The sequence below is a fragment of the Oncorhynchus tshawytscha genome, linkage group LG16, assembly GCF_018296145.1.
Source record: "Oncorhynchus tshawytscha isolate Ot180627B linkage group LG16, Otsh_v2.0, whole genome shotgun sequence".
In the NCBI taxonomy this organism is placed as follows: domain Eukaryota; kingdom Metazoa; phylum Chordata; class Actinopteri; order Salmoniformes; family Salmonidae; genus Oncorhynchus; species Oncorhynchus tshawytscha.
In genome coordinates, this window is record NC_056444.1 from 317,357 (window position 1) to 430,023 (window position 112,667).

Consider the following 112,667-nt stretch of genomic DNA (forward strand, 5'->3'; position numbering starts at 1 on the left):
CAGGTCTTCAGATCTACACATCATCTACCATAGGCTTCCATTTTAACAGGTCTCCAGATCTACACATCATCTACCATAGGCTTCCATTTTAACAGGTCTCCAGATCTACACATCATCTACCATAGGCTTCCATTTTAACAGGTCTTCAGATCTACACATCATCTACCATAGGCTTCCATTTTAACAGGTCTTCAGATCTACACATCATCTACCATAGGCTTCCATTTTAACAGGTCTTCAGATCTACACATCATCTACCATAGGCTTCCATTTTAACAGGTATTCAGATCTACACATCATCTACCATAGGCTTCCATTTTAACAGGTCTTCAGATCTACACATCATCTACCATAGGCTTCCATTTTAACAGGTCTTCAGATCTACACATAATCTACCATAGGCTTCCATTTTAACAGGTCTCCAGATCTACACATCATCTACCATAGGCTTCCATTTTAACAGGTCTCCAGATCTACACATCATCTACCATAGGCTTCCATTTTAACAGATCTTCAGATCTACACATCATCTACCATAGGCTTCCATTTTAACAGGTCTCCAGATTTCATGCATAGAATCAAGAGGTGACTAAGAATTTCCCATTAAAATTAACAATTTCCATAAGAATCATTCATTAAAACATGAATAAATCAAAGGTAACTTCACGTGAATATATTGTATGCAGGGAATTCAAGTGTATATAGCTGTATACAGCATAAAGTAACATAAGACATCCAGAGACATAAATATCAGATCTATCCTGAGGGGGGGGGGCAGATTTACAAAGAAAAGGCTTCAATGGTGATGCACCAGCTTTGAGCCTGAGGGAAATGTGGTCTGACTGTCGACCACTGTACACAATTAGACTGTCAGCCACTGCACTCGCCCTACAGCCAAATCACTTAAAAAATATACACCGTGGACAGTTTATTAGGTACACCCATCAAGTACCAAGTCAGACATGGGGCATGGAAACATTGGTCAATTGGTATCAAGGGACCTAACGTGTGCCAGGAAAACATTCCCCAGACCAGTACAGCACCTCCACCAGCCTGTACCATTGACCCCAGGCAGGATGGGGCCATGCTGCTTCCGCCCCATAGGATTGCTGCTGACTGGATGTTTTTAGTTTGTCGCACCATTCTTGGTAAACACTAGAAACTGTTGTGCGTGAGGAGGCCGTCTGTTTCTGAGATAATGGAACCGGTGCGCCTGGCACCTACGATCATACCACGCTCAACGTCTCTTAGGTCACTCGTTTTGCCCATTCTAACATTGTGTCAGACAGCAACTGGATGCCGTGGACACGTGACTCACTGTCTATAGGAGCAAACCATTTTGGTGACCGGGGTGGTGTACCTAATAAACGGTGTATAGGTTAGTGCATATGCAAGGCGTGTGTAATATGGACGCTATGTGTCATTAATAAGCAGAACTGCAGAGCTTCATGGAACAACATTGTCATTCTATTCAGCCACTAGTTTTCCACACAGAGGAAAACACCTTCTCTGACAATATGGACCTTATTGGGTGACCCGACCGAATACAGGTATAGATCTGTCCTTCTCATTGAAAGCCAGTCTAACAAGCGGTATATCTGTTCTATGTGGTATAGATCTGTCCTTCTCATTGAAAGCCAGTCTAACAAGCGGTATATCTGTTCTATGTGGTATAGATCTGTCCTTCTCATTGAAAGCCAGTCTAACAAGCGATATATCTGTTCTATGTGGTATAGATCTGTCCTTCTCTTTGAAAGCCAGTCTAACAAGCGGTATATCTGTTCTATGTGGTATAGATCTGTCCTTCTCATTGAAAGTCAGTCTAACAAGCGATATATCTGTTCTATGTGGTATAGATCTGTCCTTCTCATTGAAAGCCAGTCTAACAAGCGGTATATCTGTTCTGTGTGAGCTATTTCTATGCTTCCCGTTCTTAAGTTTAGTTATTGCATCTATTAATTTTGGTTTTGTACACCAGCTTCAAACAGCTGATAATATAATATTTTTGGTTAATAAAAATATATTTGAAAGCATTTTAGATGGTACAATGAGATTTTTATTATAAATATGCCTAAATGTATTTTAGACAGTAATTGCTGTTTTTATGGGCTATTGTGTGTAGATTGATGAGGACAAAAAAACAATTTAATCCATTTTAGAATAAGTTCTCAATACTTTCTGAAGGCACTGTAGCTATTACCCCTACACATTGATCTGGTTCTCCCTGTATATATCTATTACCCCTACACATTGATCTGGTTCTCCCTGTATATATCTATTACCCCTACACATTGATCTGGTACTCCCTGTATATATCTATTACCCCTACACATTGATCTGGTACTCCCTTTATATATCTATTACCCCTACACAATGATCTGGTACTCCCTGTATATATCTATTACCCCTATACATTGATCTGGTACTGGTTCTCCCTGTATATATCTATTACCCCTACACATTGATCTGGTACTGGTTCTCCCTGTATATATCTATTACCCCTACACATTGATCTGGTTCCCCATACACATTGATCTGGTTCTCCCTGTATATATCTGTTACCTCTACACATTGATCTGGTTCTCCCTGTATATATATTTATACACTGCATCTACTTCTCTGATACAGCAACGTGCTCTAATGCCTCCTCCTCCTCCGATGCAGCAACGTGCTCTAATGCCTCCTCCTCCTCCTCTGATGCAGCAACGTGCTCTAATGCCTCCTCCTCCTCCTCTGATACAGCAACGTGCTCTAATGCCTCCTCCTCCTCCTCCTCTGATACAGCAACGTGCTCTAATGCCTCCTCCTCTGATACAGCAACGTGCTCTAATGCCTCCTCCTCCTCCTCTGATACAGCAACGTGCTCTAATGCCTCCTCCTCCTCCTCCTCTGATACAGCAACGTGCTCTAATGCCTCCTCCTCCTCCTCCTCTGATACAGCAACGTGCTCTAATGCCTCCTCCTCCTCCTCTGATACAGCAACGTGCTCTAATGCCTCCTCCTCCTCCTCCTCTGATACAGCAACGTGCTCTAATGCCTCCTCCTCTGATACAGCAACGTGCTCTAATGCCTCCTCCTCCTCCTCTGATACAGCAACGTGCTCTAATGCCTCCTCCTCTGATACAGCAACGTGCTCTAATGCCTCCTCCTCCTCCTCCTCCTCCTCCTCTGATACAGCAACGTGCTCTAATGCCTCCTCCTCCTCTGATACAGCAACGTGCTCTAATGCCTCCTCCTCCTCCTCTGATACAGCAACGTGCTCTAATGCCTCCTCCTCCTCCTCTGATACAGCAACGTGCTCTAATGCCTCCTCCTCCTCCTCTGATACAGCAACGTGCTCTAATGCCTCCTCCTCCTCCTCTGATACAGCAACGTGCTCTAATGCCTCCTCCTCTGATACAGCAACGTGCTCTAATGCCTCCTCCTCCTCCTCTGATGCAGCAATGTGCTCTAATGCCTCCTCCTCCTCCTCTGATGCAGCAATGTGCTCTAATGCCTCCTCCTCCTCCTCTGATGCAGCAATGTGCTCTAATGCCTCCTCCTCCTCCTCTGATGCAGCAATGTGCTCTAATGCCTCCTCTCCCCCTCCTCCTCCTCCTCTGCCTTGAGTTGTGGGCTGTGGTTTGCCAGGTGTGAGTGTATTGCCATGTTCAGATCAACCCCCTGGTCCAGTGATGTAGCAGTGTCAGACAGGGCCTCTGAGATCAGGTCCCCTGTGGCGGCTCCACCAGAGGGAGGGGACATCAGGTCTTGGGGGTTGGGGTGGTGTTGACGACAGGAGACATCCCCGTCATTGGCTAGCATGGACACGTCCTTGGTCATGTGACCCACGTCAATGGAGGAGACCATCTCTGATAGGTCAGGTGTCAGAGCCTCAGAGATACTGGAGGAATCTTGACAGTGAAACAGAACAACAGGAAAACATGTTTATCGTCAAATCCAAACTGCCCACTTCGTTTTTAATCCGTGTGAATGCAGCGTCTTTCCTATGATACGACATACAAATTATATTTTCAGCCTCAGTTTTGTTTCTAGTTTGGGTTTTATTTTACCACCCACCAGCATGTTTATTATTCAGAAAGAGCTGCAAAGTTCTCCCTCTTGGTGACTGAGATGTGCCAAACAGCTACTGAGCTGTGGAGCTAATTAAAATAAGGGCTTCAAACTTTAGTTTTTTCACTTCCACTTTTTTATTCCTTCCAGAAATTGGATCATTTGTAAATGTTCACTTATTTTTTAGCTAGTTTGTATGAATATATATATCTGAGCGTTTTAGAAATGGTATAATTACGTGATATGATAGCTTTTTTGCAAACCCGCTCCCCCTGGGCTCCGCCATATTAGCAGTGCTTTCTAACTATTTCTATGGTGGATTTATAATTCCACCTGACTCACAATTTATGGAAGATGACACAACTTTGGAGATAACAATAGATGGAGAAGTCAAAGTTTTCCCTAAATCAATGCTTATGACAAATCCAGCTCCAGAACCAGCCATAGAGCCAGCTGGATAATCTGTTGAATATGGTGTAGTAAAAAAAAACCCATCAACAATTAGATTACATAAACTAGCTAGATAAGGTTATCATAGCAACCAATTCGTGAATATGTATAAGTAGCCTTTGTCATTCTTCTGAGGTGGAACCTAAATGTGTGTTTCATCTCTAGGACAGGAAATTACATCGAAATAGTGGTGGCAACTTCCTCTGGGGGAGTCCTTTAACACAGAGACCCAGAAAACACAACAAATATTGAAGCGTTTTATGGCCGGATTCCCAGACACAGATTAAACCTAGTCCAGGTTAAAACAGAATTTGCAAAGAATTAATATTCTGAATTTAAAAACAGCTTTTTAGTCCAGGACCAGGCTTAATCTGTGTCTGGGAAACTGGCCCTAATGATTCTATTATTTCCTGAGTAGAAGGTTACCTGGGTCCATGATTCTTTGGATGGGAGGAGGTAGATGTAGAGAGGGGACCTGGATGGGCTGCTGCGGACCCAACACTCCTTCACCCGGCTGACCAGATTCAGAGGTTAAGACCAGATTCAGAGGTTAAGAACAGATTCAGAGGTTAAGGCCAGATTCAGAGGTTAAGGCCAGATTCAGAGGTTAAGGCCAGATTCAGAGGTTAAGGCCAGATTCAGAGGTTAAGGCCAGATTCAGAGGTTAAGGCCAGATTCAGAGGTTAAGTAGAGGTTAAGGCCAGCTGGAGAGGTTAAGGCCAGCTGGAGAGGTTAAGGCCAGCTGGAGAGGTTAAGGCCAGATGGAGAGGTTAAGACCAGATGGAGAGGTTAAGGTAGAGGTTAAGACCAGATGGAGAGGTAGAGGTTAAGACCAGATGGAGAGGTTAAGACCAGATGGAGAGGTTAAGGTAGAGGTTAAGACCAGATGGAGAGGTTAAGGCCAGACGGAGAGGTTACGGCCAGACGGAGAGGTTACGGCCAGACGGAGAGGTTACGGCCAAACGGAGAGGTTACGGCCAGACGGAGAGGTTACGGCCAGACGGAGAGGTTACGGCCAGACGGGGAGGTTAAGGCCAGATGGAGAGGTTAAGACCAGATGGAGAGGTTAAGGTAGAGGTTAAGACCAGATGGAGAGGTTAAGGTAGAGGTTAAGGCCAAATGGAGAGGTTAAGGCCAGACGGAGAGGTTACGGCCAGACGGAGAGGTTAAGACCAGACGGAGAGGTTAAGACCAGACGGAGAGGTTAAGACCAGACGGAGAGGTTAAGACCAGACGGAGAGGTTAAGACCAGACGGAGAGGTTAAGACCAGATGGAGGTTAAGACCAGATGGAGAGGTTAAGGTAGAGGTTAAGGCCAAATGGAGAGGTTAAGGCCAGATGGAGAGGTTAAGGCTAGATGGAGAGGTTAAGACCAGATGGAGAGGTTAAGACCAGATGGAGAGATTAAAGGGAACTTGAGATGACAGACAGTGCTACTACTGTATATCCTGGATGTATTTGCTCTCCATCATAAAGGGTCTCTTAGATAAATAAAGTTTAAATAAAACATGTCACTTAGCTACATATCATTCTAAATACACTTGGGATATTCAAAGAAAATGTATCATATTTATCTAAAAGAAATTCTAACCGTTTATCAACCGTCAGTAAAACTGTCTCGTCTGAAAGGGAACGAGAGGTGAGATGTGAAGGTGTTTACCTCAGTGTGGTGACCAGGGGGGATCTCTCGGGTTCTGCTGTTGTCATCAGGTGTAGGTAAAGGAAGGGCCCCATGGCTGTTCAGGTTAACAGGACGGCTTGGGATTCGGTGCAAGTAGCCGTATCCAATACCACAACCTAAACTGAGATAGAATTAAACAATATTCCTGGAGGGGCTATGGTATATTGTGAATATACCTGTTGCTAAGGGGGTATGGTATATTGTGAATATACCCGTTGCTAAGGGGGTATGGTATATTGTGAACATACCCATTGCTAAGGGGGTATGGTATATTGTAAACATACCCGTTGCTAAGGGTATGGTATACTGTGAATATACCCGTTGCTAAGGGGGTATGGTATACTGTGAATATACCCATTGCTAAGGGGGTATGGTATATTGTGAACATACCCGTTGCTAAGGGGGTATGGTATACTGTGAACATACCCGTTGCTAAGGGGGTATGGTATACTGTGAACATACCCGTTGCTAAGGGGTATGGTATACTGTGAACATACCCGTTGCTAAGGGGGTATGGTATACTGTGAACATACCCGTTGCTAAGGGGGTATGGTATACTGTGAACATACCCGTTGCTAAGGGGGTATGGTATACTGTGAACATACCCGTTGCTAAGGGGGTATGGTATATTGTGAACATACCCGTTGCTAAGGGGTATATTGTAACATGGTATATTGTGAACATACCCGTTGCTAAGGGGGTATGGTATATTGTGAACATACCTGTTGCTAAGGGGGTATGGTATATTGTGAACATACCCGTTGCTAAGGGGGTATGGTATATTGTGAACATACCCGTTGCTAAGGGGGTATGGTATATTGTGAACATACCCGTTGCTAAAGGTTGTAGCAGGGTATGAAGCAGTAGCGGGATATAAACAGACTTTCTCCTAAAAGAAGTTGATACAGTCTGTTAGAGTGGAGAGAGGTTTACCTGCCCTCTCCGCCCCAGGCTACATTGGGGGTAACCACCAGCTCTCTACAGAGGTCTGTCCCAGTGTTGTAGACCAGCAGCTTCAGAGGCTTGCCCTCGTTGCTCTCGATCAGGGTGAACAAGTCCTCAGACTGCAGAGTGAAACAACACAATCATAGACACTGCAGTAAGAGAAAAGGGCAATCTGGGAGGAAAAACATGCCAGCTAACAGTGAACAAAAAATATCTTTCAGCAATTTCTAACTTTGAAAAAGTTAAAATATTTGGTGAAATGGATTTCCCATGCAAACAATAGGTTACTGGTCCTAATCGTACATCTTGCAACACCTGGTCCGCTCCAACAATGAAGTCTTGGTGTGCCTGCAAGCCAGCCAACGCTGCTGGGGAATTAGATTCCACATCCTGGAAGAAAAGGAAGAAGTTATCATTTCTGATCTTACAAACTAATTGAAAACCCCAGAGGTATGTGATGTGGTGTCTGCTGTGTATAAAGCCACTAGAGTCCTATACATGAGGCTACATGAGTTCTATGATAACAAAGCAACAACAGAGGCTCTACTGTGACTTGTCCTAACTCACCAGGACGTGCCAGACCTTCTCATGGGCTCCCTGGAAGCTGCAGAAGCGTACAGAAGCCCCCAGGAGCCCCTGGCCCCCCCACATGTTGCTAGGAACCACCTCCAGCTCTCTGACCCTAAGAGCCTTGGTGCTCCACACCTCCAGCCTCACTGCCTTCTCCACGTTGGCCTTCAGAAGGGCCTTCAGCAGGTCATTCTCTCTGTTCTGGAGTGAGGAGAGGGTAAAAACAGCTGTCAGCAAAAATACACAGTACCCACACACCTGTTCATAAAGACACAGTGACAGGTACCCACACACCTGTTCATAAAGAAACAGTGACAGTACCCACACACCTGTTCATAAAGACACAGTGACAGTACCCACACACCTGTTCATAAAGACACAGTGACAGGTACCCACACACCTGTTCATAAAGACACAGTGACAGGTACCCACACACCTGTTCATAAAGACACAGTGACAGGTACCCACACACCTGTTCATAAAAAAACAGTGACAGTACCTGTTCATAAAGACACAGTACCCACACACCTGTTCATAAAGACACAGTGACAGTACCCACACACCTGTTCATAAAGACACAGTGACAGTACCCACACACCTGTTCATAAAGACACAGTGACAGTACCCACACACCTGTTCATAAAGACAGTGACAGTACCCACACACCTGTTCATAAAGACACAGTGACAGTACCCACACCTGTTCATAAAGAAACAGTGATAGTACCCACACACCTGTTCATAAAGACACAGTGACAGTACCCACACACCTGTTCATAAAGACAGTGACAGTACCCACACACCTGTTCATAAAGACACAGTGACAGTACCACACACCTGTTCATAAAGACAGTGACAGTACCCACACACCTGTTCATAAAGACAGTACAGTGACAGTACCCACACACCTGTTCATAAAGACACAGTGACAGTACCCACACACCTGTTCATAAAGACACAGTGACAGTACCCACACACCTGTTCATAAAGACACAGTGACAGTACCCACACACCTGTTCATAAAGACACAGTGACAGTACCCACACACCTGTTCATAAAGACAGTACCCACACACCTGTTCATAAAGACACAGTGACAGTACCCACACACCTGTTCATAAAGACACAGTGACAGTACCCACACACCTGTTCATAAAGACACAGTGACAGTTCACCCACACCCCTGTTCATAAAGACACAGTGACAGTACCCACACACCTGTTCATAAAGACACAGTGACAGTACCCACACACCTGTTCATAAAGACACAGTGACAGTACCCACACACCTGTTCATAAAGACACAGTGACAGTACCCACACACCTGTTCATAAAGACACAGTGACAGTACCCACACACCTGTTCATAAAGACACAGTGACAGTACCCACACACCTGTTCATAAAGACACAGTGACAGTACCCACACACCTGTTCATAAAGACACAGTGACAGTACCCACACAACAGTCTGGTGTTAATGAATCCCTCTGTCCCCATAACTCACCAGTCTGGTGTTAATGAATCCCTCTGTCCCCATAACTCACCAGTCTGGTGTTAATGAATCCCTCTGTCCCCATAACTCACCAGTCTGGTGTTAATGAATCCCTCTGTCCCCATAACTCACCAGTCTGGTGTTAATGAATCCCTCTGTCCCCATAACTCACCAGTCTGGTGTTAATGAATCCCTCTGTCCCCATAACTCACCAGTCTGGTGTTAATGAATCCCTCTGTCCCCATAACTCACCAGTCTGGTGTTAATGAATCCCTCTGTCCCCATAACTCACCAGTCTGGTGTTTCCTATTGATAGGACGAAGTCAAAGAATGGCTCCAAACCAGCATGGTGTGCAGGGGAGTTCTCTTGGATCTGGAAATAGAGTAGCCAAATAAGTTAGATAACGTGTTTACAGCAGGTTTCATCCAGGGGACAACGACTGCCCCCTCTCATTGAAGCCACTGAAGTTCAAGGCAGGCCGTAGTACTGCAGGTATTGTTTTAACTAAATTGGATAGTGAACAGGAAAAATGACCATATCCGTGGTCAATCTTGGTGTAAATAAATACAATCATGGTACCAAGCGATGGTTTCTAACACACCTTGGTTTCTAACATGTCCTTGAACCGATTATTTACAAAAACAAAATCGCACACAGAAGAAGTAATAAGGATAATTTATTTGTTAATGGCAGCCTGCAGTACCCCGGATGACCTTCAACTTGAGTTAATCATTGAGAGGGGGCAGCACTGAGCTAGCCTGCAACGTCACTTCCAGTAGCTCAAACTGCACATATGTAAAACACTAAACAAGAAGGGTGTTCATGGGAGGACAACACGGAAGAAGCCACTGCTGTCCAAAAAAACATTGCTGCACGTCTGAAATTTGCAAAAGAGAACCTGGATGTTCCACAGCGCTACTGGCAAAACATTCTGTGGACAGATGAAACTACAGTTGAGTTGTTTGGAAGGAACACACAACACTGTGTGTGGAGAAAAAGGCACAGCACCCCAACATCAAAACCTCATCCCAACTGTAAAGTATGGTGGAGGGAGCATCATGGTTTGGGGCTACTTGCTGCCTCAGGGCCTGGACAGCTTGCTATCATCTACAGAAATATTAATTCCCAAGTTTATCAAGACATTTTGCAGAAGAATGTTAGCCATTCTGTCCACCAATTGAAGCTCAACAGAAGTTAGGTGATGCAAAAGGACAACGACCCAAAACACAGAAGTAAATCAACAACAGAATGGCTTCAACAGAAGAAAATACGCATTCTGGAGTGGCCCAGTCAGAGTCCTGACCTCAACCCAAGTGGCCCAGCCTTCTGGAGTGGCCCATTCAGAGTCCTGACCTCAGGACTCACTAAACAGAGAACATCCCTGGTCATCTCTACTGCCTCTGATCAGGAGGACTCACTAAACAGAGAACATCCCTGGTCATCCCTATTGTCTCTGATCTGGAGGACTCACTAAACAGAGAACATCCCTGGTCATCCCTACTTTCTCTGATCATGTGGACTCACTAAACAGAGAACATCCCTGGTCATCCCTACTAACTCTGATCTGGTGGACTCACTAAACAGAGAACATCCCTGGTCATCCCTATTGTCTCTGATCTGGAGGACTCACTAAACAGAGAACATCCCTGGTCATCCCTACTGTCTCTGATCTGGAGGACTCACTAAACAGAGAACATCCCTGGTCATCCCTACTGCCTCTGATCAGGAGGACTCACTAAACAGAGAACATCCCTGGTCATCCCTACTGTCTCTGATCTGGCAGACTCACTAAACAGAGAATGTCCCTGGTCATCCCTACTACCTCTGATCTGGCAGACTCACTAAACAGAGAACATCCCTGGTCATCCCTACTGTCTCTGATCTGGCAGACTCACTAAACAGAGAACATCCCTGGTCATCCCTACTGCCTCTGATCTGGCAGACTCACTAAACAGAGAACATCCCTGGTCATCCCTACTGTCTCTGATCTGGCGGACTCACTAAACCGACATGTTTTGCTTGTCAATGATGTCTGAGTGTTGAAGCGTGCCCCTGGCTATCCGTAAATAAATAAAAACTAGAAAATGGTGCCATCTGGTTTGCTTAATATAAAGAATTTGAAATGATTTATACTTTTACTTTTGATACTTAGGTATATTTTAAACCAAATACTTTTAGACTTTTACTTGAGTCACTTTCTATGAAGATATCTTTACTTTTACAGAAGGATGACAGTTGGGTACTTCTCCACCACTGGCATCATCTGCTCTAATTCGCTCACCAAACAGTAATTCAAGAAGATTTGAATGCATATTCCCATGAAACTGATTGTGATCAATCAAATGACTGGAATAGAGATGCAGTTTGGACGTGTCAACGGTAGGTAAAACGTGAAGAATTATCAGTGATGATGACGTAGTGTGAAATTAGGTATGACTAACTTGGTGTTTGAGACTATTAAAAATAGAAAATGTTTGAGACAATATGTGTGGGCATAGACATACGTTGCAATTGGAGGCTGCATGTTACGCATATTCTATAACAGCTAGTTGATGATCCCTGTTGGATAATGACATGCTGGCGACATCTGTCCGCACAAACTCTGACTGTGGGAATGATGACGTCATTTACACTTCTGGTACCCCCTCACCGCGGGGTTCAAAAATAACACTTGACCACTGCTTATTAGCTCCCAATGACATATGTAGCACATGGGGACATGTGAAACTTACTCCAGCTAGTTTTTCGCGCCGCGACAACCGGTAAAACGCTTCAGTAGGGCGGTGACAACCGGTAAAACGCTTCAGTAGGGCGGTGACAACCGGTAAAACGCTTCAGTAGGGCGGTGACAACCGGTAAAACGCTTCAGTAGGGCGGTGACAACCGGTAAAACGCTTCAGTAGGGCGGTGACAACCGGTAAAACGCTTCAGTAAGGCGGTGACAACCGGTAAAACGCTTCAGTAAGGCGGTGACAACCGGTAAAACGCTTCAGTAGGGCGGTGACGTGTGTGAACCAGGCAGAGGTCCCGGGTTCGCGTCAGGGCCGAAACGGGAGGGACTCACTAAAGCAAGCAGCGTGACGTCCTTTATACATATATAACACACATAACTTTATCTCCTAATAACATGGCACTGCAGAAGTTAGTCCCCAAAACGCAACCAATAGATTGTACACAGTATAGCTGATGGTGTAACGAACCAAGCAGAGGGAAAGAGATGTGTCAGTGCCTCCTCATTATCACAGACATAACGTTAAAGAGCAGAAGGCAGTCTAGATGTCAAAGTTGCTGATTTCTGCTAAATATATATATAAAACAGCACACTGTCTTGAAATCCTACTTTACTGTTTGCTAGCAGTCATTAGCAACCTACCCCATGGACATGGTATCCACTTGTCCCCCCGTCGGGTACTATTGAGCTTTGACTTATGCCCATCGCAAACTACCGTTCCAGTTGTTTTTTAACTAAGGTGAGGTAGTACTGTCATTTTGAATGTGTTGTCTTAGCCGAGGAGATATGCCTCCACGTCGCACAGACTCTACTCTGTATGCAGCCAGGCTAAAGTAACAAACAGAGACGACGTGCCAGACGCATCGAGCGGTGTGGATTCACAGCCTGGAGCAAAGATGTGAAGTCCACTCTGTGTTCGATTAGTAAGAAAAGATAAAAGGTACACATCGTCTTAACACTTGAAAAAGGCAACTGACAAATGATTATTACAAGTGTCAAAAGTATTTGTTTGTACACGTGATTTTTTCACCTGCCCAGTGTGAGTTAACAGGTCATTTGAAAGCTTGTTAGTCATTTTTACACGTGTTCTTTACACCTGTCCATTTTAATTTAATTTTTTTAATTTTACCTTTATTTAACTAGACAAGTCAGTTAAGAACAAATTCTTATTTTCAATGACGGCCTAGGAACAGTGGGTTAACTGCCTGTTCAGGGGCAGAACGACAGATTTGTACCTTGTCAGCTCGGGGATTCGAACTTGCAATCTTTCGGTTACTAGTCCAACGCTCTAACCACTAGGCTACCCTGCCGCCCCCATTGACAGGTGATTTGAATGCTTATGTCCACCAGGGGGCGGCAAAGCCATCCACCCAGTTCCCTGCACCAGGGAAAGGAGGGGAGAGGGCCGATCCCTGGAGAGGTTGCCTGGTCTCCGCAAGGCTGCCATTCCAGCCAGCTTCTTGCCCCAGTCAAAGGCCTCAGACTGTCCTCCACACAACAGGCCCAAAGTGTGACAGAGCAGGCAACCTCCACAGAGCACCATATAGCGCACCGCTGTGCAGGGCCCTTAACCCAAACCTTATTTTCAACGCAATTTTAACATTAGATTGCTTTAACAACCTGTTAGTTGGGTTAAGTTACTGTGTTTGAGTTGATGTTTTACCCCAATTTCAATATTTTCAATGATGGTTGAAATGAGATGCAAACCATACTGGTTAATGACATTTTGTAAATTCAAATGTGTTTTCAACGTAGATTCCACACATTAGGTTGCCAATGGCGTTGAAACAACAGTGTCCTCGCCACTGCGAGGACGATCAGCTGTCCGTCCTGTCTCCCTGTAGCTCTTTCTTAGGCGTCTCCCAGTACGGACATAGCAAATTATTTCCCTGGCCACATCTGCAGTCCTCATGCCTCCTTGCAGCATGCCTAAGGCACATTCACACAGATAAGCAGGGACCCTGGGCATCTTTCTTTTGGTGTTTTTCAGAGTCAGTACAAAGGCCTCTTTAGTGTCCTAAATTTTCATAACTGTGACCTTAATTTCCTACCGTCTGTAAGCTGTTAGTGTCTTAATGACCGTTCCATTAGGTGCATGTTCATTAATTATTTATGGTTCATTGAACAAGCATGGGAAACAGTGTTTAAACCCTTTACAATGACGATCTGTGAAGTTATTTAGATTTTTACGAATAATCTTTGAAAGACAGGGTCATGAAAAAGGGACTTTTTTTTTTGCTGAGTTAAAAAAAATGCATTCCATTGTTTTACTATTAGCTTTGTGTGTATTGCTGTGAATTGTTAGATACTACTGCACTGTTGGAGCTAGGAACACAAGCATTTCGCAACACCTGCAAAATATGTGTATGTGACCAATACAATTTGATTTGATTAGAGAAACAAGATTCTCTGGTCTGATGAAACCGAGATTGAACTCTTTGGCCTGAATGCGAAGCGTCATGTCTGGAGGAAACCTGGCACCACCCCTGCGGTGAAGCATGGTGGTGGCAGCATCATGCTGTGGGGATGTTTTTCAGTGGCAGAGACTGGGATAATAGTCAGGATCGAGGGAAAGATTAATGGAGCAAAGTACAGAGAGAGCCTTGATGAAAACCTGCTCCAGGGCGAAGGTTCACCTTCCAACAGGACAATGACCCTAAGAATACAACCAAGACAACCTAGGAGTGGCTTGGGGACAGGTCTCTGACTATCCTCGAGTGGCACGGACTTGAACACGATCGAACATCTCTGAAGAGACCTGAAAATAGCTATGCAGCGACACTCCCAACCCAACCTGACAGAGCATGGATCTGCAGAGAAGAATGAGAGAAACTCCCCAAATACAGGTGTACCTGGCTTGTAGTGTCATACCCAAGAAGACTCGAGGCTGTAATCACTGCCAAAAGTGTTTCAACAAAGTACTGAGTAAATAGTCTGAATACTTTTGTAAATGTGATAATTCCGTTTTTTTATTTTTATAAATCTGCAAAAATGTAAAAAACTGTTTTTGCTTTGTCGTTATGGGGTATATAATGTGTAGATTGATGAGGGGAAAACACTCTTAGAATAAGGCTGGAACGTAAATGTTTTGGGAAAGGAGGTCTGAAGACATTCTGAATGTATTGTATTTGAAACAGCTACAAAACTCTGCAATTCAGACAGCATTTTTGTCATATTACTACCATGATTCTGGTAACATTTAGCTAAATACTTATAACATCTCTGGGCCATCATTCAGCATCACCTTACACATGTTTTCAGTCTTTATGGTCTCATTACAACAATTATATATTCATTTATGGCTTTGAAAATAAATTCAGCTTCTCCACATTGTAATGAATGGTGGCTAACTTGAAAATAGGCTGCTGTGACGAAATCATTGATGACTCTATGAATCTTTTTAAATAAGTCCCCTTGTTCTGTGGGACATTTGGTGTATTTATCATCTAGGGTACCATGAGATAATGAAGCATATTTAAATACTGCCCATCCTGTCTCAGTATACCACAAAATGCATAGCGGTATGACCTTTGACCCCCCCCAAGGTGGGCCCATGGAGATGCCATGAAAAACAGCCCCAAACCATTATTCCTCCTCCACCAAACTTTACAGTTGGCACTATACATTTGGGCAGGTAGTATTCTTCTGAAATCCTCCAAACCCGAATTAGTCCGTCGAACTGCCAGATGGTGAAGCATGACTCATCACATCAGAGAACGCGTTTCCACTGCTCCAGAATTCAATGGGGACGAGTTTTACACCACTCCAGCCAGCGCTTGGCATTGCGCATGGAGATCTTAGGCTTGTGTGTGGCTGCTCGGCCATACAAACCCATTTACAAGCAAAAACTAAAGCAGGAAGCAGCAGTGACTCGCTCAATACAGAAGTGGTCAGAAGACGCAGATGCTAAGCAACAGCACTTTTGCTAGCACAGACTGGAATATGTTTTGCGGTTCTTCCGGTGGCATTGAAGAGTACACCACATCAGTCACTGGCTTCATCAATAAGTGCATCGATGACGTCGTCCCCACAGTGACTGTACGTACATACCCCAACCAGAAGCCATGGATTATGGGCAGCATCTGCACTGAGCTAAATGGTAGAGCTGCCTATTTCAAGGAGCGGAAGCTTGTAAAAAATCCCAATATGCCCGCTGACGAACCATCAAACAGGCAAAGCGTCAAAACAGGACGAAGATTGAATCGTACTACATCGGCTCCACTCGTCGAATGTGGCAGGGCATCAAAACTATTACAGACTACAAAGGGAAGCGCAGCCGCGAGCTGCCCAGTGACACGAGCCTACCAGACGAGCTAAATTACTTCTATGCTCGCTTCGAGGCAAGCAACACTGAAGCATGCATGAGCGCATCAGCTGTTCCAGATGACTGTGTGATCACGCTCTCTGTAGCTGATGTGAGTAAGACCTTTAAACAGGTCAACATTCACAAGGTCACAGGGCCAGATTACCAGGACGTGTACTCCGAGCATGTGCTGACCAACTGGCAAGTGTCTTCACTGACATTTTCAACCTGTCCCTGACTGAATATAATACCAACAATAATACCAACATGTTTCAAGCAGACCCCCATAGTGCCTGTGTCCAAGAACACTAAGGGTGCCTGCCTAAATGACTACCGACCCGTAGCACTCACGTCTGTAGCCATGAAGTGCTTTGAAAGGCTGATCAGGCTCACATCAAAACCATTATCCCAGAAACCCTAGACCCACTCCAATTTGCATACCTCCCCAGCAGATGATGAAATCTCTATTGCACTCCAGCACTTCCCCTTCCCACCTGGACAAAAGGAACACATATGTGAGAATGCCATTCATTGACTACAGCTCAGCATTTGACACAGTGACCACATCACTAAGCTAAGGGCGCTGGGACTAAACACTTCCCTCTGCAACTAGATCCTGGACTTCCTGACGGGCCACCCCCAGGTGGTAAGGGTACGTAACAACACATCTGCCACACTGATGCTACACCTACTGGAGAGCTCTTCGTCTACACACATTCAGCATCGTTCCTCAAACCTTAGCCCCACCCATCTCTTTAATTATTCACGTGAGGCCATGTGGTAAACACACGCTATATCAAATCAAATCCAGGTTTATTTGTCACATGATAGAGAACATGTAAATAGCACAGTGAAGTGGTTACTTGCATAGTATAAAAAACAGAATGTGTCCAGAAAATAGTTGAGCAATATTAGATGACACTTACCTGACACACTTGTCTAAATTGATTGGGTCATGTGAAGGAAACGCTATAACCACCCCCAGCCACATCTAGCTAAGTGGAAGGGTCATGTGAAGGAAATGCAATAACCACCCCCAGCCACATCTAGCTAAGTGGAAGGGTCATGTGAAGGAAATGCAATAACCACCCCCAGCCACATCTAGCTAAGTGGATGGGTCATGTGAAGGAAATGCAATAACCACCCCCAGCCACATCTAGCTAAGTGGAAGGGTCACTATTGTCTAGACAAAAAAACATGTTCATGAAATACAATAGATGACTGTAATCCCCCCGAGACACACCTGGCTAATTTGATGGGTCATGTTGTAATTCGGCTGAAGTGGAGTCTTTTGTTTAGACACGTAGCTAGCTAGCTGAACAATGAACCAAAATCTCAACTCATACTACCACCAATACAAACATTGTCATATCTGTAGTGTGAATCTGCAGGTAGCTAAAGCTAACAAACTAGGTTCAATGTTAGCTAGCTAAGGTTAGGCTATAACTAGCAATGCAAATGGACTTCTGATTCGAGTAATATTAATACACAGATCATATACGTAATGTTAGCATGTTGGCTTCCTAGCTAATTTTTCCTAAACTTATATCTGAAAATGTAGCTAGACTCTTACTCGTTCGTATACATGGATGAGCGCTTCACACAGACTGGAACCATCTAACTCTGTTCTGTTTGTAGCTACATCTTGTTTGGCCAGCGTTGTCAAGTCACTCCGGTTCACACTGACCGTGGCGTGTGCAGAAAGTAGCCCATCACTTTCTCCAACTGCTCTGCCGCCTGCTACATTCAGGGCATCAATGTTGATGAGAAAAGTAGCAACACTTTTGCAGTTCTCGATGACTAACATTATATCTTTAAAAAAACGGCGCGGTAGAAAGGACTCAACATTTAGTAAACAGCTCACGTTATATACACAGAAGCATGCTTACATGGCAGACCTATCAAAACTCATCTCCCGGCATGTCCAGCCCACTCATTATCTCAGCCAATCATGGATAGCGGGAAGGTTCCTGACTTTTTCCATGGCTAAACCTACTAGGCTCGTAATTGAACAATTTGATTTGTATTTATGTATTGAACACATATTTGTTATTAAGGCACATGAACGTTCACATGTTCCAGAAGGCCTTTCTGCCAAAAAACTGGTTTACATATTTTTATTTTTTATGTTTACATTCAAATGCCTTTTCTTCAAATGCAGTCGCAAAAACCATCAAGCGCTATGATGTAACTTGGCTCTCATGAGGACCACCACAGGAAAGGAAGACCTGTGGTAAAAAATAAAGACAAACCCTTGAATGAGTAGGTGTGTACAAACTTGACTGGTACTGTATGTCTCCAACTCTAAATGGCTCTAGTGACTCAAAGTTAAAACCATGAGCTGAACACTGATGTTTTCTACTGTTGTTGGACTGTAAAAGTCAACTCAACAAAGCAAGCATCAACTGACCCAGAAAAAGGCCAGCTAGGGTGAATGGGTACAAATCTGATGGGGTCAAAACTTTTGGTAGAGGTTGAACACTAAAGAAAAATAACAATGTCCTTAAAATGGAAATAGATGTACAAAATAAAAAGTCAAGGATTTAACCTCTACAGGATTGGTGGCTCCCCCTCAGGACAGTTGAGCTAACATATGCTAATGAAATTAGCATGAGGTTGTAAGTAACACGGATATTCCCAGGATATAGACATATCTGATATTGGCAGAAAGCTTAAATTCTTGTTAATCTAACTGCACTGTCCAATTTACAGTAGCTATCACACTGAAATAATACCATGCTATTGTTTGAGGAGAGTGCACAATTATGAACTTGAGAAGTTATTAAAAAAACAATTAGGCACATTTGGGCAGTCTTGATACAAATTTTAACATAAATGTAATGGTTCATTGGATTAGTCTAAAACTTTGCACATACACTGATGCCTTCTAGTGCCCAAAATCTAAATTGCACCTGGGCTGGAATAATACATTATGGCCTTTCTCTTGCATTTTAAAGATGGTACAAAAAAATACATGGTTTCTTCTTTGTATTATCTTCTACCAGATCTAATGTGTTATATTCTCCCACATTCCTTTTACATTTCCACAAACTTCAAAGTGTTTCCTTTCAAATGGTACCAAGACTATGCATATGCTTGCTTCAGGTCCTGAGCTACAGGCAGTTAGATTTGGGTATGTCATTTTAGGAAATCTGATGGGGTCAAAAAGTTTGGTATAGTTTGAACACTAACGATTAATAACAATGTCCTTAATATGTCAAATAGATGTATAAAATAAAAAAAAGTAAAGGATTTAAGAAATGAAATGTTTATTTTGAAGGGACAAACTGTAAAAAATGACTTTTCAGTTAAAGAGTGACAATGAGAAACAAAGCCGCTTGGTTTGCTCTGCAGTACCATTCAAGCAGAAAATATGTACAACAAAATACACATTGTAATTAAAAAAAGCCATGGTACTTTACATTAATAATTACCCATTTTGTGCCATGTCTTCATTGATAATGATGCATTTACACCAGAGAAGCTCAGGTGTCCTGTTGGTGGCAATATAAACCCTTATCAGGTGATCTCAACCAATATAAAACCCCATCAGGTGTCCTGTTGGTGGCAATATAAAACTCCATCAGGTGTCCTGTTGGTGGCAATATAAAACCCCATCAGGTGTCCTGTTGGTGGCAATATAAACCCTTATAGGGTGATCTCAACCAATATAAAACCCCATCAGGTGTCCTGTTGGTGGCAATATAAAACCCCATCAGCTGTCCTGTTGGTGGCAATATAAAACCCCATCAGGTGTCCTGTTGGTGGCAATATAAAACCCCATCAGGTGTCCTGTTGGTGGCAATATAAAACCCCATCAGGTGTCCTGTTGGTGGCAATATAAAACCCCATCAGCTGTCCTGTTGGTGGCAATATAAAACCCCATCAGGTGTCCTGTTGGTGGCAATATAAAACCCCATCAGGTGTCCTGTTGGTGGCAATATAAAACCCCATCAGGTGTCCTGTTGGTGGCAATATAAAACCCCATCAGGTGTCCTGTTGGTGGCAATATAAAACCCCATCAGGTGTCCTGTTGGTGGCAATATAAAACCCCATCAGGTGTCCTGTTGGTGGCCATATAAAACCCCATCAGGTGTCCTGTTGGTGGCCATATAAAACCCCATCCGGTGTCCTGTTGGTGGCAATATAAAACCCCATCCGGTGTCCTGTTGGTGGCAATATAAAACCCCATCAGGTGTCCTGTTGGTGGCAATATAAAACCCCATCAGGTGTCCTGTTGGTGGCAATATAAAACCCCATCAGGTGTCCTGTTGGTGGCAATATAAAACCCCATCAGGTGTCCTGTTGGTGGCAATATAAAACCCCATCAGGTGTCCTGTTGGTGGCAGGTGTCCTGTTGGTGGCAATATAAAACCCCATCAGGTGTCCTGTTGGTGGCAATATAAAACCCCATCAGGTGTCCTGTTGGTGGCAATATAAAACCCCTGTTGGTGGCATATAAAACCCCATCAGGTGTCCTGTTGGTGGCAATATAAAACCCCATCAGGTGTCCTGTTGGTGGCAATATAAAACCCCATCAGGTGTCCTGTTGGTGGCAATATAAAACCCCATCAGGTGTCCTGTTGGTGGCAATATAAAACCCCATCAGGTGTCCTGTTGGTGGCAATATAAAAGGTGTCCTGTTGGTGGCAATATAAAACCCCATCAGGTGTCCTGTTGGTGGCAATATAAAACCCCATCAGGTGTCCTGTTGGTGGCAATATAAAACCCCATCAGGTGTCCTGTTGGTGGCAATATAAAACCCCATCAGGTGTCCTGTTGGTGGCAATATAAAACCCCATCAGGTGTCCTGTTGGTGGCAATATAAAACCCCATCAGGTGTCCTGTTGGTGGCAATATAAAACCCCATCAGGTGTCCTGTTGGTGGCAATATAAAACCCCCCCATCAGGTGTCCTGTTGGTGGCAATATAAAACCCCATCAGGTGTCCTGTTGGTGGCAATATAAAACCCCATCAGGTGTCCTGTTGGTGGCAATATAAAACCCCATCAGGTGTCCTGTTGGTGGCAATATAAAACCCCATCAGGTGTCCTGTTGGTGGTGTCCTGTTGGTGGCAATATAAAACCCCATCAGGTGTCCTGTTGGTGGCAATATAAAACCCCATCAGGTGTCCTGTTGGTGGCAATATAAACCCCATCAGGTGTCCTGTTGGTGGCAATATAAAACCCCATCAGGTGTCCTGTTGGTGGCAATATAAAACCCCATCAGGTGTCCTGTTGGTGGCAATATAAAACCCCATCAGGTGTCCTGTTGGTGGCAATATAAAACCCCATCAGGTGTCCTGTTGGTGGCAATATAAAACCCCATCAGGTGTCCTGTTGGTGGCAATATAAAACCCCATCAGGTGTCCTGTTGGTGGCAATATAAAACCCCATCAGGTGTCCTGTTGGTGGTGGCAATATAAAACCCCAAGGTGTCCTGTTGGTGGCCCCATCAGGTGTCCTGTTGGTGGCAATATAAAACCCCATCAGGTGTCCTGTTGGTGGCAATATAAAACCCCATCAGGAGTCCTGTTGGTGGCAATATAAAACCCTATCAGGTATCCTGTTGGTTGCAATATAACACCCCATCAGGTGTCCTGTTGGTGGCAATATAAAACCCCATCAGGTGTCCTGTTGGAGGCAATATAAAACCCTATCAGGTGTCCTGTTGGTTGCAATATAAAACCCCATCAGGTGGATTTATAAAAGTCAGCAAATTAAGGCAGATAACAGAAGAATACATGTTCACTGTTCAACGTATAGAACAATCAGAAAACATATAGACAGTATGAATGGGAGCATCATGCATTAACTCCTACACCCATCAAACTCAACTCAGGACCTCCAAGCCAGATCCACTGCCTTTTTTCATTGTTCCCCTCTAAATCAGGGACTGATTTAGACCTGGGACACGAGGTGTGTGCAATTATCCTGTAGAACAGTAAACCAGCAGGTTCTAGAACTGGTAGGGTAAGAGTTGAATACCCCTGTCCTATAGGAGGCTCACTATAGGCTGGCTGTAGAACAGTAAACCAGCAGGTTCTGGAACTGCTAGGGTAAGAGTTGAATACCCCTGTCCTATAGGAGGCTCACTATAGGCTGGCTGTAGAACAGTAAACCAGCAGGTTCTGGAACTGGTAGGGTAAGAGTTGAATACCCCTGTCCTATAGGAGGCTCACTATAGGCTGGCTGTAGAACAGTAAACCAGCAGGTTCTGGAACTGGTAGGGTAAGAGTTGAATACCCCTGTCCTATAGGAGGCTCACTATAGGCTGGCTGTAGAACAGTAAACCAGCAGGTTCTAGAACTGGTAGGGTAAGAGTTGAATACCCCTGTCCTATAGGAGGCTCACTATAGGCTGGCTGTAGAACAGTAAACCAGCAGGTTCTGGAACTGGTAGGGTAAGAGTTGAATACCCCTGTCCTATAGGAGGCTCACTATAGGCTGGCTGTAGAACAGTAAACCAGCAGGTTCTGGAACTGGTAGGTTAAGAGTTGAATACCCCTGTCCTATAGGAGGCTCACTATAGGCTGGCTGTAGAACAGTAAACCAGCAGGTTCTGGAACTGGTAGGGTAAGAGTTGAATACCCCTGTCCTATAGGAGGCTCACTATAGGCTGGCTGTAGAACAGTAAACCAGCAGGTTCTGGAACTGGTAGGGTAAGAGTTGAATACCCCTGTCCTATAGGAGGCTCACTATAGGCTGGCTGTAGAACAGTAAACCAGCAGGTTCTGGAACTGGTAGGGTAAGAGTTGAATACCCCTTTCCTATAGGAGGCTCACTATAGGCTGGCTGTAGAACAGTGTAGGATGGGATATGTACCTCAGGCTTTTTGCATAATATAGCATTTTGTTTTTCTCCACAAAACCTTGATATTTGATCATTTCATTTACAATAGAATGTGATCTCGGTCACAACCAGACCATTTAGAGTACAATCATATGGATATTTTCTTATTAATTTTAGTTTTAGCGTCATTTTATAGTCCAAAACAATCTAACTGGTGAAAAATACTTCAAAATGCTATACAGCAATAGCATTCATAATCGGCATCTCTATAAGTCATATATTAAAGATTTCAATATTTCGAAAAAAAATTATGCAATTTGTATTTTCTTAATAAAATAATTAATTTGTCAGTGATACAGATGATATATTTTTTCTTTCAATCTACATAAATGAGTTAATATTACTGTGATTCTCTATGGTAACATTATAGGCAGAAATATCAATAGACCCATAGTACAAATGTTTGATTTAGAAAGTAGGTTACACAGTATTCAGTCCCACAGTTCAAATGGAAGCACTGTGCTCAGGGATAGAAGTTAAATTACATTTTCAGACTGGGCTAGTAGAATTTGTGCCAAAAACACAGGCACTGAGTAACAACAACATCCCTCGCTCTCTTATAGCCCAACGTCATAAATTAGATAACATCTGAAATAATTATAAAAAATGTAACCAAAATGTAATATGTAAAAATATTAAAAGGATACAGGCCCAGTCAAAAACGATTTCCTGTGTTTTATCTATATTTCCACACTAGGAGGTTGGAATAACACTGTGGAATGATGATAGTGCCCTTTAAGTGTAAGAACGGTTTGAAAAGACCAGCTGAAATGTAAGCCTCTTTTGTTGAGATTGAGTTTTGTCCTTCCATGGTCACCATGCAGTAAATAGACCAATAAGAAAGAGTTCCAAACGTCTCTGCCAATAACAGCTAATGTTCTGTTTTCCCCTCCCCACACAGACCACTCCCAGACAGCCAGAGCTAAAATCTTGCCCTTTGCTAAGAATGCATTTTGTCCTTCTTTGTGATCATTTTAATTGACAACAATCCCAGTAAGGTACTTAATTATTACCCAGAAATTATTTGATATTGAGATAAAAACAGCTGCATTGGACTGTTAAATCATTTCGCAATGGATTTAGCTTTTAAATAATCCCATTTTCCCCAAATCCCAACAATGTCTCTGAGCAGAGCAGGGATTTTACGGATAAGGGAATGCACCTCAAATGGCTCTCTGTTTCCTAATAGTGCCCCCCGGGCTCCCGTCAATTTATTTATTTATTTATTTTACCTTTATTTAACTAGGCAAGTCAGTTAAGAACAAATTCTTATTTACAATGATGGCCTAGGAACAGTGGGTTAACTGCCTGTTCAGGGGCAGCACGACCTTGTCAGCTCGGGGATTTGAACTTGCAACCTTCCGGTTACTAGTCCAATGCTCTAACCACTAGGCTACACTGCCGCCCCAATAGGGAGCCATAGGGCTCTGGTCTGAAGTAGTGCACTATATAGGGAAAAGGGTGCCATTTGGGACAAAGTCACTGATACCTAAAGTAAGATTGCATTTCCAGGTTATAAAAATCAAACTGCTGCTTGAACCTACGTTTAGCAGGCTTTTTTATCTGAAAATAAATTGAAAATCATAAAATAAAAAACAAAAAACTAATTACAAGTAAAAGTCAATCATAGATGGAGAACCAGGAAGTTATGGTTCATCAATCATCAGTTTCACAGATAAAGTGCTGACCAAGGGGCTTACGGAGGGACTGCTGTACCATAACAGAGCCTTGGGCACCATTATGGGGGCCTCTAGCTTTAGGATGAAACACAGGGGTTGACACCCCCCCCCCCCCTAACTGGGTCAACTGGGACAGAGCACAGAGACGTAATGGGAACTGGGGTTATAAGGACGTTGTGATTCTAGTGGGGGTTTGTCTGTCTCTGTGTGTGTGTGTGTGTGTCTCTCTGTGTGTGTGTGTCTCTGTGTGTGTCTCTCTCTGTGTGTGTGTCTCTCTGTGTGTGTGTCTCTCTGTGTGTGTGTCTCTCTGTGTGTGTGTGTCTCTGTGTGTGTGTGTCTCTGTGTGTGTGTCTCTGTGTGTGTGTCTCTCTGTGTGTGTGTCTCTCTGTGTGTGTGTCTCTCTGTGTGTGTGTCTCTCTGTGTGTGTGTCTCTCTGTGTGTGTGTCTCTCTGTATGTGTGTCTCTCTGTGTGTGTGTCTCTGTGTGTGTGTGTCTCTGTGTGTCTCTGTGTGTCTCTGTGTGTGTAAATGCAACACAGTGTTTCAATGGCCACAACGGTCTGCTTCCTAAAGCTAGAAAAAGTCCCTACTGACCATGTCCCCAAACAGAACAGCAACTAGCACCAGTTACCCTCTGTGTTGTGTTAGTGTGGAGGGGCAGACTTGGCTCCAGCACACGGCATCAGCGTATGGTCACAGATACATGACTCAGATTACACAATCGAGCGTTCACGTTTATGTTAGTCTCACTTTCTTTTTTCCAAATTAAATGTTCGCTGCCATTTCATACAGCAATAATTACCAACTGCTTTTGCTAAGATTTGGAAAGCAAGAACGGAATCTCATTAACAATAGATAGGGGAGCGAGAAATCACAGCTTCTTCCAACAGCAGTTTACCTACCGTCCCCCCTAATTCACTACATAGCCCAGAACACAGTTGGCAGTTCAGGTCCGGTTGATTGTCTGAACGTTGCAGGGGGTTCTGGGACAGATTCTGACAGACCAATCAGAGACTCCAGGAGACAGGCCCCAGGGTCACTGGCCTGTGATTGGCTGCTGGGGTAACTAGGTAACTGGCAGTGAAAGAAGCTGTCCATGTGTTGGTATTCCTTTAGGGAGTTGTAGAGGGAGGAAGGACCCAGACAGAAACCATCAAAGAACTCCAGGTCAGACTCTGAGGACAGGCTGGCAGCGGTGCCATCTACTGAGGAAGAGGGGTTGTTGGGGCAGTCTACTGAGGAAGAGGGGTTGTTGGGGCAGTCTACTGAGGAAGAGGGGTTGTTGGGGCAGTCTACTGAGGAAGAGGGGTTGTTGGGGCAGTCTACTGAGGAAGAGGGGGTGTTGGGGCAGTCTACTGAGGAAGAGGGGGTGTTGGGGCTGTCTACTGAGAAAGAGGGCATGTTGGGGACACTGCAGCCGCTGTGGTGGAACAGAGCGTTGCCTTGGTTAGCGTTATCATCTAACAGTTGTGTTATGGCCATGGCCCGGTTGTCTCTGTGCACCTCTAGATTGTTATTATCCTCTTGGAAGTCTGCCGTAATAAACCCTGTCAACATCCACGGCTGTTGCTGTAGACATTGCTCGGGGCAGCAGCGGTTGTCATTGACAACGCGGTTGTTTACATTGTAGTCGTTGTTGTCGTCGATGTCACTGAAGCTGAGGATGCGGCTCAGTCCGTTCTCATCCACATCATCCCGCAGAGGGCCATCCTCCCGGGAGCGCCGCCCTAACCCCACCACTAACTCCGCCCCTTCCTCTGAGGATTCACTCCCCCCAGAGGAGGCAGAGGAGTCGGTCATGTCGCTACTACAGCTGTTCTCCCTGACCGCCGCCAGCTTTGAGATGAAGTGGAAGGAGGAGCGGTTGGACAAGGGGTTGTAGTAGTGACATGGGGCGGTCTCTTCCAGGTCCTCTTCCTCTGGTCCAGACGTCTCCTCCAGTCTCTTCTCCAGCTCTAGCTTCATGATGGTGTGGATGTAGTGGGTCTGAACCCGGCTGGAGTTGAACTCTTTACGACCTTCCTGGTTACCGCAGCCATCCTTAGTGCAGCCGCAGGGAAATGACGAGTGGTCCATCTGGGGAGAGAAGAGGACGTAAAAATAAAAAAATCAGGTTCTGCTTTGTCCCTGAGGGTTCAGAATATTGTATTACAGTGGACAAATAACCACTGCTCATATTGTTATGAATATAAAGTATTTAAAACATGTGAGGTCAGTTTACTATTAACATTGAAGTTGAATAAATGTTCATATGTGAGTTTTCATTAGCAAAGTGTCTTACCTGACACTTGATACCTGCCAGGCTGCAGGCGCAGGTCTCTGGCTCACAGAAACCCTGGCAGTCACACCCACAGTCCTCCCTGGACACTCTGAGCTGTTGCAGCTGTCTCTTCTCCTCCTTCTCCACCTTCACCCCCGCAGCCTTCAGCAGGGCATGTCTCCTCTTGGAGGGGTAGGGGTGGAGGAAGGAGCCGTCGTCTAGGTTACAGCTGCTAATGTCCATCTCGTCCTCTGGGATGTCTTCGACGGTGAGGCGGTCAGCCTCCTCTGACTCCACCGTGCCTCCCTTAGTCAGCTGGGAGGGAGAGACGGGGGATCATTGTGATACACGTATACATGTTCTCAGGAAGTTATAATCAACTCCCAACTAAACAAAGTGTTAAACACCAACTCATTTGAAAGAATCAGACTTGCTATTAAAACCTTTTCACAATCAGACATCACTGCATTAGCTAACCCAGACATGGGGAACTGTGTGTCTCATCTCCCTATACTCAGTCAAGGCCTCAATGCATACATCTCCCAGGTCTGACCTTCTGTTTGAGAGCATCCAGTTTCTCCTCTCGGAGGCGGTCGAGGAGTTTCTCCCGACGGAGGGTGTGTTGCTCCACAGCGTACTCATCCAGGGTGTACCTGCGGAGGGCGCTGTGGCGCTGCATCATGCCCAGGGAACAGCCCCCCCTACTGGGCACGCTGCTGAAGCCCTGGCACCGCGGGAACAGGAACACTGTCAGCATGTCAAAGGTCACATTGCCCCGCCCACCCTGCTCACACTTAGCCTTCTTCAGGATGGACTTGGCTGGAGAGAGAGGAAGAGAAAGAGAAGAAAAGAGAGCGGGAGAGAGAGAGAGGGAGAGACTGGTATTATCACACTGGTCATTCCTCAAGAGCTTTGAAGAACAAGAGACATTCACAGTGTTAACTAACCTCCAGACAAGCTTTAATGCCATACAACTCTCCTTCTGTGGCCTCCAACTGCTCTTAAATGCTACTAAAACTAAATGCATGCTCTTCAACCGACTGCTGTCCGTACCCACCCACCCGACCAGCATCACAACTCTGGACGGTTCTGACTTAGAATATGTGGACAACTATAAATACATGGGTGTCTGGTTAGACTGTAAACTCTCCTTCCAGACTCACATTAAACATCTCCAATCCAAAAATAAATCTAGAATCGGCTTTCTATTTTGCAACAAAGCATCCTTCACTCATGCTGCCAAACATACCATCCTACCGATCCTTGACTTCGGCGATGTCATTTACAAAATAGCCTCCAACACTCTACTCAACAAATTGGATGCAGTCTATCACAGTGCCATCCGTTTTGTCACCAAAGCCCCATATACCACCCACCACTGCGACCTGTACCCTCTCGTTGGCTGGCCCTCGCTTCATATCCGTCGCCAGACCCACTGGCTCCAGGTTCTATAAGTCTCTGCTAGGTAAAGCCCCGCCTTATCTCAGCTCACTGGTCACCATAACAACACCCACCCGTAGCATGCGCTCCAGCAGGTATATTTCACTGGTCATCCCCAAAGCCAACACCTCCTTTGGGCGCCTTTCCTTCCAGTTCTCTGCTGCCAATGACTGGAACGAATTGCAAAAATCACTGAAGCTGGAGACTCATATCTCCATCATTAGCTGTCAGAGCAGCTCACATATCACTGCACCTGTACATAGCCAATCTGTAAATAGCCCACCCAATCTACCTACCTCATCCCCATACTGTATTTTTTTTTTTTGCTCCTTTTCACCCCAGCATCTCTACTTGCACATTCATCTTCTGCACATCTATCACTCCAGTGTTTAATTGCTAAATTGTAATTATTCCGCCACTACGGCCTATTTATTGCCTTACCTCCCTAATCTTACCTCATTTGCACACAATGTATATAGATTTTTCTATTGTTATTGACTGTATGTTTGTTTATTCCATATGTATCTCTGTGTTGTTGTTTTTTGTCTCACTGCTTTGCTTTATCTTGGCCAGGGCGTAGTTAAATAAAGGTGAAAAAAACAAACAGGAACTGCAGTTCAAGTCACAAAGCAACTGCACTCCCCTCTATTGCCACTAGATGGAACCATGCATCAGATAACATGGAGGAGAGGCTGGTGAAACATCAGGACTGTTGAACGGAGTGACACAACAGAAGTAATGTTTTGAAAAGGAAATAGGTTGGAATTAGGAGGAGAGAGTGAGGGAGGGAGCGGAGGAAGGGAGACAGGATTAGTAGACGGTCCAACCATATGTTTCTATACATACAGTAGACAGTCCAACCATATGTTTCTATACAGACAGACAGTAGACAGTCCAACCATATGTTTCTAAACAGACAGAAGACAGTCCAACCATATGTTTCTATACAGACAGACAGTAGACGGTCCAACCATATGTTTCTATACAGACAGACAGTAGACAGTCCAACCATATGTTTCTATACATACAGACAGACAGTCCAACCATATGTTTCTAAACAGACAGAAGACAGTCCAACCATATGTTTCTATACAGACAGACAGACAGTCCAACCATATGTTTCTATACAGACAGACAGACAGTCCAACCATATGTTTCTATACAGACAGACAGACAGTCCAACCATATGTTTCTAAACAGACAGACAGACAGTCCAACCATATGTTTCTAAACAGACAGAAGACAGTCCAACCATATGTTTCTAAAGAGACAGTAGACAGTCCAACCATATGTTTCTAAAGAGACAGTACAGTCCAACCATGTTTCTAAAGAGACAGTACAGTCCAACCATATGTTTCTAAAGAGACAGTAGACAGTCCAACCATATGTTTCTAAAGAGACAGTAGACAGTCCAACCATGTTTCTAAAGAGACAGTACAGTCCAACCATATGTTTCTAAAGAGACAGTAGACAGTCCAACCATATGTTTCTATACAGACAGACAGTAGACAGTCCAACCATATGTTTCTAAACAGACAGACAGTAGACAGTCCAACCATGTTTCTAAAGAGACAGTAGACAGTCCAACCATGTTTCTAAAGAGACAGTACAGTCCAACCATGTTTCTAAAGAGACAGTACAGTCCAACCATATGTTTCTAAAGAGACAGTAGACAGTCCAACCATATGTTTCTAAAGAGACAGTAGACAGTCCAACCATATGTTTCAAATCAAATCAAATTTATTTGTCACATACACATGGTTAGCAGATGTTAATGCGAGTGTAGCGAAATGCTTGTGCTTCTAGTTCCGACAATGCAGTAATAACCAACAAGTAATCTAACTAACAATTTCAAAACTACTGTCTTATACAGTGTAAGGGGATAAAGAATATGTACATAAAGATATATGAATGAGTGATGGTACAGAGCAGCATAGGCAAGATACAGTAGATGATATCGAGTACAGTATATACATATGAGATGAGTATGTAAACCAAGTGGCATAGTTAAAGTGGCTAGTGATACATGTATTACATAAGGATGCAGTCGATGATATAGAGTACAGTATATACGTATGCATATGAGATGAACAATGTAGGTTATGTAACATTATATTAGGTAGCATTGTTTAAAGTGGCTAGTGATATATTTTACATCATTTCCCATCAATTTTCCATTATTAAAGTGGCTGGAGTTGAGTCAGTGTGTTGGCAGCAGCCACTCAATGTTAGTGGTGGCTGTTTAACAGTCTGATGGCCTTGAGATAGAAGCTGTTTTTCAGTCTCTCGGTCCCAACTTTGATGCACCTGTACTGACCTCGCCTTCTGGATGATAGCGGGGTGAACAGGCAGTGGCTCGGGTGGTTGTTGTCCTTGATGATCTTTATGGCCTTCCTGTAACATCGGGTGGTGTAGGTGTCCTGGAGGGCAGGTAGTTTGCCCCCGGTGATGCGTTGTGCAGACCTCACTACCCTCTGGAGAGCCTTACGGTTGAGGGCGGTGCAGTTGCCATACCAGGCGGTGATGCAGCCCGCCAGGATGCTCTCGATTGTGCATCTGTAGAAGTTTGTGAGTGCTTTTGGTGACAAGCCGAATTTCTTCAGCCTCCTGAGGTTGAAGAGGCGCTGCTGCGCCTTCTTTACGATGCTGTCTGTGTGAGTGGACCAATTCAGTTTGTCTGTGATGTGTATGCCGAGGAACTTCAAACTTGCTACCCTTTCCACTACTGTTCCATCGATGTGGATAGCGGGGTGTTCCCTCTGCTGTTTCCTGAAGTCCACAATCATCTCCTTAGTTTTGTTGACGTTGAGTGTGAGGTTATTTTCCTGACACCACACTCCGAGGGCCCTCACCTCCTCCCTGTAGGCCGTCTCGTCGTTGTTGGTAATCAAGCCTACCACTGTTGTGTCGTCCGCAAACTTGATGATTGAGTTGGAGGCGTGCGTGGCCACGCAGTCGTGGGTGAACAGGGAGTACAGGAGAGGGCTCAGAATGCCTACTATGGTGTTGAATGCCGAGCTGTAGTCGACAGTCCAACCATATGATTCTATACAGACGGTAGACAGTCCAACCATACGTTTCTAAACAGACAGACAATAGACAGTCCAACCATATGTTTCTAAACAGACAGACAGTAGACAGTCCAACCATATGTTTCTAAACAGACAGACAGTAGACAGTCCAACCATATGTTTCTAAACAGACAGTAGACAGTCCAACCATATGTTTCTAAACAGACAGTAGACAGTCCAACCATATGTTTCTAAACAGACAGTAGACAGTCCAACCATATGTTTCTAAAGAGACAGTAGACAGTCCAACCATATGTTTCTAAACAGACAGTAGACAGTCCAACCATATGTTTCTAAAGAGACAGTAGACAGTCCAACCATATGTTTCTAAAGAGACAGTAGACAGTCCAACCATATGTTTCTAAACAGACAGACAGTAGACAGTCCAACCATATGTTTCTAAAGAGACAGTAGACAGTCCAACCATATGTTTCTAAACAGACAGTAGACAGTCCAACCATATGTTTCTAAACAGACAGACAGTAGACAGTCCAACCATATGTTTCTATACATACAGACAGTAGACAGTCCAACCATATGTTTCTATACAGACAGTAGACAGTCCAACCATATGTTTCTAAACAGACAGTAGACAGTCCAACCATATGTTTCTAAACAGACAGTAGACAGTCCAACCATATGTTTCTAAACAGACAGACAGTAGACAGTCCAACCATATGTTTCTAAACAGACAGACAGTAGACAGTCCAACCATATGTTTCTAAACAGACAGACAGTAGACAGTCCAACCATATGTTTCTAAACAGACAGACAGTAGACAGTCCAACCATATGTTTCTAAACAGACAGTAGACAGTCCAACCATATGTTTCTAAAGAGACAGTAGACAGTCCAACCATATGTTTCTAAACAGACAGACAGTAGACAGTCCAACCATATGATTCTAAACAGACAGTAGACAGTCCAACCATATGATTCTAAACAGACAGTAGACAGTCCAACCTATGTTTCCCACAGGGATGTTTTTTCTCTATATTTAAGACATAAGTTCCTTACACCACCGAACATAAGTTCTTGGGGTGGCAGGTAGCCTAATGGTTAAAGCGTTGGACTGGTAACCGAAAGGTTGCAAGATCGAATCCCTGAGCTGACAAGGTAAAAATCTATCGTTCTGCCCATTAACGAGGGCGTCATTGAAAATAAGAATTTGTTCTTAACGGACTTGCCTAGTAAAATAAATAAAATTAAGTGAAAATTTTTTAAACACATTTTTAATATATCTATTATATTTTTATATGTGACAAATTTTACTTCACTACATTCCTAAAGAAAATAATGTACTTTTTACTCCATACATTTTCCCTGACACCCAAAAGTACTTGGAAAATGGTCCAATTCACACACTTCTCAACAGAATATCCCTGGTCATCCCTACTGCCTCCGATCTGGTGGACTCACTAAACACACATGCTTCTTTTGTAAATGATGTCTGAGTGTTGGAGTGTGCCCCTGGCTAGCTGTAAAAAATAATAATAATAATAAAAATGGTTCTGTCTAGTTTGCTTAATATAAGTATATTTTAGAAATTACATTTACTTTTGATACTTATGTATATTTAAAACCAAATACTAGTATAATTTTACCGGGTGACATCCACCTTTACTTGAATCATTTTTTATTAAAAAGCTATGTTTCCTTTTACTCAAGTTTGGGGTGATGCTCATCTGATGGAAAACCAAACCTGCAGAATCCCATAATCTATTCTCTAACCACTGGGTTTACATGGTAGGTGGTAACCTGCAATCTAACCACTGGGTTTACATGGTAGGTGGTAACCTGCAATCTAACCACTGGGTTTACATGGTAGGTGGTAACCTGCAATCTAACCACTGGGTTTACATGGTAGGTGGTAACCTGCCATCTAACCACTGGGCTTAAATGGTAGGTGCTAACCTCCCATCTAACCACTGGGATTACATTGTAGGTGCTAACCTGCCATCTAACCACTGGGCTTACATGGTAGGAGCTAACCTAATATAATATATGCTATTTAGCAGACGTTTCTGTCCAAAGCAACTTCCAGTCATACGTGCACACACCTGGTGTCCTGCTAGATTCTGGCCAGCCACAACATCACACACCACACACACCTGGTGTCCTGCTAGATTCTGGCCAGCCACAACATCACACACCTGGTGTCCTGCCAGATTCTGGCCAGCCACAACATCACACCTGGTGTCCTGCTAGATTCTGGCCAGCCACAACATCACACACCACACACACCTGGTGTCCTGCTAGATTCTGGCCAGCCACAACATCACACACCTGGTGTCCTGCCAGATTCTGGCCAGCCACAACATCACAGATCACACACCAGCTGTCCTGCTAGATTCTGGCAGTGGGTTACGGTGTCCTGTAACAGTGGGTGATGGTGCTGGTAGGTCAAAGTTTAATACATGGAATGGGGGGTGGTATATTGTATATCTTAAATGTATGCCTACATTCTGATTAGATCTCTGTTAAATATCACTTAACCTTCCATTTCTTAACCAGTTGTCTGGTACAGTGAGCTAGCAGCAGCTACTCTTCCTGGGGTTTATTATCAATCAATATTAGTTCCTGCCAAAGCAGCAGCTACTCTTCCTGGGGTTTATTATGGATCCTCATTAGTTCCTGCCAAGGCAGCAGCTACTCCTCCTGGGGTTTATTAAGGATCCCCATTAGTTCCTGCCAAGGCAGCAGCTACTCCTCCTGGGGTTTATTATGGATCCTCATTAGTTCCTGCCAAGGCAGCAGCTACTCTTCCTGGGGTTTATTATGGATCCTCATTAGTTCCTGCCAAGGCAGCAGCACTCTTCCTGGGGTTTATTATCAATCCCTAGTAGTTCTTGCCAAGTCAGCAGCTACTCTTCCTGGGGTTTATTATGGATCCTCATTAGTTCCTGCCAAGGCAGCAGCTACTCCTCCTGGGGTTTATTAAGGATCCCCATTAGTTCCTGCCAAGTCAGCAGCTACTCTTCCTGGGGTTTATTATGGATCCTCATTAGTTCCTGCCAAGGCAGCAGCTACTCCTCCTGGGGTTTAATATGGATCCCCATTAGTTCCTGCCAAAGCAGCAGCTACTCCTCCTGGGGTTTAATATGGATCCCCATTAGTTCCTGCCAAGTCAGCAGCTACTCTTCCTGGGGTTTATTAAGGATCCCCATTAGTTCCTGCCAAGGCAGCAGCTACTCCTCCTGGGGTTTAATATGGATCCCCATTAGTTCCTGCCAAAGCAGCAGCTACTCTTCCTGGGGTCCAGCAAGATTAAGGCAGTTTATACAATTTTAAAAACATTACAATACATTCACAGATCATGTGCCCTCAGACCCCTACTCCACCACATATATACAGTACACAATCCATGTGTACATGTGTGTATAGCGGGTATGCTATCGTGTGTGTGTGTGTGTCTCTCTCTGCGGATATTTTTGTGCTGCTTCACAGTCCCCGCCGTTCCATAAGGCCTTTTTTTTAAATCTGTTTTTTAAAATGTAATTTTACTGCTTGAGTCAGTTACTTGATGTGGAATAGAGTTCCATGTAGTCATGGCTCTATGTAGTACTGTGTGCCTCATAGTCTGTTCTGGACTTGGGGACTGTGAAGAGACCTCTGGTGGCATGTCTTGTGGGGTATGCATGAGTGTCTGAGCTGTGGTGCCAGTAGTTCAAACAGACAGCTTGGTGCATTCAACAAGTCAATACCTCTCACAAATACAAGTAGTGAGTGAGCCAGGAGAGATTGACATGCATATGATTAATATTAGCTCTCTGTTTACATCCAAGGGCCAGCCGTGCTGCCCTGTTCTGAACCAATTGCAATTTTCCTAAATCCTTTCTTGTGGCACCTGACCACACGACTGAACAGTAGTCCAGGTGCAACAAAACTAGGGCCTGTAGGACCTGCCTTGTTGATAGTGCTGTTAAGAAGGTAGACACTAGGACCTGTAGGACCTGCCTTGTTAATAGTGCAGTTAAGAAGGTAGAAACTAGGACCTGTAGGACCTGCCTTGTTGATAGCGCTGTTAAGAAGGTAGAAACTAGAGCCTGTAGGACCTGCCATGTTGATAGTGCTGTTAAGAAGGTAGAAACTAGAGCCTGTAGGACCTGCCTTGTTGATAGTGCTGTTAAGAAGGTAGAAACTAGGACCTGTAGGACCTGCCTTGTTGACAGTGTTGTTAAGGTGGTAGAGCAGCGCTTTATTACAGACAGACTTCTCCCCATCTTAGCTACTACTGCATCAATATGTTTTGACCATGACAGTTTACAATCCAGGGTTACTTCAAGCAGTTTAGTCACCTCAACTTGCTTAATTTCCACATGATTTATTACAAGATTTAGTGAATGATTTGTCCCAAATCAATGGTTTAAGTTGTTGAAATATGTAGGACTAACTTATTCCTTGCCACCCACTCTGAAACTAACTGCAGCTCTTTGTTAAGTGTTGCAGTCATTTCAGTCGCTGTAGTAGATGACATGTATAGTGTTGAGTCATCCACATACATAGACACTCTGGCTTTCCTCAAAGCCAGTGGGAATTCATTACTTTGAAAAAAGTAAAAGGGCCTAGACAGCTGCCTTGGGGAATTCCTGATTCTACCAGGGTTATGTTGGTGAGGCTTCCATTAAAGAACCCTCTGTGTTCTGTTAGACAGGTAACTCATTATCCACAATATAGCAGGGGACTAGTAAAGCCATAACACAAGTTTTTCCAGCAGTAGACTATGATCGATAATGTCAAAAGCTGCAATGAAGTCTAACAAAACTGTCCCTACAATCTTTTCATCATCAATTTCTCTGAGCCAATCATGAGTCATTTGTGTAAGTGCTGCGATTGTTGAATGTCCTTTCCTATAAGCGTGCTGAAACTTTGTCAATTTGTTTACTGTAAAATAGCATTGTACCTGGTCAAACAATTTTTCCATAAGTTTACTAAGGTTTGGTAACTGGCTGATTGGTCAGCTATTTGAGCCAGTAAAGGGGGCTTTACTATTCTTGGGTAGGGGAATTACTTTAGCTTCCCTCCAGGCCTGAGGGCACACGCTTTCTAGTAGGGTTAAATTGAAGATGTGGCAATATCGTCTGCTATTATCCTCAGTAATATTTCCATCCAAGTTGTCAGACCTCGGTGGCTTGTCATTGTTGATAGACAATATTTTCACCTCTTCCACACTAACTTTAGAGAATTTGAAATTACAATGTTTCATAATTTGGTCAGTTATATTTGGATGTGTAGTGTCAGCATTTGCATGTTATGCCTAAATTTGCTAATCTTTCCAATGGGAAAAAAGTTATTAAAGTAGTTGGCAATATCATTTGGTTTTGTGATGAATAAGCCATCTGATTCAATGAATGATGGAGCCGAGTTTGCCTTTTTTCCCCAGAATTTAATTTAAGGTGCTCCAAAGCATTTTACTATCATTCATCTAGGTTTCATAGTGTAGTTCATTTTTTCGTTGATTGTCTTGCTCCTCTTGCTGTGCTCCTTCGACTCTGCTATCATGTGGGGGAGCTCCGGGCAACACCGGGCCAGTCGGGTAACAAAGTGGAGATGCATCCAACAAGCGCAAACGCCATCCAGCCACCGGTGTAGAAAATGTAAACATTCCACTCTGCGTTTTCCTCAGTTTCTTACATAGACAGGCGACCTGCGTGATCAGTGAAGCCTATAATTCTCGGCAAGCAAACAATTACAGCATTGGAACTCTGAGGGATCTGGTTTGTCCTGAAATAAAGTGTAGTAGATACAGCTCTGGAAACATTAATTTACTTCTTCAGTCAAAGAGGAGAAAACTCATCGGGGACTAACTTCATTAGCTTGATGGCTAACAGCTTAGCATCTCTGTCAAGTCGACTTCAACATGTCTGATAAGTGGGATTCTGGGACAACAAATAGCAGTCATTGCTGTTAAAAGCCGCGTCACGGAATCCATGCAAAAATAAGTTCTGTATTCATATTTAATGAATAGTGGTTTGTTTCAATCAAAAATAAGAAACTGAGTGTTTTCCAGCTGCGCACTCTGATGACGTGTTTTTTTCCTTCAGACTCCATGAAATGACTACCTCTTCCTAAATATTTGGTATTCACTGCAGGCCTCCCTTTATGGTCTCAAACTGGTCTTGAATGTACAAATAAATTAATTCATAATTCAGAGCTAGAACTCTGCCAGAGACTGTTAGCAGTAGCAACTGTTTGTTTTCTCTGTAATTGATTATGGTGACTTGTTGTATATGCATGCAAGCCTCTGTCTTACAGAGACTGGACTCTGTTTATCATGCAGCCTTGTGCTTTATTACAAATGCCAAGTCACTTACCCACCATTGCACCTTGTACCAAATGGAAGGTTGGACCTCTATATGCACAGAAAGATACATTTGTATGTGTTCACCTACAAAGTCCTTTTGGGTAAACTCCCTCTTTCCCTTTGTGGTCTGGTTTCCTTCCCCACCAGCAGTTACCATACCCGGTCTGCTAGGTGGTTGCTACTTAAAGTCCCCCAGGATATTCACAGTATTAGGCCAGACTGCCTTCTCGTCTTGTGCACCAGAGGAATGGAATAGTCTACAATCCACGATTCATCTAGATATGTTGGTGCCACTGACTGAATTTAAAATATTGATGGGAGACTGTTAGAGGAGTGTAAATGCTTTTAGGCTGCATTAGTTTGTTGTATGTTTTAATGATGTAATGTATTGATTGTTGCCGTCTTCTCCCTTGTCTAAATGGGCTTTTCCTGGTTAAATAAAAACTGTCTCCATTAGATGAACACAGAAAGTATCCCCTCTACTCATCGCTCCAACATGCCTTAGTCCCCCTCTCCCTTGCTCTCCCCCATCCCTCCCTCCCTACTCTTCCAGGCAGCACCTGTGCTGGATGAGTGCCCAGGGCCCAGACAAGGCTCTGTGTGTTCTCCCTGTCTAGCCATCTTCCTCTCTCTCTGGCACCATCCTGGGAACCCTAACAACTGTTTGCCCTTCTGTCCACAGACCCAAACCCAAAAAATGACCACAGTCCCCTAAATGCCAGACCGACAGACAGAGACTAGACCCCACACAGTTAGTTTTACCTTCCTATCAGTCTGAGTGAGAGGTGAATCTCTGCTTCCCCTAGGGCTGTAAGCAGGTAGGATAAGCGCTAACCTATCCTAATACATAATTCATGTTTTGAGAGAATCTATGAGCCTGGGGGAAAAAAACGTAGTCATCCATGACCAGCCTTTCAAAGCACTTCATGGCTACAGCCGTGAGTGCTACGGGTCAGTAGTCATTTAGGCAGGTTACCTTAGTGTTCTTGGGCACAGGCACTATGTTGGTCTCCTTAAAACATGTTGGTATTATTGTTGGTATTATATTCAGTCAGGGACAGGTTGAAAATGTCAGTGAAGACACTTGCCAGTTGGTCAGCGCATGCTCGGAGTACACGTCCTGGTAATCTGTCTGGCCCCACAGCCTTGTGAATGTTGACCTGCCTAAAGGTCTTACTCACGTAGGCTGCGGAGAGCGTGATCGCACAGTCTTCTGGTACAGCTGGTGCTCTCATGCATGTTTCAGTGTTATTTGACCCGAAGCGAGCATAGAAAGGTTTAGCTTGTCCGTTAGGCTCGTGTCACAAGGCAGCTCTCAGCTGTACTTCCCTTTGTAGTCTGTAATGGTATGCAGGCCCTGCCACATCTGACGAGAGTCAGAGCCGGTGTAGTATGACTCGATCTTAGTCCTTGTTCAGGTTGACATGTCAGTCCTCATTGGCTAGTATCCTGAGTTTTCTACCTATCATTACGCTCTCATCCCCCCGCTCACCCCCCCTCGCTCTCTCGCTCTCACCCCCCCTCGCTCTCTCGCTCTCTCTCTCTCGCTCTCACCCCCTCGCTCTCGCTCGCTCACCCCTCCTCGCTCTCTCGCTCTCCCCCTCCTCGCTCTCTCGCTCTCCCCCTCCTCGCTCTCACCCCCCTCGCTCTCTCGCTCTCACCCCCCTCGCTCCCTCGCTCCCACCTCGCTCTCATGCTCTCACCCCCTCGCTCTCACCCCCCCTCCCACCCTCCCTCCCCCCCCCCTCGCTCCCTCCCCCCCTCCTCGCTCTCACCCCCTCCCCCCTCGCTCTCTCCCCCCGCTCTCTCCCCCCCCCCCCTCGCTCTCTCGCTCCCTCTCTCCCCCCCCTCGCTCTCTCGCTCTCCCCCCCTCGCTCTCTCCCCCTCGCTCTCTCGCTCTCACCCCCTCACTCCCTCGCTCTCTCGCTCTCACCCCCCTCGCTCTCTCGCTCTCACCCCCCTCGCTCTCACTCTCCCCTCGCTCTCACCCCCTCGCTCTCTCCCCTCGCTCTCTCTCGCTCACCCTCGCTCTCACCCCCCCTCGCTCTCTCTCGCTCTCCCTCGCCTCGCTCTCTCGCTCTCTCGCTCTCACCCCCGCTCTCTCTCTCCACCCCCTCGCTCTCTCGCTCTCACCCCCCCTCGCTCTCTCGCTCTCACCCCCTCGCTCTCACCCCCCGCTCTCTCGCTCTCACCCCCTCGCTCTCACCCCCTCGCTCTCTCGCTCTCTCGCCCCCCCCCCTCGCTCTCTCGCTCTCACCCCCCTCGCTCTCTCGCTCTCTCGCTCTCTCACCCCCCCCTCGCTCTCTCGCTCTCACCCCCCTCGCTCTCTCCCCCCCTCCTCTCTCGCTCTCACCCCCGCTCGCTCTCTCGCTCTCACCCCCCTCGCTCGCTCTCACTCACCCCCCTCGCTCTCTCGCTCTCATCCCCGCTCGCTCTCATCCCCCGCTCGCTCTCATCCCCCTCTCTCCCCGCTCTCATCCCCCGCTCGCTCTCATCCCCCGCTCGCTCTCATCCCCGCTCGCTCTCATCCCCCTCGCTCTCTCTCATCCCCCGCTCGCTCTCATCCCCCGCTCGCTCTCATCCCCCGCTCGCTCTCATCCCCCGCTCGCTCTCATCCCCCGCTCGCTCTCATCTCCCGCTCGCTCTCATCTCCCGCTCGCTCTCATCTCCCGCTCGCTCTCATCTCCCGCTCGCTCTCATCTCCCGCTCGCTCTCATCTCCCGCTCGCTCTCTCGCTCTCATCCCCACTCTATTCCACATCAAGTAACTGACTCAAGCAGTAAAATTACATTTTAAAAAACAGGAGTACACCACATATTGATGAAGCCAATGACATAAGTGCATCGATGACTTCGTCCCCACAGTGACTGTATGTACATACCCCAACCAGAAGCCATGGATTATGGGCAGAATCCGCACTGAGCTAAAGGCTAGAGCTGCCGCTTTCAAGGAGAGGGACTGTAACCCGGAAGCTTACAAGATATCCTGCTATGCCCTGCGACGAACCATCAAACAGGCAAAGCGTCAATACAGGGCTAAGATTGAATCATACTACACCGGCTCCGACGCTCGTCTTATGTGGCAGGGCTTGCAAACTATTACAGACTACAAAGGGAAGCACAGCAACGAGCTGCCAAGTGACACGAGCCTATCAGACGAGCTAAATTACTTCTATGCTCGCTTCGAGGCAAGCAACACTGAGGCATGCATGAGAGCATCAGCTGTTCCGAACGACTGTGTGATCACGCTCTCCGTAGCCGACGTGAGCAAGACATTTAAACAGGTCAACATACACAAGGCTGTGGGGGCCAGATGGATTACCAGGACGTGTGCTCCGGGCATGTGCTGACCAACTGGCAGGTGTCTTCACTGACATTTTCAACATGTCCCTGACTGAGTCTGTAATACCAACATGTTTCAAGCAGTACACCATAGTCCCTGTGCCCAAGAACACGATGGCAACCTGCCTAAATGACTACAGACTTGTAGCACTCACGTCCGTAGCCATGAAGTGCTTTGAAAGGCTGGTCATGGCTCACATCAACACCATTATCCCAGAAACCCTAGACCCACTCCAATTTGCATGCCGCCCAAACAGATCCACAGATGATACAATCTCTTTTGCACTCCACACTGCCATTTCCCACCTGGACAAAAGGAATGCTTGTGTGAGAATGCTATTCATTGACCACAGCTCAGCGTTCAACACCATAGTACCCTCAAAGCTCATCACTAAACTAAGGATCCTGGGACTAAATATCTCCCTCTGCAACTGGATCCTGGACTTCCTGACGGGCCGCCCCCCAGGTGGTGAGGGTAGGTAGCAACACATCTGCCACGCTGATCCTCAACACTGGAGCTCCCCAGGGGTGCATGCTCTGTCCCCTCCTGTACTCCCTGTTCACCCATGGCTGCATGGCCAGGCACAACTCCAACACCATCATTAAGTTTGCAGACTGATCACCGACCACGACAAGACAGCCAATAGGGAGGAAGTCAGAGACCTGGCCAGGTGGTGCCAGAATAACAACCTATCCCTAAGCGTAACCAAGACTAAGGAGATTATTGTGGACTACAGGAAAAGGAGGACCGAGCACGCCCCCATTCTCATCGACGGGGCTGTAGTGGAGAAGGTTGAGAGCTTCAAGTTCCTTGGTGTCCACATCAACAACAAACTAGAATGGTCCAAACTAGAGGTCGACTGATTATGATTGTTCAACGTCGATACCGATACCGAATATTGGAGAACCAAAAAGGCTGATTAAATTTTAAAAAAATGTAATAATGACAATTACAACAATACTGAATGAACACTTATTTTAACTTAATATAATACATCAATAAAATCAATTTAGCCTCAAGTAAATAATGAAACATGTTCAATTTGGTTGAAATAATGCAAAAACAAAGTGTTGGAGAAGAAAGTAAAAGTGCAATATGTGCTATGTAAGAAAGCTAACGTTTCAGTTCCTTGCTCAGAACATGAGAACATATGAAAGCTGGTGGTTCCTTTTAATATGAGTCTTCAATATTCAAGTAAGAAGTTTTAGGTTGTAGTTATTAAAGGAATTATAGGACTATTTCCCTCTATACCATTTGTATTTCATTAACCTTTGACTATTGGATGTTCTTACAGGCACTTTAGTATTGCCAGTGTAACAGTATAGCTTCCATCCCTCTCCTCGCTCCTCCCTGGGCTCGAACCAGGAACACAATGACAACAGCCACCCTCGAAGCAGCGTTACCCATGCAGAGCAAGGGGAACAACTACTAGAAGGCTCAGAGCGAGTGATGTTTGAAACGCTATTACCGCACGCTAACTAGCTAGCCATTTCACTTCGGTTACACCAGCTTCATCTCGGGAGTTGATAGGCTTGAAGTCATAAACAGCTCAATGCTTAACGCACAACGAAGAGCTGCTGGCAAAACGCACGAAAGTGCTGTTTGAATGAATGTTTACGCGCCTGCTTCTGCCTACCACCGCTCAGTCAGATACTTAAGATACTATGCCTGTATGCTCAGTCAGTTTATATGCAACGCAGGACACGCTAGATAATATCTAGTAATATCATCAACCATGTGTAGTTAACTAGTGATTATGATTGATTGTTTTTTATAAGATAAATTTAATGCTAGCTAGCAACTTACCTTGGCTTATTGCATTTGCGTAACAGGCAGTCTCCTTGTGGAGTGCAACGAGAGAGAGGCAGGTCGTTATTGTGTTGGACTAGTAAACTGTAAGGTTGCAAGATTGTATCCCCCGAGCTGACAAGGTGAAAATCTGTCATTCTGCCCCTGAACAAGGCAGTTAACCCACCGTTCCTAGGCAGTCATTGAAAATAAGAATGTGTTCTTAACTGACTTGCCTAGTTAAATGAAGATTAAATAAAGGTGTAAAAAAAAATATATATATATTTTTTATAAAGGCACGTCGGCGCCCAAAAATACAGAATTCCGATAGTCATGAAAACTTGAAATCGGCCCTAATTAATCGGCCATTCCGATTAATAGGTCGACCTCTCGTTCAAACACACCAAGACAGTCGTGAAGAGGGCACGACAAAGCCTATTCCCCCTCAGGAAACTAAAAAGATTTGGCATGGGTCCTGGGATCCTCAAAAGGTTCCACAGCTGCAACATCGAGACCATCCTGAATGGTTGCATCACTGCCTGGTACGGCAATTGCTCGGCCTCTGACCGCAAGGCACTAGAGGGTAGTGCGTACGGCCCAGTACATCACTGGGGCTAAGCTGCCTGCCATTCAGGACCTCTACACCAGGCGGTGTCAGAGGAAGGCCCTGAAAATTGTCAAAGACCCCAGCCACCTGTCATTGACTGTTCTCTCTACTACCGCATGGCAAGTGGTACCGGAATGCCAAGTCTAGGACAAAAAAAGCTTCTCAACAGTTTTTACCCGCAAGCCATAAGACTCCTGAACAGGTAATCAAATGGCTACCCGGAATATTTGCATTGTGTGTGTGTCCCCCCACTGGTGCTACTCTCTGTTTATTATATATGCATAGTCACTTTAACTATACATTCATGTACATACTACCTCAATTGGGTCGACCAACCAGTGCTCCCGCACATTGGCTAACCGGGCTATCTGCATTGTGTCCCACCACCCGCCAACCCCTCTCTTACGCTACTGCTACTCTCTGTTCATCGTATATGCATAGTCACTTTAACCATATCTACATACTACCTCAATCAGCCTGACTAACCGGTGTCTGTATGTAGCCTCGCTACTTTTAAAGCCGCTCTACTTTTCATAGTCTGGCTTTTTGCTGTTGTTTTATTTCTTTACTTACCCATTGTTCACCAAATACCTTTTTTGCACTATTGGTTAGAGCCTGTAAGGTCCTGTTGTATTCAGTGCACGTGACAAATAACATTTGATATGATGTACAAATTACCTAGAGTAACCTGTACCCCCGCATATAGACTTGGTATCGGTACCCCCTGTATATAGCGTCCACATTCACTCTGTACCGGTACCCCCTGCATATAGCCTCCACATTGACTCTGTACCGGCACCCCCTGCATATAGCCTCCACATTGACTCTGTACTGGTACCCCCTGTATATAGCCTCCACATTGACTCTGTACTGGTACCCCTGTATATAGCCTCTACATTGACTCTGTACCGGTACCCCTGCATATAACCTCCACATTGACTCTGTACCGGTACCCCTGTGTATAGCCTCCACATTGACTCTGTACCGGTACCCCCTGTGTATAGCCTCCACACTGATTCAGTACCGGTACCCCTGTGTATAGCCTCTACATTGTACCGGTACCCCCTGTATATAGCCTCCACATTGTACCGGTACCCCCTGTATATAGCCTCCACATTGACTCTGTACCGGTACCCCTGTATATAGCCTCCACATTGACTCTGTACCGGTACCCCCTGTATATAGCCTCCACATTGACTCTGTACCGGTACCCCCTGTATATAGCCTCCACACTGACTCTGTACCGGTACCCCTGTATTTTGCCTCGTTATTGTTATTCTTATTGTGCTACTTTTTATTATAGTCTACTCTGTAAATATTTTCTTAACCAACAGTGCAGTTCAAGAAGAATTAAGGGCTTGTAAGTAAGCATCACTTGTTGCATTCGGCACATGTGACAAATAAAGTTTGCTTTGATTTGAGATGGAAGGGGGGGGCGTGTCAGTGCAGATAGCCCGGGTAACCATTTAATGAACTATTTAGCAGTCTTATGGGAGAAGCTGTTTAGGAGCCTGTCGGTCGAGAGCCGACGCTTCGGTACCAATTGCCGGACAATAGCACAATTTATGGCTTGGGTGGCTGGAGCCCATTGTTCAGCCTTTCCCGACACCGCCTGGTACAGAGGTCCTGGATGGCAGGGAGATCGGCCTCAGTGATGCACTGGGCCGTCCGCACCACCATCTGCAGTGCTTTGTGGTCAGGGTGGTGCGTTTGACATACCAAGCAGTGATGAACTGGGCCGTCCGCACCACCATCTGCAGTGCTTTGGGGTCAAGGTGGTGCGTTTGACATACCAAGCAGTGATGCACTGGGCCGTCCGCTCCACCATCTGCAGTGGTTTGGGGTCAAGGTGGTGCGTTTGGCAGTGATGCTGCCAGTTAAGACATTCTCCATGTTACAGCTGTAGAACATTTTGTGGATATGAGGGCCCATGCCAAATCTTCTCAGCCTCCTGAGGTTAGTGGAGATTAGTGAAGGCATAGTGAAGGCATAGTGAAGGCATAGTGAAGCCTGAGGAAGTAGATTAGATACTCACTATTGTAGTGTGTGTCTGGAGAACCAGGGTTGCTGGGTGTTGAGTCAAGGGTGTCTGAGTAGCAGCTCTCGCCCTCCGAGTCCCACCCGGAGTAGGCTGAGGACGACAGGGAGGAGGACGAGGAGTAGCACTGGTCCTCATCACAGACCTCCTCAAACTTCCTCTTCAGTAAACCGTTCATGGCTCTAGCTAGCATGGAGCTGATCTGAGAAACACAGGGAGAGGAGAGAGGGGTTATTAACATGTTTACAATTAGCATAATCAGCATGTCATAACTGCAGTGGGTTGTGATTATGGTAATGATTATAGGCGTCCTACACAAGAAGGTCTCAGGGTTAATATAAGTCACATTAAACTAACTATTATCACATCATCTGATTACCCTACTATAAATAATATCCATAGCCTACTATAATAAAGCCTGAAAACCCCTGGTGGTACTCATGGGCATATGTTCTCTAATCAGAGCATATGCCTAATAGGCTGGATTTGCTACGACCATAAACAGATGAGTGAAATGTACGATGGAAATTGCTGAGTACAAGCTAGTCCTGTGCTGCCATGTGAGGCCCTGCAGAACACACCTCAGACACAGAGAGAGCGAGAGGGGGTGAGAGCGAGAGAGCGAGAGAGGGGTGAGATCGAGAGAGCGAGAGGGGGTGAGAGCGAGAGGGGGTGAGAGCGAGAGAGTGAGAGGGGGTGAGAGCGAGAGAGCGAGAGGGGGTGAGAGCGAGAGAGCGAGAGGGGGAGGAGCGAGAGAGCGAGAGGGGGGTGAGAGCGAGAGAGCGAGAGGGGGAGGAGAGCGAGAGTGCGAGAGGGGGGTGAGAGCGGGAGAGCGAGATGGGGTGAGAGCGAGAGGGGGTGAGAGCGGGAGAGCGAGAGGGGGTGAGAGCGGGAGAGCGAGAGGGGGTGAGAGCGGGAGAGCGAGAGGGGGTGAGAGCGGAGAGCGAGAGGGGGGTGAGAGCGGAGAGCGAGAGGGGGTGAGAGCGGGAGAGCGAGAGGGGGTGAGAGCGGGAGAGCGAGATGGGGTGAGAGCGAGATGGGGTGAGAGCGAGATGGGGTGAGAGCGAGAGGGGGTGAGAGCGAGATGGGGTGAGAGCGAGAGGGGGTGAGAGCGGGAGAGCGAGAGGGGGTGAGAGCGGGAGAGCGAGAGGGGGTGAGAGCGGGAGAGCGAGAGGGGGGTGAGAGCGGGGGAGCGAGAGGGGGTGAGAGCGGAGAGCGAGAGGGGGGTGAGAGCGGGAGAGCGAGATGGGGTGAGAGCGAGAGAGAGCGAGATGGGGTGAGAGCGAGATGGGGTGAGAGCGAGATGGGGTGAGAGCGAGATGGGGGCCCTGAGAGCGAGATGGGGTGAGAGCGAGATGGGGTGAGAGCGAGATGGGGTGAGAGCGAGATGGGGTGAGAGCGAGATGGGGTGAGAGCGAGATGGGGTGAGAGCGAGATGGGGTGAGAGCGAGATGGGGTGAGAGCGAGATGGGGTGAGAGCGAGATGGGGTGAGAGAGCGAGATGGGGTGAGAGCGAGATGGGGTGAGAGCGAGATGGGGTGAGAGCGAGATGGGGTGAGAGCGAGATGGGGTGAGAGCGAGATGGGGTGAGAGCGAGATGGGGTGTACGATGGAAATTGCTGAGTACAAGCTAGTCCTGTGCTGCCATGTGAGGCCCTGCAGAACACACCTCAGACACAGAGAGCGAGAGGGGGTGAGAGCGAGAGAGCGAGAGAGGGGTGAGATCGAGAGAGCGAGAGGGGGGGTGAGAGCGAGAGGGGGTGAGAGCGAGAGAGAGAGAGGGGGTGAGAGCGAGAGAGCGAGAGGGGGTGAGAGCGAGAGAGCGAGAGGGGGAGGGAGCGAGAGAGCGAGAGGGGGTGAGAGCGAGAGAGCGAGAGGGGGGTGAGAGCGAGAGTGCGAGAGGGGGTGAGAGCGGGAGAGCGAGATGGGGTGAGAGCGAGAGGGGGTGAGAGCGGGAGAGCGAGAGGGGGGTGAGAGCGGGAGAGCGAGAGGGGGTGAGAGCGGGAGAGCGAGAGGGGGTGAGAGCGGGAGAGCGAGAGGGGGTGAGAGCGGGAGAGCGAGAGGGGGTGAGAGCGGGAGAGCGAGAGGGGGTGAGAGCGGAGAGCGAGATGGGGTGAGAGCGAGATGGGGTGAGAGCGAGATGGGGTGAGAGCGAGAGGGGGGGTGAGAGCGAGATGGGGTGAGAGCGAGAGGGGGTGAGAGCGAGAGAGAGCGAGAGAGGAGGGGGAGAGCGAGAGGGGGTGAGAGCGGAGAGCGAGAGGGGGTGAGAGAGCGGGAGAGCGAGAGGGGGTGAGAGCGGGAGAGCGAGAGGGGGTGAGAGCGGGAGAGCGAGATGGGGGGTGAGAGCGAGAGAGCGAGATGGGAGAGGTGAGAGCGAGAGAGCGAGATGGGGTGAGAGCGAGAGAGCGAGATGGGGTGAGAGCGAGAGGGGTGAGAGCGAGATGGGGTGAGAGCGAGATGGGGTGAGAGCGAGATGGGGTGAGAGCGAGATGGGGTGAGAGCGAGATGGGGTGAGAGCGAGATGGGGTGAGAGCGAGATGGGGTGAGAGCGAGATGGGGTGAGAGCGAGATGGGGTGAGAGCGAGATGGGGTGAGAGCGAGATGGGGTGAGAGCGAGATGGGGTGAGAGCGAGATGGGGGGAGAGCGAGATGGGGTGAGAGCGAGATGGGGTGAGAGCGAGATGGGGTGAGAGCGAGATGGGGTGAGAGCGAGATGGGGTGAGAGCGAGATGGGGTGAGAGCGAGATGGGGTGAGAGCGAGATGGGGTTGAGAGCGAGATGGGGTTGAGAGCGAGATGGGGTTGAGAGCGAGATGGGGTTGAGAGCGAGATGGGGTTGAGAGCGAGATGGGGTTGAGAGGGGGTGAGAGCGAGAGGGGGGGGTGAGAGCGGAGAGGGGGGGGTGAGAGCGAGAGGGGGGTGAGAGCGAGAGGGGGGTGCGCGAGCGAGAGAGCGAGAGGGGGTGAGAGCGAGAGGGGGGTGAGAGCGAGAGAGCGAGAGGGGGGTGAGAGCGAGAGGGGGTGAGAGCGAGAGAGCGAGAGAGGGGGTGAGAGCGAGAGAGGGGGGTGAGAGCGAGAGAGGGGGTGAGAGCGAGAGAGGGGGGGGTGAGAGCGAGAGAGAGGGGGGTGAGAGCGAGAGAGCGAGAGGGGGGGTGAGAGCGAGGAGGGGTGAGAGCGAGAGAGCGAGGGGTGAGAGGAGAGAGCGAGGGGGGTGAGAGCGAGAGAGAGCGAGGGGGGCTGAGAGCAAGAGAGCGCGAGGGGGTTGAGAGCGAGAGAGCGAGGGGGTGAGAGCGAGAGAGCAGAGGGCGAGGGGGAGCGGGGGTGAGAGCGAGAGAGCGAGGGGGGTGAGAGCGAGAGGGGTGAGAGCGAGAGAGCGAGGGGGGTGAGAGCGAGAGGGGGGTGAGAGCGAGGGGGTGGGAGAGCGAGGGGGGTGAGAGCGAGGGGGGTGAGAGCGAGAGGGGGTGAGAGAGCGAGGGGGTGAGAGCGAGAGGGGTGAGAGCGAGAGGGGGTGAGAGCGAGAGGGGGTGAGAGCGAGGGGGTGAGAGCGAGAGGGGTGAGAGCGAGAGGGGGTGAGAGCGAGAGGGGGTGAGAGCGAGGGGGGGAGAGAGCGAGGGGGGTGAGAGCGAGAGGGGGCTGAGAGCCAGAGAGCGAGAGGGGTGAGAGCCAGAGGGGGTGAGAGCGAGAGGGGGTGAGAGCGAGAGGGGTGAGAGCGAGAGGGGTGAGAGCGAGAGGGGGTGAGAGCGAGAGGGGTGAGAGCGAGAGGGGGTGAGAGCGAGAGGGGGTGAGAGCGAGAGGGGGTGAGAGCGAGAGGGGGGTGAGAGCGAGGGGGGTGAGAGCGAGGGGGGGTGAGGGGGTGAGAGCGAGGGGGTGAGAGCGAGAGAGCGAGAGGGGGTGAGAGCGCGAGAGGAGCGAGAGAGAGCGAGAGGGGGCGAGAGCGAGAGGGGAGCGAGAGAGCGAGAGGGGGTGAGAGCGAGAGAGCGAGAGGGGGGGGAGAGAGCGAGAGGGGGTGCGAGAGGGGGTGAGAGCGAGAGAGCGAGAGGGGTGAGAGCGAGATGGGGTGAGAGCGAGAGAGCGAGAGGGGGTGAGAGCGAGAGAGCGAGAGGGGGTGAGAGCGAGAGAGCGAGAGGGGGGGTGAGAGCGAGAGAGCGAGAGGGGGGTGAGAGCGAGAGAGCGAGAGGGGGGTGAGAGCGAGAGAGCGAGAGGGGGTGAGAGCCATATTAGAGAGCGAGAGGGGGTGAGAGCGAGAGAGCGGTGAGAGCGAGAGAGCGAGAGGGGGGTGAGAGCGAGAGAGCGAGAGGGGGTGAGAGCGAGAGAGCGAGAGAGCGAGAGGGGGTGAGAGCGAGAGGGGGGTGAGAGCGAGAGAGCGAGAGGGGGTGAGAGCGAGAGTGCGAGAGGGGGTGAGAGCCGAGAGAGCGAGAGAGAGGGGATGGGGTGAGAGCGAGAGAGCGAGATGGGGGTGAGAGAGCGAGAGAGCGAGATGGGGGTGAGAGAGAGAGCGAGAGAGCGAGATGGGGGTGAGAGCGAGAGAGCGAGATGGGGGTGAGAGCGAGAGAGCGAGATGGGGGTGAGAGAGCGAGATGGGGGTGAGAGCGAGAGAGCGAGAGGGGGGTGAGAGCGAGGGGGTTGAGAGCGAGGGGGCTGAGAGCGAGAGGGGGCTGAGAGCGAGAGAGCGAGGGGGGTGAGAGCGAGAGAGCGAGGGGGGAGAGCGGAGAGCGAGGGGGGTGAGAGCGGAGAGCGAGATGGGGTGAGAGCGAGAGGGGTTTGAGAGCGAGGGGGTTGAGAGCGAGAGGGGGTGAGAGCGAGGGGGCTGAGAGCGAGAGGGGTGGAGCGAGGGGGTTGAGAGCGAGAGAGAGCGAGGGGGCTGAGAGCGAGAGAGCGAGGGGGGGTGAGAGCGAGAGAGCGAGGGGGGCTGAGAGCGAGAGAGCGAGGGGGCTGAGAGCGAGAGAGCGAGGGGGGGTGAGAGCGAGAGAGCGAGGGGGGGGTGAGAGCGAGAGAGCGAGGGGGCTGAGAGCGAGAGAGCGAGGGGGGTGAGAGCGAGAGAGCGAGAGGGGGGCTGAGAGCGAGAGAGCGAGAGGGGGTGAGAGCCAGAGGGGGGTGAGAGCGAGAGGGGGGTGAGAGCGAGAGGGGGGTGAGAGCGGAGAGCGAGAGGAGGGTGAGAGCGGGAGAGCGAGAGGGGGTGAGAGCGGGGAGAGCGAGAGGGGGTGAGAGCGGAGAGCGAGAGAGGGGGATGAGAGCGGGAGAGCGAGATGGGGGTGAGAGCGAGATGGGGTGAGAGCGAGAGAGCGAGATGGGGGTGAGAGCGAGAGAGCGAGATGGGGTTGAGAGCGAGATGGGGCTGAGAGCGAGAGAGCGAGAGGGGGGTGAGAGCGAGAGGGGGGGTGAGCGAGAGAGCGAGAGGGGGTGCGAGCGAGAGAGCGAGAGGGGGTGAGCGGAGAGAGCGAGAGGGGGGTGAGCGAGAGAGCGAGAGGGGGGGGGTGGAGCGAGAGAGCGAGAGGGGGAATGAGAGCGAGAGAGCGAGAGCGAGAGAGCGAGAGGGGGGGTGAGAGCGAGAGAGCCAGAGGGGGTGAGAGCGAGAGGGGGTGAGAGCGAGAGAGCGAGAGGGGGTGAGAGCGAGAGAGCGAGAGGGGGTGAGAGCGAGAGAGCGAGAGGGGGGGGGGTGAGAGCGAGAGAGCGAGAGAGCGAGAGAGGGGGGGGGTGAGAGCGAGAGGGGGTGAGAGCGAGAGAGCGAGAGGGGGGTGAGAGCGAGAGAGCGGGGGGGGTGAGAGCGAGAGAGCGAGAGAGCGGAGAGGAGGGTGAGAGCGAGAGGGGGTGAGAGCGAGAGAGCGAGAGGGGGGTGAGAGCGGGAGAGCGAGAGGGGGTGAGAGCGGGAGAGCGAGAGGGGGTGAGAGCGGAGAGCGAGAGGGGGTGAGAGCGGGAGAGCGAGAGGGGGTGAGAGCGGGAGAGCGAGATGGGGGTGAGAGCGGAGAGCGAGATGGGGTGAGAGCGGGAGAGCGAGATGGGGTGAGAGCGAGATGGGGTTGAGAGCGAGATGGGGCTGAGAGCGAGATGGGGTTGAGAGCGAGAGAGCGAGAGGGGGGGGTGAGAGCGAGATGGGGTTATGAAAGAGAGCGAGAGAGCGAGAGGGGGGAGAGCGAGAGAGCGAGAGGGGGTGAGAGCGAGGGCTTGAGAGGGTGAGAGAGCGAGAGGGGGGTGAGAGCGAGAGAGCGAGAGGGGGGTGAGAGCGAGAGAGCGAGAGCGGGGGTGAGAGCGAGAGAGCGAGAGGGGGTGAGAGCGAGAGAGGGTGAGAGCGAGAGGGGGGTGAGAGCGAGAGAGCGAGAGGGGGTGAGAGCGAGAGGGGGGTGAGAGCGAGAGGGGTGAGAGCGAGAGAGGGGGAGAGTGAGAGGCAGAGAGCGAGAGGGGGGTGAGAGCGGAGAGCGAGAGGGGGTGAGAGCGGAGAGCGAGAGGGGGGCAGAGCGGAGAGCGAGAGGGGGTGAGAGCGGGAGAGCGAGAGGGGGTGAGAGCGGGAGAGCGAGAGGGGTGAGAGCGGGAGAGCGAGATGGGGGTGAGAGCGGAGAGCCAGATGGGGGTGAGAGCGGGAATGAGGGGTGAGAGCGAGATGGGGTGAGAGCGAGAGAGAGCGAGATGGGGTGAGAGCGAGATGGGGTTGAGAGCGAGATGGGGTTGAGAGCGAGATGGGGTTGAGAGCGAGATGGGGCTGAGAGCGAGATGGGGTTGAGAGCGAGATGGGGCTGAGAGGAGATGAGAGCGAGAGGGGGGTTGAGAGCGAGAGAGGGGGTGAGAGCGAGAGGGGGGTGAGAGCGAGAGAGCGAGAGGGGGTGAGAGCGAGAGAGCGAGAGGGGGGTGAGAGCGAGAGAGCGAGAGGGGGTGAGAGCGAGAGAGCGAGAGGGGGGTGAGAGCGAGAGAGCGAGAGGGGGTGAGAGCGAGAGAGCGAGAGGGGGGGGTGAGAGGGTGAGAGAGCGAGAGGGGGTGAGAGCGAGAGAGCGAGAGAAATGAGAGCGAGAGAGCGAGAGGGGGGAGAGCGAGAGAGGGGGGGGTGAGAGCGAGAGCGGTGAGAGCCATGTGAGCGAGAGGGGTGAGAGCGAGAGAGGGGGTGAGAGAGCGAGAGAGCGAGAGGGGGGGTGAGAGCGAGAGGGGGGTGAGAGCGAGAGAGGGGTGAGAGCGAGAGAGGGGGTGAGAGCGAGAGAGGGGGTGAGAGCGAGAGAGGGGGGTGAGAGCGAGAGAGGGGGGGTGAGAGCGAGAGAGGGGGTGAGAGCGAGGAGGGGGTGAGAGCGAGGGGTGAGAGCGACAGAGCGCGAGGGGGTGAGAGCGAGAGAGCGAGAGCGAGGGGGGTGAGAGCGAGAGAGCGAGGGGGTGACAGCGAGAGAGCGAGGGGGCGAGAGAGCGAGGGGGTGAGAGCGAGAGGGGGTGAGAGCGAGAGAGCGGGGGTGAGAGCGAGAGGGGGGTGAGAGCGAGAGAGCGAGAGGGGGTGGAGAGCGAGAGGGGGTGAGAGCGAGAGAGCGAGGGGGGGTGAGAGCGAGAGGGGGGGGTGAGAGCGAGAGAGCGAGGGGGGTGAGAGCTGAGAGGGGGTGAGAGCGAGGGGGTGAGAGCGAGAGAGCGAGGGGGTGAGAGCGAGAGAGGGGTGAGAGCGAGAGGGGTGGGAGAGCGAGAGGGGTGAGAGCGAGAGGGGAGGGTGAGAGCGAGGGGGTGAGAGCGAGGAGGGGTGAGAGCGAGAGAGCGAGGGGGGTGAGAGCCAGGAGAGAGCGAGGAGGGGCAGAGATTGAGAGAGCGAGGAGGGTGCAGAGCGAGAGAGCGAGATGGGGGTGAGAGCGAGAGAGCGAGATGGGGTGAGAGCGAGAGAGCGTGATGGGGTGAGAGCGAGAGAGCGAGATGGGGTGAGAGCGAGAGAGGGGGTGAGAGCGAGGGGTGAGATGGGGTGAGAGCGAGGATGGGGGTGAGAGCGAGATGGTGAGAGCGAGAGAGCGAGATGGGGTGAGAGCGAGAGGGGCTGAGAGCGAGAGAGCGAGATGGGGTGAGAGCGAGATGGGGTGAGAGCGAGATGGGGTGAGAGCGAGAGAGCGAGATCGAGAGAGCGAGATGGGGCTGAGAGCGAGAGAGCGAGATGGGGGTGAGAGCGAGATGGGGGTGAGAGCGAGATGGGGCTGAGAGCGAGAGAGCGAGATGGGGTGAGAGCGAGAGAGCGAGATCGAGAGAGCGAGATGGGGGTGAGAGCGAGATGGGGTTGAGAGCGAGAGAGCGAGATGGGGGTGAGAGCGAGATGGGGGTGAGAGCGAGAGGGGGGGGATGAGAGCGAGATGGGCTTGAGAGCGAGATGGGCTTGAGAGCGAGATGGGCTTGAGAGCGAGATGGGCTTGAGAGCGAGATGGGGTTGAGAGCGAGATGGGGCTGAGAGCGAGATGGGGCTGAGAGCGAGATGGGGTTGAGAGCGAGATGGGGGTGAGAGCGAGATGGGGTGAGAGCGAGATGGGGCTGAGAGCGAGATGGGGTTGAGAGCGAGATGGGGTGAGAGCGAGATGGGGGTGAGAGCGAGATGGGGTGAGAGCGAGATGGGGTTGAGAGCGAGAGGTTGATAGCGAGAGAGCGAGGGGTGAGAGCGAGAGAGCGAGGCGGGTTGAGAGCGAGAGAGCGAGGGGGGTGAGAGCGAGAGAGCGAGAGAGCGAGAGGGGGGTGAGAGCGAGAGAGCGAGGAGGGGTGAGAGCGAGAGAGCGAGGAGGGGTGAGAGCGAGAGAGCGAGGAGGGGTGAGAGCGAGAGAGCGAGGGGGGTGAGAGCGAGAGAGCGGGGGGGTGAGAGCGAGAGAGCGAGATGGGGTGAGAGCGAGAGAGCGAGGAGGGGTGAGAGCGAGAGAGGGTGAGAGCGAGAGAGCGAGGAGGGGTGAGAGCGAGAGAGCGAGGAGGGGTGAGAGCGAGAGAGCGAGGAGGGGTGAGAGCGAGAGAGCGAGGAGGGGTGAGAGCGAGAGAGCGAGGAGGGGTGAGAGCGAGAGAGCGAGAGGAGGGTGAGAGCGAGAGAGAGAGGATGAGAGCGAGAGAGGGGTGAGAGCGAGAGAGAGCGGGGGGTGAGAGCGAGAGAGCGAGAGGGGGTGGAGAGCGAGAGAGCGAGAGGGGGGTGAGAGCGAGAGAGCGAGAGGGGGGTGAGAGCGAGAGAGCGAGAGGGGAGGTGAGAGCGAGAGAGCGAGAGCGGGGTGAGAGCGAGAGAGCGAGAGGGGGGTGAGAGCGAGAGGGGGAGAGCGAGAGAGCGAGATGGGGGGTGAGAGCGAGAGAGCGAGAGGGGGGGTGAGAGCGAGAGGGGGTGAGAGCGAGAGAGGGGGTGAGAGCGAGAGAGGGGGTGAGAGCGAGAGAGCGAGAGCGAGGGGGTGAGAGCGAGAGAGGGGGGTGAGAGCGAGAGAGCGAGAGAGGGGTGAGAGCGAGAGAGGGGGGGTGAGAGCGAGAGAGGGGGTGAGAGCGAGAGAGGGGGGGGGTGAGAGCGAGAGAGGGGGTGAGAGCGAGATGAGAGCGAGAGAGGGGGTGAGAGCGAGAGGGGGGGGTGAGAGCGAGAGAGAGGGGTGAGAGCGAGAGAGGGGGTGAGAGCGAGAGAGGGGTGAGAGAGCGAGAGAGGGGGTGAGAGCGAGAGAGGGGGGTGAGAGCGAGGGGTGAGGGTGAGAGCGAGGGGCTGGGTGAGAGCGAGAGAGAGCGCGAGGGGGGTGAGAGCGAGAGAGCGAGGGGGTGAGAGCGCGAGAGGGGCTGAGAGCGAGAGAGGGGGGTGAGAGCGAGAGGGGGGTGAGAGCGAGAGAGCGAGGGGGGTGTGAGAGCGAGAGGGGTGAGAGCGAGAGAGCGAGGGGGGTGAGAGCGAGAGGGGGGTGAGAGCGAGAGAGCGGGGGGTGAGAGCGAGAGAGCGAGGGGGTGAGAGCGAGAGGGGTGAGAGCGAGAGAGCGAGGGGGTGAGAGCGAGAGGGGGTGAGAGCGGAGAGCGAGGGGGTGAGAGCGAGAAGGGGTGAGAGCGAGAGGGGCGAGAGAGGGGGTGAGAGCGAGAGAGGGGTGAGAGCGAGAGGGGTGAGAGCGAGAGGGGGTGAGAGCGAGGGGGTGAGGGGGGGGAGAGCGAGGGGGTGAGAGCGAGAGAGCGAGGAGGGCGAGAGCGAGAGAGCGGAGGGGTGAGAGCGAGAGAGCGAGGAGGAGTGAGAGCGAGAGAGCGAGGAGGGGTGAGAGCGAGAGAGCGAGATGGGGGTGAGAGCGAGAGAGCGAGATGGGGTGAGAGCGAGAGAGCGAGATGGGGGTGAGAGCGAGAGAGCGAGATGGGGTGAGAGCGAGAGAGCGAGATGGGGTGAGAGCGAGAGAGCGAGATGGGGGTGAGAGCGAGAGAGCGAGATGGGGTGAGAGCGAGAGAGCGAGATCGAGAGAGCGAGATGGGGGTGAGAGCGAGATGGGGCTGAGAGCGAGAGAGCGAGATGGGGTGAGAGCGAGATGGGGGTGAGAGCGAGATGGGGTTGAGAGCGAGAGAGCGAGATCGAGAGAGCGAGATGGGGTGAGAGCGAGAGAGCGAGATGGGGGTGAGAGCGAGATGGGGGTGAGAGCGAGATGGGGTTGAGAGCGAGAGAGCGAGATGGGGTGAGAGCGAGAGAGCGAGATCGAGAGAGCGAGATGGGGGTGAGAGCGAGATGGGGTTGAGAGCGAGAGAGCGAGATGGGGTGAGAGCGAGATGGGGGTGAGAGCGAGATGGGGGTGAGAGCGAGAGGGGGTGAGAGCGAGATGGGCTTGAGAGCGAGATGGGCTTGAGAGCGAGATGGGCTTGAGAGCGAGATGGGCTTGAGAGCGAGATGGGCTTGAGAGCGAGATGGGCTTGAGAGCGAGATGGGCTTGAGAGCGAGATGGGGTTGAGAGCGAGATGGGGTTGAGAGCGAGATGGGGCTGAGAGCGAGATGGGGCTGAGAGCGAGATGGGGTTGAGAGCGAGATGGGGTGAGAGCGAGATGGGGCTGAGAGCGAGATGGGGCTGAGAGCGAGAGGGGCTGATAGCGAGAGAGCCAGGGGCTGAGAGCGAGAGAGCGAGGCGGGTGAGAGCGAGAGAGCGAGGGGGGGTGAGAGCGAGAGAGCGAGAGGGCGAGAGAGCGAGGGGGGGAGAGCGAGAGAGCGAGGAGGGGTGAGAGCGAGAGAGCGAGGAGGGGTGAGAGCGAGAGAGCGAGGAGGGGTGAGAGCGAGAGAGCGAGGAGGGGTGAGAGCGAGAGAGCGAGGAGGGGTGAGCGAGAGCGAGGAGGGGTGAGAGCGAGAGCGAGGAGGTGAGAGCGAGAGAGCGAGGAGGGGTGAGAGCGAGAGAGCGAGGAGGGGTGAGAGCGAGAGAGCGAGGAGGGGTGAGAGCGAGAGAGCGAGGAGGGGTGAGAGCGAGAGAGCGAGGAGGGGTGAGAGCGAGAGGAGGGGTGAGAGCGAGAGAGAGAGGGGATGAGAGCGAGAGAGGGGGTGAGAGCGAGAGAGCGGGGTGAGAGCGAGAGAGCGAGAGGGGGGTGAGAGCGAGAGAGCGAGAGGGGGTGAGAGCGAGAGAGCGAGGAGGGGGTGAGAGCGAGAGAGCGAGAGGGGGTGAGAGCGAGAGAGCGAGAGGGGGGTGAGAGCGAGAGAGCGAGAGGGGGGTGAGAGCGAGAGGGGGGTGAGAGCGAGAGAGGGGGGTGAGAGCGAGAGAGCGGGTGAGAGCGAGAGAGCGAGAGGGGGGTGAGAGCGAGAGAGGGGGTGAGAGAGCGAGAGAGCGAGAGGGGGGGTGAGAGCGAGAGGGGGGGTGAGAGCGAGAGAGGGGGTGAGAGCGAGAGAGGGGGTGAGAGCGAGAGAGGGGGTGAGAGCGAGAGAGGGGTGAGAGCGAGAGAGGGGGTGAGAGCGAGAGAGGGGGTGAGAGCGAGAGAGGGGGTGAGAGCGAGAGAGGGGGGGTGAGAGCGAGAGAGGGGGGTGAGAGCGAGAGAGGGGGTGAGAGAGCGAGGGGTGAGAGTGACAGAGCGAGGGGGGTGAGAGCGAGAGAGCGAGAGCGAGAGGGGGGTGGAGAGCGAGAGAGCGAGGGGGTGACAGCGAGAGAGCGAGGGGCGAGAGAGCGAGGGGGTGAGAGCGAGAGGGGGTGAGAGCGAGAGAGCGGGGGGGGTGAGAGCGAGAGGGGGTGAGAGCGAGAGAGCGAGGGGGGTGTGAGAGCGAGAGGGGGTGAGAGCGAGAGAGCGAGGGGGGTGAGAGCGAGAGGGGGTGAGAGCGAGAGAGCGAGGGGGTGAGAGCGAGAGAGCGAGGGGGGTGAGAGCGAGAGGGGGTGAGAGCGAGAGAGCGAGGGGGTGAGAGCGAGAGGGGGTGAGAGCGAGAGAGCGAGGGGGGTGAGAGCGAGAAGGGGTGAGAGCGAGGGGGTGAGAGCGAGAGGGGGTGAGAGCGAGAGGGGGTGAGAGCGAGAGGGGTGAGAGCGAGAGGGGGTGAGAGCGAGAGGGGTGAGAGCGAGGGGGGTGAGAGCGAGGGGGTGAGAGCGAGAGAGCGAGGAGGGGTGAGAGCGAGAGAGCGAGGAGGGGTGAGAGCGAGAGAGCGAGGAGGGGTGAGAGCGAGAGAGCGAGGAGGGGTGAGAGCGAGAGAGAGCGAGATGGGGGTGAGAGCGAGAGAGCGAGATGGGGTGAGAGCGAGAGAGCGAGATGGGGTGAGAGCGAGAGAGCGAGATGGGGGTGAGAGCGAGAGAGCGAGATGGGGTGAGAGCGAGAGAGCGAGATGGGGTGAGAGCGAGAGAGCGAGATGGGGTGAGAGCGAGAGAGCGAGATCGAGAGAGCGAGATGGGGGTGAGAGCGAGATGGGGTTGAGAGCGAGAGAGCGAGATGGGGTGAGAGCGAGATGGGGGTGAGAGCGAGATGGGGCTGAGAGCGAGAGAGCGAGATCGAGAGAGCGAGATGGGGTTGAGAGCGAGAGAGCGAGATGGGGGTGAGAGCGAGATGGGGGTGAGAGCGAGATGGGGTTGAGAGCGAGAGAGCGAGATGGGGTGAGAGCGAGAGAGCGAGATCGAGAGAGCGAGATGGGGGTGAGAGCGAGATGGGGTTGAGAGCGAGAGAGCGAGATGGGGTGAGAGCGAGATGGGGGTGAGAGCGAGATGGGGGTGAGAGCGAGATGGGGTGAGAGCGAGAGGGCTTGAGAGCGGATGGGCTTGAGAGCGAGATGGGCTTGAGAGCGAGATGGGCTTGAGAGCGAGATGGGCTTGAGAGCGAGATGGGCTTGAGAGCGAGATGGGCTTGAGAGCGAGATGGGGTTGAGAGCGAGATGGGGTTGAGAGCGAGATGGGGCTGAGAGCGAGATGGGGTTGAGAGCGAGATGGGGTTGAGAGCGAGATGGGGTTGAGAGCGAGATGGGGTTGAGAGCGAGAGGGGTTGATAGCGAGAGAGCGAGGGGGTTGAGAGCGAGAGAGCGAGGCGGGCTGGAGAGCGAGAGAGCGAGGGGGTGAGAGCGAGAGCGAGAGAGCGAGAGGGGGGGTGAGAGCGAGAGAGCGAGGAGGGGTGAGAGCGAGAGAGCGAGGAGGGGTGAGAGCGAGAGAGCGAGGAGGGGTGAGAGCGAGAGAGCGAGGAGGGGTGAGAGCGAGAGAGCGAGGAGGGGTGAGAGCGAGGAGAGAGCGAGGAGGGGGTGAGAGCGAGAGAGCGAGGAGGGGTGAGAGCGAGAGAGCGAGGAGGGGTGAGAGCGAGAGAGAGGAGGGGTGAGAGCGAGAGAGGGGGGGTGAGAGCAAGAGAGCGAGGGGGTGAGAGCGAGAGAGGGGGGGGTGAGAGCGAGAGAGCGGAGGATGAGAGCGAGAGAGGGGGATGAGAGCGAGAGAGGGGGGGATGAGAGCGAGAGAGGGGGGATGAGAGCGAGAGAGGGGGATGAGAGCGAGAGAGGGGGATGAGAGCGAGAGAGGGGGATGAGAGCGAGAGAGGGGGATGAGAGCGAGAGAGGGGGATGAGAGCGAGAGAGGGGGGATGAGAGCGAGAGAGGGGGATGAGAGCGAGAGAGGGGGGGATGAGAGCGAGAGAGGGGGATGAGAGCGAGAGGGGGGATAAGAGCGAGAGAGGGGGATGAGAGCGAGAGAGGGGGATGAGAGCGTAATGATGGGTAGAAAACTCAGGATACTAGCCAATGAGGACTGACAGGCCAACCCAAACAGTACTGGTACAGGCCAACCTGGTACAGGCCAACCCGAACAGTACTGGTACAGGCCAACCCGGGGACAGTACTGGTACAGGGGGATGAACAGTACTGGTACAGGCCAACCCGAACAGTACTGGTACAGCCAACCCGAACAGTACTGGTACAGGCCAACCCGAACAGTACTGGTACAGGCCAACCAGTACTGGTACAGGCCAACCCGAACAGTACTGGTACAGGCCAACCTGGTACAGGCCAACCCGAACAGTACTGGTACAGGCCAACCCGAACAGTACTGGTACAGGCCAACCCGAACAGTACTGGTACAGGCCAACCCGAACAGTACTGGTACAGGCCAACCCGAACAGTACTGGTACAGGCCAACCCGAACAGTACTGGTACAGGCCAACCCGAACAGTACTGGTACAGGCCAACCCGAACAGTACTGGTACAGGCCAACCCCTGGACTTCCCCTGAATCGAAGAGGGAGCTCAGCAGGAGAAGCTCTCTTGAGAAAGACTCTCCCACCCCAAACAAGTCAGACCTCTTCCTTAAACAACCCCACAGATGAGCAACCCCAAGCGGAAAGACAACCTCCCAGCACAGAGCACTACTCCCTCACTGAAATGAAGGATAAATTCACCCAGCTGGAATAGCAGGTGAGAACACCAAAGGAGAAGAAGGTGAGAAGGATGTGTGACAGAACAACACATTAAAGAGCTTGCAACCCCACAGAGAAGCCAGCAGAACAGTCCACCTCAGATCCTGACCAAAGTCTGAACACTACAGCAGAACAGATCATTTTTATTTTTTATTTTTATTTCACCTTTATTTAACCAGGTAGGCCAGTTGAGAACAAGTTCTCATTTGCAACTGCGACCTGGCCAAGATAAAGCATAGCAGTGTGAGCAGACAACACAGAGTTACACATGGAATAAACAATTAACAAGTCAATAACACAGTAGAAAACAAAGGGGGAGTCTATATACAATGTTTGCAAAAGGCATGAGGAGGTAGGTGAATAATTACAATTTTGCAGATTAACACTGGAGTGATAAATGATCAGATGGTCATGTACAGGTAGAGATATTGGTGTGCAAAAGAGCAGAAAAGTAAATAAATAAAAACAGTATGGGGATGAGGTAGGTGAAAATGGGTGGGCTATTTACCAATAGACTATGTACAACTGCAGCGATCGGTTAGCTGCTCAGATAGCTGATGTTTGAAGTTGGTGAGGGAGATAAGTCTCCAACTTCAGCGATTTTTGCAATTCGTTCCAGTCACAGGCAGCAGAGTACTGGAACGAAAGGCGGCCAAATGAGGTGTTGGCTTTAGGGATGATCAGTGAGATACACCTGCTGGAGCGCGTGCTACGGATGGGTGTTGCCATCGTGACCAGTGAACTGAGATAAGGCGGAGCTTTACCTAGCATGGACTTGTAGATGACCTGGAGCCAGTGGGTCTGGCGACGAATATGTAGCGAGGGCCAGCCGACCAGAGCATACAAGTCGCAGTGGTGGGTGGTATAAGGTGCTTTAGTGACAAAACGGATGGCACTGTGATAGACTGCATCCAGTTTGCTGAGTAGAGTGTTGGAAGCCATTTTGTAGATGACATCGCCGAAGTCGAGGATCGGTAGGATAGTCAGTTTTACTAGGGTAAGCTTGGCGGCGTGAGTGAAGGAGACTTTGTTGCGGAATAGAAAGCCGACTCTTGACTTGATTTTCGATTGGAGATGTTTGATATGAGTCTGGAAGGAGAGTTTGCAGTCTAGCCAGACACCTAGGTACTTATAGATGTCCACATATTCTAGGTCGGAACCATCCAGGGTGGTGATGCTAGTCGGGCATGCGGGTGCAGGCAGCGATCGGTTGAAAAGCATGCATTTGGTTTTACTGGCGTTTAAGAGCAGTTGGAGGCCACGGAAGGAGTGTTGTATGGCATTGAAGCTTGTTTGGAGGTTAGATAGCACAGTGTCCAATGACGGGCCGAAAGTATATAGAATGGTGTCGTCTGCGTAGAGGTGGATCAGGGAATCGCCCGCAGCAAGAGCAACATCATTGATATATACAGAGAAAAGAGTCGGCCCGAGAATTGAACCCTGTGGCACCCCCATAGAGACTGCCAGAGGACCGGACAGCATGCCCTCCGATTTGACACACTGAACTCTGTCTGCAAAGTAATTGGTGAACCAGGCAAGGCAGTCATCCGAAAACCGAGGCTACTGAGTCTGCCGATAAGAATATGGTGATTGACAGAGTCGAAAGCCTTGGCAAGGTCGATGAAGACGGCTGCACAGTACTGTCTTTTATCGATGGCGGTTATGATATCATTTAGTACCTTGAGCGTGGCTGAGGTGCACCCGTGACCGGCTCGGAAACCAGATTGCACAGCGGAGAAGTTACGGAGGGATTCGAGATGGTCAGTGACCTGTTTGTTGACTTGGCTTTCGAAGACCTTAGATAGGCAGGGCAGGATGGATATAGGTCTGTAACAGTTTGGGTCCAGGGTGTCTCCCCCTTTGAAGAGGGGGATGACTGCGGCAGCTTTCCAATCCTTGGGGATCTCAGACGATATGAAAGAGAGGTTGAACAGGCTGGTAATAGGGGTTGCGACAATGGCGGCGGATAGTTTCAGAAATAGGGGGTCCAGATTGTCAAGCCCAGCTAATTTGTACGGGTCCAGGTTTTGCAGCTCTTTCATAAACATAAATAAATGAAGAACCCCAAGCCCAGCGGACCCCAGACCTTCCTAGCCCCCCCCCATCAGCCCACCTGATAGCCCTCCTGACAACCCCACCACACCCACAAGCTACAGATTGTACTCCTTATGGACTCCAATGGAAATAAATACAACACACAGGCTCTAAACTCTGGTGTCCTTTTGTCTGAGGACCAACTAGGAACACCCAGCCACATAATAATACACACAGGCAAGAACAACCTGAGAACACAGCAGGAAAGGGTGTTAATGAAAAAGCTTCTTCTACTTTCCCCAACACACAACTGGTTATCTCCACCCTGCTACCACAAAAATACTTCCACCCTGCTACCATACAGCGGGTAAATGCAAGTATTTCCCATGACTGTGTCTCAAAACCAAATGTTTACCTGGCCCACCACTCCACCCTGGACTAGAACAGCCTTTATGACCAGGTCCACTTATACAAGACAGCAGTGCCCACCTTCACCAGGACCCTAAAGGACATCGCTCTGAACCGCAGCTCAACGGACATCCCGCCCAGACCAGCGAGACCCTCTCCCAGAACGACGGGACCTCCCCCCAATAATTACCATGGAATATGCATCAGCAGCAATCTCATAAAAATCATATGCAGTATCATCAACAGCAGACTCAAACATTTCCTCAGTGAAAACAATGTCCTGAGCAAATGTCAAATTGGCTTCTTACCAAAATACCGTATGACAGACCACGTATGCACCCTGCACACCCTCCACACACTGACAAACAGTAAGGGGGACGTACAACATTATAAAATCCATGTACACAAACAGCAATTGTGAGGTTAAAATTAGCTAAATAAACAATGATTTCTTTCCTCAGGGCCGTGGGGTGAGACAGGGATGCAGCTGTAGCCCCACCCCCTTCAACATTTATATCAATGAATTGGTGAGGGCACTACAACAGTCTGTAGCACCAGGCCTCACCCTACTAGACTCTGAAGTCAAATGTTTACTGTTCGCAGATGATGTGGTGCTTCGGTCCCCTACCATGAAGGGCCTACAGCAGCACCTAGATCTACTGCACATATTCTATCAGACCTGGGCCCTGACAGTAATTCCCAGTAAGACAAATATAATTGTGCTCCAAAAAGGTCTAGTCACCAGGACCAGAAATACAAATTCCATCTAGACACTGTTGCCCTTGAGCACAAAAAAAAACTATACTCATCTCGGCCGAAACATCAGCACCACATAACTTCCATAAAGCTGTGACCGATTTGAGACAAGGCAAGAAGGGCCTTCTACGCCATCTAAAGGAATATAACATTTGACATCCCAATTAGGATCTGGTTAAAAATACTTGAATCAGTTATAGAACCCATTTCCATTTATCATTGCGAGGTCTGGGGTCCACTTACCAACCAAGAAGTCACAAAATGGGATAAACATTAAATTGAGACTCTGCATACAGAATTATACAAAAACATCCTCTGTGTACAAGCTAAAACACCCAATAATACGCGCAGAGCAGAATATGGAGGAGACCAGGAGTCGGAGTCTTCACCACTAACACCCCATCAGCTGAGACCAGGAGTCGGAGTCTTCACCACTAACATCCCATCAGCTGAGACCAGGAGTCTTCACCACTAACACCCATCAGCTGAGACCAGGAGTCTTCACCACTAGCATCCCATCAGCTGAGACCAGGAGTCTTCACCACTAGCATCCCATCAGCTGAGACCAGGAGTCTTCACCACTAGCATCCCATCAGCTGCGACCAGGAGTCTTCACCACTAACATTCCATCATCTGAGACCAGGAGTCTTCACCACTAACACCCATCAGCTGAGACCAGGAGTCTTCACCACTAACATTCCATCAGCTGAGACCAGGAGGCTTCACCACTAACATTCCATCAGCTGAGACCAGGAGGCTTCACCACTAACATTCCATCAGCTGAGACAGACCAGGAGGCTTCACCACTAGCATTCCATCAGCTGAGACCAGGAGGCTTCACCACTAGCATTCCATCAGCTGAGACCAGGAGGCTTCACCACTAACATCCCATCAGCTGAGACCAGGAGTCTTCACCACTAACATCCCATCAGCTGAGACCAGGAGTCTTCACCACTAACATCCATCAGCTGAGACCAGGAGTCTTCACCACTAACACCCATCAGCTGAGACCAGGAGTCTTCACCACTAACACCCATCAGCTGAGACCAGGAGGCTTCACCACTAGCATCCCATCAGCTGAGACCAGGAGGCTTCACCACTAACACCCATCAGCTAAGACCAGGAGGCTTCACCACTAGCATCCATCAGCTGAGACCAGGAGGCTTCACCACTAACATCCCATCAGCTGAGACCAGGAGGATTCACCACTAGGTTCCATCAGCTGACCCCAGGAGGCTTCACCACTAACACCCATCAGCTGAGACCAGGAGTCGGAGTCTTCACCACTAACATCCCATCAGCTGAGACCAGGAGGCTTCACCACTAACACCCATCAGCTGAGACCAGGAGGCTTCACCACTAACATCCATCAGCTGAGACCAGGAGGCTTCACCACTAACATCCCATCAGCTGAGACCAGGAGTCTTCACCACTAACATCCCATCAGCTGAGACCAGGAGTCTTCACCACTAACATCCCATCAGCTGAGACCAGGAGTCTTCACCACTAACATCCCATCAGCTGAGACCAGGAGTCTACACCACTGGCTGAGACCAGGAGTCTACACCACTAACATCCCATCAGCTGAGACCAGGAGTCTTCACCACTAACATTCATCAGCTGAGAACAGAGCTGTGTTTGAATACCAACTGCACTAACCATACTATTTGTGACGTAAATTGTGTATGTAGTATGCTCCTTGGTCATAGTATGGATATAGTTAGTATGCCAAAAGTTCACGGATGTTGTACTACATTTGCCAAAATATTTAAGTGTAAGTATACAAGCAGACCCCTAATGCAATTCAGAAAATGGGTATGACTTCATGTTTTCAAATTTGAAGAAAATGGTGGAAAATATGCAGCCGAAGTCCAACGAGATACAAATGCATTGCTTGACCTAATTATGACAAATGTTAAAATGTTGAGCAATGAAATAAAGTCATGACTTTTCAAATAGTTACCTCACACATTATATTGGCCGATATTTTGTTAGCTACGCTGTCCTTACGAGCCATATAGCATCAGTATAGCAGTAGGTACCGGATTGATGTTAGCTAGCTACCTAACGTTAGTTGGCTACTAATACATTGATCTTGCCAGTAGATTAACTATATGCTATCTAACTCCTCAATGTTTATGGACTTGATTATTACCATCATTCTTAGTTTAGCTAAGTAGTACAGTCGTCTCAATCGACATTCACACTGGCTATCTACTCAGATTTCAGAGCACTCTCGTCTGAGTGTACCAGAGAATAACTGATGAATTTACAAACACTCAACACCAGTTGAATATGGTGTCAGTAAACGTCGGCAAAAAAGCGTAGTGTTGCCAGCTGCACAGTTCTCAGACTCCAGTCACAAGTTTTAGACTGTTCTCTCTGCTACGGCAATTGGTACGGGAGTGCCAAGTCGAGGTCAAAAAGGCTCCTCAACATCTTCTACCCCCAAACCATAAAACTGCTGAACAATTAATCAGATGGCCAATGGACAATTTACATTGACCCCCCCTGTACACTGCTGCTACTCACAGTTTATCATCTATGCAAAGGCACTTCACCCCACTTACATGTACAGATGACCTCAACTAGCCTGTACCCCTGTACACTGACTCTGTACCGGTACCCCCTGTATATAGCCTCCACATTGACTCTGTACCGGTACCCCCTGTATATAGCCTCCACATTGACTCTGTACCGGTACCCCCTGTATATAGCCTCCACATTGACCCTGTACCGGTACCCCTGTATATAGCCTCCACATTGACTCTGTACCGGTACCCCTGTATATAGCCTCCACACTGACTCTGTACCTGTACCCCCTGTATATAGCCTCCACATTGACTCTGTACCGGTACCCCTGTATATAGCCTCCACATTGACTCTGTACCGGTACCCCTGTATATAGCCTCCACATTGACCCTGTACCGGTACCCCTGTATATAGCCTCCACATTGACCCTGTACCGGTACCCCTGTATTTAGCCTCCACATTGACCCTGTACCGGTACCCCTGTATATAGCCTCCACATTGACCCTGTACCGGTACCCCTGTATATAGCCTCCACATTGACCCTGTACCGGTACCCCTGTATATAGCCTCCACATTGACCCTGTACCGGTACCCCCTGTATATAGCCTCCACATTGACCCTGTACCGGTACCCCCTGTATATAGCCTCCACATTGACCCTGTACCGGTACCCCCTGTATATAGCCTCCACATTGACCCTGTACCGGTACCCCCTGTATATAGCTTCCACATTGACCCTGTACCGGTACCCCCTGTATATAGCCTCCACATTGACCCTGTACCGGTACCCCTGTATATAGCCTCCACATTGACTCTGTACCGGTACCCCTGTATATAGCCTCCACATTGACTCTGTACCGGTACCCCTGTATATAGCCTCCACACTGACCTACCCCTGTACCCCTACCCCTACCCTACCCCTACCCCTACCCCCCCCTACCCCCCTACCCCTACACCCTACCCCTACACCCTACCCCTACACCCTACCCCTCTACCACACTGACAGTGTCTGGCAGACAGTGTCTGGCAGTGTGCGCTCTGACCGCTCAGAGAGCGAAATGCTCTGAATTTACAATAGGAAAATCTGACAACGCTCTCAATTTACAAACACCCAGGGCGCACTTTGGCACTCCAGAATGAATTCAATAACACACCCCAGATTAAATATAATAAACACACCTGAAGATGTAAAATGTCTAGCTAGCAATTTGTTATGCTAACAAGCTAGCAAGAGGTTGAATCGCAACAGCATCAACTTCCAGTAGACAGGCAAAGAGCTAGTACGCTTAACTGAAAGGAAACTGTTCGTTTACAGTATACTAAAATGAACTAATAGTATATACACACTCATTAAGTATGTAGTATGCAGTATGGGTATTGGAACAACAAGACTTATCACTAACATCCCATTAGCTGAGACCAGGAGGGAGAGGCCAGAACAGAGAGGCCAGCACACTCGCTCTCCCCCTTCCTTAGGAACACTGAGTCTCCTGAACGAGGGAACACTCACTCTCCCCCTTCCTTAGGAACACTGAGTCTCCTGAACGAGGGAACACTCGCTCTCCCCCTTCCTTAGGAACACTGAGTCTCCTGAACAAGGGAACACTCGCTCTCCCCCTTCCTTAGGAACACTGAGTCTCCTGAACGAGGGAACACTCGCTCTCCCCCTTCCTTAGGAACACTGAGTCTCCTGAACAAGGGAACACTCGCTCCCCCCTTCCTTAGGAACACTGAGTCTCCTGAACGAGGGAACACTCGCTCTCCCCCTTCCTTAGGAACACTGAGTCTCCTGAACGAGGGAACACTCGCTCTCCCCCTTCCTTAGGAACACTGAGTCTCCTGAACGAGGGAACACTCGCTCTCCCCTTCCTTAGGAACACTGAGTCTCCTGAACAAGGGAACACTCGCTCTCCCCTTCCTTAGGAACACAGTCTCCTGAACGAGGGAACACTCGCTCTCCCCTTCCTTAGGAACACTGAGTCTCCTGAACGAGGGAACACTCGCTCTCCCCCTTCCTTAGGAACACTGAGTCTCCTGAACAAGGGAACACTCGCTCCCCCCCTTCCTTAGGAACACCTGGGGGTGTTCTTAATGTTTTGTACACTCAGTTTATTTTCCATATTCTTCGCTTGACAAGCATTTCTGTTATTCCAACACTTGGCTCCCTGGTACACAGAAAATACCCGAGCTCTGAAGCAAGCTTCCAGAAAATTGGAACGGAAATGGCGCCACACCAAACTGAAAGTCTTCCGACTAGCTTGGAAAGACAGTACGGTGCAGTATCGAAGAGCCCTTACTGCTGCTCGATCATCTAATTTTTCTAACTTAATTGAGGAAAATAAGAACAATCCGAAATTCCTTTTTGATACTGTCGCAAAGCTAACTAAAAAGCAGCATTCCCCAAGAGAGGATGGCGTTCACTTCAGCAGTGATAAATTCATGAACTTCTTTGAGGAAAAGATCATGATTATTAGAAAGCAAATCACGGACTCCTCTTTAAATCTGCTTATTCCTTCAAAGCTCAGTTGTCCTGAGTCTGCACAACTCTGCCAGGACCTAGGATCAAGAGAGACACTCAAGTGTTTTAGTACTATATCTCTTGACACAATGATGAAAATAATCATGGCCTCTAAACCTTCAAGCTGCATACTGGACCCTATTCCAACTAAACAACTGAAAGAGCTGCTTCCTGTGCTTGGCCCTCCTATGTTGAACATAATAAACGGCTCTCTATCCACTGGGTGTGTACCAAACTCACTAAAAGTGGCAGTAATTAAGCCTCTTGAAAAAGCCAAACCTTGACCCAGAAAATATTAAAAACTATCGACCTATATCGAATCTTCCAATCCTCTCAATTTTTACAAAAGGCTGTTGCACAGCAACTCACTGCCTTCCTGAAGACAAACAATGTATACAAAAAGCTTCAGTCTGGTTTTAGACCCCATCATAGCACTGAGACTGCACTTGTGAAGGTGGTAAATGACCTTTTAATGGCATCAGACCGAGGCTCTGCATCTGTCCTCGTGCTCCTAGACCCTAGTGCTGCTTTTGATACCATCGATCGCCACATTCTTTTGAAGAGATTGGAAACTCAAATTGGTCTACACGGACAAGTTCTGGCTGGTTTAGATCTTATCTGTCGGAAAGATATCAGTTTGTCTCTGTGAATGGTTTGTCCTCTGACAAATCAACTGTAAATGTCGGTGTTCCTCAAGGTTCCGTTTTAGGGCCACTATTGTTTTCACTATATATTTTACATCTTGGGGATGTCATTCGAAAACATAATGTTAACTTTCACTGCTATGCGGATGACACACAGCTGTACATTTCAATGAAACATAGTGAAGCCCCAAAATGGCCCTCGCTAGAAGCATGTGTTTCAGACATAAGGAAGTGGATGGCTGCAAACTTTCTACTTTTAAACTCGGACAAAACAGAGATGCTTGTTCTACGTCCCAAGAAACAAAGAGATCTTCTGTTGAATCTGACAATTAATCTTAATGGTTTTACAGTCGTCTCAAATAAAACTGAAGGACCTCTGCGTTACTCTGGACCCTGATCTCTCTTTTGAAGAACATATCAAGACCATTTCAAGGACAGCATTTTTCCATCTACGTAACATTGCAAAAATCAGAAACTCTGTCCAAAAATGATGCATAAAAATGAATCCATGCTTTTGTCACTTCTAGGTTAGCGTACTGCAATGCTCTACTTTCCGGCTACCCGGATAAAGCACTAAATAAACTTCAGTTAGTGCTACATACGGCTGCAAGAATCCTGACTAGAACCAAAAAATGTGATAATATTACTCCAGTGCTAGCCTCCCTACACTGGCTTCCTGTCAAGGCAAGGGCTGATTTCAAGGTTTTACTGCTAACCTACAAAGCATTACATGGGCTTGCTCCTACCCATCTCTCTGATTTGGTCCTGCCGTACATACCTACACGTACGCTACGGTCACAAAACGCAGGCCTCCTAATTGTCCCTAGAATTTCTAAGCAAACAGCTGGAGGCAGGGCTTTCTCCTACTGAGCTCCATTCTTATGGAATGGTCATATGGAGTGGGTCATATGATTGAGTGTAGTCTGGCCCAGGAGTGTGAAGGTGAACGGAAAGGCTCTGGAGCAACGAACCGCCCTTGCTGTCTCTGCCTGGCCGGTTCCCCTCTTTCCACTGGGATTCTCTGCCTCTAACCCTATTACAGGGGCTGAGTCACTGGCTTACTATGGCTTTCATACTGTCCCTAGGAGGGGTGCTTCACTTGTGTGGGTTGAGTCACTGATGTGATCTTCCTGTCTGGTTTGGCACTTTCATACTGTCCCTAGGAGGGGTGCGTCACTTGAGTGGGTTGAGTCACTGATGTGATCTTCCTGTCTGTGTTGCCCCCCCCCCCCGGGTTGTGCCGTGGCGGAGATCTTTGTGGGCTATACTCGGCCTTGTCTCAGGATGATAAGTTGGTGGTTGAAGATATCCCTCTAGTGGTGTGGGGGCTGTACTTTGGCAAAGTGGGTGGGGTTATATCCTTCCTGTTTGGCCCCGTCTGGGGGTGTCCTCGGATGGGGCCACAGTGTCTCCTGACCTCTCCTGTCTCAGCATCCAGTATTTATGCTGCAGTAGTTTATGTGTCGGGGGGCTAGGGTCAGTTTGTTATATCTGGAGTACTTCTCCTGTCCTATCCGGTGTCCTGTCTGAATTTAAGTATGCTCTCTAATTCTCTCTCTCTCTCTCTCTTTCTCTCTCTCGGAGGACCTAAGCCCTAGGATCATGCCTCAGGACTACCTGGTATGATGACTCCTTGCTGTCCCCAGACCACCTGGCCGTGCTGCTGCTCCAGTTTCAACTGTTCTGCCTGTGATTATTATTATTGGGCCATGCTGGTCATTTATGAACATTTGAACATCTTGACCATGTTCTGTTATAATCTCCACCCGGCACAGCCAGAAGAGGACTGGCCACCCCACATAGCCTGGTTCCTCTCTAGGTTTCTTCCTAGGTTTTGGCCTTTCTAGGGAGATTTTCCTAGCCACCGTGCTTCTACACCTGCATTGCCTGCTGTTTGGGGTTTTAGGCTGGGTTTCTGTGCAGCAATTTGAGATTTCAGCTGATGTACGAAGGGCTATATAAATAAATTTGATTTGATTTCATTTGAGCCAACATTTTTTTTAACCTTTATTTAAATAGGCAAGTCGGTTCAGAACAAATTCTTATTTTCAATGACGGTCTAGGAACAGTCGGTTAACTGCCTTGTTCAGGGGCAGAACGACAGATATTTTATTTATCTGTGTCAGCTCTGGGATTCAACCTTGTGAAGCCGATGTGAAATGGCTAGCTAGTTAGCGGTGGTGCGCGCTAGTGGCGTTTCAATCGGTGACGTCACTTGCTCTGAGACCTTGCAGGGCAAGGGGAACCACGACTTCAAGACCCGCTTTTGTGGAGCGATGGGTAACGATGCTTCGAGGTGACTGTTGACGTGTGCAGAGTGTCCCTGGTTCGCGCCCAGGTCGGGGCGAGGGTACGAGCGTAAAGTCTATACTGTTACACTTGCAACCTTTCGGTTACTAGTCCAACGCTCTAATTACTAGGCTACCTGCCGCTTATTTATGATTGATAAATAAGGACCCAGGCATCTTCAATCACAGGCAGGGGACAGGGCCAGCCAGGACACATGGTCTCACTTTACATTCTCCCATCCCCTTCCTCCCCCCTTCCTCCCCCCTTCCTAAAAATGTAAACATAGCTGTGAGCGTTCCCTGGGGAGGGAGGAGGGAGGGAGGGGGGAGGGGGGCAGAGCCAGCTAAGTCTATTTAACTAAAGGTTGCAGTGAGGGACAGAAGGAGGGAGGGAGGGGGGAGGGGGCAGAGCCAGCTAAGTCTATTTAACTAAAGGTTGCAGTGAGGGACAGAAGGAGGGAGGGAGGGGGGGGAGGGGGCAGAGCCAGCTAAGTCTATTTAACTAAAGGTTGCAGAGAGACAGAAGGAGGGAGGGAGGGAGGGGGGCAGAGCCAGCTAAGTCTATTTAACTAAAGGTTGCAGTGAGGGACAGAAGGAGGGAGGGAGGGGGCAGAGCCAGCTAAGTCTATTTAACTAAAGGTTGCAGAGAGACAGAAGGAGGGAGGGAGGGGCAGAGCCAGCTAAGTATATTTAACTAAAGGTTGCAGTGAGGGACAGAAGGAGGGAGGGAGGAGGGAGGGGGGGGGGGGGGCAGAGCCAGCTAAGTCTATTTAACTAAAGGTTGCAGTGAGGGACAGAAGGAGGGAGGGAGGGGGCAGAGCCAGCTAAGTCTATTTAACTAAAGGTTGCAGAGAGACAGAAGGAGGGAGGGAGGGGGCAGAGCCAGCTAAGTATATTTAACTAAAGGTTGCAGTGAGGGACAGAAGGAGGGAGGGAGGAGGGAGGGGGGGGCAGAGCCAGCTAAGTCTATTTAACTAAAGGTTGCAGTGAGGGACAGAAGGAGGGAGGGAGGGGGCAGAGCCAGCTAAGTATATTTAACTAAAGGTTGCAGTGAGGGACAGAAGGAGGGAGGGAGGGGGACAGAGCCAGCTAAGTATATTTAACTAAAGGTTGCAGTGAGGGACAGAAGGAGGGAGGGAGGAGGGAGGGGGCAGAGCCAGCTAAGTCTATTTAACTAAAGGTTGCAGTGAGGGACAGAAGGAGGGAGGGAGGAGGGAGGGGGGCAGAGCCAGCTAAGTCTATTTAACTAAAGGTTGCAGTGAGGGACAGAAGGAGGGAGGGAGGGGGCAGAGCCAGCTAAGTATATTTAACTAAAGGTTGCAGTGAGGGACAGAAGGAGGGAGGGAGGGGGCAGAGCCAGCTAAGTATATTTAACTAAAGGTTGCAGTGAGGGACAGAAGGAGGGAGGGAGGAGGGAGGGGGGGAGGGGGCAGAGCCAGCTAAGTCTATTTAACTAAAGGTTGCAGTGAGGGACAGAAGGAGGGAGGGAGGGGGCAGAGCCAGCTAAGTCTATTTAACTAAAGGTTGCAGTGAGGGACAGAAGGAGGGAGGGAGGGGGCAGAGCCAGCTAAGTCTATTTAACTAAAGGTTGCAGAGAGACAGAAGGAGGGAGGGAGGGGGCAGAGCCAGCTAAGTCTATTTAACTAAAGGTTGCAGAGAGACAGAAGGAGGGAGGGAGGGGGCAGAGCCAGCTAAGTATATTTAACTAAAGGTTGCAGTGAGGGACAGAAGGAGGGAGGGAGGGGGCAGAGCCAGCTAAGTATATTTAACTAAAGGTTGCAGTGAGGGACAGAAGGAGGGAGGGAGGGGGCAGAGCCAGCTAAGTATATTTAACTAAAGGTTGCAGTGAGGGACAGAAAGAGGGAGGGAGGGAGGGAGGGAGGGAGGGGGGGGAGGGGGCAGAGCCAGCTAAGTCTATTTAGCTAAAGGTTGCAGTGAGGGACAGAAGGAGGGAGGGAGGGGGGCAGAGCCAGCTAAGTCTATTTAACTAAAGGTTGCAGTGAGGGACAGAAGGAGGGAGGGAGGAGGGAGGGGGACCATGGTGTCAGAAGGGGGTCATATTCTCCAGACTGACTGTCTACAGTAAGTCTACCTGACATACTGATTATAGGCAGAAACAATGGCTGAGGTTAATCCCTGCTTCCTAGTCAATCTGGAGTTTATCAGTCTGCTAAACTGTCTGAGCGGCACTGGTCACACAGACAGAACAGTAGTACGAGCCCAGTCAGACAGACAGACAGAACAGTAGTACGAGCCCAGTCAGACAGACAGACAGAACAGTAGTACGAGCCCAGTCAGACAGACAGACAGAACAGTAGTACGAGCCCAGTCAGAGCCCAGTCAGACAGACAGACAGAACAGTAGTACGAGCCCAGTCAGACAGACAGACAGAACAGTAGTACGAGCCCAGTCAGACAGACAGACAGAACAGTAGTACGAGCCCAGTCAGACCCAGTCAGAGACAGACAGAACAGTAGTACGAGCCCAGTCAGACAGACAGACAGAACAGTCAGACAGACAGAGCCCAGTCAGACAGACAGACAGAACAGTAGTACGAGCCCAGTCAGTCAGACAGACAGAACAGTAGTAGCCCAGTCAGAGCCCAGTCAGTCAGACAGACAGAACAGTAGTACGAGCCCAGTCAGACAGACAGACAGAACAGTAGTACGAGCCCAGTCAGACAGACAGACAGAACAGTAGTACGCCCAGCCCAGTCAGACAGACAGACAGAACAGTAGTACGAGCCCAGTCAGACAGACAGACAGAACAGTAGTACGAGCCCAGTCAGACAGACAGACAGAACAGTAGTACGAGCCCAGTCAGACACAGACAGAACAGTAGTACGAGCCCAGTCAGACAGACAGACAGAACAGTAGTACGAGCCCAGTCAGACAGACAGACAGAACAGTAGTACGAGCCCAGTCAGACAGACAGACAGAACAGTAGTACGAGCCCAGTCAGTCAGACAGACAGAACAGTAGTACGAGCCCAGTCAGACAGACAGACAGAACAGTAGTACGAGCCCAGTCAGACAGACAGACAGAACAGTAGTACGAGCCCAGTCAGACAGACAGACAGAACAGTAGTACGAGCCCAGTCACACAGACAGAACAGTAGTACGAGCCCAGTCAGACAGACAGAACAGTAGTAGCCCAGTCAGCCCAGTCAGACAGACAGAACAATAGTACGAGCCCAGTCAGACAGACAGAGCAATAGTACGAGCCCAGTCAGACAGACAGAGCAGTAGTACGAGCCCAGTCAGACAGACAGAGCAGTAGTACGAGCCCAGTCAGACAGACAGAACAATAGTACGAGCCCAGTCAGACAGACAGAACAATAGTACGAGCCCAGTCAGACAGACAGAACAATAGTACGAGCCCAGTCAGACAGACAGAACAATAGTACGAGCCCAGTCAGACAGACAGAACAATAGTACGAGCCCAGTCAGACAGACAGAACAATAGTACGAGCCCAGTCAGACAGACAGAACAATAGTACGAGCCCAGTCAGACAGACAGAGCAGTAGTACGAGCCCAGTCAGACAGACAGAGCAGTAGTACGAGCCCAGTCAGACAGACAGAGCAGTAGTACGAGCCCAGTCAGACAGACAGAGCAGTAGTACGAGCCCAGTCAGACAGACAGAGCAGTAGTACGAGCCCAGTCAGACAGACAGAGCAGTAGTACGAGCCCAGTCAGACAGACAGAGCAGTAGTACGAGCCCAGTCAGACAGACAGAGCAGTCGTACCCAGTCAGACAGACAGAGCAGTCGCCGAGCCCAGTCAGACAGACAGAGCAGTCGTACGAGCCCAGTCAGACAGACAGAGCAGTCGTACGAGCCCAGTCAGACAGACAGAGCAGTCGTACGAGCCCAGTCAGACAGACAGAGCAGTCGTACGAGCCCAGTCAGACAGACAGAACAGTCGTACGAGCCCAGTCAGACAGAACAGTCGTACGAGCCCAGTCAAAGTGCACTTTGCCCCTCCACTCTCCTGCCTGCTGGTCTGTCCAGCATGTCCTCGGCAACTGATAACCCAGGGCTGTGTGGGAGTGTGTCTATACAGACTAACATGCTCCATCCAGCTGATATCTTGGAGCTGTGCCACGCTGCTGGCAGTGTGTCTCTGTCACAACTACACTCAAATGGATAAGGGCTGAGAGTCATAAACTGACAGGCCGGCACGCACACAGTGAGTGAAGGGTTCTAAAACACAGTAATGGTGAGTGTGTGTTATCCTACTCAAGGTACACACACACACACACACACACACACACCTCACTCAAGGATCTATCAAGAGGCAGAGAGAGGGAACATGTAACATTATTTTACCAGGTAAATTGACTGAGAACACATTTTCATTTACAGCAACGAACTGGGAAATAGTTACAGGGGAGAGGAATGAGTCAACTGGATGCTGGTGATGATTAGGTGACAGTGATGGTATGATGGCCAGATTGGGAATTTAGGCAGGACACCAGGGTTAAACACCCCTACTATTACAATAAGTGGCATGCGATTTTTAATAATCCAAAAGACGGCACCCCACACAGGGCAACATCCCCAGTCACTGCCCTGGGGCATAGGGATATTTTGGGGGGACCAGAGGGCCTCCAACACAACTTTAAGCAGCATCTGGTTTCCCATCCAGGGACCAACCCTGCCCACTTCAGAGGCAAGCCAGCAGTGGGATGGAGGCTGGTATGCTGCTGGCGTAACCTAATGACAGTCCCAACCACTAAGGATTAGAGGAACACCTGACCTAATGACAGTCCCAACCACTAAGGATTAGAGGAACACGTGACCTAATGACAGTCCCAACCACTAAGGATTAGAGGAACACCTAATGACAGTCCCAACCACTAAGGATTAGAGGAACACCTAATGACAGTCCCAACCACTAAGGATTAGAGGAACACCTAATGACAGTCCCAACCACTAAGGATTAGAGGAACACCTAATGACAGTCCCAACCACTAAGGATTAGAGGAACACCTGACCTAATGACAGTCCCAACCACTAAGGATTAGAGGAACACGTGACCTAATGACAGTCCCAACCACTAAGGATTAGAGGAACACGTGACCTAATGACAGTCCCAACCACTAAGGATTAGAGGAACACCTGACCTAATGACAGTCCCAACCACTAAGGATTAGAGGAACACCTGACCTAATGACAGTCCCAACCACTAAGGATTAGAGGAACACCTGACCTAATGACAGTCCCAACCACTAAGGATTAGAGGAACACGTGACCTAATGACAGTCCCAACCACTAAGGATTAGAGGAACACCTGACCTAATGACAGTCCCAACCACTAAAGATTAGAGGAACACCTAATGACAGTCCCAACCACTAAGGATTAGAGGAACACCTAATGACAGTCCCAACCACTAAGGATTAGAGGAACACCTAATGACAGTCCCAACCACTAAGGATTAGAGGAACACCTAATGACAGTCCCAACCACTAAGGATTAGAGGAACACCTGACCTAATGACAGTCCCAACCACTAAGGATTAGAGGAACACGTGACCTAATGACAGTCCCAACCACTAAGGATTAGAGGAACACCTGACCTAATGACAGTCCCAACCACTAAGGATTAGAGGAACACCTGACCTAATGACAGTCCCAACCACTAAGGATTAGAGGAACACCTGACCTAATGACAGTCCCAACCACTAAGGATTAGAGGAACACCTGACCTAATGACAGTCCCAACCACTAAGGATTAGAGGAACACCTAATGACAGTCCCAACCACTAAGGATTAGAGGAACACCTAATGACAGTCCCAACCACTAAGGATTAGAGGAACACCTAATGACAGTCCCAACCACTAAGGATTAGAGGAACACCTAATGACAGTCCCAACCACTAAGGATTAGAGGAACACCTAATGACAGTCCCAACCACTAAGGATTAGAGGAACACCTAATGACAGTCCCAACCACTAAGGATTAGAGGAACACCTAATGACAGTCCCAACCACTAAGGATTAGAGGAACACCTAATGACAGTCCCAACCACTAGGGATTATTTTGAATTCATAGCAGGAGCAACATGATCTCACCATGACGACAGAACAAATCCACTAGCTAGGGCAGTATAGATAACTCTTGTTCTCTCAGAGTCTGGCTGTTGTTTTCACTGCACCACACAAGGTAGCGTTGTCTACTGGACAAGGTAGCGCAGTGGACAAGGTAGCGAAGTCTACTGGACAAGGTAGCGCAGTGGACAAGGTAGCGTCGTCTACTGGACAAGGTAGCGTAGTGGACAAGGTAGCGTCGTCTACTGGACAAGGTAGCGTAGTGGACAAGGTAGCGTTTGGACAAGGTAGCGTAGTGGACAAGGTAGCGTCGTCTACTGGACAAGGTAGCGTAGTGGACAACGTAGTGTCGTCTACTGGACAAGGTAGAGCAGTGGACAAGGTAGAGCAGTGGACAAGGTAGAGCAGTGGACAAGGTGCGTACTGGACAAGGTAGCGTACTGGACATGGTAGCGCAGTGGACAAGGTAGTGCCGTCTACAAGGTAGTGCCGTCTACAAGGTAGTGCCGTCCACATGGTAGTGCCGTGGACATGGTAGTGCCGTCTACATGGTAGTGCCGTCTACAAGGTAGCGCAGTGGACATGGTAGCGCAGTGGACATGGTAGCGCCGTCTACAAGGTAGTGCCGTCTACATGGTAGTGCAGTGGACAAGGTAGTGCCGTGGACAAGGTAGTGCCGTCTACATGGTAGTGCCGTCTACATGGTAGTGCCGTCTACATGGTAGTGCCGTCTACATGGTAGTGCCGTCACATGGTAGTGCCGTCTACATGGTAGTGCCGTCTACATGGTAGCGCAGTGGACATGGTAGTGCCGTCTACATGGTAGTGCCGTCTACATGGTAGTGCCGTCTACAAGGTAGTGCCGTCTACATGGTAGTGCAGTGGACATGGTAGTGCAGCCTACTGAACACTTGGGAACATTGGATCCATCAGACCTGGATCTGTTTAGCACAATGGAGCAAAAATGTTTCCAAGAGGTGACCAGTCAAAACCTTTATGTTACTGTGTCCACGATGACTAAAATCAGACAATACTAGCCGCTGCTCTAAGCTTTTTCACTACATGTCTATTTAAAGTCAATGATAATATTTATAGATTGAGATAACCACTGCAGTAGTGTTTAATTTTCATTGTGCTTTGAAACATTTGCATGAAGCCAAACTCAACCCAGGGATGAGAAAGTTAAGGGAGACTATAACAGAAGAGAAAGACTGTTAGTTCTCACAGTTTAGTCACTGCCCTGGGGCATAGGGATATTTTGGGGGACCAGAGGGCCTCCAACACAACTTTAAGCAGCATCTGGTTTCCCATCCAGGGACCAACCCTGCCCACTTCAGAGGCAAGCCAGCAGTGGGATGGAGGCTGGTATGCTGCTGGCGTAACCTAATGACAGTCCCAACCACTAAGGATTAGAGGAACACCTGACCTAATGACAGTCCCAACCACTAAGGATTAGAGGAACACGTGACCTAATGACAGTCCCAACCACTAAGGATTAGAGGAACACCTGACCTAATGACAGTCCCAACCACTAAGGATTAGAGGAACACCTAATGACAGTCCCAACCACTAAGGATTAGAGGAACACCTAATGACAGTCCCAACCACTAAGGATTAGAGGAACACCTAATGACAGTCCCAACCACTAAGGATTAGAGGAACACCTGACCTAATGACAGTCCCAACCACTAAGGATTAGAGGAACACGTGACCTAATGACAGTCCCAACCACTAAGGATTAGAGGAACACGTGACCTAATGACAGTCCCAACCACTAAGGATTAGAGGAACACCTGACCTAATGACAGTCCCAACCACTAAGGATTAGAGGAACACCTGACCTAATGACAGTCCCAACCACTAAGGATTAGAGGAACACCTGACCTAATGACAGTCCCAACCACTAAGGATTAGAGGAACACGTGACCTAATGACAGTCCCAACCACTAAGGATTAGAGGAACACCTGACCTAATGACAGTCCCAACCACTAAAGATTAGAGGAACACCTAATGACAGTCCCAACCACTAAGGATTAGAGGAACACCTAATGACAGTCCCAACCACTAAGGATTAGAGGAACACCTAATGACAGTCCCAACCACTAAGGATTAGAGGAACACCTAATGACAGTCCCAACCACTAAGGATTAGAGGAACACCTGACCTAATGACAGTCCCAACCACTAAGGATTAGAGGAACACGTGACCTAATGACAGTCCCAACCACTAAGGATTAGAGGAACACCTGACCTAATGACAGTCCCAACCACTAAGGATTAGAGGAACACCTGACCTAATGACAGTCCCAACCACTAAGGATTAGAGGAACACCTGACCTAATGACAGTCCCAACCACTAAGGATTAGAGGAACACCTGACCTAATGACAGTCCCAACCACTAAGGATTAGAGGAACACCTAATGACAGTCCCAACCACTAAGGATTAGAGGAACACCTAATGACAGTCCCAACCACTAAGGATTAGAGGAACACCTAATGACAGTCCCAACCACTAAGGATTAGAGGAACACCTAATGACAGTCCCAACCACTAAGGATTAGAGGAACACCTAATGACAGTCCCAACCACTAAGGATTAGAGGAACACCTAATGACAGTCCCAACCACTAAGGATTAGAGGAACACCTAATGACAGTCCCAACCACTAAGGATTAGAGGAACACCTAATGACAGTCCCAACCACTAGGGATTATTTTGAATTCATAGCAGGAGCAACATGATCTCACCATGACGACAGAACAAATCCACTAGCTAGGGCAGTATAGATAACTCTTGTTCTCTCAGAGTCTGGCTGTTGTTTTCACTGCACCACACAAGGTAGCGTTGTCTACTGGACAAGGTAGCGCAGTGGACAAGGTAGCGAAGTCTACTGGACAAGGTAGCGCAGTGGACAAGGTAGCGTAGTCTACTGGACAAGGTAGCGCAGTGGACAAGGTAGCGTCGTCTACTGGACAAGGTAGCGTAGTGGACAAGGTAGCGTCGTCTACTGGACAAGGTAGCGTAGTGGACAAGGTAGCGTCGTCTACTGGACAAGGTAGCGTAGTGGACAACGTAGTGTCGTCTACTGGACAAGGTAGCGCAGTGGACAAGGTAGAGCAGTGGACAAGGTAGAGCAGTGGACAAGGTAGAGCAGTGGACAAGGTAGCGTACTGGACAAGGTAGCGTACTGGACATGGTAGCGCAGTGGACAAGGTAGTGCCGTCTACAAGGTAGTGCAGTGGACAAGGTAGTGCCGTCCACATGGTAGTGCCGTCTACAAGGTAGTGCCGTCTACATGGTAGTGCCGTCTACAAGGTAGCGCAGTGGACATGGTAGCGCAGTGGACATGGTAGCGCCGTCTACAAGGTAGTGCCGTCTACATGGTAGTGCAGTGGACAAGGTAGTGCCGTGGACAAGGTAGTGCCGTCTACATGGTAGTGCCGTCTACATGGTAGTGCCGTCTACATGGTAGTGCCGTCTACATGGTAGTGCCGTCTACATGGTAGTGCCGTCTACATGGTAGTGCCGTCTACATGGTAGCGCAGTGGACATGGTAGTGCCGTCTACATGGTAGTGCCGTCTACATGGTAGTGCCGTCTACAAGGTAGTGCCGTCTACATGGTAGTGCAGTGGACATGGTAGTGCAGCCTACTGAACACTTGGGAACATTGGATCCATCAGACCTGGATCTGTTTAGCACAATGGAGCAAAAATGTTTCCAAGAGGTGACCAGTCAAAACCTTTATGTTACTGTGTCCACGATGACTAAAATCAGACAATACTAGCCGCTGCTCTAAGCTTTTTCACTACATGTCTATTTAAAGTCAATGATAATATTTATAGATTGAGATAACCACTGCAGTAGTGTTTAATTTTCATTGTGCTTTGAAACATTTGCATGAAGCCAAACTCAACCCAGGGATGAGAAAGTTAAGGGAGACTATAACAGAAGAGAAAGACTGTTAGTTCTCACAGTTTAGTTATGCTATCTGCTGTGTTTGAGCTTCTGTTCATCAATACTTATTAACGCTCACTCCCTGGAGACAGAAGCCTCTGTGTGTGTCAGTTAAACACTTTCCTGTGGTTGTGAAACGTGCGCGGCAGAGCACATGAAGTGGTTAGAGCGTTGGGCCAGTAACCGAAAGGTTGCTGGATCGAATCCCTGAGCGGACAAGGTAAAACTCTGTTGTTCTGCCCCTGAGCAAGGCTGTTAACCCACTTCACCGGGCGCCGAAGATGTGGATGTCGATTATGGCAGCACCCGCACCTCTCTGACTCAGAGGGGGGGGTTGGGTTAAATGAGGAAGACACACCTCTCTGATTCAGAGGGGGGTTAAATGAGGACGACACATTTCAGTTGAATACATTCCGCTCTGAAAAAGATTTGATGTGAAAAGATCTGATTGGTTTGAAAAATATGAAATATGTGACTCATTTCAGGAAACAAGGTGCATGTCATGCGTCACTACGTCACAGGAGAGCCATTTGAATGTAAACTTTGTTTTTATTAATCAGTAATGCCTTCTGGAACATGTCAACTTTCATGTGCCTCAATATCAAACTTGTATGCCATCTGTAAAAACAATTTCTAAATTATGAGCCTAGTTGGTTTAGCCACAGATAAAGGCAGCAACCTTCCCGCTAGCCATGATTGGCTGAGATAATGAGTGGGATGGACATGCTGAGAGAGGAGTTTGGATTGGTTTGCCATGTAGCAAGCTTCTGTCTATAATATGAGCTGGTCAGTATGTGTGGGTAATCTTTTCTAACGCTGCTTTTCTGAATGACATCACGTTGTAGAACTGCATAAGTGTTGCTCTCCATTTTCTGGAGGACAGAGTTTTGAAATCCGTGGAATTAGAGTATGATAGCTAAGGAATTCTGCCGTTTGATTGCAAATATGCAGACAGAGACGAAAAGGGAACACACACAAGGCTGATGTATAAAGCACCTGTCTCCAGATTACATCTTCAATCTAAGGGCAACCGTGGCATCCGTGACAGAGAGGGAGAAGCATCCATCCATGTATACGGGTAAGAATCTAGCTAGCAAACATTTGTAGATATTACACGTTTCTAATTTTGTCAAAGTTGATTTAATTTAAAGTTAAAGTGTACTGTTAGCTAGCTAAAGTTAGCTGGCTGGTGTGAGAATAATCAAAATACACAACGCAGAGGACTAAACGTCAAGAGGGAATTAATGATCAATGGAAATGGTTGTCTTTCTGTAATAGGGAATTAATGATCAATGGAAATAGTTGTCTTTCTGTAATAGGGAATGAATGGGTCTGAGACACGTAGCTATGAGTCCCGGACTGAAATGCCTCCCATGTGGCATGTTCTCACTGATCTGAATTGTCTATACATTGGGCCTGAAACAGGATACTTGGTATTTGGCCATTGGCCCAGTTTTACTGCAAGGAATTATAATTGGTCAACCACAGGCTAGGGTTGGGTTATAAATGACATCCTGTTACTTTGTTCTGTGGAGAAGACATTGAGAACAGGGAAAATAGCCTTCCAGACAACAGGAAAACGCATGTTTTTTTGTCCTCTAAACATTACATGTGTGGTCCAATGCAGAATAACCAATCCTTTAGATATTATTCTAAACTAACAAGCTGTAATTGATTTAGCTTGACAGACAAATATTTAACAATAAAAGGGATTCCTTTGCGCCAAGTGTCATTTGAATGTCCCCCGATTCCCATATAATCGAATGATGAATCAATGTCTATTTCAATGACAAGGCGAGAAACACACACGGGCCATTTCATTTGAATAGCGTAGCCTAATTGCTGATATCTGTCAATCATTATATCACGTCTGATTATCTGTGCCCAGCCTCCCCACGTTGACCTGATCAATCCTCCTGATTAATGATTATTGCTATGACAACACATCAGCTGTGAGAGCTCGAGCTGTAGTGGCCAGGAGTCGAACTAGGGAATCATTTTAGCCTACTGAATACACTGTAGACAACACACCATATTAGAAATACCCATTACAACCACAAAATCAACTAGGCTACAAAAACCCAGGCTGTATCACATCTGGCTGTAATTGGGAGTCCCGTAGGGCGGCGCACAATTGGCCCAGCGTCGTCATTGATAAGAATTTGTTCTTAACTGACTTGCCCAGTTAAATATAATAGCCTAACACTTTCAACAGTCCTGCACTCAACCTGGTCCAATCACATGGTTTATTAACACTGGCGTGCTCTGTCCTCACCTGTCCTGCACTCAACCTGCTCCAATCAGATGGTTTATTAACACTGGCGTGCTCTGTCCTCACCTGTCCTGCACCCAACCTGCTCCAATCACATGGTTTATTAAAGGCCAAACACCAAACTTTTTATAAGTAGTCAATTCGTTTTTCAACAGCTGCGATAAAACGTCAGATGTATAAAAATGCGAGCATCAACTAAATGAACCACTTCATTATCTACACGATTATCATCATATTTAAATACCATAGCTTTGTCTATAATGTCTACCTTCTGCAACATTGTAACCAAACGAACATAACCAAAATGATTAGCGCCAGTGCTGTTTCTGCTATGGTGAAAGAGAACATCCTAACTATTTGTCTCGTCTCCACCCCCGAAGCTTTTACACATCAATTACACAGAACAGTGTTCAATTACCAACAGCGCCGCTACTCACCAATATTTCAGATATCAGATCATCATTAGTGAAAATATAGTCACAATCCAAGCGACACAATTGCACTTTATCCTCAAACAGACCTCTCGCTTTTGTCTCGACTGTAGCAGAGCACACTGTCAGTGGCAGCCTTCCCCTTGTCTGAGACAGACCGCTCCGCAGCGCAGCCTCCTCGTCACTGGAAAAACCGTGACGCAGCGGTGCCACAGGGAGGCTGGCTGCCCACGCTGCTTCCTGCCTGAGAGACAGACAGACAGACAGAGAGACAGAGAGACAGACAGAGAAAGCTGCCTGGCTCAACTGGACTATTTACATGCACTGTCTATTCTTCCAGTAGAAAACAAACAAATAGTTGAAGAACAATATTTAAAGTACATATTGGAAATGTGTTGAGGATAAAAATGTTTGTGTACAATGGAAACAGTACGCTACCCGAAGTGTACAATGGAAACAGTACACTACCCACAGTGTACAATGGAAACAGTACACTACCCACAGTCTACAATGGAAACAGTACACTACCCACAGTCTACAATGGAAACAGTACACTACCCACAGTGTACAATGGAAACAGTACGCTACCCACAGTGTACAATGGAAACAGTACGCTACCCACAGTGTACAATGGAAACAGTACGCTACCCACAGTGTACAATGGAAACAGTACGCTACCCACAGTGTACAATGGAAACAGTACGCTACCCACAGTGTACAATGGAAACAGTACGCTACCCACAGTGTACAATGGAAACAGTACGCTACCCACAGTGTACAATGGAAACAGTACACTACCCACAGTGTACAATGGAAATAGTATCAAATCCATTTTTTATTGATGCATATCAATGTTTAGCTGATATTTTTTTTTTTTTTTTTACCTTTATTTTACGAGGCAAGTCAGTTAAGAACAAATTCTTATTTTCAATGACGGCCTAGGAACAGTGGGTTAACTGCCTGTTCAGGGGCAGAACGACAGATTTGTACCTTGTCAGCTCGGGGGTTTGAACTTCCAACCTTCCGGTTACTAGTCCAACACTCTAACCACTAGGCTACCCTGCCGCCCACAATTGCACTTTCTCCTCGAACAGACCTCTCGCTTTTGTCTCGACTGTAGCAGAGCACATTGTCAGTGGCAGCCTTCCCCTTGTCTGAGACAGACCGCTCCGCAGCGCAGCCTCCTCGTCACTGTTCAGGGGGTTTAGCTTGTGTAGCTTGTGTTTCTAGCTCCAACAGTGCAGTAATATCTAACAATACACATATCTAAAAGTTTTAAAAAATGAATTTAGACGAGCAATGTCGGACTATGTATTTATTTTAGTACCAGTCAAAAGTTTGGACACACCTACACATTCCAGGGTCATTTTGTACTATTTTCTACATTGTAGAATAATAGTGAAGACATCAAAGCAATGAAATAACACATGTAACCAAAAAATGTGTCCAAAATATATTTTATATTTGAGATGATTCAAAGTAGGGTTAGCTAGGCAGCCACGTCAACCAGAGTAATTTATTTTCACTCTTGACTGCTTTCACCCTGGCATTCAGTTCTGCAAGGCTTTTTGGCAAACCTCAGCCACCTGCTTCCACATTCTGCCATATTAGATCAACAAGAAAGAGGGTTTACTGAACACACAGCTGGTTAGCTGGGAGGCTGGACCGTCTCCCTTGGCTGCTAGTGGGAGGCTGGACCGTCTCCCTTGGCTGCTAGTGGGAGGCTGGACCGTCTCCCTTGGCTGCTAGTGGGAGGCTGGACCATCTCCCTTGGCTGCTAGTGGGAGGCTGGACCGTCTCCCTTGGCTGGTAGGGGAGGCTGGACGTCTCCCTTGGCTGCTAGTGGGAGGCTGGACCGTCTCCCTTGGCTGCTAGTGGGAGGCTGGACCGTCTCCCTTGGCTGGTAGGGGGAGGCTGGACCGTCTCCCTTGGCTGCTTGTGGGAGGCTGGACGTCTCCCTGGCTGCTAGTGGGAGGCTGGACCGTCTCCCTTGGCTGGTAGGGGGAGGCTGGACTGTCTCCCTTGGCTGCTTGTGGGAGGCTGGACGTCTCCCCTGGCTGCTAGTGGGAGGCTGGACCGTCTCCCTTGGCTGCTAGTGGGAGGCTAGACGTCTCCCTTGGCTGCTAGTGGGAGGCTGGACGTCTCCCTTGGCTGCTAGTGGGAAGCTGGACCGTCTCCCTTGGCTGCTAGTGCGAGTGGACCGTCTTCCTTGGCTGCTAGTGGGAGGCTGGACTGTCTCCCTTGGCTGCTAGTGGGAGGCTGGACCGTCTCCCTTGGCTGGTAGGGGGAGGCTGGACCGTCTCCCTTGGCTGGTAGTGGGAGGCTGGACCGTCTCCCTTGGCTGCTAGTGGGAGGCTGGACCGTCTCCCTTGGCTGCTAGTGGGAGGCTGGACTGTCTCCCTTGGCTGCTAGTAGGAGGCTGGACTGTCTCCCTTGGCTGCTAGTGCGAGGCTGGACCGTCTTCCTTGGCTGCTAGTGGGAGGCTGGACCGTCTCCCTTGGCTGGTAGGGGAGGCTGGACGTCTCCCTTGGCTGCTAGTGGGAAGCTGGACCGTCTCCTTGGCTGCTAGTGCGAGGCTGGACCGTCTTCCTTGGCTGCTAGTGGGAGGCTGGACTGTCTCCCTTGGCTGCTAGTGGGAGGCTGGACCGTCTCCCTTGGCTGGTAGGGGAGGCTGGACGTCTTCCTTGGCTGCTAGTGGGAGGCTGGACGTCTCCCTTGGCTGCTAGTGGGAGGCTGGACCGTCTCCCTTGGCTGCTAGTGGGAGGCTGGACCGTCTCCCTTGGCTGCTAGTGGGAGGCTGGACGTCTCCCTTGGCTGCTAGTGGGAGGCTGGATGTCTCCCTTGGCTGCTAGTGGGAGGCTGGCCCGTCTCCCTTGGCTGCTAGTGGGAGGCTGGCCCGTCTCCCTTGGCTGCTAGTGGGAGGCTGGCCCGTCTCCCTTGGCTGCTAAGGCTGGACCGTCTCCCTTGGCTGCTAGTGGGAGGCTGGACCGTCTCCCTTGGCTGCTAGTGGGAGGCTGGACCGTCTCCCTTGGCTGCTAGTGGGAGGCTGGACCGTCTCCCTTGGCTGCTAGTGGGAGGCTGGACCGTCTCCCTTGGCTGCTAGTGGGAGGCTGGACCGTCTCCCTTGGCTGCTAGTGGGAGGCTGGACCGTCTCCCTTGGCTGCTAGTGGGAGGCTGGACCGTCTCCCTTGGCTGCTAGTGGGAGGCTGGACGTATTCCTTGGCTGCTAGTGGGAGGCTGGACATCTCACTTGGCTGCTAGTGGGAGGCTGGATGTCTCCCTTGGCTGCTAGTGGGAGGCTGGACTGTCTCCCTTGGCTGCTAGTGGGAGGCTGGCCCGTCTCCCTTGGCTGCTAGTGGGAGGCTGGATGTCTCCCTTGGCTGCTAGTGGGAGGCTGGACGTCTCCTTGGCTGGTAGGGGAGGCTGGACGTCTCCCTTGGCTGCTAGTGGGAGGCTGGACCGTCTCCCTTGGCTGCTAGTGGGAGGCTGGACCGTCTCCCTTGGCTGGTAGGGGAGGCTGGACCGTCTCCCTTGGCTGCTTGTGGGAGGCTGGACGTCTCCCCTGGCTGCTAGTGGGAGGCTGGACGTCTCCCTTGGCTGCTAGTGGGAGGCTGGACCGTCTCCCTTGGCTGCTAGTGGGAGGCTGGACCGTCTCCCTTGGCTGCTAGTGGGAGGCTGGACGTCTCCCTTGGCTGCTAGTGGGAGGCTGGATGTCTCCCTTGGCTGCTAGTGGGAGGCTGGCCCGTCTCCCTTGGCTGCTAGTGGGAGGCTGGCCCGTCTCCCTTGGCTGCTAGTGGGAGGCTGGCCCGTCTCCCTTGGCTGCTAGTGGGAGGCTGGACCGTCTCCCTTGGCTGCTAGTGGGAGGCTGGACCGTCTCCCTTGGCTGCTAGTGGGAGGCTGGACCGTCTCCCTTGGCTGCTAGTGGGAGGCTGGACCGTCTCCCTTGGCTGCTAGTGGGAGGCTGGACCGTCTCCCTTGGCTGCTAGTGGGAGGCTGGACCGTCTCCCTTGGCTGCTAGTGGGAGGCTGGACCGTCTCCCTTGGCTGCTAGTGGGAGGCTGGACGTATTCCCCTTGGCTGCTAGTGGGAGGCTGGACATCTCACTTGGCTGCTAGTGGGAGGCTGGATGTCTCCCTTGGCTGCTAGTGGGAGGCTGGACTGTCTCCCTTGGCTGCTAGTGGGAGGCTGGACCGTCTCCCTTGGCTGGTAGGGGGAGGCTGGACGTCTTCCTTGGCTGCTAGTGGGAGGCTGGACGTCTCCCTTGGCTGCTAGTGGGAGGCTGGACCGTCTCCCTTGGCTGCTAGTGGGAGGCTGGACCGTCTCCCTTGGCTGCTAGTGGGAGGCTGGACGTCTCCCTTGGCTGCTAGTGGGAGGCTGGATGTCTCCCTTGGCTGCTAGTGGGAGGCTGGGATGTCTCCCTTGGCTGCTAGTGGGAGGCTGGCCCGTCTCCCTTGGCTGCTAGTGGGAGGCTGGCCCGTCTCCCTTGGCTGCTAGTGGGAGGCTGGCCCGTCTCCCTTGGCTGCTAGTGGGAGGCTGGACCGTCTCCCTTGGCTGCTAGTGGGAGGCTGGACCGTCTCCCTTGGCTGCTAGTGGGAGGCTGGACCGTCTCCCTTGGCTGCTAGTGGGAGGCTGGACCGTCTCCCTTGGCTGCTAGTGGGAGGCTGGACCGTCTCCCTTGGCTGCTAGTGGGAGGCTGGACCGTCTCCCTTGGCTGCTAGTGGGAGGCTGGACCGTCTCCCTTGGCTGCTAGTGGGAGGCTGGACCGTCTCCCTTGGCTGCTAGTGGGAGGCTGGACGTATTCCTTGGCTGCTAGTGGGAGGCTGGACATCTCACTTGGCTGCTAGTGGGAGGCTGGACTGTCTCCCTTGGCTGCTAGTGGGAGGCTGGCCCGTCTCCCTTGGCTGCTAGTGGGAGGCTGGATGTCTCCCTTGGCTGCTAGTGGGAGGCTGGACGTCTCCCTTGGCTGGTAGGGGAGGCTGGACGTCTCCCTTGGCTGCTAGTGGGAGGCTGGACCGTCTCCCTTGGCTGCTAGTGGGAGGCTGGACCGTCTCCCTTGGCTGGTAGGGGAGGCTGGACCGTCTCCCTTGGCTGCTTGTGGGAGGCTGGACGTCTCCCTGGCTGCTAGTGGGAGGCTGGACGTCTCCCTTGGCTGCTAGTGGGAGGCTGGACCGTCTCCCTTGGCTGCTAGTGGGAGGCTGGACCGTCTCCCTTGGCTGCTAGTGGGAGGCTGGACGTCTCCCTTGGCTGCTAGTGGGAGGCTGGATGTCTCCCTTGGCTGCTAGTGGGAGGCTGGCCCGTCTCCCTTGGCTGCTAGTGGGAGGCTGGCCCGTCTCCCTTGGCTGCTAGTGGGAGGCTGGCCCGTCTCCCTTGGCTGCTAGTGGGAGGCTGGACCGTCTCCCTTGGCTGCTAGTGGGAGGCTGGACCGTCTCCCTTGGCTGCTAGTGGGAGGCTGGACCGTCTCCCTTGGCTGCTAGTGGGAGGCTGGACCGTCTCCCTTGGCTGCTAGTGGGAGGCTGGACCGTCTCCCTTGGCTGCTAGTGGGAGGCTGGACCGTCTCCCTTGGCTGCTAGTGGGAGGCTGGACCGTCTCCCTTGGCTGCTAGTGGGAGGCTGGACGTATTCCTTGGCTGCTAGTGGGAGGCTGGACATCTCACTTGGCTGCTAGTGGGAGGCTGGCCCGTCTCCCTTGGCTGCTAGTGGGAGGCTGGATGTCTCCCTTGGCTGCTAGTGGGAGGCTGGACGTCTCCCTTGGCTGCTAGTGGGAGGCTGGCCCGTCTCCCTTGGCTGCTAGTGGGAGGCTGGACGTATTCCTTGGCTGCTAGTGGGAGGCTGGATGTCTCCCTTGGCTGCTAGTGGGAGGCTGGACTGTCTCCCTTGGCTGCTAGTGGGAGGCTGGCCCGTCTCCCTTGGCTGCTAGTGGGAGGCTGGATGTCTCCCTTGGCTGCTAGTGGGAGGCTGGACGTCTCCCTTGGCTGCTAGTGGGAGGCTGGCCCGTCTCCCTTGGCTGCTAGTGGGAGGCTGGATGTCTCCCTTGGCTGCTAGTGGGAGGCTGGACGTCTCCCTTGGCTGGTAGGGGAGGCTGGACGTCTCCCTTGGCTGCTAGTGGGAGGCTGGACCGTCTCCCTTGGCTGCTAGTGGGAGGCTGGACCGTCTCCCTTGGCTGGTAGGGGAGGCTGGACCGTCTCCCTTGGCTGCTTGTGGGAGGCTGGACGTCTCCCTGGCTGCTAGTGGGAGGCTGGACCGTCTCCCTTGGCTGGTAGGGGAGGCTGGACTGTCTCCCTTGGCTGCTTGTGGGAGGCTGGACGTCTCCCTGGCTGCTAGTGGGAGGCTGGACCGTCTCCCTTGGCTGCTAGTGGGAGGCTAGACGTCTCCCTTGGCTGCTAGTGGGAGGCTGGACGTCTCCCTTGGCTGCTAGTGGGAAGCTGGACCGTCTCCCTTGGCTGCTAGTGCGAGGCTGGACCGTCTTCCTTGGCTGCTAGTGGGAGGCTGGACTGTCTCCCTTGGCTGCTAGTGGGAGGCTGGACCGTCTCCCTTGGCTGGTAGGGGAGGCTGGACCGTCTCCCTTGGCTGGTAGTGGGAGGCTGGACCGTCTCCCTTGGCTGCTAGTGGGAGGCTGGACCGTCTCCCTTGGCTGCTAGTGGGAGGCTGGACTGTCTCCCTTGGCTGCTAGTAGGAGGCTGGACTGTCTCCCTTGGCTGCTAGTGCGAGGCTGGACGTCTCCCTTGGCTGCTAGTGGGAAGCTGGACCGTCTCCCTTGGCTGCTAGTGCGAGGCTGGACCGTCTTCCTTGGCTGCTAGTGGGAGGCTGGACCGTCTCCCTTGGCTGCTAGTGGGAGGCTGGACCGTCTCCCTTGGCTGGTAGGGGAGGCTGGACCGTCTCCCTTGGCTGGTAGGGGAGGCTGGACGTCTTCCTTGGCTGCTAGTGGGAGGCTGGACGTCTCCCTTGGCTGCTAGTGGGAGGCTGGACCGTCTCCCTTGGCTGCTAGTGGGAGGCTGGACCGTCTCCCTTGGCTGCTAGTGGGAGGCTGGACGTCTCCCTTGGCTGCTAGTGGGAGGCTGGATGTCTCCCTTGGCTGCTAGTGGGAGGCTGGCCCGTCTCCCTTGGCTGCTAGTGGGAGGCTGGCCCGTCTCCCTTGGCTGCTAGTGGGAGGCTGGCCCGTCTCCCTTGGCTGCTAGTGGGAGGCTGGACCGTCTCCCTTGGCTGCTAGTGGGAGGCTGGACCGTCTCCCTTGGCTGCTAGTGGGAGGCTGGACCGTCTCCCTTGGCTGCTAGTGGGAGGCTGGACCGTCTCCCTTGGCTGCTAGTGGGAGGCTGGACCGTCTCCCTTGGCTGCTAGTGGGAGGCTGGACCGTCTCCCTTGGCTGCTAGTGGGAGGCTGGACCGTCTCCCTTGGCTGCTAGTGGGAGGCTGGACGTATTCCTTGGCTGCTAGTGGGAGGCTGGACATCTCACTTGGCTGCTAGTGGGAGGCTGGATGTCTCCCTTGGCTGCTAGTGGGAGGCTGGACTGTCTCCCTTGGCTGCTAGTGGGAGGCTGGCCCGTCTCCCTTGGCTGCTAGTGGGAGGCTGGATGTCTCCCTTGGCTGCTAGTGGGAGGCTGGACGTCTCCCTTGGCTGCTATTAACATCTGCATCTTGTAGGATCTGCTGGCAGAAGAGACTGGAGGTGGATTGAAGATCGGGGCGTTGGGTGGAGGATGAGCTGGGGTTGCGGCCGGCAGTGAAGACTGGAACCGAGAGGCAGTCGGGACAGGGTTGCAGCTTGGAGGGCGGCAGGCCCATAACTGGCTGAGTAGGTGGAGATGTGTGAGGTTGTTGCTGGCAGAGAGAGAAGATGAGAAGCTGCGGTGGTGGTGGGACCTGAGAGAAGGCGAAAGGTTGACACTGGCAGATAGAGGTTAAGCTTGAGAAGTGGTCACGGGGCTAGCGAGACCTGGAGGGAGGCTGTGAAGATTAGGACGCCAGAGCAGGCTCCGGTGGAGATGAGATGAGCACATGAGAGGTGGGAGACAAGGGCAAGGAGGAAGGGAAGAAGAGTGGGAAAAGCTGACGATAAGGCAGGTAAGGGGTTGAGGGGGGTGTGAGGACAGAGACATGGAAGGCCCTTGGTAGCGGTTGGAGCCATGGCATCCAGGATGTTTACGGGCTATGTCTGGGCAGAAGCCGTGTGTGGAACAGCTCTGCCTTGTTATTAAGATGGAAGCGGGAGCAGGGGGGAAAGGTTCTGTAGGTTGACGGGAGCACGAGCCGTCCCCGTATGCGGAGAGGGGAGGCTGGTGAGCTCGGGTGGGCAGGGAGGTAAGAAATCGGCCTGGCCACGGCATTCTGGTTCTTTGTGAGGCCTACAACAGTGGCGGGGCACCGAGACAACGGACCACAGCCATCTGGTTAGAGGTGGCGTGTCCCTGACAATGGAGAAGAGAGAGTCTGGAACTTGGTCTGAAAACATTTTGGAATTCGAGGCAGCGAGATCAATCTCCATTGTAAACAAAGTGAGTAAGCTAACTTAAGTAACTAGGTCAACTTTGAGTAGACCCTATTGAGGCGTGTGACTCAGTGTCTTGCATGCGAGGCTAAGCAGAGAGGCTCAATGACTGTTTTGTCAGGTTTAAGCAGGGTGGTGGTTTGTATCAAATCATTTTTATATATTTTTGGGGGATTCCTTAAGGGGTCTTAAACTTCAGAATCAAATAGCTAAATGATACATGGTATGACCTTCTTAAAACAATTCCGTATGTTAGCTTAGTAGAAGCCAGGCAGGCAAATACTCCATCCCACCAAAACAGGCTGAAATGTTGAAACAGCTCTTACTCTAAAGGGGCGTAATAATACTGTTCACAATTCCACAGTATTAATCCAACCTCCAAGTGTAGATGACGACGACAGCCTAGTGGTCAGAGCGTTGGACTAGTAACAGAAACGTTGTTCGATCAAATCCCCGAGCTGACATGGTAAAGATCTGTCGTTCTGCCCCTGAACAAGGCACTGTTCCTAGGCCGTCATTGAAAATAAGAATTTGTTCTTAACTGACTTGCCTAGTTAAATAAATACACTGCTCAAAAAACAAAGGGAACACTAAAATAACACATCCTAGATCTGAATGAATTAAATATTCTTATTAAATACTTTTTTCTTTACATAGTTGAATGTGCTGACAACAAAATCACACAAAAATTATCAATGGAAATCAAATTTATCAACCCATGGAGGTCTGGATTTGGAGTCACACTCAAAATTAAAGTGGAAAACCACACTGCAGGCTGATCCAACTTTGATGTAATGTCCTTAAAACAAGTCAAAATGAGGCTCAGTAGTGTGTGTGGCCTCCACGTGCCTGTATGACCTCCCTACAATGCCTGGGCATGCTCCTGATGAGGTGGCGGATGGTCTCCTGAGGGATCTCCTCCCAGACCTGGATTAAAGCATCCGCCAACTCCTGGACAGTCTGTGGTGCAACGTGGTATTGGTGGATGGAGCGAGACATGATGTCCCAGATGTGCTCAATTGGATTCAGGTCTGGGGAGCGGGTGGGCCAGTCCATAGCATCAATGCTTTCCTCTTGCAGGAACTGCTGACACACTCCAGCCACATGAGGTCTAGCATTGTCTTGCATTAGGAGGAACCCAGGGCCAACCGCACCAGCATATGGTCTCACAAGGGGTCTGAGGATCTCATCTCGGTACCTAATGGCAGTCAGGCTACCTCTGGCAAGCACATGGAGGGCTGTGTGGCCCCCCAAAGAAATGCCACCCCACACCATGACTGACCCACCGCCAAACTGGTCATGCTGGAGGATGTTGCAGGCAGCAGAACGTTCTCCACGGCGTGTCCAGACTCTGTCACATGTGCTCAGTGTGAACCTGCTTCCATCTGTGAAGAGCACAGGTATTCTCTGGCAAATGCCAAACGTCCTGCACGGTGTTGGGCTGTAAGCACAACTCCCACCTGTGGACGTCGGGCCCTCATACCACCCTCATGGAGTCTGTTTCTGACCATTTGAGCAGACACATGCACATTTGTGGCCTGCTGGAGGTCATTTTTCAGGGCCCTGGCAGTGCTCCTCCTGCTCCTCCTGCTCCTCCTAGCACAAAGGCGGAGGTAGCGGTCCTGCTGCTGGGTTGTTGCCTTCTTACGGCCTCCTCCACGTCTCCTGATGTGTGACCAAAACATCAGCCAGGAAGCATAGGAAATGAGAAGTGGTCTGTGGTCACCACCTGCAGAACCACTCCTTCATTGGGGGTGTCTTGCTAATTGCCTATAATTTCCACCTGTTGTCTATTTCATTTGCACAACAGCATGTGAAATTTATTGTCAATCAGTGTTGCTTCCTAAGTGGACAGTTTGATTTCACAGAAGTGTGATTGACTTGGAGTTACATTGTGTTGTTTAAGTGTTCCCTTTATTTTTTTGAGCAGTGTAGTATTATATGCATTATAATATACAGCATTATATATAACATGATATACAGTAATTATATACAGCATTATATATAGCATTATATATATTATAATATACAGTATATACAGAATTATATATAACATTATATATATATATTATAATATACAGTATTATATATAACATTTCATATAACAGTTTTGCGCAACCAGGGGTGGAAAGACCCTGGATCATTGTTACTCTAACTTCCGCGACGCATATAAGGCCCTGCCCCGCCCCCCTTTCGGAAAAGCTGACCACGACTCCATTTTGTTGATCCCTGCCTACAGACAGAAACTAAAACAAGAAGCTCCCACGCTGAGGTCTGTCCAACGCTGGTCCGACCAAGCTGACTCCACACTCCAAGACTGCTTCCATCACGTGGACTGGGACATGTTTCGTATTGCGTCAGACAACAACATTGACGAATACGCTGATACGGTGTGCGAGTTCATTAGAACGTGCGTTGAAGATGTCGTTCCCATAGCAACGATTAAAACATTCCCTAACCAGAAACCGTGGATTGATGGCAGCATTCGTGTGAAACTGAAGGCACGAACCACTGCTTTTAATCAGGGCAAGGTGTCTGGTAACATGACTGAATACAAACAGTGCAGCTATTCCCTCCGCAAGGCTATCAAACAAGCTAAGCGCCAGTACAGAGACAAAGTAGAATCTCAATTCAACGGCTCAGACACAAGAGGTATGTGGCAGGGTCTACAATCAATCACGGACTACAGGAAGAAACCCAGCCCAGTCACGGACCAGGATGTCTTGCTCCCAGGCAGACTAAATAACTTTTTGCCCGCTTTGAGGACAATACAGTGCCACTGACACGGCCTGCAACGGAATCATGCGGTCTCTCCTTCACTGCAGCCGAAGTGAGTAAGACATTTAAACGTGTTAACCCTCGCAAGGCTGCAGGCCCAGACGGCATCCCCAGCCGCGCCCTCAGAGCATGCGCAGACCAGCTGGCCGGTGTGTTTACGGACATATTCAACCAATCCCTATACCAGTCTGCTGTTCCCACATGCTTCAAGAGGGCCACCATTGTTCCTGTTCCCAAGAAAGCTAAGGTAACTGAGCTAAACGACTACCGCCCGTAGCACTCACATCCGTCATCATGAAGTGCTTTGAGAGACTAGTCAAGGACCATATCACCTCCACCCTACCTGACACCCTTGACCCACTCCAATTTGCTTACCGCCCAAATAGGTCCACAGACGATGCAATCTCAACCACACTGCACACTGCCCTAACCCATCTGGACAAGAGGAATACCTATGTGAGAATGCTGTTCATCGACTACAGCTCGGCATTCAACACCATAGTACCCTCCAAGCTCGTCATCAAGCTCGAGACCCTGGGTCTCGACCCCGCCCTGTGCAACTGGGTACTGGACTTCCTGACGGGCCGCCCCAGGTGGTGAGGGTAGGCAACAACATCTCCTCCCCGCTGATCCTCAACACTGGGGCCCCACAAGGGTGCGTTCTGAGCCCCCTCCTGTACTCCCTGTTCACCCACGACTGCGTGGCCATGCACGCCTCCAACTCAATCATCAAGTTTGCGGACGACACAACAGTGGTAGGCTTGATTACCAACAACGACGAGACGGCCTACAGGGAGGAGGTGAGGGCCCTCGGAGTGTGGTGTCAGGAAAATAACCTCACACTCAACGTCAACAAAACTAAGGAGATGATTGTGGACTTCAGGAAACAGCAGAGGGAACACCCCCATCCACATCGATGGAACAGTAGTGGAGAGGGTAGCAAGTTTTAAGTTCCTCGGCATACACATCACAGACAAACTGAATTGGTCCACTCACACAGACAGCATCGTGAGGAAGGCGCAGCAGCGCCTCTTCAACCTCAGGAGGCTGAAGAAATTCGGCTTGTCACCAAAAGCACTCACAAACTTCTACAGATGCACAATCGAGAGCATCCTGGCGGGCTGTATCACCGCCTGGTATGGCAACTGCACCGCCCTCAACCGTAAGGCTCTCCAGAGGGTAGTGAGGTCTGCACAACGCATCACCGGGGGCAAACTACCTGCCCTCCAGGACACCTACACCACCCGATGCTACAGGAAGGCCATAAAGATCATCAAGGACATCAACCACCCGAGCCACTGCCTGTTCACCCCGCTGTCATCCAGAAGGCGAGGTCAGTACAGGTGCATCAAAGCTGGGACCGAGAGACTGAAAAACAGCTTCTATCTCAAGGCCATCAGACTGTTAAACAGCCACCACTAACATTGAGTGGCTACTGCCAACACACTGTCAATGACACTGACTCTACTCCAGCCACTTTAATCATGGGAATTGATGGGAAATTATGTAAATATATCACTAGCCACTTTAAACAATGCTACCTTATATAATGTTACTTACCCTACATTGTTCATCTCATATGCATACGTTGATACTGTACTCTATATCATCGACTGCATCCTTATGTAATACATGTATCACTAGCCACTTTAACTATGCCACTTGGTTTACATACTTATCTCATATGTATATACTGTACTCGATATCATCTACTGTATCTTGCCTATGCTGCTCTGTACCATCACTCATTCATATATCCTTATGTACATATTCTTTATCCCCTTACACTGTGTATAAGACAGTAGTTTTTTTTTGGAATTGTTAGTTAGATTACTTGCTCGTTATTACTGCATTGTCGGAACTAGAAGCACAAGCATTTCGCTACACTCGCATTAACATCTGCTAACCATGTGTATGTGACAAATAAAATTTGATTTGATTTTGATTTGATTTTGATTTTTATATTATAATATACAATATTATATATAACATTATATATAACATTATATACAGTGCCTTGCGAAAGTATTCGGCCCCCTTGAACTTTGCGACCTTTTGCCACATTTCAGGCTTCAAACATAAAGATATAAAACTGTATTTTTTTGTGAAGAATCAACAACAAGTGGGACACAATCATGAAGTGGAACGACATTTATTGGATATTTAAAACTTTGATGGGAAGATGGATGGAGCCAAATACAGCCAAAAATTCAGTCTCTCGATGTGCAAAACTGATAGAGACATACCCCAAGCGACTTACAGCTGTAATCGCAGCAAAAGGTGGCGCTACAAAGTATTAACTTAAGGGGGCTGAATAATTTTGCACGCCCAATTTTTCAGTTTTTGATTTGTTAAAAAAGTTTGAAATATCCAATAAATGTCGTTCCACTTCATGATTGTGTCCCACTTGTTGTTGATTCTTCACAAAAAAATACAGTTTTATATCTTTATGTTTGAAGCCTGAAATGTGGCAAAAGGTCGCAAAGTTCAAGGGGGCCGAATACTTTCGCAAGGCACTGTATATTATAATATACAGAATTATATATAACATATATACAGCATTATATACAGTTTATATACAGTATTATATACAGCATTATATACATATTATAGTATTATATATAGTATTATATACATTATTATATATAACATTATATATATATGTATTATATATAACATTATATATAGTATTATATGCATTATAATATACAGTATTATATACAGCATTATATATAGCATTATATATAACATTATATACAGTATATACAGAATTATATATATCATTATATACAGCATTATATCTAACTTTTTATATAACATTTTTTATATTATAATATACAGAATTATATATAACATCATATATAATATACAGTATTGTATATAACATATCTATTATAATATACAGCTGAGAGCTGAGGCTCTGACTGGTTGTTCTAATAAAGAGTACACAGGCCGGGCAGAGAGCTGAGAGCTGAGGCTCTGACTGGTTGTTCTAATAAAGAGTACACAGGCCGGGCAGAGAGCTGAGAGCTGAGGCTCTGACTGGTTGTTCTAATAAAGAGTACACAGGCCGGGCAGAGAGCTGAGAGCTGAGGCTCTGACTGGTTGTTCTAATAAAGAGTACACAGGCCGGGCAGAGAGCTGAGAGCTGAGGCTCTGACTGGTTGTTCTAATAAAGAGTACACAGGCCGGGCAGAGAGCTGAGAGCTGAGGCTCTGACTGGTTGTTCTAATAAAGAGTACACAGGCCGGGCAGAGAGCTGAGAGCTGAGGCTCTGACTGGTTGTTCTAATAAAGAGTACACAGGCCGGGCAGAGAGCTGAGAGCTGAGGCTCTGACTGGTTGTTCTAATAAAGAGTACACAGGCCGGGCAGAGAGCTGAGAGCTGAGGCTCTGACTGGTTGTTCTAATAAAGAGTACACAGGCCGGGCAGAGAGCTGAGAGCTGAGGCTCTGACTGGTTGTTCTAATAAAAAGAGTACACAGGCCGGGCAGAGAGCTGAGAGCTGAGGCTCTGACTGGTTGTTCTAATAAAGAGTACACAGGCCGGGCAGAGAGCTGAGAGCTGAGGCTCTGACTGGTTGTTCTAATAAAGAGTACACAGGCCGGGCAGAGAGCTGAGAGCTGAGGCTCTGACTGGTTGTTCTAATAAAGAGTACACAGGCCGGGCAGAGAGCTGAGAGCTGAGGCTCTGACTGGTTGTTCTAATAAAGAGTACACAGGCCGGGCAGAGAGCTGAGAGCTGAGGCTCTGACTGGTTGTTCTAATAAAGAGTACACAGGCCGGGCAGAGAGCTGAGAGCTGAGGCTCTGACTGGTTGTTCTAATAAAGAGTACACAGGCCGGGCAGAGAGCTGAGAGCGGAGGCTCTGACTGGTCTCTACTCTATTTCCTTGAGGTCTCCAGTCCCACAGAATCCCTCCTTTAGATAAACAAGAAAATGATCCAGGGAACAGCGGTGCACACAAATGTTTTCTTTCGCCTTCCAAGAAAGGGAGCTGTGTTGGAGAGGGGAGGAGGGGTGAGGAACAGTGGGAGGAGGAGGAGGAGGAGGAGCAGGGGGAGGGGAGCCTCTGGTGCCACGGCCACTGAATCAGGCCTGAATTCATTAGAGACATTCTCTTTAAAAGTGGCCAAGAGCACAATAATGTCCCTCAATGCTTTCCATCTGCGCAACAAGAAAGGGCCGTGGCCACGGCCCCATATAAATGTATGGTCATCATAAAACGTCTCATACCGAAAATGACAGGGCCTATTGACTAGTATCAATTGCCCCAACATCAGGAAAAAGACTTGGAGGAAACATGTCATCAATGGCCCAACATCAGGGGAGGAAACATGTCATCAATGGCCCAACATCAGGGGAGGAAACATGTCATCAATGGCCAGAGAGAGAGAGAGCACACTTTACTACATCAGACCACAATTTACTACAACAGACCACACTTTACTACATCAGACCAGACCGGACCAAACCAAACCAGACCACACCAATTAGTCTGGCCAGATATCAATTAGCCTTGTCAGCTATCAATTAGTCTAGCCAGATATCAATTAGTCTAGCCAGATATCAATTAGTCTAGCCAGCAATCAATTAGTCCAGCCAGCTATCGATTAGTCCAGCCAGCTATGAATTAGTCCATGCCAGATATCAATTAGTCTAGCCAGCTATCAATTAGTCTAGCCAGCTATCAATTAGTCTAGCAAGCTATTAATTAGTCCAGCCAGCTATCAATTAGTCCATGCCAGCTATCAATTAGTCTAGCCAGCTATCAATTAGTCCAGTCAGCTATCAATTAGTCCAGCCAGCTATCAATTAGTCCATGCCAGCTATCAATTAGTCCATGCCAGCTATCAATTAGTCTAGCCAGCTATCAATTAGTCGAGCCAGCTATCAATTAGTCCAACCAGCTATCAATTAGTCCATGCCAGCTATTAATTAGTCTAGCCAGCTATCAATTAGTCTAGCCAGATATCAATTAGTCTAGCCAGCTATCAATTAGTCTAGCCAGCTATCAATTAGTCTAGCCAGCTATCAATTAGTCTAGCCAGCTATCAATTAGTCTAGCCAGCTATCAATTAGTCTAGCCAGCTATCAATTAGTCTAGCCAGCTATCAATTAGTCTAGCCAGCTATCAATTAGTCTAGCCAGCTATCAATTAGTCTAGCCAGCTATCAATTAGTCTAGCCAGCTATCAATTAGTCTAGCCAGCTATCAATTAGTCTAGCCAGCTATCAATTAGTCTAGCCAGCTATCAATTAGTCTAGCCAGCTATCAATTAGTCTAGCCATATATCAATTAGTCTAGCCAGCTATCAATTAGTCCATGCCAGCTATTAATTAGTCTAGCCAGCTATCAATTAGTCTAGCCAGCTATCAATTAGTCTAGCCAGATATCAATTAGTCTAGCCAGATATCATTTAGTCTAGCCAGCTATCAATCTTCTGTTGAATCTGACAATTAATCTTAATGGTTGTACAGTCGTCTCAAATAAAACTGTGAAGGACCTCGGCGTTACTCTGGACCCTGATCTCTCTTTTGAAGAACATATCAAGACCATTTCAAGGACAGCTTTTTTCCATCTACGTAACATTGCAAAAATCAGAAACTTTCTGTCCAAAAATGATGCAGAAAAATTAATCCATGCTTTTGTCACTTCTAGGTTAGACTACTGCAATGCTCTACTTTCCGGCTACCCGGATAAAGCACTAAATAAACTTCAGTTAGTACTAAATACGGCTGCTCGAATTCTGACTAGAACCAAAAAATTTGATCATATTACTCCAGTGCTAGCCTCTCTACACTGGCTTCCTGTCAAAGCAAGGGCTGATTTCAAGGTTTTACTGCTAACCTACAAAGCATTACATGGGCTTGCTCTTACCTATCTCTCTGATTTGGTCCTGCCGTACATACCTACACGTACGCTACAGTCACAAGAAGCAGGCCTCCTAATTGTCCCTAGAATTTCTAAGCAAACAGCTGGAGGCAGGGCTTTCTCCTATAGAGCTCCATTTTTATGGAACGGTCTGCCTACCCATGTCAGAGACGCAAACTCGGTCTCAACCTTTAAGTCCTTACTGAAGACTTATCTCTTCAGTGGGTCATATGATTGAGTGTAGTCTGGCCCAGGAGTGGGAAGGTGAACGGAAAGGCTCTGGAGCAACAACCGCCCTTGCTGTCTCTGCCTGGCCGGTTCCCCTCTTCCCACTGGGATTCTCTGCCTCTAACCCTATTGCAGGGGCTGAGTCACTGGCTTACTGGGGCTCTCTCTTGCCGTCCCTGGAAGGGGTGCGTCACCTGAGTGGGTTGATTCACTGTTGTGGTCATCCTGTCTGGGATGGCGCCCCCCCTTGGGTTGTGCCATGGCGGAGTTCTTTGTGGGCTATACTCAGCCTTGTCTCAGGATGGTAAGTTGGTGGTTGAAGATATCCCTCTAGTGGTGTGGGGGCTGTGCTTTGGCAAAGTGGGTGGGGTTATATCCTTCCTGTTTGGCCCTGTCTGGGGTGTCCTCGGATGGGGCCACAGTGTCTCCTGACCCCTCCTGTCTCAGCCTCCAGTATTTATGCTGCAGTAGTTAATGTGTCGGGGGCTAGGGTCAGTTTGTTATATCTGGAGTACCTCTCCTGTCCTATTCGGTGTCCTGTGTGAATCTAAGTGTGCGTTCTCTAATTCTCTCTTTCTCTCTCTCTCTCTCTCTCTCTCTCTCTCTCTCTCTCTCTCTCTCTCTCTCTCTCTCTCGGATGACCTGAGCCCTAGGACCATGCCCCAGGACTACCTGACATGATGACTCCTTGCTGTCCCCAGTCCACCTGGCCGTGCTGCTGCTCCAGTTTCAACTGTTCTGCCTTATTATTATACGACCATGCTGGTCATTTATGAACATTTGAACATCTTGGTCATGTTCTGTTATAATCTCCACCCGGCACAGCCAGAAGAGGACTGGCCACCCCACATAGCCTGGTTCCTCTCTAGGTTTCTTCCTAGGTTTTGGCCTTTCTAGGGAGTTTTTCCTAGCCACCGTGCTTCTACACCTGCATTGCTTGCTGTTTGGGGTTTTAGGCTGGATTTCTGTACAGCACTTTGAGATATCAGCTGATGTACGAAGGGCTATATAAATAAATTTGATTTGATTTGCTATCAATTAGTGTAGCCAGCTATCAATTAGTCTAGCCAGCTATCAATTAGTCTAGCCAGATATCAATTAGTCTAGCCAGATATCAATTAGTCTAGCCAGATATCAATTAGTCTAGCCAGATATCAATTAGTCTAGCCAGCTATCTAAACCCTTTAGTAATCACGGACAAATTACTATCTGGGTCCAGGGGACCTGACCTCCAGGGGCCGCCATTGATTTTGTTAGATAATCTCACTCTGATATCATAGGAATATGGCATAAGTCATGGCAAAATGGTAAGAATTGCAGGGCATTAACTTTAAAGCTGCACATTTGTCTCTCTGCCATCTAGAAGGATCGACTGAAATGTTTTGGTAGGGACACAGACACACACACACACACACACACACACACACACACACACACACACACACACACACACACACACACACACACACAGAGAGTCTGTTAAAGGAAACCCCCAGACATAGAGCGGCAGCCCGTACATTACGACTTAGTTAGGATGTGAAAGGAACCATTGGAAACAGCCAGTATCTGCTTTCACAGAAAACAGCACCATGACAACACTTGTCTAAAACATCTTTAATGAATGATTCCCCTTGCAGAACAACCATAAACACTTTATAATCATATCAACACATCAATAAGAGATATTAAACACTTCCACCAGAAATACTCTGAGGGGGGATAAAAATAGATGTTTACAACAAGTTTTAATGTCACCTGCATAAGTACAGTGAAATGCCTTCCTTGAAGAACCAAACCCAACAAAGCAGTAATCAATATCAATGGAGACCTACAGATAACAAGGTAGAACAAACACACAAGATATAAGAAGAAGAACACGAGAAAGGAAGAAGCTACTGTACAGTTTATACAGGGTCAGTACCATATTAACAATGTACAGGGATACTGGAGTGATGGAGGTAGATATGTATAGGGGGAAGGTGACAGGGGTACTGGAGTGATGGAGGTAGATATGTAGAGGGGGTGAAGGTGACAGGGGGATACTGGAGTGATGGAGGTAGATATGTATGGGGGAAGGTGACAGGGGTACTGGAGTGATGGAGGTAGATATGTATAGGGGTAAGGTGACAGGGGTACTGGAACAATGTGATGGAGGTAGATATGTATAGGGGAAGGTGACTATATACAGGGTCAGGTGGGATACTGGAGGGGAGGTACTATGGAGGATGGACTGGAGTGATAGGTAGATATGTATAGGGGTAAGGTGACAGGGGTGACAGGGGTACTGGAGTGATGGAGGTAGATATGTATAGGGGTAAGGTGACAGGGGTACTGGAGTGATGGAGGTAGATATGTATAGGGGTAAGGTGACAGGGGTACTGGAGTGATGGAGGTAGATATGTAGAGGGGGAAGGTGACAGGGGTACTGGAGTGATGGAGGTAGATATGTATAGGGGTAAGGTGACAGGGGTACTGGAGTGATGGAGGTAGATATGTATAGGGGTAAGGTGACAGGGGTACTGGAGTGATGGAGGTAGATATGTAGAGGGGGAAGGTGACAGGGGTACTGGAGTGATGGAGGTAGATATGTATAGGGGGTAAGGTGACAGGGGTACTGGAGTGATGGAGGTAGATATGTATAGGGGAAGGTGACAGGGATACTGGATGATGGAGGTAGATATGTATAGGGGAAGGTGACAGGGTCAGTACATATTAACAATGTACAGGGATACTGGAGTGATGGAGGTAGATATGTATAGGGGTAAGGTGACTATATACAGGGTCAGTACCATATTAACAATGTACAGGGATACTGGAGTGATGGAGGTAGATATGTATAGGGGTAAGGTGACTATATACAGGGTCAGTACCATATTAACAATGTACAGGGATACTGGAGTGATGGAGGTAGATATGTATAGGGGGAAGGTGACTATATACAGGGTCAGTACCATATTAACAATGTACAGGGGTACTGGAGTGATGGAGGTAGATATGTATAGGGGGAAGGTGACTATATACAGGGTCAGTACCATATTAACAATGTACAGGGGTACTGGAGTGATGGAGGTATATATGTATAGGGGAAGGAGACAGGGATACTGGAGTGATGGAGGTAGATATGTAGAGGGGGAAGGTGACTATTCATAAATTAACACTGTAAAGGAACAGGGTTCAGAACCCATTTTGAGTTAACACTAACACTGTGTGTTCTGTTCCTGTGTGTTCTGTTCTGTGTATTCTGTTCCTGTGTGTTCTGTGTGTTCTGTTCCTGTGTGTTCTGTTCTGTATGTTCTGTTCCTGTGTGTTCTGTTCTGTGTATTCTGTTCCTGTGTGTTCTGTGTGTTCTGTTCCTGTGTGTTCTGTTCCTGTGTGTTCTGTTCCTGTGTATTCTTTTCCTGTGTGTCCTGTGTATTCTGTTCTGTGTATTCTGTTCCTGCGTGTTCTGTTCCTGCGTGTTCTGTGTATTCTGTTCCTGCGTGTTCTGTTCCTGCGTGTTCTGTGTATTCTGTTCCTGTGTATTCTGTTCCTGTGTGTTCTGTTCCTGTGTGTTCTGTTCCTGTGTATTCTGTTCCTGTGTGTCCTGTGTATTCTGTTCTGTGTATTCTGTTCCTGCGTGTTCTGTTCCTGCGTGTTCTGTGTATTCTGTTCTGTGTATTCTGTTCCTGCGTGTTCTGTTCCTGTGTGTTCTGTGTATTCTGTTCCTGTGTATTCTGTTCCTGTGTGTTCTGTTCCTGTGTGTTCTGTTCCTGTGTATTCTGTTCCTGTGTGTTCTGTTCCTGTGTGTTCTGTTCCTGTGTATTCTGTTCCTGTGTATTCTGTTCCTGTGTGTTCTGTTCCTGTGTATTCTGTTCCTGTGTATTCTGTTCCTGTGTATTCTGTTCCTGTGTGTTCTGTTCCTGTGTGTTCTGTTCCTGTGTATTCTGTTCCTGTGTGTTCTGTTCCTGCGTGTTCTGTGTATTCTGTTCCTGTGTATTCTGTTCCTGTGTGTTCTGTTCCTGTGTGTTCTGTTCCTGTGTATTCTGTTCCTGTGTGTTCTGTTCCTGTGTGTTCTGTTCCTGTGTATTCTGTTCCTGTGTGTTCTGTTCCTGTGTATTCTGTTCCTGTGTGTTCTGTTCCTGTGTGTTCTGTTCCTGTGTGTTCTGTTCCTGTGTGTTCTGTTCCTGTGTATTCTGTTCCTGTGTGTTCTGTTCCTGTGTGTTCTGTTCCTGTGTGTCCTGTGTATTCTGTTCTGTGTATTCTGTTCCTGTGTGTTCTGTTCCTGTGTGTTCTGTTCCTGTGTGTTCTGTTCCTGTGTGTTCTGTTCCTGTGTGTTCTGTTCCTGTGTGTTCTGTTCTGTTCTGTTCTGTGTGTTCTTTTCCTGTGTGTCCTGTGTATTCTGTCCTGTGTATTCTGTTCTGTGTATTCTGTTCCTGTGTGTTCTGTTCCTGTGTGTTCTGTTCCTGTGTGTTCTGTTCCTGTGTATTCTGTTCCTGTGTGTTCTGTTCCTGTGTGTTCTGTTCCTGTGTATTCTGTTCCTGTGTATTCTGTTCCTGTGTGTTCTGTTCCTGTGTATTCTGTTCCTGTTCCTGTGTTCTGTTCCTGTGTGTCCTGTGTATTCTGTTCTGTGTGTTCTGTTCCTGTGTATTCTGTTCTGTGTATTCTGTTCCTGTGTGTTCTGTTCCTGTGTGTTCCTGTGTGTTCTGTTCCTGTGTATTCTGTTCCTGTGTGTTCTGTTCCTGTGTATTCTGTTCCTGTGTGTTCTGTTCCTGTGTGTTCTGTTCCTGTGTGTTCTGTTCCTGTGTGTTCTGTTCCTGTGTGTTCTGTTCCTGTGTATTCTGTTCCTGTGTGTCCTGTGTATTCTGTTCTGTGTATTCTGTTCCTGTGTGTTCTGTTCCTGTGTGTTCTGTTCCTGTGTGTCCTGTGTATTCTGTTCCTGTGTGTTCTGTTCCTGTGTATTCTGTTCCTGTGTGTTCTGTTCCTGTGTATTCTGTTCCTGTGTGTTCTGTTCCTGTGTGTTCTGTTCCTGTGTGTTCTGTTCCTGTGTATTCTGTTCCTGTGTGTTCTGTTCCTGTGTGTTCTGTTCCTGTGTGTTCTGTTCCTGTGTGTTCTGTTCCTGTGTATTCTGTTCCTGTGTGTTCTGTTCCTGTGTGTTCTGTTCCTGTGTGTCCTGTGTATTCTGTTCTGTGTATTCTGTTCCTGTGTGTTCTGTTCCTGTGTGTTCTGTTCCTGTGTGTTCTGTTCCTGTGTGTTCTGTTCCTGTGTATTCTTTTCCTGTGTGTCCTGTGTATTCTGTTCTGTGTATTCTGTTCCTGCGTGTTCTGTTCCTGCGTGTTCTGTGTATTCTGTTCCTGTGTATTCTGTTCCTGTGTGTTCTGTTCCTGTGTGTTCTGTTCCTGTGTGTTCTGTTCCTGTGTGTTCTGTTCCTGTGTGTTCTGTTCCTGTGTGTTCTGTTCCTGTGTGTTCTTTTCCTGTGTGTCCTGTGTATTCTGTTCTGTGTATTCTGTTCCTGTGTGTTCTGTTCCTGTGTGTTCTGTTCCTGTGTGTTCTGTTCCTGTGTATTCTGTTCCTGTGTGTCCTGTGTATTCTGTTCTGTGTATTCTGTTCCTGTGTGTTCTGTTCCTGTGTGTTCTGTTCCTGTGTGTTCTGTTCCTGTGTATTCTGTTCCTGTGTGTTCTGTTCCTGTGTGTTCTGTTCCTGTGTATTCTGTTCCTGTGTATTCTGTTCCTGTGTGTTCTGTTCCTGTGTATTCTGTTCCTGTGTGTTCTGTTCCTGTGTGTCCTGTGTATTCTGTTCTGTGTGTTCTGTTCCTGTGTATTCTGTTCTGTGTATTCTGTTCCTGCGTGTTCTGTTCCTGCGTGTTCTGTGTATTCTGTTCCTGTGTATTCTGTTCCTGTGTGTTCTGTTCCTGTGTGTTCTGTTCCTGTGTATTCTGTTCCTGTGTATTCTGTTCCTGTGTGTTCTGTTCCTGTGTATTCTGTTCTGTGTATTCTGTTCCTGCGTGTTCTGTTCCTGCGTGTTCTGTGTATTCTGTTCCTGTGTATTCTGTTCCTGTGTGTTCTGTTCCTGTGTGTTCTGTTCCTGTGTATTCTGTTCCTGTGTATTCTGTTCCTGTGTGTTCTGTTCCTGTGTGTTCTGTTCCTGTGTGTTCTGTTCCTGTGTATTCTTTTCCTGTGTGTCCTGTGTATTCTGTTCTGTGTATTCTGTTCCTGTGTGTTCTGTTCCTGTGTGTTCTGTTCCTGTGTATTCTGTTCCTGTGTATTCTGTTCCTGTGTGTTCTGTTCCTGTGTATTCTGTTCCTGTGTGTTCTGTTCCTGTGTATTCTGTTCCTGTGTATTCTGTTCCTGTGTATTCTGTTCCTGTGTGTTCTGTTCCTGTGTATTCTGTTCCTGTGTGTTCTGTTCCTGTGTATTCTGTTCCTGTGTGTTCTGTTCCTGTGTGTTCTGTTCCTGTGTATTCTGTTCCTGTGTATTCTGTTCCTGTGTGTTCTGTTCCTGTGTATTCTGTTCCTGTGTGTTCTGTTCCTGTGTGTCCTGTGTATTCTGTTCTGTGTATTCTGTTCCTGTGTGTTCTGTTCCTGTGTGTTCTGTTCCTGTGTGTCCTGTGTATTCTGTTCCTGTGTGTTCTGTTCCTGTGTATTCTGTTCCTGTGTGTTCTGTTCCTGTGTATTCTGTTCCTGTGTGTTCTGTTCCTGTGTATTCTTTTCCTGTGTGTCCTGTGTATTCTGTTCTGTGTATTCTGTTCCTGCGTGTTCTGTTCCTGCGTGTTCTGTGTATTCTGTTCCTGTGTATTCTGTTCCTGTGTGTTCTGTTCCTGTGTGTTCTGTTCCTGTGTATTCTGTTCCTGTGTATTCTGTTCCTGTGTGTTCTGTTTCTCTTAGACATGAGTCATCATTTCTCCTTCATGATCCTGACTCATCTCTTCTCCAGCCACGTGATGTCACAGCTAGGCAACACAGGAACTGGAACACCTCCAATGTTCTTTCTCCTGTCTCCGTCTTACACACGCACACAAAAGAGAACTGTTGTCTCCAGTTGAATGGTTGTGTCCTGTCCCTCCCGTCTCCGTCTCTAATCCCACAGAGATAAACTCAGGGACAGGAAACAGCCACCCAGTTTTCCATTGTAGAGAAATGACAGCCGGACGTAGATGTTGAATATGTAGGCAGTATAAAAGGACTGTGGAGATCTCTCTTTCTCTCTTTCTCTCATTCTTTCCGGCAGCTCCTCCTCAGTTTGTGTTCCCTGAAACCAGTGTCAGCAGCAGATGTCTGTTCTAACCAAACTGCTGCTTCAAGTGCTGCCAGATAACAAGGTTGAACTGACTCCGATATCCCCGTGTATTACTGGAGCCTCTGTAGAAACAGTGCACTGTAGATAGATTGACTTTAGCCTCAGAGGGAGAAGACTGAGATATAACTCTACTTCAGTGGTGTGATGTGGGAGTAATAAACATGGTAATTTACTGATGTGTGGTTGAATGACAATCCCTGTGTAGATGGCAGTAGGACGGGGACACCAAACGTAGGTTGTCCATAATATCCAGTCTCTAACAGACACATAGGATCTGTTAGGAATATGATAACACACAGCCAAGGCTGTGCACCAGAGCTCCAGTGCTCCCCCATAGCCCGGTCCTTCAGGTGCCTCCTCCTAACACCAAGCCTCCTGAAGGTCTCCCCAGCCTGGTGGGTCCTGTGGCAGCCCCACGCACCAGGCTGTCTCTCTATCTCCTCCCTACAGGTGCTCCCGCCTATCCGGCGCTGCCGGAGTCTCCCGCCTGTTCGGCGCTGCCAGGATCTCCCGTCCACTCGAGACCCATTTCTAGGGTCCCCAGTCCGAGGTCGGAGGCGAGGGTCGCCGTGTTTAGGAGTCCACGGAGGCGGACAATGAGGCGGAGAAAGACTGTGGTGAAGTGGGTTCCACGTCCCGCGCAATATGTAAATATGTGGTTTTGTTCGGACAGTTTCTCACTGTTTGTAAGACTAGTAGGTGTATGGAAAAGACACATGGTCGTCTGAGAGATAAAGAGAACAGCAGACTGAAATGTACACGCTGTAGCCTCAATTGGAAATGACCTCAACATTTCCATCACACAAACTTCAGTGATCTAGATTGAATAGAGCCCTAAAACATCAGTGAGATTGAATTTCGGTGTTCCTCAAGGTTCCGTTTTAGGACCACTATTGTTTTCACTATATATTTTACCTCTTGGGGATGTCATTCAAAAACTTAATGTTAACCTTCACTGCTATGCGGATGACACACAGCTGTACATTTCAATGAAACATGGTGAAGCCCCAAAATAGAAGCCTGTGTTTCAGACATAAGAAAGTGGATGGCTGCAAACGTTCTACTTTTAAACTCGGACAAAACAGAGATGCTTGTTCTACGTCCCAAGAAACATGTAGTAGTATGTAGTAGTAGTAGTAGTAGCAGTAGTAATAGTAGTAGTAGTACTAGTAATAATAGTAGTAGTAGTAGTAGTAGTAGTAATAATAGCAGTAGTAGTAGTATGTAGTAGTAGTAGTAGTAGTAGTAGTAGTAGTAGTAGTACCAATAGTAGTAGTAGTAATAATAGTAGTTGTATTAGTAGTATGTAGTAGTAGTAGTAATAATAGTAGTTATAATAGTAGTAGTAGTAGTATGTAGTAGTAGTAGTAGTAATAATAGTAGTTGTAGTATGTAGTAGTAGTAGTAATAATAGTAGTTGTATTAGTAGTATGTAGTAGTAGTAGTATGTAGTAGCAGTAGTAATAATAGTAGTTGTAGTAGTAATAATCGTAGTTGTAGTAATAATAGTAGTAGTAGTATCAATTGTAGTAGTAGTAATAGTAGTAGTATATAGTAGTAGTAGTAGCTGTAATAGTAATAATAGTAGTAATAGTAGTAGTAGTAATAATAGTACTTGTAGTATGTAGTAGTAGTAGTTGTAGTAGTAATAATAGTAGTAGTAGTAGTTGTAGTAGTAATAATAGTAGTAGTAGTGGTTGTAGTAATAATAATAATAGTAGTAGTAGTAGTAATAGTAGTAGTAGTAGTAATAATAGTAGTATCAATAGTAGTAGTAGTAGTAGTAATAGTAGTATGTAGTAGTAGTAATAATAGTAGTATTAGTAATAGTAGTAATAGTAGTAGTATGTAGTAGTAGTATCAATAGTAGTAATAATAGTAGTTGTAGTATGTAGTAGTAGTAGTAATAATAGTAGTAGTAGTGGTTGTAGTAATAATAATAATAGTAGTAGTAGTATGTAGTAGTAGTATCAATAGTAGTAGTAGTAGTAGTAGTAGTATTAGTAATAATAGTAGTATCAATAGTAGTAGTAGTAGTAATAGTAGTATGTAGTAGTAGTAATAATAGTAGTATTAGTAATAGTAGTAGTAGTAGTAATAGTAGTAGTATGTAGTAGTAGTAGTATCAATAATAGTAATAATAGTAGTTGTAGTATGTAGTAGTAGTAGTAATAATAGTAGTTGTAGTAGTAGTAGTAATAATAGTAGTAGTGGTAGTAGTGGTAGTAGTAGTAGTATGTAATAGTAGTAGTATGTAGTAGCAGTTGTATTAGTAATAGTAGTAGTAGTAGTAGTAGTAGTAGTAGTAGTAGTAGTAGTAATATATAGTAGTAATAGTAGTAGTAGTAGTATGTAGTAGTAGTATGTAGTAGTAGTAGTAGTAGTAGTAGCAGTACAGACTCAATGTGCAGGAGTACCAGGTAATAACATGGCTATATACAGGGAGTACCAGGTAATAACATGGCTATATTCAGGAAGTACCAGGTACTAACATGGCTACATACAGGGAGTACCAGGTAATAACATGACTATATACAGGAAGTACCAGGTAATAACATGGCTATATACAGGGAGTACCAGATAATAACATGGCTATATACAGGGAGTACCAGATAATAACATGGTTATATACAGGAAGTACCAGGTACAAACATGGCTATATACATGGAGTACCAGGTAATAACATGACTATATACAGGAAGTAGCAGATAGTTGAGTTAATTGAGGTAATTCAGTATGTAGGTGTAAAAGTCACAAGACATTCAGGATAGATAATAAACAATGTAGCATCAGTGTATGTGAAGTGTGTGTGTGTGTGTGTGTGTGTGTGTGTGTGTGTGTGTGTGTGTGAGAGTCACCTGGACAGGCTACACCTGGACATGCTACACCGGGAAATGCTACACCTGGACCAATACCTGGACATTCTGCAACTGGACCAACACCTGGACATGCTTCACCTGGACCAACACCTGGACATGCTACACCTGAACATTCTACACCTGGACCAACACCTGGACATTCTACAACTGGACCAACACCTGGACATGCTACACCTGGACCAACACCTGGACATGCTACACCTGGACCAACACCTGAACATTCTACACCTGGACCAACACCTGGACATTCTACAGCTGAACCAACACCTGCACATTCTACAACTGGACCAACACCTGGACATTCTACACCTGACACAACACCTGGACATTCTACACCTGGACCAACACCCAGACATGCTGCACCTGGACATGCTACACCTGGACATGCTACACCTGGACATGCTACACCTGAACATGCTACACCTGGACCAACACCTGGACATGCTACACCTGAACATGCTACCCCTGAACATGCTACCCCTGAACATGCTACACCTGGACATGCTACACCTGGACATGCTACACCTGAACATGCTACACCTGGACCAACACCTGGACATGCTACACATGGACATGCTACACCTGGACCAATACCTGGACATGCTGCACCTGGACCAACACCTGGATATGCTACACCTGGACATGCTACACCTGGACATGCTACACCTGGACCAACACCTGGACATGCTACACCTGGACATGCTACACCTGGACCAACACCTGGACATGCTACACCTGGACATGCTACACCTGAACCAACACCTGGATATGCTGCACCTGGACCTGCACCTGGACCAACATCTGGACATGCTACACCTGGACCTGCTACACCTGGACATGCTACACCTGGACATGCTACACCTGGACCAACACCTGGACCAACACCTGGATATGCTGCACCTGGACCAACACATGGATATGCTGCACCTGGACCAATACCTGGACATGC

General features: G+C 49.1%; 2 protein-coding genes and 2 long non-coding RNA genes across 4 annotated transcripts; 1 reads left to right on the forward strand and 3 right to left on the reverse strand.

Moving 5' to 3' along the window:
- Positions 1-3,521: 3,521 nt before the first annotated feature.
- On the reverse strand, positions 3,522-12,802 carry gorasp1b (golgi reassembly stacking protein 1b). The gene is made up of 8 exons (XM_042298593.1): positions 12,563-12,802; positions 9,481-9,561; positions 7,697-7,900; positions 7,433-7,519; positions 7,118-7,248; positions 6,164-6,305; positions 4,930-5,017; positions 3,522-3,893 (listed from the first exon to the last, which is right to left on the reverse strand). The coding sequence occupies exons 1-8, from the start codon at positions 12,623-12,625 to the stop codon at positions 3,568-3,570; spliced, it is 1,122 nt and encodes a 373-aa protein (XP_042154527.1). The 5' UTR covers positions 12,626-12,802; the 3' UTR covers positions 3,522-3,567.
- A 6,673-nt stretch (positions 12,803-19,475) lies between these two features.
- Positions 19,476-20,565, reverse strand: LOC112237035. Its single transcript, XR_006079005.1, has 2 exons — positions 19,901-20,565; positions 19,476-19,870 (listed from the first exon to the last, which is right to left on the reverse strand). It is a non-coding gene; the product is annotated as an uncharacterized LOC112237035 (long non-coding RNA).
- A 582-nt stretch (positions 20,566-21,147) lies between these two features.
- On the forward strand, positions 21,148-21,775 carry LOC121839579. Its single transcript, XR_006079006.1, has 3 exons — positions 21,148-21,269; positions 21,318-21,351; positions 21,682-21,775. It is a non-coding gene; the product is annotated as an uncharacterized LOC121839579 (long non-coding RNA).
- Positions 21,776-25,203: 3,428 nt separating this feature from the next.
- LOC112237036 (cysteine/serine-rich nuclear protein 2) lies at positions 25,204-84,430 on the reverse strand. The gene is made up of 5 exons (XM_042298654.1): positions 84,218-84,430; positions 45,598-45,802; positions 27,565-27,830; positions 27,033-27,326; positions 25,204-26,827 (listed from the first exon to the last, which is right to left on the reverse strand). The coding sequence occupies exons 2-5, from the start codon at positions 45,791-45,793 to the stop codon at positions 25,670-25,672; spliced, it is 1,914 nt and encodes a 637-aa protein (XP_042154588.1). The 5' UTR covers positions 45,794-45,802; positions 84,218-84,430; the 3' UTR covers positions 25,204-25,669.
- Between the last annotated feature and the right edge of the window lie 28,237 nt (positions 84,431-112,667).

Coding starts and splice junctions, on each gene's coding strand:
- gorasp1b (XM_042298593.1), bottom strand. CDS start 12,625: ATGGGCATAAGTCAAAGCTCAATAGTACCCGACGGGGGGACAAGTGGA. Junction 7,901..9,480: donor CAATAGGAAACACCAGACTG/GTGAGTTATGGG, acceptor TCCTCACTCCAG/AACAGAGAGAATGACCTGCT. Junction 6,306..7,117: donor GCCTGGGGCGGAGAGGGCAG/GTAAACCTCTCT, acceptor ATTCTATCTCAG/TTTAGGTTGTGGTATTGGAT.
- LOC112237036 (XM_042298654.1), bottom strand. CDS start 45,793: ATGCTAGCTAGAGCCATGAACGGTTTACTGAAGAGGAAGTTTGAGGAG. Junction 27,327..27,564: donor TGGATGCTCTCAAACAGAAG/GTCAGACCTGGG, acceptor TCTCCCTCCCAG/CTGACTAAGGGAGGCACGGT. Junction 26,828..27,032: donor TGGCAGGTATCAAGTGTCAG/GTAAGACACTTT, acceptor TTCTCTCCCCAG/ATGGACCACTCGTCATTTCC.